We start from the raw sequence: 124,094 nt of genomic DNA on the forward strand, positions 1-124,094 counted from the left end.
TGAGTTCAGATTTGAACTTGGGAAAATGAATCTTCTTGACTCTAGGTTCAGCACTATCCACTATGCTACCTAGTGTAGAGTAAGGACTACATTTGAGAAGTCAGGCTGATTGACAGATCCAGCCTGAAGAGCAGTAGAGGAGAAGCGAACAGAATGCTGACAGTTTGAGGAGAATAGAACTTTGAAGCCAACTGACAGAGGTCTTCCAGCCTGGGAAGTGAAGGAGGAAGGTGGATTTTCTGGAAGCTGAACCAAGAGCCCATCCAGTTGGGACCTGGCTTCCCTCTGGGACCCCAAAATACCTCCACTGAGACTCTTTAACAACAGCTACCCAAATTCTCAAGAAGGATTTAGTTTGGACTCTCTCTGGCCAGAGCCAACTAGATCCTTCCCTGGGATCTCTCTCCCTTACCTGTTCCTTGAACTGTACCTTGGGATTTAGTTAGCTTTAAGAGTGAGATCAAGAAACAGTTGGCAAAAGGGGAGGCCAGAGCCCCAAAGCCTCTGGCCTCCAGACTCTAAGGCCAATCTTCAAAAGGGGCAACCCTTAGGGCTCCCCTTCACCCACTTCCCTTTTCCTTCACACCTTTGCCATTATCTGCCTCACTTAACCCCAAATAAACCATTTGGAAATATTTGGACTTTGGGTTTGGGTCTGTCTTAGATATCAAACAAGGGGATTAGATTCTCACAAGGAGGGGGTTGATTCCAAACTCCTGTGACTCAGTATTTCTGACCAAGGACACCGCCATTTTTTCCTTGACAATTGGCCATACCTAAAATCCAGGGGGATGATAGTTGATGTCCCCTTGGGAGGTAGAAATGACAAGGGATCATCTTGTCTCACAGAGATTTGACTTCAGAGGCCCTGAGCACTTCTGAGGGAGGCATAGTGCCACCTCATTGAATCAATCCCTCTCCAGTCCCCTGTCCTCCATTTCTCAAGACAACATCTCATTGGAGTCACATCCTTTCCAAGGAGACAGTACCTGGCTTATCTCTCCCCATAAGTAATGGAAGAGAAAACAATCCCTTCACTCTCTCTCCCCTCTTTCCCTCCTTCCTTTTATTGCCTCCATTACTCTAGTTGCCCAATATATTAGAAAGAGCAAATTAATTAGTAGTTATATTTAAAGAAAATATTGCCAGCCTTCATCAGATGTCTGGGTCAATTCTGATAAGCAATAGGTAGAAGAGAAAAGAATATTGGTTTTGGAGTCAGAAGGCCTATGTTTGAGTATGAGGTTTGACTTTGGGCAAGTTATCTAACCCTCTGACCCTTTGGTTTTCTCACTGATCAAGTAAAGATCATAGTACTTATACTACCTTTTTTCCAAGCTTGTTTTAAGGATAAAATGAGGTTATATAAAATGCTTTATATGGGGGGTGGGGGGGGAGGAAAAGAAAATTATCTATGTCTTTAACGAATAATGCTTGGAAATGATCAAATAAAATATATTTAAAAAAAAAAAGAAAAAGAAAAAGTCAGCTCTCTCATATACACCCCAGTAAAGCTCTAAAAGGGGTAGCAGGGCAAACAATGATTAAGAAAACTGAAGAGGAATCAAGGTCAGTTCAGGAGTTTACAAAAGGATAGGTAGAAACCTGTGAGTCTTAGAAAGGAAAACCTTTCTAAAAACCTTTAGGACTTTGACCAATAATATGATGTTATTATGACTCCCAAATGCCAATGATGAAGCATGCTTCTCATTTCTGGGTAATGGGATGATAGATTGTAGGTTCAGAATAAGACATACATTTGAGAAATGACCAATATGTACATTTGTTTTGCTTGTCTATACTTATTTTCTATAAGGGGAGGCTTTCATTTAAGTGCAAATGGGGTTGTAGAAGAACCTGGGGAGTGGTGATAGTAATGCCTTCAAAAAAGAAGAAAAGAAAAGATCCATAAAGCATTTTAAAAATAGGAGAAAGCAATAGGAAGTTTAGAAAGAGCCAAGAAAATCAGGGCACAGTGAATTCTTTTAATGATAAATTTAATATATACTTAAATAAAACAAGGTATGTGTAATAGATTCATGGTTTCATGTAACAATCATTTTCTATTCTTTACAGTTGGAAAAGTTCATGTTGATGTTTGTTGAGTTCATAATAAAATAAAAGTTTTACATATATATATATATGTAGATATGCATGTATTTTTATATACATACCTATGTGTGTGCATATTGGTAGAAAGATCTGAACATCTTATGAAGGTCAGTTCAGTCATGAAATGTGATGTAACTCTGTAGTCCGTAAAATTAGGAACAAGGGTGCAGTCTATAATAAATTATGGATTCCCCCCCCCCAAAAAAAATGCTTTATATGTCCTTGAATGCTCTAAAGTCCATTATTCTCCTGGCCCTTAAGTTTGGCCAGTTTGGCACCCTTGTTCAAAAAGGTACAGATTGTGCTTGCATAACCTTCTCCAGGCAGCACTGGTTACAGTACCATCCACCATTAATCAATGCTTTTTTGATGGCAGAAGTGATTGCTATTTTAATCATCCAGGGTCTGACTGTTAAGAACAAGTTCAAGTAATAAAAGAATAAAAATCTTTCAATGGCTCCTTTGTGCATTCTGCCTGATGGGCAAGATCTCCAGCTGGCTACTGTCACAGTCATTCCTATAGCACTGGATGGAATTGCTTCTCCTTTGTTTGAACAAGTACAGTAGCAGTGCTGAATAAGTAAATGCTTGTTTGATGGATGAATGGATGATGTGACAGAGGCATTCTGAACCAACAGCAGGAAAATGCTCAAACTAAACAGAATTACTACTATATAAAATCCACATAGCTTAGACAAAAAGTTCTTTGTGATCCATCTTGAATAAATGAATGAAAAAAAATTATTAAATCCTTACTACATATCAGATGTATGCTAAAGGGTAGAAATACACTCTCAAAAGGTCCCTGCCCTGAAAGAGCTTACAATTAATAGGAGACAACACACAAAGGGGCTTCCAGTCTGGTGACTAAATAGACAATGAATTGAGTCATTGGATAGCACCGATGGTATTGTGATTTGATTATTTATCCCAGAGTAAGGAATAGAAAAGGTAGATGGATATGTATAAATATTAGCATGACAAATGGCAAGATGGGTGCAAGAACATAGTGGAATAGAATGTCAAAGCTAGAAAGAGTGGGCTAAATACATTTTGAGTCATTCACAAATCAAGGAAGGTGAGGCCCAAAATTATAATTAAAATGATTATTGGTGTAGGCTTTGAAAAAATATCTGAGTAGTTAAGGTAAAACTTAAGCAGTTCCTTCAATAGGCATTTCTGGAATTATGCAATAACTTCTTAATATTCTGTTTTTATTCTTTTCCTCCATCCCATACCCCCCTGCTGAGAAGGCAATATATTATATATATATATGTATATATATATTAACTATATATATATATATGAAGTCATGTAAAATATATTTCCATCATTTCCATGTTACCAAAAAAAGGAAAAAAATATAAAGTGAAAAAAATTATGCTTCAATCTATACTTAGAGTTCATAAGATCTCGCTCTAGAAGTGGATAGCTTTTTCATCATGAGGCCTTTGGAATTGTCTAGGATCATTTTATTGACCATAGTAGCTAAGTATTTCACAGTTGATCATTGTTACAATATTGCTATTGTTGTGTACAATGTTCTTCTGGTTCTGCTTACTTTACTTTGCATCATATAAGTCTTCCTAGGTTTTTCTGAAACCATTCTATTCATCATTTCTTATAACACAATAGTATTCCATCACAATCATATACCACGATTTGTTTGACCATTTCCCAATTGAAAGTTATCAACTCAGTTTCCAAATCTTTGCCACCATAGAAAGAGCTTCAATTAGTAGTGCATACAGGCCCCCCTTTTTTTCCTTTTCTTTGGTCTTTTTGAGATACAGACTTGCATAGTTTTATAACTCTTTGGGTAGAGTTCCAAATTGTTCTCTAGAATCAGTTTAGATCTCCACCAACATTGCCTTAATGTCCCTATTTTTCCACCTCCCTTTCAGAATTTGTCATTTTTCTTTTCTGAAATAGGGGTGAGGTAGTATCTCAGAATTATCTTAATTTGCATTTCTCTAATCAACAATGATGTCGAGCATTTTTCATTTTTTAATTTCTTCTGAAAAATACCTGTTCATATCTTTGGACCATTTTTTGACTGAGGAATGGCTCTGGCTCTTATAAATCTGGCTTGGTTTCTTATCTTTTTGAGAAATGAGGCCATTATTTTAAAAAACCTTGATATAAATATTTTACTCCAGTTTCCTGCTTTCCTAAAATTTTTGAAGATTTTCCTAAAATTTTCCTAAAATTTGTGAAAAATCTTTATAAATTTCATGTAATCAGAATTATCTATTTTACTTTTCTATCTCTTATTTGGTCAGAAAATCTTCCCTTATCCATAGATCTGACAGGTAAAATTTTCCGTTATCTCATAATTTGCTTATGAACTCACTCTTTAGGTTTAAATCATTTTAACTTTATCTTACATACAGTGTGAGATGTTGGTCTATGCCTAGTTTCTGCCAAACTTCTTTCTAGTTTTTCCAGGAATTTTTGTCAGATGGTGAGCCTTGCTCATAAAACTTAGATCTTTGGCTTTATCAAACACTAGATTACTATGATCATTTACTGCTGTGTATTTTGTACCTAATCTATTCCACTGATCTACCACTCTTTCTCAGCTAATACCAGATTATTTAAATTGCTACTTTGTAATATAGTTTGAAATCTATAACTGCTAGGCTACCTTCTTGGTATTTTGTGCTTTCAGATGAATTTTGTTATTATTTTTCTAGCTCTATGAAATAATTGTTTAATAATTCAATTGATATGGTACCAAATATGTAAATTTAGGTATAATTGCCATTTTATTATATTGACTCAGCCTACCCATGGGCAATGAATATTCCTCCAGTTTTTTAGATCTATCTTCATTTAGTCACCAAGTTTGTCATCAGATACACTCCAAAGTATTTTATAATGTCTGCAGTTATTTTAAATGTACCTCTTTCTGCTGGGTTTTGTCAATAATATATAGAAATGCTAATGATTTGTGTGAGTTTATTGAGCACTGACTTCTTAATAGCTAGTTGAGGCATATGTGTTCAATATATTTTGATGAATGAGTCCTCAATGTGCACCTTAGGTTTCCTTGAATAAAAAACAAGTTAAAAAGACAAGTTTGCATACACTTTCTTTTTAAGAGAACACAACACTCAGAAAAGATATGAAACTGATGACTTGTTCCCAAGGGTATAGAAATTTTTCCATTTACTATGCCTGGTTCATTACCTCAACTTAGTCTATCTGAATCTGTGCCATATCTGACAACCAATGAGAATGAAAGAAATGAGACTGCTTTTTCAACCCCAAACCAAGAAAAACAAAAAAGCTTTTTTTAAGCTCATTGCTTAGTCAGAGATGCAAAATGCTGAAACCATAGAATTTCTCCAATTTAAAATATGAATATTGCTATTGTTATATCATGTGTGAATTTTCATTTCCTATTTGTATTCAAACTTTGATACTGATTTTTTTCATTATATTGTCTCTCTCCTAATTCTTCAAATCCAGAATCAATCTTTTCTCTTTCATACTTCTCTGTCTCTGCTCAACCAGCCTCACTGCTCTCCATCCACTTATTTCCATAATATCTTGGGATTATAGTACCAATGGATTTATATCTGAAAAGAACCTTAAGGATTCTGTAGTATAACCTCCTTATTTTATGGAAGAAGGGGAGTTGCCAGCCCAAAAAACACAGAATGTAATTGAGAGGTGTTAACAAAGTACTAAACTAAGGGTAAAGATGCATCCATGCCTTTGTCCACTAGTGTGGTAAATACTTTTCTCTGAGTGAATCAGAAGAGACAATTTCAGTAGTTGAAACACAATGGTATTCTCCAGAGTGACCCTTAAAAGTGGTTTGTTTGTTAGTTTAAGGGAGCATAGAGATATGTGAAAGAGAACATGAAGGGACAATGGAAGCAAGGAAAGGATTTTTTTCTCACCTCTTTCATTTCCAGCCATATTGACTATGATATCTAGCAGCAACTTGTCTAGAGGAAGATACTCCAGTTCATAATTTAACAATTCATAGATTTGAGAGAATCTGAGGCATAACTGAGGGAGCAGAGAGACACACTCCAAACAGATGCACAAAGAAAGGCAGTCATTTGATATAGGAAGTAGCTTTGAGGTTCCCAGTTAGGAGCTGAGAAGAGAGCTGTCTAGGTTTTCAAGAGATAGTTCTGTAATCAAGAATTAAGCTGTGAAGGGAAAAACGCTGCCCACCCAGCAAAGATACTGCATTCAAGAGGAGCTAACTAAGGACTCTGAAGAGAGAAAGGTTCTAGATTAGAGCCTTTAGTCCCAGGAGTTAGAAATTGCCCTTGCCACACTTTTTTGACAAGTGTACCTCACTAGTACCATACTGCTTGAACTATCTCTTCCTCTGTATAGTTGTGGTAAAGTGTGCCCTGGTATTATGTAGAATTTTTAGGGACTATTTTTGTTATGCCATCATAGTAACAGCCTTTTCTAAGAGTTAATTGAATCTACCAGCTTTTTGTTAAGGGAAAGTACACTATTGGGGCTACTGACCTATAATACTCAGAATCCAACCCACAAGGCACCCTAGAATTTGAGTTAGCAATCACTCTATTGGGACTCAGCACTTAAATGCAAGGGGTTATAGCTCAAAAAGAAGTCCTATTCAGATAAGGAAAATGTGCACACCAACTTGACTTTCTTAACCATGGCCATATTTAAGGGAATTTACTTGGCAATCTATTGAGAAAGTGATTTTTTTTTCTGTTCATAGAAGGATACAATAATCCTCTATAAAATAATTTACCTCATCTTTTCTTTGTAAAAACTGCAACTGTCTCAGAATACCATTTAAAGTCACAAAAGAATGAATCATCTCTAGAGATGTACTTCAAGAACTTTCTGACTCAAAAAGTAAAGAGCCTTTTCCATAGCTGAGGAAAGAGTTTCCAATAGAAAATAACAAAAACCCATTTAGTAGACTGTCAGCTCCCTTTCATTGGCAGAAATATCCTCCCTATAGGACCAGTATATTGCATCTCCTCTATGTTATAACAGATTCTACTCTTGGAATTTATTGTTTCTTCTAAATTTGTTGATTTTCATCAATAGAACATCTTAAAATACAAAGAGAAAAAACATTCCAAAAAGAGGCACAAATGTAGCACTTTTGTAACTACCAAGTTAAATGTAGTAACTTCTGCTCTCTTAAAAAGCTACCTGGAATAGTTAGATTTCATACAAAATCCACTTCTTTTTGTTCTCCATATACTGAAATGTTCATTTTGTTGATTGTTAAGTTCATGATAATTTTCCAATTTCGGTTTCTTCACAAATACCTGTGGAGAATCATACTTATCTTTTAGGGAACAGTTCACTGGATCCTACCTGGAAGTGGCATTTATACCTAATAATTAATAAGGACTGGACCTTTGATTTCAGTGGTTAGGGAAGCTCCTAAATGACGAAAACTATATTCCAGTGAAGGCTAGTACCTTTTCAACAATTTGTAGTCTTAGAGAATTTCCTAGAACATTGAGAAGTTAATTGACATACCCAAAATATGCCAGAAATAAGAAGTGAAGATAAATTTTCCAATCTTAGAAGTTAATTCTTTTCCACTACACAAAATAGAGACCAAGATAAGGATAGTGCTCTTGTTTGAGATGATTGATAGTATTACAGACAAGGGAAAAGGCAGAACTACATAATTTCTATCTTGCTTCATCATTCTCTATCATTGAGAATTGTCTTCAAACTTGGGGTTAGATAGAGACTTAACAAGGAATTTGAAAATAGGATATTCGATGTGGTATGAGAATACCTCACTGCTCTCAATGAATTAATTTGATCCAGAAGAGTACATCCTAGAGAACAGGTGTAACTTTGAGATAAGATTGCTAGACTAATGTTGATGATCACAATGGAATCATAAAGCTAGGGCCTAGATGTGGACAAACAATTCAGTTTCCAAAGAAGTGAAGAATCCCTCAATGAGCATTATTGAGCACCTACTATTTACCAGCAAGGGAGGATACCATTGCTTTCTTATTTAATTCTATGACAGATTATTAATGAAAGAGATGATGAGCATTGAAAGGGAAAAGATATGATCACTAGATAGAAGCATAGATTCATTAGAAACAAATCATGCCAGACAAAATTTGTTTTCTCTTTTCCACATTTACTCAATTAGTTTATTGGGATGCCATGGACATAGGAGATTTGGATTTTAGGAAGGTAGGAGTTCCTTTCACAGTGTTCTAAATAATCTTTGAATTTAGATAGTTCTTAGTTCAGTTAGTTTGATTCTAAACAAACTATGTAACCATATGGTTGGCATTCCTCTATATTGCTCTACATTACTCAAAAGATAAGACATCTTTCCAATATAAAAAACATTTTTGCCCCTATGTCAGACTCACCTGAGGACCCATCCAGCCAATGGATTATAAAATTTTGTGTGCAGCAATTTGTAGCGCAATCATTGATGGAAGGAGCCATGGAGATTCTACCCAGTATGCTACCTTTTTTTTTTTACTTTCTCATGATATCACAAGGATAACAAAATGTGACTTACCATTGATTTATCATCCACTATTGTCATGTAACTATTCTATCTTTTGCTTTTATATATGTTTTAATTACATCATTTTTCTGGTTCATCACACTTTCTTAATTGCAATGAGTCGAGGCTTGTTCATGTCTACCATGTGCTCTGAGTGATATTCATTTTTAGCTTGTTAAATATTGTAGCTTTCCATGACTTAATGTTATAAAACAATAACTACAGAATACTGGTCTTGAGAAAAAGGGCTTTTGTTTTAGGGAGAAAAAAACCTTGGAATCTTTAATGAAGCTTTGTAAGCTCCCAAAGACAATCCAGTCCATTCTATTCTTATTTAACTCTGGGCTCAACTCATTGTCCATTTGTAGTGTCTGGCCAATAAAATTGTGCATGTTTCTCATGATCTGAAATAACAAGTATTCTTCGTCTATCCAGTTTTTACAGAATTTCCTAAATCCTTAAATTTTCTAAAATTCTTTTAGCTACATACCTCTTCCAGGAAGCTCTGCAATTTCTGTTGCTTAAAGCAATTAGCACATCTTTTGCAAATGTTACCTCATCAACTGTGGAAAATCCCTTTTAAACTTGGATTATATACTGTCTCTCCTCCATGATTACAGGGAACACCTTAGTCAAGCATATCTCACTGTTTTATGTATTGCTTGATATTAATAATAACAAAACTGTCAAACAAGATTATCTCAATTATATCTTTCAAGGGACCTTGTATTATTGTGATGTACTTATCATTTAGTGAATGCTTAATAAATATTTGTTGATCAAGCGCATCATAGATTTGAAGCCAAGGCTATTGAGTTCAACCTCCTCATTTTATAATTAGAGAAACTGAGGCATAAATGGATGACTTGCCAGAATTGCACAGCTAGTAAATATCTGAGACAGAAATGGAACACAGGTGTTCCTGACTCATCCTATCTATGTTAGAAGAAATACCTTTTTTCCTGTGAAGTCAAATGTTGTTTTTTTTTCTGTAGCCAACAAACAAAAAGCATAACAAAATCCTGCATTATCTTCAGTAGATCTATATCTCAGGAATAAAAAGAGTTAACTATTACCAGATCTCAAGTTATATTGTAAATTCCAAATTTTCAAAACTATCTTGTAGTAGCTAAAAAAATAATAGAGCAGTGAAATTAACTAAGTAAATAAAATCTAGAAGAAACACATAGAACATCTTAGAATTCCACAAACTCTAAATCACAAATTACTAGAAGCAGAATTCCTTACATAACAAAAACTATAGGGAAAACCAGAAAGGTTTTGTTTTTTTTTTTTTTTGCAAAAAGATTTAGATCAGCATCTTTTACAATATAAAACAATAAATTTTAATAATTGATACATTATAAAAACATTAGAAGTCTTTCCTTTAAAATTAGTGAATAGATTACATCCTTCATAACTAGATAAAGCAGGAATTCATAGCTAAACAAAGAGTTAGAGGAGATAAGACAAAATAGGCCATTTAAATCATGTAATTAAAAAGTCTTTGCAGAAATAAAATCAATGCAGTCAGAATAAGGAGGAAAAATAGGGGCTGAGTATGCTTAACTTCAAGCATCTCTAATAAAAGCCCTACAACTAATATCTATAGTCAATACAAAAAATTTACAAAATTGAGTCAATTTCAGTGGGGGCTGTTTTCACTTTTATCTGTGTGTATCCCCAGAACCTAGCACAGTTCTCACACCGAATTAATAATTAATCAATCAAAGTTTCTTACTTGTGATCACACAGAACCTCAGTTAAGAGTTGGAAGAGAAAGCTGAGGTCTCCTAGTTCACACCATACTTGAAAAAAGAATGCTTTCTCTTATATAAGAGATATGTCATTTTTCACATGATGAACATGGAAATACCAATCGCATGATAGCACACATATAACTTATTTTATCTGTTATCTCAAAGAGAAGGCAAAGGAGAGACAGAGGAAGAGGGAGAAAACATAGATGGGTCACAAAATGTCAGAAAAAAATAATTGGAAAAATATAATAAAACAAAGAGTATCCTCTATCATATTCTTGACAAGTAATAATTCAGCTTTTGTTTAAAGACTTCAAGTGATATCTCCCAAGATGGCCCATTATACTTGGGTAATGCTAATTGTTAGGAAAATAATTTTTCTGGCATCTAACCATTGCTCTAAGTTCTACCCTATAGAGTCTAGTAGAACAATATAACCTACCTTCTCTGTGTTTTTCACATATATGAGGATAATTATCCTTCCCCCCCACCCAATTGTTCTTTTTTTTTAGGCAAAACATCCCCAGTTCCTTCAACATAACCTCATATGGAATCAGCTTGAGATCCTACACCATCCCTAGTGCCCTTCTTTGAATAATCAATGTCCTTTCCAAAAAGTCTTCTCCAGGAATCGATGCAACCTGACCAAAGTGACTATCACTGGCCTCATCATCTACATTATGCTTCTCTTACTATAGCCAAAGATTATATTATGCTTCTTGGTTTCCAGATCAAATTATTAACTAATGATGAACTTGTCATCTATTTTTAGAAGAATGGTTGCTTAGCCATATCACTCTGACATTGTGTTTGTAAAGTTGATTTTTTTCACATAAGCCTAAGACCTTTGCATTTGATCTACTATTCCAGACGAATAAAATTTAAATAGGCTGGGCACTTTTAATTTCTCCTGCCTTGGTTATACTGAATTTCCAGATTAACTATTACAGACTGATCCCAAAGAGTTAAAACAAATATAAAGATTGAATTAGCAACAAATTAGGCTTTTCTTTTTCCCCAAGGATTAAATTTGAAGAAAAAAAAACTCAATTACCTGTTCAATTCTCTGGCTATTGCATCTAGTCTACTCCTTAGATTTTGACTATTTCATCTTTCTCAAGCTTCAGTGGATTCAAGTACCCCACCCCGTCCCTTTCTAAAAAATATTTTTAAAGCACCAAATTTTCTGTAATTCAATAGAAATCCCAGTATACTGTGGTTTTATAGTTCTGGGTGTCTTCCTGTATCAATCTACTGAGGGAAGGAGCCAAGATGACAGCTTAGTAACAGTGAAAGCCAAAACTGTTCCAATTGTACTTCCAAACTGAACTTTAGAAAGCACCTCAAAATAACAAGAGTTGAAGACCAACAGAGGACAGAGTGAGGGGACTCTCCCACAGAATGCAACTTGAGGGAGAGAGAGAGAGAGAGAGAGAGAGAGAGAGAGAGAGAGAGAGAGAGAGAGAGAGAGAGAGAGAGAGAGTTGATTTTCATGTGAAAAGAGGGAACCAGAAGCAAAACTGCACACAGAGGAGTGCTGGCTGAATACTCCCCACCTACCGCTCCAGATTCTGTAACCGGTTGTAGGCTAATTTCAGGGTCCTGGGACACAGGCTACACCAACAAAAGAGCACCTCAGACCTACCTCTTGAAGTCCCAGGCCCTGGCATCAGCCCACACTGAGGCCCAGTAGTATCCTTTCAAGCCAGTCCCCAGACAAAATAGCTTACAGTTCTGATCCTTGCAAGCCAGCAACAGAGGAAACAGAATCAGCTAGCAGCTTTCAGAATTTCCAGTCCACAGGAAAAAAAAAGACCAGGAAAATGGACAAAGAGTAAAAGAAACACTTAACCCTCAACAGTACCTATATGGGCAAAAAGCAAAAACAAAACCAACAGGGAATGGTAAGATACAAGCAACTATATGAAAAACTTCAAAAAAGGGGGGCAGGGGGAAATTGTCTCAAGCTCTGGAAGAACTCAAAAAGGAATTAAAAATCAAATGACAAGTTGAAGAAAAATGGGAAGAAAACAGGAAAAAGAACTGAAAGTAATGCAAAAAGAAAACAAGAATGTAAAAAGCAAAATTGGTCAACTACTGGAAAAAGATGTACAAAAATCCAATGAAGAAAAGAGAGCCATGAAAAGTAGAATGGACCAAATGGAAAAAGATGATTAAAAGGTTATGGAAGAAATTCAGATTTTAAAATTTAGAATTGGGAAAATAGAAGCTAATAATTTCACAAGAAATCAAGAAACAATAAAACAAAATCAAAAGAATGAAAGAGTAGAAACAAATATGAAATATCTCATTGAAAAAACAACTTAGGGGGCAGCTGGGTACCTCAGTGGATTGAGAGCCAGGCCTATAGACGGGATGTCCTAGGATCAAATCTGGCCTCAGACACTTCCCAGCTGTGTGACCCTGGGCAAGTCACTTGACCCCCATTGCCTAGCCCTTACCACTTGGAGCCAATACACAGTTATTGACTCCAAGATGGAAGGTAAGGGTTAAAAAAAAAAACTTACCTGGAAAGTAGATCCCAGAGAGACAATTTAATAATTATTGGACTACCAGAAAGTCATGACCAAAAAAGAAGCATAGACATCATATTACAAGAAATTATCCAGAAAAACTGCCTTGGTATTCTTGAATAAGAGGGTAAAATAGAAATCAAAATAATCCACAGATTATTTCCTGCAATAAATCCCCAAATGACAAGTCCCAAAAATGTCATAGAGAAGTTCAAGAGCTCCTACGCCCAGCAGAATATACTGCCAACAGAAAGAAAGAATTCAACTATCATGGAGCCCCAGGCAGTATTAATCAGGATCTGGCAGCTTCCCCGTTGGAAGACCAGAAGGCTTGGAACAAGTTATTCCAGAAGGCAAGAGAAATAGGTTTACAACCAAGAATCACCTACCCATCAAAACTGACTATATTCTTTCAAGAGAAATTATGGTCACTTACTAAAATGGAAGATTTCCAAGCATTCATGAAGAAAAGATCAAACTTGAAAAGAAATGTGATGTACAAATACAAAATCCAAGAGAACCATAAAAAGGTAAATAAGAGAAAATATTAATGGGTTCAATAAGGTCAAATTATGAAAGCTATCTATAACTCTTTAAAATTGTTATTATTATCATGGCATTTAGAAGTATAAATAGACAGAGGTTATGGTAGAAGATTTTTAGGATAATATGTATTAAAAAACTAGGAGTAAAAAAGAGGATTGTAATGAGATAAATGGGAGGAGAGAAGTAAAATGAGTAAATTATATCACATGAAGACACATGGGAGTTGGGCAGGAGATACTCATATCATTGTACTGCCTCAATTGTATTGACTCATTGCTGCTTTGGTAGTTCTTTATTTTTTCATGGGTGACACTGGTAAGGGCATAGGCAAATACATCTAACTCTACATTTCTAAAATTGTATGAAATCATGTTGAGGTTACAGACATCTGAAAATTGTGCCTAGTATTTCAAGATAAACAAAGACTTCAGGTTACAGAGGAAGGAGTTAAAGGCCAATTATATAATAATGGTAATTCATGATTGATGAACCCACCCAAGTGTTCCAGTGGTTTCAATGGAATTGCAAAAGAGCTTGAAGGAGGTACCCAGCCCATTAGGCAGACTTCTTGTGAAAATTTCTTGGAAGGATATAGAGTAGAGGTGTCAAATGAAGCCCTCAATATTCCATGGGATCTGATCCAGATTAAAATACAATTGAGAAATATTTAACAAAGTAAATAAAAATACAATAGAACATAGATAATGTTGATATGTAGTTTTCTAAGTCAATATGCATATATCTGGGATCCTTAAGTATCATTTAGTGAACTGCAATTTCTTTTTGAGTTGGATATCATTAGTGGAGACAACAGTTATATAATATGAGCAGGTGTGAATTGTTATCTGCATATAGGAAGGTAAAGTCATTAATGAGATCAATCCATTGAAGTATTATAGAAGGAAAGTATATTTCAATATAATGAAAGGACCCCGTTTATATATCCATTTTGTAAATAGCCACATAGTGACAAACTAGATTAATGGCCAATACATTTTGGTCAGTGTAGAAGTTCTTATATTAGGGCATATCACAACCAATCTATAATTCTGAAAATAATCTTCAAGAATGGCCTCGGGTTCAGAGAGAATGTGACTTGTCTGATCACATACAACTGAAAAGTGCCAGAGGTGAGATCTAAACTACGATATTCCTGATTCCCAAGTCCAAAACTCTATCCACCATGCCATATTGTATCTCTGAAGATATAATAAACTTTATATAACACTACACAGTTTATAAAACACTTTATTACACATATCTTACCTACTGTGAATGTCACAACTTCATTCAATAAGTGCAGGGCCTGATACAAGGTTAGCAGCTTAAGAGATGCTTACTTAGTATTTTAGATATCACTGTTTCAAATATGGCTCAGAGGCTCATAGAGTTTAAACAATTTGCCAAGAGTGGTGCAGCTAGTGTCAGGGGAAAGTGGGCTCAAATCCAGATTTTCCTTATTACAAGTCCAGAATTCTATCCAATATGGCAAAGAAAAGTGATATTATAACACACATTGAGACATACTCTTTGGAAAATATCTTTTGAGAAACCTATCCCAATTCTGTAGGTTTTTAAATTTGTGTCTATTTCACTTTTCCTTGAATTTTACAATGTAAATTATATGCTTGAAGAGGGAGAAAATGTTTGTTTATCAGTCAAGTATCTGAGCATCTTCTGCAGGTCAACCATTAAGGGAGATAACAAAGAAATAGATTAATGTGGTCTCTATCATTCACTTAGGGAAACAACCAATGTACATGAAAGAATTTGAAATAAACTCAAAAATTTCATTTCTCATAATCAAAAGATTAAATATACAATATAGGCAATAAGAACTATGAGAGGTGAAAACAGTTTTGGCTGCTATTATGAGGAAAATTTTTCTGGGACTCAAGCCTGAAAAAAAATCAGTAGAATCCAAATATGATATTTTAACTTTTTTGTTGTTGTTCACTCCAATTTTTTTTAAACCTTTACCTTCCATCTTGGAGTCAATACTGTGTATTGGTTCCAAGGCAGAAGAGTGGTAAGGGCTAGGCAATGGGGTTTAAGTGGCTTGCCCAGGGTCACACAGCTGGGAAGTGTCTGAGTCCAGATTTGAACCCAGGACCTCCCATCTCTAGACCAGCTGCCCCACAGTCCAATTTTTTTATTCACATCCTACGCTTTGTGGCCCCACTTGGGTATTCTTATCTTTATTTATTTGTTTTAGAATATTTGTCCATGGTTACATGATTAATGTTCTTTCCCACCCCTCTTCCCTTCCCACTCTTAGGAGCAAATCCACTGGGTTTTACATGTACTGTTCAAAATTTATTTCCATATTATTAATATTGGCAAAAGAGTTATCAATTAAAGTCAACATCCCCAATCATATGTCCATTAAATCAAGTGATCAATCATATGTTTTCCTTCTGAATTTCTACTCCCACAGTTCTTCCTCTGAATGTGGATACATTATTTCTCATAAGTCCCTCAGAATTGTCCTGGATCATTGCATTGCTGCTAGTAGAGAAGTTCATTAAGTTCAATCGTGCCACAATGTCTCAGTCTCTGTGAACAATATTCTCCAGGTTCTGCTCCTTTTGCTCTGCATCAATTCCTGGAGGTCATTCAAGTTCGCATAGAATTCTTCCAGTTCATTATTCCTTTCAGCACAATAGTATTCCATTACCATCAGAAACCACAATTTGTCCAGCCATTCCTCAATTGATGGACATCCCCTCATTTTCCAGTTTTTTTTTTTTTGCTATTATAAACAGCACAGCTATAAATATTTTGTGCACGTATTTTCCCCTATTATCTTTTGCAGGTAGAAACCCAGCAGTGATATGGCTGAATCAAAGGGCAGGCAGTCTTTTAAAGCCCTTTGGGCATAATCCCAAATTGCCTTCTAGAATGGTTGGATCAATTCACAACGCCACCAGCAATGTATTAGTGTCCCAATTTTGCCACATCCCCTCCAACATTTATTATTTTCCTTTGCTGTCATATTGGCCAATCTGCTAGGTTCGAGGTGGTACCACAGAGTTGTTTTAATTTGCATTTCTCTAATTACAAGAGATTTAGAACATTTTTTCATGTGCTTATTGATAGTTTTTATTTCTTTATCTGAACACTGCCTATTTGTATCCCTGCCCATTTATCAGTTGGAGAATGGCTTGATTTTTTGTACAACTCATTTAGTTTGACTTTGTCAGAGGTTTTTGTAATAAAGATTTTCCCAATTTGTTGTTTCTCTTCTAATTTTTGGTTGTATTGGTTTTGTTTGTACAAAACCTTTTTAATTTAATGTGATCAAAACTATTTATTTTACATTTTACATTTATATTTTTTCTAACTCTTGCTTCGTCTTAAAATCTTTCCTTTCCCAAAGATATGACATGTATACTATTCTGTGTTCACCTAATTTATTTATAGTTTCCTTCTTTTTTTTTAAAGCCTTACCTTCCATCTTGGAGTCAATAATTCTATCATCTATATCATCTATAAAGAGTGATAGTTTAGTCTCCTCATTGCTTACTTTAATCCCTTCAATTTCCTTTTCTTCTCTAATTGCTACTGCTAGTATTAAATAATAGAGGCGATAATTAGCATCCTTGTTTCACTCCTGATCTTATTAGGGTGGCTTCTAACTTGCCCTCATTACAGATGATATTTGCTGATGGTTTAAAATATATATTGTTTATTATTTTTAGGAAACACCCATATATTCCTATACTTTCTAGTGTTTTCAATAGGAATGGGTGTTGTATTTTATCAAAGGCTTTTTCTGCATCTATTGAGATAATCAAGTGTTTTCTATTGGTTTGCTTGTTGACATGGTCAGTTTTATGGATGATTTTCCTAATATTAAACCATCTATGCATTCCTGGTATAAATCCCACCTGATCATAGTGAATAATCCTCATGATCACTTGCTGGAGCCTTTTTGCTAGTATTCTATTTAAGATTTTTTGCATCTGTGTTACACATTAAGGAGAATGATCTGTAATTTTCTTTCTTGGCTCTTGGTCTCCCTGGCTTAGGAATCTGTCCCATATTTGTGACATAAAAAGAATTGGGTAAAACTCCTTCTTTGCTTATTTTGTCAAATAGTTTGTATAGTATTGGGAGTAGTCATTCTTTAAATGTGTGATAGAATTCAATTGTGAATCCATCTGGCCCTGGAGATTTTTTCTTAGGGAGTTCCTTGATGGCTTGTTCATTTTCTTTTTCTGAGATGAGATTGTTTAAGTATTCTATTTCCTCTTTTGTTAGTCAAGACAACATTTATTTTTATAAATATTCAGCTAGTTCACCTAGATTGTCATATCCATTGCCATACATTACCTGTTACCAACTTCTTCCACCCTTCCATTCTATTTGTCTTCTCCCCTTTTCCTCATATGCTTCTTTATGAAATTGTCTACGCCTAGTTTTGTCTCTTTTCCCATTTCTCTTAGTTTTATCCTCTTTTTTACCCCTCGTTTTGTATACATTTCTGATGTATCATCTATACAGTTTGTCACTGTACCCTCCAAGTATAATTATTCTACCTAATTTTTAATATCTTTTTTATCTTTTCTTATAGGAATATAGGAAAACAAATCCTTTTAACTTTTTAGGTCCCTTAAAACATTTTTCCCCTTTCTTAATTACCTTTTGGTGATTTTCTTGAGTTCTGTGTTTGGGCATCAAATTTTCTATCTGTCAGGTCTTTTCTTCAGGAATGCTTGAAAGTCTTCTATTTTATTAAATGACCATACTTTCCCCTGCAAGAATATAGTCAATTTTTCTGGGTAGTTGATTCTTGGTTATAGATCCATTTCCCATGCTTTCTGGAATATCATATCTTCCATGCCTTCCAGTCCTTCAGTGTGGATGCAGCCAGGTCTTATGTTATACTAACTGTAACTCCATGATATCTGAATTATTTATTTTTAGCAACTTCCAATATTTTTTCCTTATTCTGTAAGTTCTTGAACTTGGCTATTACTTTCCTTGGCATTGTCCTTTGGGGATTTAATACAGGAGGTGATCTGTGGATTCTTTCAATCTCTACTTTTCCCTCTTGTTCAAGAATGGACAATTTCCTTGAATAATTTCCTGTTGTGAAAGGAGATTCTTGGTGCTCTTTGTCTATTCTGAGTTTACACTTGTGAAAAGGGAATCCTTTATTCTCTTTGCCTAGTTGGAGTTAAAACTTTGGTTAACAATAACTTAAGCACCCCTACTTAGTGCCTCACTATATTGTGAGGACAGGATTAACTCTCCTTTGTCACCTTTTGAATTAATCAACAAAAGGGAATACACCCATATTTAACCCTAAAGTAAGGGAAGTCCACAAACTCCTATTACAAGAGTTTACACCTCCAGACTTCCAGTCAAGATGGCAGCTTAGAGAAAGCTAAAGTTCAGAGCTCCAGAAACACTACCTCACCGATCTAAAACTGAATGCTCCTAGGGCACCGAAATTCAAAACAAACAACAGAATAGACCCCAGGAACACTCCTCCTGGACCTGGATCAAAAGGTATGGCCCCCCAAAAGCCAGAACCCGAGATCACTCGGATCTAAGGAGTAGGCAAAAGGAAGGTCTCAGGACCCATCTCCCCCAACCCAGAGCGCTGAATCCGAGGCAGCAACAGGAACCTCAGGACAGGCAAAAGGGCCTCGGGAGCCAGCTATTCTGAAGGCCCCACCCTGAAAACAACCTGAGCCAGTCGAGGGGGCACCCAGACAGCAGGGAAACAGAGAGAGATGGGGGAAGCCTGTAGCCCCCTGACCAGATCCTTCCATCTGAGTCTCACCGAAGGTCCCTGCCTCAGGGCATACTCAGTCTGAGGTTAATCCTAGCCCTTGGAGCTCCCAGGGGCCACGGCCCCTCCCCCTCAGAGTTCAGGCTCCTCTGGCCAGTAAAGGCATTGAAATACATCTGAGAGTGTCAAGCCAGGCGCAGAGCATAGAAGTAAGGCAACAGAGAAGCATCAGAAGGGAACTGAGGAGGATAGTAACACCAAAACACCAAAACACCAGCAATTCTGGGCTTCCTGGGGAGGACAGACAATTTGCCTGGGGCTAAAGCCACTGAACACCAGACAGATAATAGAAGAGCCAGCCCCCCTCACTCAGATAGAGATGACAAACAGCACAGAAGCAAAAAAGTCTCAAAACAACAGGAAAAACAAGAAGGGGGCAACTTTGGACACATTTTATGGAGCAAAAATTCAAAATACAGAGGAGATAGAAGAGGAACACAAGCAAATCCTCTGAAATCTTCCAAAAGAAATGGAAACTCTCCACAAAATCAGGAAGAATTTGAATCAGGAATGATCAAAAAAGATGGAAGCCTTCTGCCAGGAAAAGTGGGAATTAATGCAAAAGAATTTCACACAACTACAAAACCAGTTTGAACAAACTGAAAAGGAAAACCAGGCTTTAAAGGTCAGAATTAGGCAACTGGAAGACAACAAGCAGGTAAAAGAGAAAGAATCAACAAAGCAAAGCCAAAAGATCAAGAAACTAGAAGAGAACATAAAATATCTCACTGACAAGGTGACAGACTTGGAAAATAGAGGAAGAAGAGATAATTTAAGAATAATTGGACTTCCAGAAAAGCCAGAAATAAACAGCAAACTCAACATCGTAATACAAGATATAATCAAAGAAAATTGCCCAGAAATTCTAGAACAAGGGCGCAATACAGCCACTGAAAGAGCTCACAGAATACCCTCTACACTAAATCCCCAAAAGACAACTCCCAGGAATATAATTGCCAAATTCCAAAGCTTTCAAGCAAAAAAAAAGTCCTACAAGAAGCCAGAAAAAGACAATTTAGATATAAATGAATGCCAATCAGGGTCACACAAGACCTTGCAAGTTCCACTCTGAATGATTGTAAGGCATGGAACATGATTTTCAGAAAGGCAAGAGAGCTGGGTCTTCAACCAAGAATCAGCTATCCAGCAAAACTGACTATATACTTCCAAGGGAAAGGATGGGCATTCAACAAAATAGAAGATTTCCAAATTTTTGCAAAGAAAAGACCAGAGCTCTGTGGAAAGTTAGATATCGAAAAACAAAGAGCATGGAACACCTGAAAAGGTAAATATGATGGAAAGGGAAAAGGAGAAAATTGTTATCTTTTCATTTATTCAAACTCTCTTCTATAAGGACTACATTTACATCAATCTATATATATATATATATATATATGTGTGTGTGTGTGTGTGTGTGTGTGTGTATTAATATATGGAAAATGTAATGTGAAAATAGGGGGGAAAGGAAAATCAAATAGAATAATCTTTCTCATACAAAGATTCACACGGGAAGGGGAAGGGAAGAAAACTCCTATAAGAAGGAGAGGAAGAGAGTTTTTACTTAAACCTTACTGTCAGAGAAATCAACTCTGAGAGGGATAAACATCCAGGTCCATTGGGATCTTGAATTCTATCTTACCCATCAAGAGTAGGGAGAAGGGAAAACCAAGGGGGGGTGAGGGAAAAGAAAAGGGAAGGGAAGGAGAGGGGGGAGGGAAAGGGAACAAAAAGGGAGGGACTAGAAAGGGAAACATATCAAGGGAGGGGACAAGGGGTACTGATTTAAAGTAAATCACTGGATTAAAAGGTTAGAGCTAAAGAAGAAAGGTTAGAATTAGGGAAGGATATCAAAATGCCAGAGAATTCACAAGTCACAATCATAAAGTGAATGGGATGAACTCACCCATAAAATGTAGACAAATCGCAGAATGGGTTAGAATCCAAAACCCTACCATATGTTGTCTTCAAGAAACACACATGAGGCAGGTAGACACTCACAAGGTCAGAATTAAAGGATGGAGTAAGACCTAATGGGCCTCAACTGATAGAAAGAAGGCAGGATTTGCAATCATGATATCTGACAAAGCCAAAGCAAAAATAGACCTGATTAAAAGGGATAGGGAAGGTAAATATATTTTGTTAAAAGGGATTTTAGATAATGAGGAAATATCACTAATCAACATGTATGCACCAAATAATATAGCACCCAAATTTCTAATGGAAAAACTAGGAGAATTGAAGGAGGAAATAGACAGTAAAACAATATTAGTGGGAGATTTGAACCAACCATTATCAAATTTAGATAAATCAAATCAAAAAATAAATAAGAAAGAGGTAAACGAAGTGAATGAAATTTTAGAAAAATTAGTTAATAGACATATGGAGAAAAATAAATAGGGACAAAAAGGAATACATCTTCTTCTCAGCACCACATGGCACATTCACAAAGATTGACCATACACTAGGTCACAGAAACATGGCATACAAATGCAGAAAAGCGGAAATAATAAATGCAGCCTTTTCAGATCACAATGTAATAAAAATAATGATCAGTAATGGTACGTGGAAAACCAAATCAAAAATTAATTGGAAATTAAACAATATGATACTCTAAAATCGTTTAATTAGAGAAGAAATCACATAAACAATTAATAACTTCATCAAGGAAAATTACAATGGCGAGACCTCCTTTCAAATCTTTTGGGATGCAGCCAAAGCAGTAATCAGAGGTAAATTCATATCCCTGAGTGCATATATTAACAAACTAGGGAAAGCAGAAATCAATCAATTGGAAATGCAAATAATAAAACTCGAAAGCGATCAAATTAACCCCCCCAGGAGAAAACCAAACTAGAAATCCTAAAAATTAAGGGAGAAATTAATAAAATCGAAAGTGATAGAACTATTGATTTAATAAATAAGACTAGAAGCTGGTACTTTGAAAAAACAAACAAAATAGACAAAGTACTGGTCAATCTAATTTAAAAAAGGAAAGAAGAAAGGCAAATTAACAGCATCAAAGATGAAAAGGGAGAGATCACCTCCAATGAAGATGAAATCAAGGCAATCCGTAAAAATTACTTTGCCCAATTATATGGCAATAAATACAGCAATCTAAGCAATATGGATGAATATATACAAAAATACAAACTGCCTAGACTAACAGAAGAAGAAATAGAATTCTTAAATAATCCCATATCAGAAAATTAAATCCAACAGGCCATCAAAGAACTTGCTCAGAAAAAATCCCCAGGGCCTGACGGATTCACAAGTGAATTCTATCAAACATTCAGAGAACAGTTAATCTCAATACTATACAAACTATTTGACATAATAAGCGAAGAGGGAATTCTACCAAACTCCTTTTATGACACAAACATGGTACTGATTCCAAAGCCAGGTAGATCAAAAACAGAGAAAGAAAATTATAGACCAATCTCCCTAATGAATATAGATGCAAACATCTTAAATAGGATACTAGCAAAAAGACTCCAGCAAGTGATCAGAAGGGTCATCCATCATGATCAAATAGGATTTATACCAGGGATGCAGGGCTGGTTCAATATTAGGAAAACCATCCACATAATTGACTATATCAACAAGCAAACCAACAAAAATCACATGATTATTTCAATAGACGCAGAAAAAGCCTTTGATAAAATACAACATCCATTCCTATTGAAAACACTAGAAAGCATAGGAATAGGAGGGTTGTTCCTAAAAATAATAAACAGTATATATCTAAAACCATCAGCCAATATCATCTGCAATGGGGATAAACTAAATGCATTCCCAATAAGATCAGGAGTGAAACAAGGATGCCCATTATCACCTCTACTATTTGACATTGTACTAGAAACACTAGCAGTAGCAATTAGAGAAGAAAAAGAAATTGAAGGCATCAAAATAGGCAAGGAGGAGACCAAGTTATCACTCTTTGCAGATGACATGATGATCTACTTAAAGAATCCTAGAGATTCAACCAAAAACCTAATTGAAATAATCAACAACTTTAGCAAAGTTGCAGGATACAAAATAAACCCACATAAGTCATCAGCATTTCTATACATCTCCAACATAGTTCAGCAGCAAAACCTAGAAAGAGAAATCCCATTCAAAATCACCTTAGACAAAATAAAATACCTAGGAATCTATATCCCAAGACAAACACAGGAACTATATGAACACAAACAAACTACACTCTCCACACAACTAAAACTAGACTTGAGCAATTGGAAAAACATTAACTGCTCATGGGTAGGACGAGCCAATATAATAAAAATGACCATCCTACCCAAACTTATCTATCTATTTAGTGCCATACCCATGGAACTTCCAAAAAATTTCTTTACTGATTTAGAAAAAAAAAAAAACATAACAAAGTTCATTTGGAATAACAAAGGATCAAGGATATCCAGGGAAATAATGAAAAAAATACAAAGGCCTTACAGTCCCAGATCTCAAACTATATTACAAAGCAGCAGTCATCAAAACAATTTGGTACTGGCTAAGAGACAGAAAGGAGGATCAGTGGAATAGACTTGGGGCAAGTGACCTCAGCAAGACAATAGATGATAAACCCAAAGATCCCAGCTGAATCAAAAATCCACTATTCGATAAAAACTGCTGGGAAAATTGGAGGACAGTGTGGGAGAGAATAGGAATAGATCAACACCTCACACCCTACACCAAGATATATTCAAAATGGTTGACTGACATGAACATAAAGAAGGAAACTATAAATAAATTAGGTAAACACAGAATAGTATACATGTCAGACCTTTGGGAAGGGAAAGACTTTAAAACCAAGCAAGACATAGAAAGAGTCACAAAATGTAAAATAAATAATTTTGACTACATCAAATTAAAAAGCTTTTGTATAAACAAAACCAATATAACTAAATTCAGAAGGAAAGCAACAAATTGGGAAGTAATCTTCATAAAAACCTCTGACAAAGGTTTAATTACTCAAATTTACAAAGAGCTAAACCAATTGTACAAAAAAATCAAGCCATTCTCCAATTGAAAAATGGGCAAGGGACATGAACAGGCAGTTCTCAGCCAAAGAAATCAAAACTATTAATAAGCACATGAAAAAGTGCTCTACATCTCTTATAATCAGAGAGATGCAAATCAAAACAACTCTGAGGTATCGCCTCACACCTAGCAGATTGGCTAACATGACAGCTATGGAAAATAATGAATGCTGGAGGGGATGCGGCAAAGTAGGGACATTAATGCATTGCTGGTGGAGTTGTGAACTGATCCAACCATTCTGGAGGGCAATTTGGAACTATGCCCAAAGGGTGATAAAAGACTGTCTGCCCTTTGATCCAGCCATAGCACTGCTGGGTTTGTACACCAAAGAGATAATAAGGTAAAAGACTTGTACAAGAATATTCATAGCTGCTCTCTTTGTGGTGGCAAAAAATTGGAAAATGAGTAGATGCCCTTCAATTGGGGAATGGCTGAAGAAATTGTGGTATCTGTTGGTGATGGAATACTATTGTGCTAAAAGGAATAATAAAGTGGAGGAATTCCACGGAGACTGGAACAACCTCCAGGAAGTGATGCAGAGCTAAAGGAGCAAAACCAGGAAAACATTGTACACAAAGACTGATACATTGTGGTGCAATCGAAGGTAATGGACTCCTCCACTAGGGACAATGCAATGTCCCTGAACAATCTGCAGGGATCTAAAAAACACTATCCACAAGCAGACGATAAACTGTGGGAGTAAAAACACCAATGCAAAGCAACTGCTTGACCACAGGGGCTGAGAGGAAATAACTGAGGAGTGAATCTAAATGAACCCTCTATTGCAAATACCAACAACATGGTAATGGGTTCGAACCAAGAACACATGTGAAATCCAGTGGAATTGTGAGCTGGCTATGGGAGAAGTGGTGGGAGGGGGGCGGGGGGAGGAAAACATAATGATCATTGTTTCCAATCAATAATGTTTATAAATAACCAAATAAAATAATGTTTAAAAAAAAAGAGTTTACTCCTCCAAAAGGAAGGCATCCCTACTTAGCCTTAAGATGGTGGAAGTATGCAACCCATGCGCTAAACTGGGTGATAACTCAGTAACATGTGAATCCAAACTGGGTGACAACTCAGAAATGTGTAAATCCTAGGAGGAGAGTTTATACTTTTAGAGGTAAGAAGTCAATCCCACAGACACTGCCCTTGGGCAGTGCTGGACAATTTGGAAACTCTGATTGGCCCCTCTGAAAAGAGGCAGAGACAGGAAACTTCCATAAAAGTCACAAAATCCTTCACTGGGGCAGTTTTGTGAAGTTGAATCTCATGGAAAATGTCTCCTGGAGATGGTCTTCAAGGGAACTTCACTGGAGACTGTGGCTGGGATTGTGTCTTCAATTTAGACTCTAACTCCTGGCTTACTTCACTGGGTGAGTGAAAAGGCTGACTCCCTTCCTAGTTTCCTAAGAGATCAGCTTCCATCTTGGAGGAGGTCATGGGGTTACTCACTACTGACCCTCCTGGCTGAGGACTAGTATAGATATTTTCTCTAACTTCTTTCACATTCCTCTACTTTATTGTTTTCCCTCTATTTTGGTAAACAAACTTCTGACTTGAGATATAATAATTTTAGCAACCATGTTATTTCATATAATTTAAGTCCAACCATTAAATTTAATGTTTACACTGGAATATGTTGCCCAGGTTTTTCTTTTGTTGTGATCTTCTGGTAATCCAATAATTCTTAAATTGTCTCTCCTGGATCTACTTTCCAGGTCTGTTGTTTTATGGATGAGGTGTTTCATATTTTCCTCAATTTTATCATTCTTTTCATTTTGTTTTATAGACCCTTTCTTCCTTTTGAAGTCGTTTGCTTCCAGTTGTTGGATTCTAATTTTTAATGACTGAATTTCATGTCTAGATTTTTGATCCTCCTTTTCCTTTTAATCTATTTTTCTTTGCAGGTCATGTTTCATTTTCTTTGTCTCATTTTCAATATAGTCAATTTTGGCTTTAAAACAGTATTTTCTTGTTTTAATTCATGTGCCTCTGTTTTCAGATGACTTATTTTGCTTTTTAAGTTATTTTCCCAATTTCCTTCAGTCTCCATTAATTGTTTTTGAATTGTGTCTTGAGTTCTTCCAAAGCTTGTGTCCAATTCACTGGAGTTCCTGAGGTTTTATGTGGTGTTCCTTGGTCCTCCTCTGTTCCATTTGTTTTTTGTTCATTACCTGAATAGAAGCTGTTAATTGTAATTTCTTTTTTTTCTTTTTCTGTTGTTTACTCACATTTTTCCTTCTTTCCTCCTACTTATAGGCTATATTCTTGCTCTTCTGTTTATTTGGTGGATATGTGAGTTTGGGCTTTTCTGCTTTGTATAATAAGGGGCTACTTTGAATGGCAATTGATATCTAAAGATCAGACTGTTAATCTTTCTCCTTTCCTCCCTCTTCCTTCCTTCCTCGCTTCACCCTCCCTTCACCCTCCTTCTTCTTTTAAATCTACCCAGGGTAAGTTTATGATGTCTCAAATGAAATACTCCTTCTCGTCTTTATCTTATGTAAGGGGGTTATTGGGGAAGACAGGGAAGGATCAAATGGAAGGAGAGAGGGTATGGGATTTCCCTAATACTACAATGAGTCTTATTTTGAAGGGTGGTGAAATATAGTTCAATTGGGAGAAATGTCTGATATGTCTGGAAGTTCAGTCACTATCACAACAGAGCAAATCAGAGAGAGCTGAACTTTGACCTTCTTTCTTCTATCTTCAAAGCCAAAGACCACCTTCAGTCTTCAGTCTCCAAAAGCAAAAGGCATCATCATACCTCTTCTCTTAAAAACCAAAAGGTTCCAGCCTTCCATTGGTCTGCTTCCAACTGCTCTTTCCCAGTCACATTCCAAATAGAATAGTCTCATTTGAATGACAGGTCATCAGTCCCAGCTATTCCTGTCTTTTTGCATGCTTTCCCAATTTCTCTCTCTTCCACATTTGAAGCAACTAGTTCTCTGTTCTAATGATTAACAAGATTAGACTGAAGGAGCATACCTGTTGTATTAATGTGCCCTGAGGCCAGATATTACCTAGCTTTCAGCAGAAGCTGATGGTGAAAGTGAAGGTGTGGAGGCTGAAGGTAGTTACCCTCATACTCCTCTCTTTATTTTTTCCAGGCACCTCCCTGCCAGCTGCCAGAGCAGAGCCCTGAGTTTCCCATGGTGGTACCAAGGGACTCTGTTGTGATTGTAGCCTTCACCCTGGGGTCCCATTCAGCCTTATTCATTTTCCCCTATTTGAATTAATTTATTTAGTCAATTTAGAACATTATTCCTCGGTTACAATAATCACATTATTTCCCTACCTCCCTTCCACCCACCCTTCCCGCAGCCAACATGTGATTTCATTGGGTATTACTTGCGTCTTTGATCAGAATCTATTTCCATGTTGTTGATGTTTGAACTAGGATGTTCATTTAGAGTCTACATCCCCAACCATATCCCTTCAATCCATGTGTAAAAGCAGTTGTTTTCCTTCGGTGTTTTTACTCCCACAGTGTTTCCTCTGAATGTGGATAGTGATTTTTCTGGTAGATTCCTACAAATTGTTGAGGGTGACTGCATTGCCACTAATGGAGAAGTCCATTACAATCGATTGTACCACAGTGTATCAGTCTCTGTGTATAATGTTTTCCTGATTCTGCTCCTTTCACTCTGCATCAGTTCCAGGAAGTTGTTCCAGTTCCCATGGAATTCCTCCACTTTATTATTCCTTTGAGCACAATAGTATTCCATCACCAACATATACCACAATTTCTTCAGCCATTCCCCAATTGAAGGACATGCCCTCATTTTCCAAATTTTTGCCACCACAAAGAGCGCAACTATGAATATTTTTGTACCTGTCTTTTTCCTAATTGTCACTTTGGGGTACAATGCCAGCAGTGCTATAGCTGGATCAAAGGGCAGACAGTCTTTTAGTGCCATTTGGGCATAGTTCCTAATTACCCTCCAGAATGGTTGGATCAATTCACAACTCCACCAGCAATGCATTAATGTCCCAACTTTGTCACATCCCCTCCAGCATTCATTACTTTCCTTTGCTGTCAGGTTAGCAAATCTTCTAGGTGTGAGGTGATACCTCAGAGTTGTTTTGATTTGCATTTCTCTGATTATAAGATATTTAGAACACTTTTTCATGTGCTTATTAAGAGTTTTGATTTCTTTAACTGAAAATTGCCTATTCATGCCCCTTGCTCATTTATCAATTAGAGAATAGCTTGACTTTTTGTACAATTGGTTTAGCTCTTTATGAATTTGAGTAATTAGACTTTTGTCAGAGGTTTTTGTCATGAAGATAGTTTCCCAATTTGATGCTTCCATTCTAATTTTGGATGCATTAGTTTTGTTTGTACAAAAACTTTTTAATTTCAAGTAATCAAAATTATTGATTTTACATTTTGTGATTTTATCTAACTCTTACTTGGTTTTAAAGGATTTCCTTTCCCAGAGATCTGACAACTATACTATTCTGTATTCATCTAATTTGCTTGTAGTTTCCTTCTTTATATTCAGGTCATTCACCCATTCTGAGTTTTTCTTGGTGTAGAGTGTGAGATGTTGATCCAAACCTAATCTCTCCCATACTGTCTTCCAACTTTGCCGGCAGTTTTTTTTTTTTTTATCAAATACTGCGTTTTGGTCCCCAAAACTAGGATCTTTGGGCTTATCATAGACTGTCTTGCTGAGGTCATTTACCCCAAGTCTATTCCACTGATCCTCCTTTCTGTCTCTTAGCCATTACCAAATTGTTTTGATAACCAATGCTTTATAGTATAGTTTGAGATCTAAGACTGCAAGTCCTCCTTCCTTTGCATTTTTCTTCATGATTTCCTTGGATATCCTTGATCTTTTGTTCTTCCAAATGAACATTGTTATCTTTTTTTCTAATTCAGTAAAAAAGTTTTTTGGTAGTTCAATGGGTATGGCACTAAATAAGTAAATTAATTTGGGTAGGATTGTCATTTTTATTATGTTAGCTTGTCCTACCCATGACCAATGAATGTTTTTCCAACTGTTTAGATCTAGTTTTAATTGTGTGGGTAGTGTTTTGTAGTTGTGTTCATATAGTTACTGTGTTTGTCTTGGCAGATAGATTCCTAACTATCTTATATTGTCTAGCGTTCTTTTAAATGTAATTTCCCTTTCTAATTCTTGCTGCTGAAATGGGTTGGATGTATATAGAAATGCTGATGACTTATGTGGGTTTATTTTGTATCCTGCAACGTTGCTAAAGTTGTGGATTATTTCAATTAGCTTTTTGGTTGAATCTCTAGGATTCTTTAAGTAGACCATCATGTCATCTGCAAAGAGTGATAACTTGGTCTCCTCATTGGGAATTTTAATACTTTCAATTTCTTTTTCTTCTTCAATTGCTACTGCTAGTGTTTCTAGTACAATGTTAAATAATAGAGGTGATAATGGGCATCCTTGTTTCACTCCTGATCTTATTGGTAAGGCTTCTAGTTTATCCCCATTGCAGATGATGTTTGCTGATGGTTTTAGATATTTATTATTATTATTAATTAAATAAAATAATATAAATTATTATTTTTAGTAAAGGCCCTTCTATTCCTATACTTTCTAGTGTTTTCAACAGGAATGGTGTTGCATTTTATCAAAGGCTTGTTCTGTATCTATTGAGGTAATCATGTGATTTTTGTGGGTTTGCTTGTTAATATGGTCAATTATGTGAATGGTTTTCCTAATATTGAACCATCCTTGCATTCCTGGTATGAATCCTACCTGGTCAATGTGAATAACCCTTGTGATGACTTGCTGGAGTCTTTTTGCTAGTATCCTATTTAAGATTTGTGCATCTGTATTCATTAAGGAGATTGGTCTATAGTTTTCTTTCTCTGTTTTTGACCTGACTGGCTTTGGGATCAGTACCATATTTGTGTCATAAAATGAATTTGGTAGAACTCCTTCTTTGCCTATTCTGTCAAATAGTTTGTATAATATTGGGATTAATTGTTCTTTGAATGTTTGATAGAATTCATTTGTGCATCCATGTGGACCTGGTAATTTTTTCTTAGGCAGTTCTTTAATGGCTTGTTCAATTTCTTTTTCTGATATGAGGTTGTTTAGGTAATCTATCTCTTCCTCTGTTAGACTAGGCAATTTATATTTCTGTAAGTATTCATCCATATCACCTAGATTGCCATATTTGTTGCCATATAATTGGTCACAATAGTTTTTAATGATTGCCTTAATTTCCTCTTCATTATAGATGAGGTCTCCCTTTTCATCTTGGATACTGTTAATTTAGTTTTCTTCTTTCCTTTTTTTAATTAGACTAACCTGTATTTGTCTATTTTATTTGTTTTTTTCAAAGTACCAGCTTCTAGTCTTATTTATTAAATCAATAGTTCTTTGACTTATAATTTTATTAATTTCTCCTTTGATTTCTAGTTGGGGATTAAGAACAGGGGGAGATCTGTGGATTCTTTCAATCTCCACTTTCCCCTCTTGTTCTAGAATATTGGGGCAGTTTTCTTGGAAAATTTCCTGTAGTATTATGTCCAGGCTTTTTCTTTTGTCATGGTTTTCTGGCAGAACAATGATTCTTAAATTGTCTCTCCTTCTTTTGGTTTTGTTTTATAGTGTCCTGCTGCCTTGTGAGGTCACTTCATTCTATTTGTTGTATTCTGTTTCTTAAAGACTGGATTTCATCCCTGGCTTTTTAGAAAAATTAGAGTTAGTAGATATATAGAGAAAAATAAATTGGGACAAAAAGGACATGGTACATTCACAAAAACTGACCATGTGTTAGGGCATAAAAACATTACAAAGAAGTGCAAAAGAACAGAAATAATAAATGCAACTTTCTCAGATCACAATGCAATGAAAATAATAATTAGCAAGGGTACATGGAGAGGTAAATCAAAAATTAATTGGAACAATATGATTCTCCAAAACCAGTTAGTTAAAGAACAAATCATAGAAAAATTAATAACTTCATTGAAGAAAATGACAATGATGAGACATCCTTTCAAAACCTATGGGATACAGCCAAGCAGTAATCAGGGAGAAATTTATATCCTTGAGTTCATATATTAACAAATTAGGGAGGGCAGAGGTCAAGGAATTGGGCATGCAAATTAAAAAACTAGAAAGTGAACATATTAAAAATCCTCAGATGAAGACTAAATTAGAAATCCTAAAAATCAAAAACTTTTAAGTCATCCTTCTACTTCTGGTCTGATTTTCTTTGGAAGTCATCTTTTATTCTATTTACCTCATCTCTCATCTCCTTTGCTTCATCTTTCATCTTTGACTCATCTTTCATCTCCTTTGCCTCATTTTCAAGCTGGTTGATTTTGGCTTTCAAGACATTATTTTCTGTTTTTCCAGATGACTTATCTTAGTTTTAAAATTCTTTTCCCAATTGTCTTCAGCCTCTCTCTTAATTGTGTTTTGAATTGTATTTAGAGTTTTCCCAAAGCCTGTAACCAGTTCGCAGGGATTTCTGTTTTATTGCTTGCCTCCTCCTCTGTTCTGTTTGCTCTTTGTTGCCTGTACAGAAGCTGCCGATTGTAATTTCTTCTTTTTCTGTTGTTTGCTCATATTTACCCATTCTTTGCTCCCCGTATTTGTTTGTGCTCTTGCCCCTCTCATTTATTTTTTTTTTTTGGTTTTCGGGCTTTCTGTCAGTCTCCCCTATTGGAGCTTTGTCAGATCTCTCAGTACAGTCTGTGGGGGAGAGGTGTTATAGTTTGAGCTTCCCTGTCCTCTGGAGGCTTTTGCTTGGATTAAAGTCCAGCAATCTGTCAGGAAGAGGTGTTGGAGTTTGGGCTTCCCTGACCTCTAAAGACTTTTGATGGGATTAAGTTCAGCTGGGTTGGGCTGGATGTGCTCTGAGGCCAAAACTTCCTGGAAGGCTGGAGCAATATGGAGGGTTTCTGCTGCTCTTACCAGGCTACCCACTCTGCGTTCCCTCTCCAGCTCCTTCCCCGCTGCCTGTGTTTGACACACTGAGCCTGTCACAGTCCTGCCCACAACACAAGGTATACCCTCCAGACCAGTGCCTTTGCCTGCCCAGAGGTTCCTGCTGCTGGTGGAAGCTTAGCATTGTAGATTTGGGGGCAGGGGGTCCTGGGTCCCTCATTCTGCCTTCCCCTTAAACATGTGTGTCCTCAAATTCTGGCTTTTGTGGGGGTGTACCTTTGAAATTGAGTCAAGCAGGAGAGTTCCTTGGGTCTGTCTTGTTGTTAGGCTTGATTTTCAGTCCCCTAGGAGCATTTAGTTTGTAATTGGTAAGGAAGGGTATTCAAAGGTCTAAACTTTTGTTGCTTCTATGCTGCCATCTTGACTCTGCCTCTCAACTTTATTCTTAACATGGGTCTAAGAATAGGTGGAGGAGGGGTCCTGGGACTTTCCTTCTCTTCCTTAAACCTAAGAATTCAACCTTCTCTGCGTACCTTTTAAGTTGAATCAGAGAGGAACTTTCTCCCCACTCTGTCCTCTTCTTATATTTGGTTTTCTGTTTTATTTTTTTATTAGTGTAGTTTTCCTAGAAGAATCAATTTTTGCTGTTTCTAAGTCACCATCTTGGGTTTTCTTGGCAAAGGCTGGTTTGCCATTTCTTTCTCTTACTCATTTTACAGATGAGGAAATTGAGGCCAGTAGGGTTGAGTGACTTGCCCAGGGTCACATAGTGTCTGAGGTTGGATTTGAACTCAAGAAGATGAGTCTTCCTGACTCTAGGATCAGCCCTCTTCTTATGCCACCCAGTTGCCCTTTGTTGACACATTATTTAATCCATTTGGGTAACTTCTTCCCATATTGCAGATTACACGACCCTCCATGCCTTCTTTTCCTAAGAGATGCTCAGCCCAGTAATCCCTACAGCAAATAAGGGGTCCACTATCTATGAAGTCCCTCCCTCTAGGTCTCTTGACATCACATGGATATCTCTAAATCTTGAGTAGCTATACTTTTTTTACACTAGATATGATCAGTTCACCTCTTTTTCTAGTCATAGATTTTTTTGATGATACTTTTACCAACCCCCTTTTGCACAGTTCTTCATTAGTAATATATTGCAACCTACTTGTACCCAGAGAACAAAGCAATATATTGAATAATCATTGTGAATGAGCACTTCAGAGAGACAATGAACTGATCCAGAATTGAACAGAAGTAGAATGAGCTAGAATATATTTGGAGTCTGTGGTCTTTTTCCTCTTCCCAAACTTTTCCCTAAAGCAAAGATCCATCTTTTTAGCATCAAAATACTTCAAGTGATGCTAGATGGGTATATATCATCAAACGTCACAGTCTCTGTAGCTTAACACTTCGAGTCACCTTTAAGACAATGGAGAGTTGCATAGTGGTCATTTTGGGGGTGAGTAGAGGGCATTCCAGGAATGGCAGACTATGAGAGAGGCCCAAATATAGAAAAATCAATGAATCTGGCAGGTATATTCAGAGGACAAGTGAATGCTGAAGAGTTCTTTTGACTACCATGTCCACTTCATTGTCCTTAAAAGAATTATGGTTCACTAGTACTTTGCACAGTGCCTGGCACTAGTAGGCTCTTATTAAATGTTTATTGGTTGACATTACATACTCAGTAACTCTGTTTGTGAAATGAACATGGGAGGAAATATTAAACAAAATATGTTAAAAATTAGAGCTGAAAGAGAGCTTAGAGATTAAATCCAATCATCTCATTCTTTTTATGGATAAGGAAACTGATGTTCAGAGAGACTTGTTATTTGCCTAGCCACACAGATAGGAGGTAAAGCCAGAGTTTGTACCCATGCCCTGACTACACACCCAGTGTTCTTTTGTCTGCATGGCACTAGCTCATAGAATAATTATGCAGAAATAACAAGAGTAAACATAGTACATCTCCTTGACCTCTAAGAAGTTGTTAAGCTCCGTGGTTTTAGGGACAATAGCTTTAGTTTTATGGATCTCACAAATTTCACTGCCAGTGTAAAATTAGTGTAAAGGAATCCATTGCTCTAGAAGGGAGGGTTTGAAAGAAAATTAAAGATGGAAGGTATACAGAACTATGTAATTGCTGCAATAATTGTTTTGTTGAAGTTTAATGGAGATCACTTTTTCTTTCCAGAAGGTAAAGTGCTTATAAAATTTACCCAGTTTGTGGCCTTTTTCTCCCCCTTAAACCATTTATCTCCCCCAGGGAGAAAAAACCTAAGGAAGCAATTATAACTTCATTATCTAATCACACCATTTGTAAAGAATGAACAATGCTTTTGTTCTTCAGTGTGATAACTTTAAGAAACTATCCTTGAGCAGGAAGTAAATAAAATTAGAAAGGAGGGTGTTAGTGGATTAACTGAAGAAAAATTACTTTTAAAGTCTGGCTATTCTGGAATGCAACCTGACTAAATCATCGTTAATATTCATAGAGTAACTACAATGGGCAAGCCATGGTGCTAGATGTTTCCCCCTGCTTCTCCAACTTACTGGTTAAGACATCTTCCATTTTGAGAAGGTATCTCTCCCAAAATACATCACCCAAACCACTTTTCTTAATGAATAAATAAGAATTTATTAGAGTTTGTGCATCATTGGCTGTATATAAGAGAAACAGTCATCATCTACAAGCCTGGTTTAACATTTTAGTTTGGAAGATGGGATACACATGTGACAGAAAATAAAGTCAAGTGCTAGAACATGTAAGTGCAGGTTCTGCTTATGAGAAGGTGATTTAATGGGATGGGAGACAAATTTTCACAGAACAAGTGGACCTTGAAGCAAACAAAATTTAGGTAGAGGAAGTACCTGAACATACCAGCAGAGAGCACAAGCATAAAAAAGGCACAGAAGTGAAAAGAAACATTGTATGGAAGCAGGATAGAGTAAGAGGGTCCCTCTCTACACCTGAAAGTTAGATTGGCAAGGAGAATCTTTGAATTCCAAGCTGAGAAATTTGGTTTTAGTCTAAAAAGAAAAGGAAAAGGCATTAGATTCTAAACAGGAGATGCAATTTAAAGTAAAGCTTAAAGGGGGCAACTGGGTAGCTCAGTGGATTGAGAGCCAGCCCTAGAGACGGGAGGTCCTGGGTTCAAATCTGGACTCAGACACTTCCCAGCTGTGTGACCCTTGGCAAGTCACTTGACCCCCATTGCCTAGCCCTTACCACTCTTCTGCCTTGGAGCCAATGCACAGTATTGACTCCAAGACGGAAGGTAAGGATTTAAAAAAAAAATAAAGTAAAGCTTAAAATAAAGATTCCTCTTGTCACAGTATGAAGAATGGTCTGGAAGAGGGAGAGATCAAAAGGGATGGAGGGGGATCAGGAAATAAATGCATTAATTCAGGGCTGAGGAGATGAAAAATTTAAATGAGGGCTGTGGCAGTTGGGAGAAAGGCTAAAACAGGCTGATAAGGAAATGAAGATGGAAAAAAATCAAATGACTAAGATTTTAATCCTAGTTCATAGGGGCTATTTGAATGGGGGTATCATTGGAAGAACAGGAGAAAGGAGGGGACTCAATGGATAACGGAAGTGGGAAAGATTAGTAAGGCTTGGTTTGGGACATTTGAGATAATAGCAGAACAACTAAGTGAAGAACCAATCCAATTCAGTATCTGCTAGGTGGCTATTATTCAATGTTTACTAGATGGCAGCTCAATGATTGCAGTGGATGGAGAGTTGAACCTACAGTCAGAAAGACCTGAGTTGTAATACTGCTTCAGATATTGCTAGATGTGTGATCCTGGGCAAGTTATCTAACCTCTATCTTGCCTTAGTTTCCCTATCTGTAAATTGGTGATAATAAAAAAAAATCTACCTCCTCAGATTGTTAATAAAACATTTTAGAAATACTATTATGTACATGGCACTATCTATGGCACTCTGCCATATTCTCACTTCTGAATAGATTCTGGATACCCAATAGCCCCTTGGAGCCAAGTCTAACTTGGATAGCTTTCTGCAGTGTCTTCCCTTTCTTGTACTTCCTCCTGCTACACTACTGAATTTTGATGGTCATGAGTAATTTAATGTTTCCACAAAAGGATAGACTATTTGCCTTCATTTAAAAAGAACACAGAAAACCTTTAAAAGAATGAAGAATATGATTACTCTAAGAATGAACAAAAGAAGGCTCCTTGTTTTAGAGTTAGTGAATAATAATGAAAATAAAATACACAATTTTCTTTTACTCTCTTAAAAAGTAGTAAATATTTTCAGTATTTTATAACTAATTCACCCTTTCCATCCTGGAGACATTTCTTTCAAATGGAAACTGCTTCTATCTCTGGTTTAACAAGAATGGCATTTCAGATGGATAACTATGGAGATCCCGAATTTATGAAACAATCAATCCTGGATGAATAAGTACTCTTTGTTTCCTTAGGAGGAAAGTGAACTGTAGGAAATTCATTTTTAAGTTAGTCATTTATTCTAATCAACCACAAATACTGCATTCCTACAGCTTGGTGCAATAAAGTCTGGTTTTACCAAAGATCCAGGTGTGTGAGGCCCTGCAAATCTTTTCACTTTATTACTTAAGGCCCCAAGCAACTCTAGCACCCTTTAATTAAGTTTCAGAATAAATAATTGCTGACCTACAGTAATAAAGAGAATTTCCTCACCAGAATTCCCACCCCATTCCCTACAGCAATTGTTTATGAAGAGCAAAACCACTTTTAGGGGGAAAACACCCTTTACAATTGCAGATAGATACCTGCCCTGCATTTAGTCAGGGAGTTCTTGGGCTTTGAAAGTAGAGATTTGCCAAGGGTTACACAGTATTTGTAGGAAATGAGACTTGAACCCAGCTCTTCTGTGTTCCAGTCATCTTTCTTTCTGCCAAACCATGCTACCTCTTAAGAGACCACTTAGAATTATAACATTTTAGAGGGATGTCTTTGACAATACAGCACAACCAAACCCCTCTTTTAATTGGTGAGGAAACTGAGGCCCATAACAATTAACACATTTTCCACATCAATCTCCTTCTCTCTACCTACATAGCCACTGACTTAGCGCTGACCCTCATCACCTCTCCTTTGGACTAATGCAATAGCCTACTTCTTGAATGGTGGCCAGGGGGGGCCCTATTTGGCTTTGTAAGTTGGACAATGAGTGCAAGTCACAGGAAAAGTAGAATGACATTCTTTCTGCAAACAATGAGAGTATATCCGAATGATAGATGGGGCCTCCAGGCAAGAATTCCACAGGGAAAAGGATTAAAATTATCAGGGTCAATCCTTCCTCCATACAGTTGCCAAATTAATTTTCCTGCAATACAGGTCTTGATAGATCACTCCCCTACTAGATAAACTCTATTAGATCCCTACTATTTCAAGGATCTAATATAAACTGGCATTTTAAGTCCTCTACAACCTGGTCCCACTCTTCTTTTCTAGCTTTTTACACATTATTACTACCGTTCAGTCCCTAGGTTCCAGCAAACTGATCTGGTCCTCATAAAGAAGTAGATATTGCCACTGTGATATTCAGAACACAAAGCTCAAGCTAATATAGACTGAACAACATCTTGAAGTCATACAAATGAAAGAGGCCAAGATGCCAAGTTCTGATGTTAAAGGAAGGAAACAAAAACACCCATTCAGAGGTTTCTTAATCCTCTGGTAAACCAAAGGCACTTTGTTAGGCTAAACAGATCAAGCAACAAAGTCAAGGCAAGGCAAGTCAATGTCACTAATATGCCTTCAACGTCTACTCTCTGAGATAGTAAAAAGGATCAGTTTGTTGTAACATGGAGGCCCCATTATTGGCATGAGTCAAGAGTCCCAGAGCCCCAAAACAAACACATCAGGCAAAGTTAAAAGACAGGTATAATCTGACTCAAGAGATTTCTCAGGCTGCCAACTTCATGCTGCAAAGAACTGGCAAAACAACAAAAAAAATAGACTGCTAATCCATGTTAAAAATAATTTATATTTTGAAGAAGCTGCACCTGTCTCCACCACTTACATAAGATAATCTTAGTAAGGACATAGCTCTCCAGGCATTTTTCAAGGCAAATGTCTTAACTGAGCACATGGATAAGACATTTCATCAGTACTGAAATATTCTGCCCTCTACATGCTGTCAAATAAAGATCCTAAAGAGATTGCCCATCTACTGTTTTCCAGTTTATTGTAGATAGAAGAAATATTATATGATAAGGACTAAATTATTTACTAGAGGAAAGGGAAAAGTCAGCAATAATGTTGAAATTAAAAAGAAATTTCAGCTCTCATGCTAAAACATCTAACCATATTCCCTAAAAACCTTAAAAGTCAAGAGTTATAAAAGCAATTACAACTACAGATACCTTGATGGTCTTATAGGAAAAATCCTTAGGGTTAAAATAGTCCTTATTGAACTTTGAAACATTCTTAGTGCCTTTCTATCCTCACCGTTAACCCCACTCACAAGAACACTTTGAAATGGGCAGAGACCCCCACTGCCTCCACTTCCTAAAGATAATTAAGCCTACTACACTATGGCTTCTTTCGTCTCCCTGTTCCACTTCTAGTGCAACTTTCAGGTGCTGAGAGGTAGATAGGGAAGGTGAAAGATGGTGTATTGGCTATATAAGAAATCCAAAAATGGAAGTAAAGAAAGACAGATGAATTGGGTAAACACAGAATAGTATACATGTCAGACCTTTGGGAGGGGAAAGGCTTTAAAACCAAGCAAGATATAGAAAGAATCACAAAATGTAAAATAAATAATTTTGACTACATCAAACTAAAAAGCTTTTGTACAAACAAAACCAATATAACTAAAATCAGAAGGGAAACAACAAATTGGGAAAAAATCTTCATAGAAACCTCTGACAAAGGTTTAATTACTCATATTTATAATGAGCTAAATCAATTGTACAAAAAACCAAGCCATTCTCCAATTGATAAATGGGCAAGGGAAATGGATAGGCAGTTCTCAGATAAAGAAATCAAAACTATTAACAAGCACATGAAGAAGTGTTCTACATCTCTTATAATCAGAGAGATGCAAATCAAAACAACTCTGAGGTATCACCTCACACCTAGCAGATTGGCTAACATAACAGCAAAGGAAAGTAATGAATGCTGGAGGGGATGTGGCAAAATAGGGACATTAATTCATTGCTGGTGGAGCTGTGAACTGATCCAACCATTCTGGAGGGCAATTTGGAACTATGCCCAAAGGGTGCTAAAAGAATATCTACCCTTTGACCCAGCCATAGCACTGCTGGGTCTGTACCCCAAAGAGATAATGGACACAAAGACTTGTACAAAAATATTCATAGCTGCGCTCTTTGTGGTGGCCCAAAACTGGAAAACGAGGGGATGCCCATCAATTGGGGAATGGCTGAACAAACTGTGGTATATGTTGGTGATGGAATACTATTGTGCTCAAAGGAATAATAAAGTGGAGAAGTTCCATGGAGACTGGAACAACCTCCAGGAAGTGATGCAGAGCGAGAGGAGCAGAACCAGGAGAACATTGTACACAGAGACTAATACACTGTGGTATAATCGAACGTAATGGACTTCTCCATTAGGGGCGGTGTAATGTCCCTGAACAACTTTCAGGGATCCAGGAGAAAAAAAACACCATTCATAAGCAAAGGATAAACTATGGGAGTGGAAACACCGAGAAAAAGCAACTGCCTGAATACAGAGGTTGAGGGGACATGACAGAGGACAGACTTTAAATGAACACTCTAATGCAAATACTATCAACAAAGCAATGAGTTCAAATCAAGAAAACATCTAATGCCCAGTGGACTTACGCGTCGGCTATGGGGGGTGGGGGGGAGGAAAAGAAAATGATCTATGTCTTTAACGAATAATGCTTGGAAATGATCAAATAAAATATATTTAAAAAAAAAAAAAAGAAAGACAGATGACAAAGGTCCTAGTAGAGATTTGGAAATTATTCTTGGAGAGCCTATTTAGAAACTTGTGGTTGATTCTTTGGGATGTGTATTCAATCCTTCAATTCCTCCAGGATTTCAGGAGATAGAGGCAGAATAGATAAAACCTGAGAAATGATGATGAAATAATTTAATCACAAATGACTAAACAAGTTTGTATTAAACAGAATTTAACTGAGCAGGGCCCAATTCTCTCAGAATGGCTCAATCCATTTTGAAACCTTTAAATATTAGACTAAAAAGGAAAGTAAAAATTAAGGCTGACAAAATCTGAAATATTTCCAACTTTACTACAATATCTTTAGTGATTTTTAAACATTTGCACTAATTCTACGAATACTTACTACAACTAACATATTTTGTAGCATTTGAGTGATTGCAAAGGATTTTATTATTCTTCCTGAAGGTTTTGTAAATTATTTCATTTTTTTTTAAAAGTTAAACTTTAGGTACAGGGAGGTTATACAATCTGCCCAGATTTGATTTCTAAGATATTTAACCTTAGAAGTAAAGACCTCCTCCATTCCCATCCCATCTATATCCCCAACACAGTAGATACTACTTCCTAGTTGTAGTTCCTTTTTTGCAAACCTGCCCATATCTTTTCTTACCACTAGATTAATGTCAATGTGTTTTAGTCTGTAAATAATTCAATAAAGCTATTCCAATTTTACAAATGAATTATAATAGGGCAATTACTATTTTCATCACCACCCAAATCTTAAATATAACTGCTCAAAATATATTTATGACATTCAGTAAATAAATGTTTGTACTTTGGAGGTGGAACACTGATTGGGAAAGTATTAAAATTTGATTCATTATGAAACTCTGCCCAGAGAGTGTGTCTCACTGCAAGAGATGTAGTTATAGCTATTTAACTCAGTTTGTTAGGAAGCATAAGACACATCAATTTTGAATGAAACTATAGAATATAGAATATCAGTGATAGTTAAAGTGTACTGTACATCTGATTTGGTGTGTAAATAACCCCCCCCCCAAATGATGAAATTAATGTGTTGTTTTTTTTTTCTGGAAGGAAGTTTGAAGGGAGGAAAGAAGGGAGGGAAAAAAGGAGGGAGGAAAAGAAAGGAAGAGAAAGAATAAAAGAATAAAGAGGCGCTTGCTACTCTAGGAAATGAAAAATAAGCAAGTCACTTTGGGCCAAACAAAGTATACACACTAGTAAAAGTAGCTCAACTTTCATAATAACCTGACAAATTGCCTTAGGTGGTAATAACAAATATATTCAAATATCACCTCCCCTCCAAATCTAATGTCAATGGTTGAAGTGGAATCTAATTTTAGAATTCTAAAGAGTAACCTATAATTGATTCTCTATGACAGAAATGATTCCAAACAGCTTGTGAATATAATCATTTATTTTTCTTTACAGTGATGATGGAAGAATGTACAGGCGTCTTCTTTCAATAGAAGTATAAAAATCTGTTTATATACATTGAAGTCATAATAATCTTTAATTGGGTAATTTTTTCAGGTCTCCTGATCCATTCATACTAAAACTGTAGGGGGAAGCAAGTATTTCATACAAATACAATATTTCCAGCAGATTGCAACCTGGTATAAAAAAGCTTGGCTTCATTTTAAGGGAGCTGCTTGATATTTTAAAAGGCTACTTTTAAGTCCTAGGACTCAAAATAAAGATCAATTTTTGAATAATAGATATATACATCAAAATATGTCTAAAATGCATTGGTTAACGCTATTAAAAAGCTATATAAGTGCATGGGTCCATTTCTTCTTATAAGCAAAACCCAGTGGAAACATTTATGTTCAACTTCTAGGAATTTGCTTTTGGGGAAAGTCAGTTGAAAGTACCTGGAGGAACAAAAAAATAAATAAAATTAGTCAATTGTTTCTTAAGTAAGAACTCCAATTGACAGCAAACACTTCCAACAAATTAGAAACACTCCTTTTAAGGTCTCATTTAGTCACACAGTTAAAGAAATTATACAGTTATTTTTATCTCTATACTTCAAAGTACCCAATTCACTTCCCCACTGTTTCACAACCATGTTCTCCCAGTGGATTAGAACTTTATTCTGTTTGGAAAGATGACACATACACATATACATGCATATATCTTCAAGCACTTCACAATCTTTCTTTACAACTACACAATCACAAAATTTGATAGGTGAAAGGGACTACCCAACCTGAACAAGAAAGGAATTTCCATTATAACTTAGAAGTTGTTTATCCAGTCTCTGACTTTAATCTTTTCAGCCAGCCCATTCTACTTTTGAAACTATGTGAACCACAACACTACAGAGGAGGTTCCATAAGAACAGAGTACAGTAGGCAATCACCACCAAATTCCAAAAATCTTTACCTCTTTTGATGTGGACCAACATTACATTAGATTTTTTTGGCTGCTAAACAGATTCATTTGAATATGTAATATACTAAAAGACCCAGATCTTTTTCACAGTTGTCATCTAACCATGCCCCCTCTGTTTTGTATTTGAGACACTGATTTTTTGATAACTAAATATAAGACTTTATATTCCTTCCTAATGAATTTCATCTTGTTTGATTCAACCTAAATCTAGATCAATTAGATCTAAAGCAAAGGCTCTTAACTTTTGTGTGACAAGGACCCTTTGCCAATTTGTTGAAGCCTATGGACCCCTTTTTCAGATGTTTTGTATATTAATTTTTAAATGAAGTAAATGCTGATATTGGTTAAATATTAAATGCAAGATGCTCCTCTCCCAATCCAAGTTTACATATCTCTAAATCTATCATAAATCCCTTGGAAACCACATTAAGAATCCTTGATCTACATGCTCAAGTCTACTTAACCAGCTCTTATGTAGATCCTAATGTCTGGTCTCATATTAACCAACTATCTGCAGAATATCTCAAAGTAAATATTCTGTATCTCAAATTCAACACACCAAAAGAGAACTTCCCTTTCAAACCCATCCTATTTGAAACTTCCTTATGATTACCATCATTGCCCAAGCTTGCAACCTTGTTATCTTTAACTTCTCACAAACACTTGCTTCACATATTTTATCTGTTACTATATCCTGTTTCTCCCTTCACAAAGTATCTCATTTACATCCCTTTCTACCTACTCCCAAAACTACCCTTGGTTCAAGCCCTATCATCTCACTCCTAGACTTCTAATTGATCTCCATATCTCAAATCTCTGCACTCTAGTCCATCCTCCACTCAGATATTAAAGTGAGGTTCCTAAAGTACAGGTCTAACCATGTCATACCCCTAAAAAATCAAGGTGGGATTACTTCCAGGGTCAAATATAAAATACTATATTTGGCTTTTATAACCTAGCCCCTTCCTAACTTTCCAGTCTTCTCACAATTCACTGACCTCCATATAATCTACACAATCTAATGATGTTGACCTTCTTGTTCTTTCCTACACATGACACTTGAATTTGTATATATCTTATATAGTTGGTTACATGTTGTCTCTTACTAGATTGTGAACTCTCTAAGGTGAGAGAATTTGCTTTTGCCTTTTAGTACCTAGTGCAATGCCTGGAACATAGTAAATGCTTAATAAATGCTTGAAAACTAGGCACTAAGTGTCTAAAATATCAAGATCCTTCTAGATCCTGACTGAAATCTATTCTGTTAGCTATCCTCAACTTTGTGCAGTTTAAAAGTTGGATAAGTATTCTATCTATGTTTGATATTGAAAACTGACTAGTACAAAGCCATAGTGAGGTACTCTATTGAGACCACTTTCTCACTGAAATTGAACCATGAACAACTACTAAGAGTCTGGATATCCAAGTAGTTCTGGATTTATGTAAATTGTATTTTCACCCATCTTCTTTTATCTCTCCATCTTCTACACAAGAATAGTATTAAATAATTTGTCAAAAGCTTTGATAAAATAATATTAGCATCTACACAGTTAAAATTAGAAGGGAAACAGGTGACTGGGAAAGTCAAAATTACTGTTTAGGTAAGTTCTTTTGCTTGTTCTTTCAGTACCCAAAGGTTGCTGCAGTCCACAGAACCAAAATACTTGGCTTCATTAAGGAGAGCTAGATGCTCAATTTTTATCTCTGTATGCATCTCAGTTCTTTTAGTCATTTTTGATTTGGCATTTCTAGCACAAAGCTAATTCTTCTGGGTAGGGGAAAAAATAAAAAATAAAATAAGGGCTAAACAGTAATTTATTTTTTGTTGTTATAATTGTTCCATCCAAACTAAACAAAGGTTCTTATCTCGTTTTTTACACTTTTTAACATAAAATATTTTAAAAAGGAAAGAAAATCCCTTTTTGTTTTTCCTTGCTTCCTCCTTCAACTTTAGCTTTCCGTGCTTTTACATTCCTGATGCTACTTTTTAAAGGATCAAGTCATGCTCTGATATTTATTCTATTTCCTAGCCTTCCTTTTATCTTTTGTATATTTCTTTTCTAAACTCTAAATTTGCTAGTTAATTCCTTGTTCATTCACTCTAGTCTCTTCAGATAAATTTCATTTTTTCCAACTTTGTTGGAATCACTTCCTTGTATATTTTCAAATTTTCATTCTTGACCACCTCTCTCTCTTGGACTGTGTTCCCTTGAATTTCTATGGATTCTAGCCAGGAGGCTCCTACTATCTTACACAAACATAGACCCAATCATACACACATTAACATGTACGCACTACTTGTTTGACTTGGGTAAAATGCACCTTCCTTGGGCCTCAATTTTCTTCTTTATAAAAAATTGGGATTGGAACAGATGGCCCTTGGTATCCCTTCCTGTTCTAAATCTACGACACTATAACCTTCAAGTGTTGTTTTCAGTTTTCTTGGAAGACACTGGAGTGGCTTGCCATTTCCTTTTCCAACTCATTTTATAGATGAGAAACTGAGACAAAAAGGTTGAAGTGACTTGCCCAAGGTCACACAGCTAGAAGTATCTAAGGCCGATTTGATTTCAGGAAGATGAGTCTTCCTGACTCCAGGCCTAGCAATCAGCTGTGCCACCTAACTGCCCAATCTTTGAGTGTGTATACTATTTAAACATATTATATTTATTTCTCTTTAGAGTAAGCTCTTTACATTTAATACATTCTTAGTTTCTAAAACATAGACATTAGATTTTAAAATTATTTTCATTTAACAAAATATTTTAAAAGTTTTTAACAATCAAGTAATAGCACAAGTATGGGCCCTGGACTATGAGCACAAAGCATTTATCAATGAGAGATAATATGTAATAGCAAAAAGGCTATTGGACATCAATTTAGGAGACCATGTTTGTCTCAGCCTTATCACTTATTAGATGTGAAAGCTAAGGCAAAATGGTTGATCACACAATCTCTCAATTTTCTCATCTCTGACAAGTCCAATGCCTACTCTATCTATTCCACAGATAAGAATAAATAAGATAATGTATGAGAAAGCTGTCTGAAAACTGCAAAGTCTTCAAAAGGTATAAAGAATGTTAATGAAACATCTACAGGCATACCCTTCATAAGACTCCTTCAAACTGTCATTTTTTTCATTATTAACTACTACTACTGTAAGTCATTTGGTTGATCATCCATTTATTATATAATATTTACATATTCCTGTAATTTCATCCAACATTGGGTTGTAGTTTTTTTTTTTACCAAGTTAATATTAAGTGGAATGTACCTACAGATATTATGTATAGGACTCACTATACTAACCAATTTAGAAAAATACAATAGTTATCAATAAAAGGCATTGATAAAATTTTTATAACTCACAGGCTTTACTCATACTGAGACTACCAAAGAAGATATAATAACAACTTTCAGACAAAGTATTTAAAACATCCTGAAGGGGAAGAAACTTATAAATATCTGCCAGTTATCTAGAATTCACCACAACACTCTTACTTTTACTCAACATTGCTATAGTATAACCACATTCCTGGAAAACATGGGCAATCCCCAGGTAATATCTAAACCAAGAATTTGTCAAAAGTCTTATTAACTGGAGCAATACAACAGGCATGAAGAAAGGATATGTTTTCAGGCCCCCTTAATAGCTGGTCTCTTTTAGGAGGGGAGTAGAAGACAGAGTCACTTGGATGCATCTCATCAGCTGCCATTAATTTAATTATTTTTCTCTAAGATGATGATTCTCAAATCTACCTCTCCTGCCCCAACCTCTCTACTGGCTTTCAATCTTACATTTCCAGTTGCCTTTCAGACATTTTGAACTGGAGGAGGCATGTCCAAAACTAAATATATCTGAAGTGGAATATATTATCTTCTCTCCTAAACCCTTCCTTCCCCTACTAACTTCCCTATAGAGGGCAACAGCATTATCCTCCAAGTCACTCAGATTTGCAATCCAGAAATTATTCTAGACACCTCACTATCTCTCTCCCCTCATATTCAGTGTGTTGCCACAGGTTGTTGAGTTCATCTTTGCAACATCTCCCAAATATATCTCTTTCTCTCCTGAGACACTATCACCAGTTTAGTACAGGCTCTTATCACTTCACACCTGGATTATCTGAATAGCCTGTTGGTCTGTCTACCTCAAGTCTCTCCCCACTCCAGTCCATTCTCCATTCCACCTTGGGGATTGTTCCAAAGTGTAGGTTTAATCATGGCATGTCCCTACTTAATAAACTCTCTTAGTCTTCAGGATCAAATGCAAAATGTTCCATTTTATATTCAAAGCTCTTCATAACCTAGTTCCCTTCTGCCTTCCAGATATCTTACACCTTATCCCATGCTATATACTCTTTCAACAATGGCCTCCTTGTTGTTCCACAAACAAGACACATTTCTTGGCTCCAAGCCTGTTCTCTACCTGTCCCCCTTTCCTGGAATGCTTTCTCTCTTCAATTCTGCCAATTGGCTTCTCTTATGTCCTTTTAATACCAACTAAAATCCCTTCTATTACAAGAAGCCTTTCTTGACATTCTTAATTCTAGAGCTTTTCCTCTGTTAATAATTTCTGGTGTATCTCCTATATAACTTGATCATATATTTACATGCTGGCCCCACTCCCCATTAGATTATTAGCTCTATGAACGGCAGAATTATCTCTTGTCTCTTTTTGTATCCCCAGCACTTGGCACTGTATCTGGTACATAGTAGGCACTTAAATGTTTATTGATTGATTAGACTACTGTAATATTCTCATACCCCCCATATCCAGTATATATAATGGCTATATAACAGGGAAAACAAGGGGAAAAGAATAAAATTATCAAAGATCTCAGGAGAAATAAAACTAAAGCTTGAACATAAATAAGCACATAAAAGGGAAAGTATTAACAGGAAACAGAATCTCCAGGTGAGCTAAACAAATCCAATCAAAGGAAAATTAATTAAGATCTGATAAATCAATTAGCATTTATTAAGTTTCTGCCATTTGCAAAAAAATAGTTGTTCATGCTCTCTAGGAGCTCACTGTCTAATGAGGAAAACAACACACAAACAAGATTAAACAAGATAAATTGGAGATAGCCTCAGGAAAAAAGGCAGTAAGTTTAAGAAGGAATAGACAAAAGAAAAAAGGTGAGACTTTATCTGAGAGTTAAGAGAAAACCAAGGAAGCCATGAGGCAGATATGAGGAGGGAAGAGTATTCTGGATATATGAGAAATGCTTACGAGTTAGAAATGGAATGTTTGGAGGAATAGCAAGATGTTCCTGAATAGTTTAAAAGAAAAATGAAAATTTGAAAGCTGAATTTATGGCAGGCCCAGCATAAATAATAAGCAGAACAGAAAAATTTGAAACCACAGTGGATACTCCCCAAAGAGACAAAAGATAGAACAACTGATTACAGATGCAAACATAAAAAAGTTAAAGACAAATCTTGAAATAGAGAAGTCAGAAAAAATAGTAACATTAAAAGAAAACATGATATCCAGACAAGTATAAAACATTGATCTCAAAGGCAGGAAAAATGGAAACAACTGAAGGATTATGGGTCCCTGAAAGGAACACGTTTAAAAAAAAACTATCATAATGTAAGAAATAATAAAAGAAAACCACCTAGCACTTCTAAATAGGAAAAGAAAATTCCAGACAAAAGAATCAATCCACAGATCACCTTCAGGAAAAAAAAAAATCCCAGGATGTAAAATTCCAAAATATAGTGGTTAGGGGTAACAATTCTAATGACAAATGAAAAAATTCTGCAAGCCAGTGAGTGATCAGGAGAAAGACTTTAAATATAAAGGAAAGGAAATTTTAATAATAGAAGAGTACCACTGAGCAAAATGCAAATTATCCAAGACAAAAAAAAAAACGAAAACTTCATTTCCATGTAGTTTCAAACAAATTTTTAGTGGGGTGAGGAAAAAGATGGGGTTGGGGCAGTAGTGCTATCAGATATTATTTTCTATCTTTCAGAGAGAAACATTTTGACCCCCTAAGTTTTTGAGAGATTGCAATTAAAGGTTATTTTCATCATGTTGCTTTTGCACAATTATAAACAAAAACTAATTTTAACTGGATAATTCAGTTAAGCACAAATCCTAGTTTCTTTTTTTTTTAATTTTCTGAAATATTTTATTTAATTAATTTAGGATGTTTTTCTATGGTCACAAGATTCATGTTCTTTAACTGCTCTCTCCCCACCCCACCTCCCATAGACAACACGCAATTCCATTGAATTTTTACATGTGTCACTGATCAAGACCTATCTCCATATTATTGATATTTGCACTAGGGTGATCTTTTAGAGTCTACATCCCCAATCATATCCCCATCCACCCATGTGATCAAGCAGTTTTTTTTTCCTTCTGTGTTTCCATTCCCACAGTTCTTCCTCTGAATGTGTATAGTGTTCTTTCTCTCAAGTCCCTCAAAACTGTCCTGGATCAATGCATTGCTGCTAGTAGAGAAGTACATTACATCCGACAAATCCCAGTTTCTTGACCATTCATGTTAATCAAAAAATATCCACAGCAGGGATCTTTATTTACTCAATTAAATAACTGGATGACTAAAAAGAGATTTCTTTCAGTGATATCAGCTGCAAGTAATACAAGAAAAAAATCATACCAGTTTTCTGAAATACTAGAACTTCAAAGGAAACTATCACAGAGTTACTGATTCTAAGAAGTACTAGTGACTTCAGAAGGTAAGACTCCTTTGTGGTTGTTTTGTTCAATTGTTTCACTCATGTCCAACTCTTCTTGACCCCACTGGTGTTTTCTTGGCAAAAGTACTGGAGTGGTCTGCCATTTCCTTCTCCAGCTAATTTTATAGATGAGGAAACTGAGGCAAACAGAATTATGTGACTTGCCCAGGGTGACAGCTATACCACCTGTTGCCTTACATAATTAATAATACCAATTATTTTGATTATCTGATTATCCAGCCTGTGTGGCATCTATTCCACTTTAAGTAGCTCTGTTAAGATTTTCTTTCTTAATAACTAAGAGTAACAACTTTACTACTATGATTATTTATAGGAAAATGCTTTATTTACTTGATGTACTGTATGCCTGGAATGTCCTCCTTCCTTATACTTCTATCTCTTAGAATCCCCAGTAACTTCTGGAGCCAAGTTCAAATGCTGCCTGCTTAACCTCATCTACTGATACTTCTCCCCTCCACCCCCCTTCTCCACCCAGGAAATGATATTCATATATTCTGTATATATTTCTATGTGTATGTGGCTTCTCAAGAGAATATAAACCCTCTGAGGTCATGGCCTATTTTATTTTTTGTCTATGAATTAATAGGTGCCTAATAAATGCTTGCTAATCAACTGATGTTATTCAAAGATCAGTTTCTTTTATGTGATGACAAGTTATTGATCTTAGAAATTCATAGTTTTTTTAAATGTTCATTTCTAAGCAATTCAAACAGTAAGCCTGCCATTTACCTAGGTTGACTTTTCATTTACCTGATCATATTCTTATGCTTCATCTCCACTGTCCATTTCAATATCCATCTCTTCTGTATCAGCAGCTCGTGACAAAATATCTGCCATCAGTGCTTCTTCCAATTTCTTACGCACCTGTTGTACTCGTTCTTCCTGTTTTCTGTTTTTAAAAAAGCAAATGGGAAAACACTCAAAATTCTCACAAGAAAATCATAACTGTTCTTAAGCTTTTATCATGGCTTCAGAAAGTTCTAAAGGTTAAATTCTAAAAAAAAAAGAAACAGTATGGTTGTTTTGTTTTCTTTTTAAGGTCCTCTCGCTACTTATTCAGAACAAAAATATGACAAATCTATGAACTCAACACTGCCTCTACCAATGCAGACCTCAATTCATTTCTGTCTCCACATTCAGAACAATTCTTTTTTTTTTTTATAGTGGAAAGCATATCCACGAATAGTCCTTAATGAGTTACTTAGAAGATGGTCTTTTAAAATAGCTGTGACCTAAAAATTTTAAGACCTTATGAGCAACTTGGCAATGAGTCAATTCAATTTTGATAGGCAGGTCTTTGGACAACAAATGACAGACTGTTCATCACTACAATCATAATCATAATGTAAGCCTTTTCAGTCTGGTAAGACTTGTCAGAACTTAACTTCTGCTGACAAAAATGTTAAGAGTTTCCATGCTACAATAACACATTTTCTTCCACTAGAATATGGAGCACAAACTACTCAGATCTTTTCCTTCTATATGATTCTTGCCTGTGCTTTCTATAAATTCTGGAAACCTTTCTTTGGGAATTTTTAATAATTTGTGGATATCATGAAACTACACACAACCAGATTACAAGGACAAAAGACCTTTATGTTTATAGTAAGACAATGAGAAAACATACCTACAATATTTTTAAAGTATGTAATGTGCTTCTAAAATATATCCATAAATCCCAAATAGTATACTACTAAACAATGTCTTAAAGTTAAAAGTCCTGGGTAAAATTCATACTATGGGAATATTTACTTATCACACTATTAGTGAATAGAAAATAATTATAAAAAAATCATAAGCTTTACAAATCTTATTAGTTTTTTAATACCATTCAAATAGGATTTAAGATTCTACTAAGGTTTCTCAACCACTTCAACTTTAAATATATGTATATAACAGAGAAAACTATTGCATTCCATTGAGATTAGTCTCAAATTCTCAGGAATGGTAACTTTTTGTACATAACAATGCCATTCTGACTTTTGATGGAATACACAAAAGTACTCCTCAGATTCTTTGACTTATCTAACAAAATATCAATTTTTTCATGTCCTCATCTCAAAGTAAGCCAAGTCCCCACAGGTCATATTTATTTTAACTAACTGATCAAACTTAAGGGGTTATATGTCTATCATAGAGATCTTCAAATTTTGGGATTGCATAACTCACTAAAAAAACAAGTTTAGAATATATTCCTCTACTATATATGTTTAATTTATAAATTGTATACACATATTGCTTTGCTTAAAAACTACAGACATAAAAATTACCTCAAAATCTAGAAATTTTTCCTGCTCACTAAAAATACAATTTATAGCACTACTTCAGAAAAGTGTATTAAATTCATGAAAAACAATGCAAATCTAATTACTATTTTTCCAGGGCCTTTTGATGCCCATAAAATGATTGATAATTTAATGAGTTAAATGTGGCCTCCACCAGTGCAGACAACAATGTGTTTTAGTGAAAGCAGTATGATTCAATTTGCTTCATTGTTTTTAAATCTTCACTTAACATTTTACAATATAGTAATCAAAGGACTAGTTCAAAGTTCAATGTATTTTGATATATGGTTTAAAAGCTGTCAGTTGAAAAAGATTTCAGACAAAAATATATAAATCCATACTGATTAAGCACATCATTAGCTAATATTACCAAATCATGACATCATTTTTCCAATTCTATCCACCAATTAAGCAAAGATTTTTGTTGAAATTCATCTAGCAAATATTCTATATTCTCTTATGTCATTCAGTTGAGTTTTTTTACAAACTAATCAGGTGTTACATTTAGTATTTTTAATAAATGGGTTTAAAACCCAGTAAAAATCTTTATTTGAGAGATTTTTTAAACAGATTAGAAGATTCATTTTCCACATTTAAGGATGCAGAGGTGAGTGGTAATAAGTGTCACAAATCATTTTCAGCAATCTTGAGAAGAGAGAATGAATGACACCAGAAGAAAGGTTGGGTCAATATTGTCTGTTAGATACTAACTTGATTAAAATACTGAATGTGCTCCTTCAAAGATAGAACTATTAAAATATATACTGATGAATCTTGGAGAATGAGTACAAGAATTTGGAAGTAAAAAAAAAATAAATGAATATAAACATAATCCAGGTCATTCATTCACACACAAGGGAGGGAGAAAAAAGTGCTCCCATTGGGAGAAAGTATACAGAGGGGTAGGGGAGAGGCCCTCCAGCTCTACCACCTGTGAGCCTCCCTCCTTACCCCTGTGCATTCCCATTGGGCTGCTGGGCAGAGGGGCGGGTGATGTGAAAAAATATCAAGCACAGAGAGGAAGGGAGCAGCTCCACTCAAGGCCCTCTGCCTTTCTAGTAACAAATTCTGGGGAGAAGGGGGAGCTTAAGGAGGGGGAAGGTGGCATGCATGTCCACAGAGAGCACTCTGCATGCCATCGTTGGCATGCATGCCATAGGTTCACCATCAATGGGCTACTGTCTTTTCACATGAAGCTTACTCTTTAGTTTATGTTTATGTTTGAAACATAACTAATATCTAATATCAGACCAATAATTCATTCTTAAAAACACTGGTTTAGGGAGTTCTTAGTGAGCCACTTCCTATAACAATACAGACATTGTAGATTCTCTACAATGCAATACTCCTATCAACTACACCATGCTCTATCTCAAAAATAAAGCATTAAAAAACAAATGCATTGCAAAACTAAATATTATATATGGACTTTGGAGGAAAATTGTCACTTAAGTAATGCTTTAAAGAATGAATGGGAGACTTCCGGTTAAGATGGCGGCTTAGAGAAAGCTAAAGCTCAGATCTCCTGAAAACCCTTCCCGACCGATCTCAAACGATAAGCTCCGAAGGCGCCGAAATTCAAAACGATCAACAGCACAGACCCTGGGAACCCTCCTCCTGGACCTGGACCCGGTTCAAAAGGTACGGCTCCCCTTAAAAGCCAGAACCCGAGATCCCTCGGACCTCAGGGGTAGGAGCGCAGAGTCCAAGGCTCCCGGAAGCGGCAGCCGCGCCGGGCTCAGAGAGCAGGGTCTGAGGAACAACAACCCTCAGGGTCTTCTACCCAAGTCCCAGTCCGGGTGAAAGTTACTGCCTGGGGCCTCCGCTGCAAAGAGCCGGTGAAAGTTACTGCCTGGGGCCTCCGCTGCAAAGAGCTGGTCGGTCAGGGTGAAAGTTACTGCCTGGGGCCTCCGCTGCAGAGAGCTGGTCAAAACAACAGCAACCCTCAGGGCGGGCAAGACAGCCTCACGGGCTGGATCCTGCTATCCAAGTCGCAGTGAAAGTCCTTGCCCTAGAGCTTGGGAAAGCTGCAGCCCATCCCCCCCGCAGGCCGACGAAACAGCCTCACTGCCAGCGATTCTGAAGGCAACTTCCTGAAAGCGAGCCGGGGGGAGAGTGTGCCTCGTGGTCCGACCCTTCCATTCCAGTTCCAGTGAGGCATATTCAGTTTAACCCAGGGAAAACTCATAGAACCAACATCTGCCCAGGACTAAAGCCTCGGATCACCAGAGATAAGAAAAGCTAATCCTCCACATTCAGAAATGGCAAACTCCACAGAACCACAGAAGCCCCAAAATACCAAGAAAAATAAGAAGAAAGGGGCGACTTTGGACACATTCTATGGAGCCAAAATACAAAATACAGAGCAGACAGAAGATAATATAAAAGAAAATGCTCCAAAACCTTCCAAAGGAAATGGAAACTCTCCACAAACCTATGAAGAATTTGAATCAGAAATGACCAAAAAGATGGAAGCCTTCTGGGAGGAAAAGTTGGAAATAATGCAAAAGAAATTCACGCATCTACAAAACCAGTTTGACCAAACTGTAAAAGAAAACCAGGCTTTAAAGGCCAGAATCAGGCAGCTGGAAGACAACGATCGTGTAAAAGAGCAAGAATCAATAAAGCAAAGCCAAAATACCAAGAAATTAGAAGAGAACATAAAATATCTCACCGACAAGGTGATAGATCTGGAAAATAGGGGGAGAAGGGATAATTTAAGAATAATTGGACTCCCAGAAAAGCCAGAAATAAACACCAAACTGGACATGGTGATACAAGATATAATCAAAGAAAATTGCCCAGAGATTCTAGAACAAGGGGGCAATACAGCCACTGATAGAGCTCACAGAACACCTTCTACACTAAACCCCCAAAAGACAACTCCCAGGAATGTAATTGCCAAATTCCAAAGCTATCAAACAAAAGAAAAAATCCTACAGGAAGCCAGAAAAAGACAATTTAGATATAAAGGACTGCCAATCAGGGTCACACAAGACCTTGCAAGTTCTACGCTGAATGATCGTAAGGCATGGAACATGATCTTCAGAAAGGCAAGAGAGCTGGGTCTCCAACCAAGAATCAGCTACCCAGCAAAACTGACTATATACTTCCAAGGGAAAGTATGGGCATTCAACAAAATAGAAGACTTCCAACTTTTTGCAAAGAAAAGACCAGAGCTCTGTGGAAAGTTTGATACCGAAAATCAAAGAGCAAGGAATACCTGAAAAGGTAAATATTAAGGAAAGGGGAAAATGTTATCTTCTTCTTTTACGCAAACTCTCTTCTATAAGGACTACATTTATATCAACCTATGTATACTAACATGTGGGGGAAAAAATGTAATGTATAAATAGGGGGTAAAGAAAGACCAAATAGAATAATCATTCTCACACAAAGATTCACATGGGAAGGGGAGGGGAAGAAAACTCCTATAAGAAGGAGAGGAAGAGGGGGGGGGGGGTTACTTAAACCTCAATCTCAGGGAAATCAGCTCTGAGAGGGAAAAACATCCAGATCCATTGGGAACTTGAATTCTATCTTACCCAACAAGGGTAAGGAGAAGGGAAAACCAAGGAGGGGAGGGGGAGAGGGAGAACAAAAAGGGAGGGAAAGAGAGGGGGGAGGGGGAGGGAACAAAAAGGGAGGGACTAAAAAGGGAAACATCAAGGGAGGGGACAAGGGGGACTGTTTCAAAGTAAATCACTAGACTAAAAGGTAGAGCCGAAGAAGAAAAGGTTAGAATTAGGGAAGGCAATCAAAATGCCAGGGAGTCCACAAATGACAATCATAACTTTGAACGTGAATGGGATGAACTCACCCATAAAACGTAGACGAATAGCAGAATGGATTAGAATCCAAAACCCTACCATATGTTGTCTTCAAGAAACACACATGAGGCGGGTTGACACCCACAAGGTCAGAATTAAAGGATGGAGTAAGACCTTCTGGGCTTCAACTGATAGAAAGAAGGCAGGAGTGGTAATCATGATATCTGATAAAGCCAATGCAAAAATAGACCTGATCAAAAGGGATAGGGAAGGTAATTATATTTTGTTAAAAGGGACTATAGACAATGAGGAAATATCATTAATCAATATGTATGCACCAAATAATATAGCACCCAAATTTCTAATGGAGAAACTAGGAGAATTGAAGGAAGAAATAGACAATAAAACCATACTAGTGGGAGACTTAAACCAACCATTATCAAATTTAGATAAATCAAATCAAAAAATAAATAAGAAAGAGGTAAAAGAAGTGAATGAAATCTTAGAAAAATTAGAATTAATAGACATATGGAGAAAAATAAATAGGGATAAAAAGGAATACACCTTCTTCTCAGCACCACATGGCACATTCACAAAAATTGACCATACATTAGGTCACAGAAACATAGCACACAAATGCAGAAAAGCAGAAATAATGAATGCAGCCTTCTCAGATCACAAGGCAATAAAAATAATGATTAGTAATGGTACATGGAAAACCAAATCTAAAACCAATTGGAAATTAAACAATATGATACTCCAAAACCGTTTAGTTAAAGAAGAAATCATAGAAACAATTAATAATTTCATCGAGGAAAATGACAATGGCGAAACATCCTTTCAAACCTTTTGGGATGCAGCCAAAGCGGTAATCAGAGGTAAATTCATATCCCTGAATGCTTATATTAACAAACAAGGGAGAGCAGAGATCAATCAATTGGAAATGCAAATGAAAAAACTGGAAAGCGATCAAATTAAAAACCCCCAGCAGAAAACCAAATTAGAAATCCTAAAAATTAAGGGAGAAATTAATAAAATCGAAAGTGATAGAACTATTGATTTAATAAATGAGACAAGAAGCTGGTACTTTGAAAAAACAAACAAAATAGACAAGGTACTGGTCAATCTAGTTAAAAAAAGGAAGGAAGAAAAGCAAATTCACAGCATTAGAGATGAAAAGGGGGACAGCACCTCCAATGAGAAGGAAATTAAGGCAATCATTAGAAATTACTTTGCCCAATTATATGGCAATAAATACACCAATTTAGGAGAAATGGATGAATATATACAAAAATACAAACTGCCTAGACTAACAGAAGAGGAAATAGAATTCCTAAATAATCCCATATCAGAAATTGAAATCCAACAAGCCATCAAAGAACTTCCTAAGAAAAAGTCCCCAGGGCCTGATGGATTCACCTGTGAATTCTATCAAACATTCAGAGAACAGTTAATCCCAATACTATACAAACTATTTGACATAATAAGCAAAGAGGGAGTTCTACCAAACTCCTTTTACGACACAAACATGGTACTGATTCCAAAACCAGGCAGGTCAAAAACAGAGAAAGAAAACTATAGGCCAATCTCCCTAATGAATATAGATGCAAAAATCTTAAATAGGATACTAGCAAAAAGACTCCAGCAAGTGATCAGAAGGATCATTCACCATGATCAAGTAGGATTCATACCAGGGATGCAGGGCTGGTTCAATATTAGGAAAACCATCCACATAATTGACCACATCAACAAGCAAACTAGCAAGAACCACATGATTATCTCAATAGATGCAGAAAAAGCCTTTGATAAAATACAACACCCATTCCTATTAAAAACACTAGAAAGCATAGGAATAGAAGGGTCATTCCTAAAAATAATAAACAGTATTTATCTAAAACCAACAGCTAATATCATCTGCAATGGGGATAAACTAGATGCATTCCCAATAAGATCAGGAGTGAAACAAGGATGCCCATTATCACCTCTACTATTTGACATTGTACTAGAAACACTAGCAGTAGCAATTAGAGAAGATAAAGGAATTGAAGGCATCAAAATAGGCAAGGAGGAGACCAAGTTATCACTCTTTGCGGATGACATGATGGTCTACTTAAAGAATCCTAGAGATTCAACCAAAAAGCTAATTGAAATAATCAACAACTTTAGCAAAGTTGCAGGATACAAAATAAACCCACATAAATCATCAGCTTTTCTATATATCTCCAACACAGCTCAGCAGCAAGAACTAGAAAGAGAAATCCCATTCAAAATCACCTTAGACAAAATAAAATACCTAGGAATCTACCTCCCAAGACAAACACAGGAACTATATGAACACAACTACAAAACACTCGCCACACAACTAAAACTAGACTTGAACAAATGGAAAAACATTAACTGCTCATGGATAGGACGAGCCAATATAATAAAAATGACCATCCTACCCAAACTTATTTATCTATTTAGTGCCATACCCATTGAACTACCAAAATACTTCTTCACTGATTTAGAAAAAAACATAACAAAGTTCATTTGGAAGAACAAAAGATCAAGGATATCCAGGGAAATAATGAAAAAAAACACATATGATGGGGGCCTTGCAGTCCCTGACCTAAAACTATATTACAAAGCAGCAGTCATCAAAACAATTTGGTACTGGCTAAGAAACAGAAAGGAAGATCAGTGGAATAGACTGGGGGAAAGCGACCTCAGCAAGACAGTATACGATAAACCCAAAGATCCCAGCTTTTGGGACAAAAATCCACTATTCGATAAAAACTGCTGGGAAAATTGGAAGACAGTGTGGGAGAGACTAGGAATAGATCAACACCTCACACCCTACACCAAGATAAATTCAAAATGGGTGAGTGACTTAAACATAAAGAAGGAAACCATAAGTAAATTGGGTAAACACAGAATAGTATACATGTCAGACCTTTGGGAGGGGAAAGGCTTTAAAACCAAGCAAGATATAGAAAGAATCACAAAATGTAAAATAAATAATTTTGACTACATTAAACTAAAAAGCTTTTGTACAAACAAAACCAATATAACTAAAATCAGAAGGGAAACAACAAATTGGGAAAAAATCTTCATAGAAACCTCTGACAAAGGTTTAATTACTCATATTTATAAAGAGCTAAATCAATTGTACAAAAAATCAAGCCATTCTCCAATTGATAAATGGGCAAGGGAAATGGATAGGCAGTTCTCAGATAAAGAAATCAAAACTATTAACAAGCATATGAAGAAGTGTTCTACATCTCTTATAATCAGAGAGATGCAAATCAAAACAACTCTGAGGTATCACCTCACACCTAGCAGATTGGCTAACATAACAGCAAAGGAAAGTAATGAATGCTGGAGGGGATGTGGCAAAGTAGGGACATTGATTCATTGCTGGTGGAGTTGTGAATTGATCCAACCATTCTGGAGGGCAATTTGGAACTATGCCCAAAGGGTGCTAAAAGAATATCTACCCTTTGACCCAGCCATAGCACTGCTGGGTCTGTACCCCAAAGAGATAATGGACACAAAGACTTGTACAAAAATATTCATAGCTGCGCTCTTTGTGGTGGCCCAAAACTGGAAAACGAGGGGATGCCCATCAATTGGGGAATGGCCGAACAAATTGTGGTTTATGTTGGTGATGGAGTACTATTGTGCTAAAAGGAATAATAAAGTGGAGAAGTTCCATGGAGACTGGAACAACCTCCAGGAAGTGATGCAGAGCGAGAGGAGCAGAACCAGGAGAACATTGTACACAGAGACAAACACACTGTGGTATCATCGAACGTAATGGACTTCTCCATTGGTGGTGGTGTAATGTCCCTGAACAACTTGCAGGGACCCAGGAGAAAAAAACACCATTCATAAGCAAAGGATAAACTATGGGAGTGGAAACACCGAGAAAAAGCAACTGCCTGAATACAGAGGTTGAGGGGACATGACAGAGGATAGACTCTAAATGAACACTCTAATGCAAATACTATCAACAAAGCAATGGGTTCAAATCAAGAAAACATCTAATGCCCAGTGGACTTACGCGTCGGCTATGGGGGGTGGGGGGGGAGGAAAAGAAAATGATCTATGTCTTTAACGAATAATGCTTGGAAATGATCAAATAAAATATATTTAAAAAAATATATATATAAATATATCTAATTCTGTATCACAAAGTTACACTTATCCTGGCACACACTTGGCTGATGGAATCAAAGGTGACCAACCACAGCGCTGTGTTCTGTATCCTGGGCACTGATTTGTCTCAGTGACTGTAGGTTAATAAGAGCATGGAAAATGTTTTAGGAGAGTGGGAAGGATTTATAAAGCCTTAATATATATATATATAAAATAAACATAATTCCACTACTTTGTGGATTTTTACCTATTGTGGAGGTCTCTGGAACCTAGCTCTCGCAATCAGTGAGGAATCACTGTACTCTTGATACATATAGTAATTTGATACACATGGTGTTGTTCCTTTAAATTTGTCACCAACTTCAAAAGGGTATTAATTTTTCTAGTTTAGAAATGGTTTTACTGTGATGACATATTGGTAGTTGAATATTTTAATCCATTTGGAAATCACTAAGAAATTAAAAATTTTAATTCAAACTTCAGACTTTTAAAAAAATCACAAAAATTTGTCTTACATGATATGTTAGAGAAATGTCCTTCCTGTCTAAAAACCTCCTCCCCAATAATATATTGTCCAATAATCTCCATAACATGTTCATTTGGATTAAGAAAAAGAAGGCCTTATTAAGCATATATTTGGTAGGAAGAAGGAAGAAAGATAGGAAGAGTGTGAGGAAGGAGGAGGAAAAAAGAGAGTAAGTGATAAAGCAATGATCACTTGAAAGTACTAGATTTGGAGTCAGGAAGACTCATCTTCCTGAGTTCAAATCTACATAATTACGAGCTATGTAAACCTGGACAATCATTTAATTATTTGCCTCAGTTCTTCATCTGTAAAATGACCTGTAGAAGGAAATGGCAAACCACTACAACATTTTTGCCAAGAGAAACCCCAAATGGGGCCATAAAGAGTTGGCCATGACTGAAAAGACAGAACAACAACTTGAGCTTAAATGAATCTATTACCTTACTAAGTCTCTAAGGGACTGGGAGACGTGACAGGTAATTTCTAATAACAGAAGACTCTTTGGAATTTGGTGTACTTTCTAGGACTGGCCTCAGAGGAGCAGCAATTGAGGAGCCAAGAATAGCTTTTCTTGAAAATGTAATTTGGAATACAGACTTTTTAAACAGTATGCTTCTAGATGAATTTTCAAACAAATTTGATATGCAGATTAAAGACAACATTTACATTATTATTAAATACTTTTCAGGTATGAGTGAGAAAAGAATGTATATTGGGGTGAAAATTCCCTTAAACACAATAACGTACAATTAAAAATTTTAATGAGGCTTTCAACTGTGCTGCTAGAAACTTCCACTAAAAGAATCCTTTTAAATATTCATTGATAATAAATATTTGGTGAAACAAAAAAAAAAAAAAAAAAAAGAATGAATGGGAAATACCCTCTACATAGAGGTCACAGATGCTGAGTTTGTCTGGGGCACAGACAAAAGAGTAGTTTGGCTAAAGTATAATATATATAAATATCTAGAAAGAGTAGCATCAGATTGTGGATACTATGAATAGCAGGCAGAGAAATCTGAACTTTTGAAAGGCAATAGGGAGTCATTGAAATTTGTGAGAAGGGGAATGGTATGACCAGATCTATGCATAAGAAAGTATCCAGGCACATCAAGACAGGGTTAGACTGTGGAAAAGAATATAACCAAGAAAACCTGTTGGGAGGCTTTTGAAATGATCTAGGCAGAAGGTAATATGGATCTATAATAGATGATGGGAAAGAGTAGCACTGGGAAAAGAGAAAAGAAGATGGATGGAAATGATGATGTAGAGTTGGAATAAACAAAGTTTTGTAACTAGATATTAGAAATAAGACAGAAGAAAGAGTCAAAAATGCCCTCTAGAGTTATAAGCACAAGAAATTGGATGAATGTTGGTACCACAAGCTGAAACTGTAAAATCAGATGGAGGAACAGGAAGAAAAGGAAGAAAGACAATAAGCCTGGTTTGGGACATGTTGAGTTTGAGGAATCAGGATAATATCAAAGGTATCATATATAAGCATACAGAATTTTAGAGCAGGAATGGATTTCATCATTTATCATTTGAGCCCATGAAGTATGAATATCCTCTACAACACATCAAAATAATAATCAAACCTCTCCTGGAATACTTCTTCTAATAAAAAAAAAATTCTTGAATTCACAAGGTAATCCCATCCATCTTGAAACAAATCCTAACTGTAGGAATTTTTTTTCATATTGGATTTTTAAAAAATGTCTCTAGAATTTCTACTTATTATTCTTCCCTCCAAATAAAACAAATAAAATCTCTCTCTTAAATGAAAGTTACCTGTGTAGAGTAGTGGGTGAGGTTATGGGACTTAATGAGATTGCCAAAGGGAGAACAGGTAGAAAAAGAAGACAAGAAGACCAAAAGTAGAACATCAGAAAACACCCTTGTTAAGAAGTTGGAAAGGAACTATGGAATCAGTGAAAAAGAAAAGTGTTTAAAGTGGTTAGTATTAGAACAGGGGAGTATGGTATCTCTGAAGTCAATAGGGTCAGAATTATCAGTAGGAGACAGTGATCCACACTTTGTTAAAGGTAATTAAAAAAATAAAAGTTGCATATGAGGACAAAAAAGGAAGGTCACTGAACTTGGAGATTAGGTCATTAATCATGTTGATAGAGCAAGTTTAAGAAGGTAGTGTTATGGTTGTAGAAATCAGGCTGAATGAAGATGAGAAGACAATATGGCAAAAATTGGGACATCAAATATAGGTAACTTTTTTCCTAGAAGTTTAGCACTGAAAGGAAAAAAGAGAAGCTGGGCAGATGGTGGATAGACTAGAGGGGCCAAGAGTAAGTGTCTTTTTGTTTTTTGGGATTGGAGACTCCTAAAAATGTGCTTAAGATAGAAGGGAAGGAACCAATGGAGAGAAAGGAGAGCTGAGTTAATTGTATATGCATATTAATATAATAAAAGTAAGCACTGACTGTTTTCCATGCAGAGCTGTTCCTTAGGCTATTTAATCTTAATAATTTCTTGTTGATATAGGAGAAGAAAAGAACTGCTTCACAAGGATTCACTAAAAAATACATGATTGTGTCTACTTCTTTGCACTTCTGAAAAGTAAAGTTTGGCATCACTAATAGAGAAGCAGATTTACAAAGGCAAGGAAGCTTAGTTTAAAATCCTGCCTCAGCCTTTTAACTAGCTGTCACTTAACTTCTTTCAATTTCAATTTTCTCACTTCTAAAATATAGATAATAATCACAACTACCTGTCTGGGTGATTAGAAGAATCACCTAACATAATATGTAAAAGTACTTAGCAAAACCTGAGATGATGCATAAGTACTTGCTGCTGCTACTATGATGTCTACTGCAGTACCATCATTAAATGGTTCTTTATTATAATTCAGTATTGGGGGAAAATAGATAAATCTAGGGATAGAATATTTAAGAAGTTTAATTAAACATCTTCCATCATAGTCCTAATTCAATGCCTAATAATGGTGTGAACATGGCACTAATTTCTTTAAGACTGTACCAGAAGAATACAAGCTTAGGCAAGTCCTACATTAAGCTGCAAAGGTTTCAAGTATAGGCCTAGAGATGGATTAGAATAATTTAATTACAGAAAAGAAAGTATTCTAATAGGCAAAAGAGAAATTGAAATACTATGCTGAATTTTAATTGCTCAATCAGAAAATAGATTATGGAAATATTGATTGGCTCTGCTGATTTTGAATGTACAATAGTATTAGTTAAGTGAAATAATTGATTTTTAGGATTGTGAAATCCCCAGTAAATCTAGGTTAAAAAAACAAAACAAACTTTAATACTTTCATTGAATTTTATTGTTGGTTGGACTAGCTGATCTTTGAGGCCCCTTCCAGTCTAGTTCTTTTCTGTAATTTAATTATTCTAACATATTTCCAGAATCTTCTATATCATAAAGCGCTATCAATACTGATTTCTGAATCATAATAGACTTTGAGCTATCAGCTTTCTTGTATTTGGGGTTTTTAAATAGTGTATTATACACTTTCATAGTAATTTTTAAAACATATTGGAATGTAAACAAAGAAAAGATAGTCTGGTTTTATCAGAAATTAAATTATCTTTATACCATGTTAAAACTAATAGATCTATTTTTTTCCCCTATAAAGTTTAGCTACTATGGTGTTGCCCAAAGCCACAATGTAAAACAGATAAAATGTGGTAATAACAAAAAGGAGAGGAATGGGGGAAATGTCACTTCAATTAAGATCCCCTGAAATAGTCTACAGCAGTGAGGCATATGCCTGGCTATCTAGAAACTACCAAAACTGACAGACTAGACAGCAGGGGGCTATTAAGAACAAGACTGCTCTGAATTAAAAAAAAAAAACAAAACTTTGTACCATATGTAAATCCAAGAGGCAGAGTGGCAAACAATGATAGGCAAATAATGGCTATAGATATTCATAAAATAACAAATTTCACAAATATCATTTTCATTATCAGTAGTGTCAGTTTTATCCTCTTTTTTCTATCCAGGGCACTTAGTAGACACTGGCACATAGTAGGCACTTAATAAATGTTTGTGGAATGGAATACATTAATTTTAATCATGGAGAAATAATTTCTTTTCCTTCTTTCTCTTTTTAGGAATTGTTAGCTCAGTTTTCACCATTTTCTGCACTTTGTTTTAGAGTTCTGAACCAGGTACTATATAGAGCATTTTATATACACAAGTAACCATCCTACAGAAACTTAAAGGCTATTCTATCTGAGAAACAAGACTCTTAGAGATCAATATAGACATAAAGTATAAAAACACAAATGTTATGATCACAGATTTAGAGTTGAAAAGTAGCTTAGAGCCATTTCCTACAGCCTCTTGTTTCTTAAATGATGAAAATGGTCCCCCAACAAGTGAAAGAAGTATCATTTCTGCCCAGATCCTTTGACTCCAAATTTGGTGCTCTTTTTTCCCATTGTACAAAATTGAAAAAAGTTTAAGTTCGTTATTCTGTGTGAGCATGAATAGTGAGTGAGCCATAGGAATTAAATGTTCAGACAATGTGGAAATGGAGGGGGAGGAAAAGTACTACTCCCTTAACAGTCAGGAAACACTTTGTAGATGATTGGGAATTTTGAGAGCATAATAATTGAGGAAAGGAAAAAAATGTTAACAATTTACAGGTAAAGAGGTGCCTGTTTTGATACAGAAAGAAAGACATTAGTTCAACCATGAAATGGTAGAGGAGCAAAGAACCAGTGCTAATGAGTGAAACATGATACTTCATCAAATAACCAAAAACAAAACATACTTTGTTAGTCCAAGGAACCATAAAAAGATTCAATTTTAAATAGTTCCTAAAATATACTTCTAAACATTCTCAAAAAGACAGCAAAGGGAAAGTTAATACACACACTAAACTTGAGTCAGGATAATTCAGTAAAATTAGACTGTATTTGTAAATAAGATTGTTGACTAATAAAAATATACAGTTGAACAAAAAAGAGCCAAAAAGAACATAACATACATTTTGGATTATTTTATACATACAAACACACACACATATAAGTATATATATACACACCTATATGCATATATATAGGCACATGTTTAAATATGTGTCTATACATGTGATGTCATTAACAGAAAAGACATTCAAATGCACACATGAACATGCACATATGCTAGAACACGAGCAAACCTGTACATGCATGCATATACAATATCTTTTAAAGCATCTCTTGAAGCTAAATTCTGAGCCAAAAGAAATCATGTTAACTAGTTTGGAAGAGCTTAAAAGGTAATTTAGAAATTGTTTCTAAAGCAAGTTGGAACCATTCCTAATGTGATTCACCCTCAACATAAAAGATAGGTTGACATAAAAGTTAAATACAGAACATACATTTTAAAACTTAATCATACATATGAGTCATTTAAAACTTTCTTCCCCACAGTGAGAACCTTCCTAAAATTTCTCTTCTCTAGTCTTCCATACATGTTTTATTAAACCTTTAGAAATGAGGAAATAACTCATAGATGTTAATCAATATGTACGAGATCACAGTTACTTGGTAACAGAGTCAAAGCTGAAGCTCAGATCTGATTGCAATTTCAGTGCTTCCTGACACCACACACCATAATACAGTTAAAAGATCTCAACAAATTCTCAGAGAAGCCTAATAAATTTATATTCTTAATCCAGGGTTCTTTATACACTATGCTGTGTTCCAGAAGTAGCATATCCCAAAAAAATACAAAGAAGAGGAAAACAGAATAAATAGGGAGAAAAAGCTGGCCTGAATTTCAAGAAAGGCGAGTTTTCAAAATTTGGATTCAATTTAGTAAAAGCAGAACAAAGAGTTTAAGATAACCTTTTCAGAGGTTGAAAGGAAGGAAAAAATCAAGCAAAGAAAAGAATAGAATGTGATTTCTGAAAATATACATGTATGTGTACATATATATGATATATATCACAAATAAGTGATAAACATAATGAAAATATCCATTGCTACTGGACAAAATGTCCTCTCATCTTTATAAAATCTTTGAGAATGATCTATACTTGCACTGATGGCATCATTATGTAAAATTAGGAGAACATCAGCAGGATTCCAAAAGTCATTTTCTATAGCTGACCACATCTTTGAGATCATAAAGGTGAATGATATGGTGAAAAGAAAAAATTCCAATGGACTTATCCTTCATTTATTTCAAGAGAATGATTCTGTGGCACTAAAATGCAGTCTTGAAAACTCTTTAAACAAGGACATATAAGTCAAAATTATACAAAAATAGTCATAAGAAGAACAATAGCTAGGATCATAGACCACTTTAAGGTTTGCAAATACATTACAAATATCATATCATTTTATTCTCACAAAAACCCAGGGAGGTAGAGGCTATTATCCCCATTTTGCAGATGTTTTACATACAAATTTTAAGTAACTTGCCCAGAGTCACACAGCTAGTTTCTGAGGCTAGACTTTTACTAAAGCTTTGCCCATTCTAGGCTCAAAGCTCGTAACAAAATTCTGACAGACATTATTAATACAAATATTTATTTGTCCAATAATTTGACAAATACTAAAATCAAATGAGGAATTAAAGTGAGTAGTGGTAAAAATAATAATAGGTCATATTCACATTTTCCATACGTTATCTCATTTTATCTTCATAAAAATCTATGAGTGAAGCACACTATTATCCTCATTTTGTGGAAGAAGAAACTAAGGCTAAGAGAGATTAAGTGACTATATTGACTCAGACAAGTTAATAAGTACCTAAAGCAGGATTGGAACTCAGGTCTTCAAGTCTGACACTAAGCCCACTATTCAACTACTATTCTCTCTCTCTCTCTCTCTCTCTCTCTCTCTCTCTCTCTCTCTCTATATATATATATATATATATATATATATATATATATATATATATGCATATATATATATATATAATGTAATACAATGTATACAATATAAAATTGTATAGATTTTATGTGTAAATGTATAAATAGAGCCCAAATAAAATAATTTCCTATTGCAGGTAAGTTTCTTCAAATGTCATTTGTAGAAGACATTATACTTACTGCATGCAACACTAAAAGAACCTCTTTTATAAAAAGAACCAGACAATTCAAGGAAAGAGCTGCAAGGGAGGAATAAAACATTTCTACTGTGAGAAGGCCAGGGATAGAATGAACTATCAGGAGAAGGAGGCTTCTGTGGCATGACAGAGGCAGGGGTGAACCCTGGAGAAGAAGGAATGACTGCTCTGGATGCTTTCCTTAAAATGGAAGTTCTGGGAAGAATCAGGCATTATCTATAAGCACAACTTATAGAAGACAAGGGTCTCACAGTATGGACAAACATGCAATTAAAATCTTCACTGAAAAGGGGAATGCTTATGTATTGATAAGATCACAAATCCATTTCAGATCTGAATATGTTTTTTGAGCAAATTAGCAAACATTACCTATGAAGGAATCTCAACATTAAGAGGCAAAGGCATATATAATGAATAAAGAGGTATTGAACAAAGTCATCTACCAACACCAAGGTTATCAATAATCCTTTATGACACAATTCTGCTGAATTAGATGTGTTAAAAAGAAACTTTCCTGCTACATCAAAGCAGCTACTCGGGTATAGGCATAAAGGGAAATGATGTGCCTATACAGGGTTAATAAGTTAAATTCTTCCCCTAAAGTACAGCAAATCAACACAACATGGTTATGAGATATTTCAAAATAAAAACAAGATAAATTAATCAGGACTTTGTTTAGAAATAGGATGAATACCAGTAAGGGCATTAAAAAGGCTACAAACCAAAAAAATCTAAACCATAATGAAAGGCATTACAGAAACAATTATATATGCAAACTAAAGGAAAAACAGAAATCAAAGTCACTACTGGACAGATAGTCTTCACCTTGTAATCACCATTATGATCATAATGGTATTTATAACTGTCACTGCATGTACATGTTGAAAACATCATTTCTTATCCTGTTTATCCCTACAACAAGCCCAAGAAGTAGGAAATAAAAGCAAACATTAATAATCATTTCCTAATAATATATGATGAGAAATCAAAATAGTGATTTTTAAAAATCAGCAATCGTGATGAACACAAAGTACAATATGTAGGTCACAGAATAAGGGCTGGAAGGGACCCTATAAGTCATCTAGTTCAACACCCTCATTTTATTGAAAAAAAGATATGAAGCCTAAAGAGATTGAGCAATTTACTCAACATAAAAAAAAAATACCAAATAGCAAAGATGGGATAATTTCTAATAGTGTTGACTCAAAGACACAACAACTTTAAGTTAAAAACACCTTACCTAATATCTTCATCTGTAACAATAAAGGCTTTGCAAAGGGGTTGAGATGTATTAAGCCAAACAGCAGGATTCTTTTCCACAGCAGCAGAGATTTGCCCTGTTATTGGTGCAGAGCTGGTGTGCAAAGCGCTGGCAACAGCGGATAAAAGAGTCTCATCATTATTACCTGGCCCAACCCCTAAAAAAAGACAAATAATAAATGTTTACAGGAAATTAACAAGACATATTAAGCACTCTGGGAGTGTTTTTAATGGACATATGCAGCAGAAAGTAGCATCAAGGTAACTTAATAACAATCTTAAATGCCAATATACTTATATTCAGTATTTGCATAAGTTACACTATAAAGATGGTTGGGAATTTTAATAATCATTCAGAATAACCAAAAAGATTTCAATGTATATGTGCTTTTATAAATGGAATATATTTCATCAAGTCAACTATTTTAATTATCTAGTTTACTTCTAAAGTAACATAATATCCAAATATCCTTAATATGTTCCTTTGAATACTGAATAGTTTTGTAATAAATTTTAGCATTAAGCAGGCCTCCACACCACCTCCAGGCTATCTCCATTCCAAGCCACCTGGCATTATAATCATATATAACAATATCTCAAAAATCATTGTATCAATGCTTCAAAACTGTGCTATAGTAATACCTTTTATAACTCCTTCCAGCTCTAACTCTATGATCCTTCAAATCCCTATTAAAAACACCCAAAGTGATAGAAGAAATGGTTATAAAATTTAAATTATAGCTTTATTTACACTGAACTAGATTAACAAAAGTAAAATTATTGACTATCAAATGCTTAAATCAATTATTTTCATGAATGTTAAGGTATAATATTGAACCATTGATTACATATAAATATTTGTTAACAAAATTTCATATTTTTCATTATGTAAATCAGGTGTTAATGGTTAAAAATAGCACACATTATTTTCCAAAAATTTGATTCGAAAGAAGCCAAGCATATCAGCAAAAGAAACCTCTATGACAGTTTTCATTTATTTCTGCTTCTTAATAATTACCTAATTGACTGAAATAAACTTGATTCCCATTTTCTTTTTACCAATACTGATTAAGGAATCAGAATGTGGACTCTGCTGTCCATCAGCAGCTACTGCTAAAAACAATGGCAGGACAGGTGTGATCATGAATTTTCATAAAGTTCTGACATTCATGTACTGGGTAAAAACCATATACTAAAATATATGATAAATTAAAATTAATTTTCCTCAGCTTTAGAAAAAGTATCATAAATGCTTGTGCCCAATAAGGATAGTAAAGTATCATATATACTACCTTGAAGACCTTTTGGAAGTTCCATAGATTTTATAATTTGTTCTGTTACATCTGATGCACTAAGTCCTTGTAGCCTCTTCTCCCAGAAAAGCTGAAAGGCAAAAGTATCATTAATAGACAAATGCTTAAAACAAAATGTTAACACATTCAAGCTCCTAATTAATGAAATTAAATTAAGATTTTTATTCCTTCTTAAGGAGTTCCAATTCAACTATGCAAGCGATTAAGTGCCTACTATATGCCAGGGCACAAAGTACTAGGGACACAAGCTTTACTTGTTCTATATCTTCTCATATAATGGTATGCTAAAAAGGTATAAGTACCATTAAACACTTCAAAACATGTGTTTCTAATTTTAAGTATCTCTGCTAATTTAAAGTCCTATTTTGTTACTATTTTCTCCTTGCTGTATAGCTAGAGATAACTCATCATGTCTCCAAAGAAGATAATTTTGGAATTTTTCAATTCTACAGATTGAAGTTACATTTAAGTTTTAGTATTTTTTCTAACAGAAAATAAATATCAGCAGTAATTTCTCACTGATTCAGCCTTCTTGGGTACCATCATCAATTCATGTTTATATATCACTTTAGGGTTTACAAAGTGCTGTGCTCAAAACAACCAAGTGACATAGGCTATATGAATGTCTTCATCCCCATTTTAAAGATGAGGAAATGAAGGCTCAAAAGTAGGTAAGTGAATTACACTCTGTTCATAATCAGGATTTAAACTCCAAGTCCATTAATCTTTCTAGTAAACCACATTGTCTTCTGTCTAAATAAGTAAATCTTCCAGATCACTGAAGCTTATCCACTAAAGCATGAAAAATATTTTGTTGCTTAAGCCATTTTTGATGAGAATATTTCTAAAACTTATTACATACTTCTCTTTCTACTTAAAGAAACTGAATAGTTCAAAACTATCTGAACTTATCTTGATAAGTAAAAACCATCACTATGATTGGTAACCAAATAGTTAGGAGTTATTAAGGTACATCATGACTCTGTACCTAGATGTCTAGATTTTTTAATTTTTTAGACAGTTCTACTTGTTTCCTTTTTCACTGTCAGTTAACATGATGTCTATCTCTATCATTCACCCCTTTTTAATTTTTTTGCTTTTAATCAGGAATCAGAAAAAAAAATAATTTGCTCAGCTATAATGTTGTATGAAATCTAATACGGTGTTAATTTCTTCAATGTAAAGTCTTATTTTCAGAACCAAAAATCAACTTTATAAATAAAAATAGGGGCAAGAAGCAATTTATCTTTTTTTTAAATGGGTGTTTTAGTGGATTGCAAATACAGTCAACTTACAAGGTGATAAACTGCGAAGAAAGAAAAAAGCAATAATTTTCTCTGCACTCTGCCCTGGTCAGGCTTTAACTAGAATGTTTTGGTCAGTTCTTTGTGCCATATTTTAGGAAGGAATCAGGGAAATTGGAGAGTGTTGAGAGAAAAGAAAGTAGGATGGTGAAAATCATAGCATGCTTAGTTGAAGGAACTAAAGATGGTTAGCATAGGATAGGGAAAAAAAAACTAAGAACATAACAGCTATCTTCAAGTATCTAACTTGATCAAGTTGGTCCAAAGGTACACTGGAACAACTGATGGAAACTTTAAAGTGGTCAAGTTTACCTTGATGTAAAGAAAAAGTCAACTAAAAAAGCATTTCATTTGTCAGAGCAAAATATTCTCTTAAAGGCTAGAATCTATCTCTTCCATTCATGTATCACAAGTATGCAAAATTCTTTGAAACAATTAGCAAATATCCATATTTTATAACCACCTGATATTTTGATATCAGATTAGACATAAAATAGGAAAACCACAAAGGTATTAGCCACTGTGCAGCAGAGAGTACAAGTCAGGTTCCTTTTAAATTAAAAAATCCCTGTTTGCAAAGCATATTATGCTGAATGAATCAAGCCCAAGAACATCTAAGAACTTCCTTCTGGATGATACCAATGTGTACTCCATAAAGTGTTTGGCCTAACCATATACCTAAGAAAAAACAAGTGGATTAAGAATGTCTATTAGTCAAACTATAAGGTGCTTTCACCTGGGCAAGAACTATTGCAGATAGACAATGAATTGGGTAGAGAACTAGGGAGAAGCAAAATGAGCTAGAATCCTCTAGGGAAATTACAAAGTTCTTTTAATGACCTGTAACTTCTTCCTAAAACAAAGTTCTATCCTTTTATACCAATATTCCACCAGTTTTATATAGCTATGAGTCATTCCCTAAATATGAGCTATTCCCTAAATAATATAAAATGACTACCACCAAAGAGCAAAACAGAGTTACATGTAAGAATGAGTAGGCTTCAACTATCATAAGGAATTACAAAAGAGAATAAGAGGAATAAAAGATATCATTAAAGAAAGGTTTCATTTTTAAAAAAAGATATCATATGGTAATTGTTAAGGGATAATCAATGAGTAAATTCAGGTATCCTACTTGTATACATATGATATTAAAGAGGAAGGCCCTCAGCAGTGAATTTATAAGACAAAAGTCTCACACAATGGGGTTACAAATACATTGCAATCTACATCATTAAAGGGAATATGCACATTGATGAGATTAAAGATCCATCTGAATATTTGAGAATATAGAGAAACTTCCTGATACATGCATCCATGAGTGAAATGATCATATATATGTATATACATATATATACACACATGTGTGTGTGCACACATATCACTTTCAGAATATACTGTACAGAAGAATGTTGTTGAGGTACAGGGAATGGCCTCTGAGGATCCTTCCAATTCAGAAATTCTGATTCTGTGAAGCAAGGAATTCTCACTTAAAGCTGATTATTTGACCTTTTATTTTACTAATAAGATTCTTTTCATGTCCTTTTCAATCATTTTCTTTAAATCTCCCTTTCCTCTGAACCACTGAAATAGTCTCCTTTCATCTTCCTTTCCTCAGTTTTTTCCCTTTTTTAATTAATCTTATACCATGTTGTGAGGGTATAGTGCTATACAACATCCTAATGCACAGCCCTGATGACACACTCCTTGGTCAAAAGACTTCAGTGTCATTGCACTGCTTACCATTAGCCTGCCATAAAAGACTTTTTTATAATCTGATCCCAATCTATTTCTCCAATTTTATTTCACAACACTTCCCTTATGCTTCAGTCAAATGATACTGCTATTCCACATAAATGCCTGCCAATAATTCCCACCACTTTCCAAACATTTCCCATTTATAGCTTTTGATATTCTGACCCTTCAAATGCCAGTGTAAATGTCATTTCTTCCATGATGCCTTTTCTGACCACCCTAGCATACAAAATTTCCTAATACTATGTTTCATCCTTAAAGCACTTTTCATATTTTACTTCAAACCACAGTTATTTGTGTGTCTTATTTTTCTGTCTTGTCTTTTCCTAGAAACTCTTTAAAGTTAGAGGCTTTTATAAATCTCTGTATACAGGAGATGCTTAATAAAAATTTGCTGAATGAATTTCCCATCTACTTTTTTTAATGATAAACTGCCCTGTCTCTCACTTCCCCTACAATTATTCCCTTCAGTCCTCTTATTTCAAACATGTATACTTTGAAACACAGTTCAAACATGCACTTAACCCAGCTGAAACAAATACACTAATTTTCTTCTTCCTCTGACAACAAACTCTCTCTTCCAGTGAATGGTTTATATGTTCAGTGGAGCCTTGTGATTGGTCTTTCGATAAAATACTCTTAAAATCTCTGGCAACTTTAATTTAACTGAGCCATAGAGTTTTTCTGATCTTTCTTGACCTAATCATAGCACCATACTTTTGAATAACCATTACTTTTTGAAACTATCTCCATATTCTTATTACATAATCTCCATTCCCCAATTCTTGTTATTTCTTCTACTCTTCCCTAAGAACTTTCTTCCTCACATCATGATACTCAGAGGGTTCTCTTTAGTACTTCTCTTTCCTAATATTTAGTCTTGCTATATTCATTTCCTCAAAATGAAGACATTCTAAGGGCTTCAAAAAAGACTACTACTACTACTACTACCATCACCACACCACAGTAATGGCCTTCAGAGGCTATCTGATTCACTAACCTCCTTTTAAAGATGAGAAAATTTTAGCTTAGTAAAGAGATTTTTCCCCCACAACAAGGTCACAAAAATTTCAAGCAGCAGTTATGACATAAACTCAGGTCTTCTGACTCCATATCCAGTGATTGGTTTTTTTTCCACCACACAGATATAATTTTTTTCCCAGCATACATACACTAAATGTGCATGTGCACACACATACACACACATATTTGTATTTTATTTTCCCTTCAAAGGGATCATATTAAAAAACTCCAGCCTATGTCCGAGCATGGTCTATATTCAATACCATAGCTTCTATATACCACTACAGTTGTAGGCAGGAGTAACAGTGCTGCTGCTACGATTCAATCCCTCCTAGATATTCCATTCTCTAAATGCCTATAAGGTTTCAGTGTAGCACTTAGATCATATATATTTTCTATTATTTATAAGTTACACAATCAGTAGATGTCAGGTCTCAATTATGTTCTAAGCTTTATGCTTTGGGATATTAAAAAAATTATGATCAATTCCAAGAGATTTACCTTAAAGTCTTCTTCCCAAATAAATTATAAACTCCTGAAAGTCAAAGATATAGTGTAGTGGACACACTAGAGATAAAGTATCTTTTGTTATGACTTGTTAAAAATCTTCTAATTTTTCAAGACCTGGCAATAAAGCCTATTATTTTACAGATCCAAACATGAATCACAAGTTAGGGTAATAATGAAGATACAACCTGGGGGCATAACAAGTTACAACATGTTTGGAAAATCAACCTATATATAATTTACTTTTTATGGGATTGCATCAGGCAAGTTGTTAATGTTCTCAAGAAATCAAAGACTAAATATGCCCTTGTATAAGGGTTTTAAGATACAAAATACTTTAAACTTCTTTTGAAAACACCAAATGGAATGCATAAAATGGACAATATTTTGATTAACTATCTTCTGGAAGTTTCTTTTTCTACAAAATCTCTACATGTTGACAACTTCTAGAAACAAGTGTTGCATCTGCTTTTCTAAAGATTAGATTATCAATCTTGAAATAGTTACATTTGAGAACTGGGCAAATTTCTGTGGATTTACCCTGTTAACTATACATAAATTGAACTTATAACCAAATTTTGGTTACTACTAAGTTTATGTGGAAACTTTAGGAGCAAATGACCAAAGACTTAAAGCTGGAAGACACCTGAGAGGCCATCTAATCCACTACCCTTGTTTTAGATGAGAAAAATTGTATTCAGTTAAGGGATTTATTTGCCCAAGGCAAACTTAGGTCCTTTGATTCTAACATCAATTGAATGCTCTGTCTACTGCCCAAAAATAGTGGGGATTTTTCACCAGCATACATACAAATTTGCATACACATATATATATATATACATATGTGTATATACAGGCATACACACTCATGTACATATAGTTTACTTTCCAGTCAAAGGAATCTCATTCAAAAAATCCAACCTAATTTTCCAGCATGGTCTAGGTTTAAACCACAATTATGGCTGAATTTTAAAGTGAAAGGAAAAAATACATAGTACTAGCTATTAAAGTTAAAGTTTAAAATTCCCTGAGCCTATTGCTCAGATATCTAATTACGAAATATCCAGGAAATCTCTAGAATCTTGATTAGTAGCCAGAAAATTCTTACCTTAAGAATTACACTGTGATATGATGGGACAATGGAACAATCCCTGAGTTTATAGATGGGAAATCTAGGTTTGATTCTTACTAACCATATGACCATGAACAAGTCATTTTACCTTTCTGAGTCTCAGTTTCCTTGTCTGCAAAAGAGATAAAAAATATTTGCACTGCCAACCTCATAAGGGTAGAATAGAGAATGTGCTTTGAAAACTTGAAAGTCCTGTTCAAAACTATTCTGACGACTCAGCAAGTCAGTAAAGTGACTAACAGCCAGCAGGGCATAAACTCTGGCATGTTCTATCATGTTGTAAAAGCTCTAGGTAGAGTCCTTCAGATTGTGTTTTCTTTCCAAAGAGCCAGCTTAGCCAAGTAAAGAGACTTATAGCCAATACATTTTCCATTTGGTAATTGATTCTTTAGTCAAAGCAGTACATGAAACAAAAATTTTAAATGGTCCACAGTACTATGCAGTTCTCCTCCTTCCGTGACAGAGAAGTGGAAATGGACAATCACAAGGGTTTAGGGGCCATCTATAAACAATAACTACAATAATCTAACTACAAGATCTTTTTTCCAATGATTTAATACTGGAATTGAATCACATCTTTGCATTCTGGCTATAAATGAAACAAGAAGAGAAAAAGAAGTTGCAGTTAAATGGAAATCTGGCTAAAAGTGATTATATTTCAAAAAAGATAAGAAACTAGTTGTATAATGTCGGAATTATTTCTGCATCAGGCATATGGGTACTTAGTACTTACTTATAATCACAGATCAAAATCAAAACCAAACTAAAAGAAAAAAAAAAGAATTGGATATAGTGGGCAACTGAGCAAAAGCAACCTGATCTATTTAAAGAAGTTGTGAGTATTAAAATTTGGGAAATGGATAAAGAATAAAAATCAACACAAACTATCTCTATTTTCTAAAGAATTTTAATCAATGTAAATCAATTGCCAAATTAAAAAAAATTAATTTAGATAGCCTCAGGTAGCGAATACTTGGTCTACAGACAATTACAGAGGCAATGGGAAGCCATGCACAAAGCTAGGTTAGATGAAAAGCTAATTTTTATAACTTTCTGAAGAAAAAGTGAGGGATTAGGAACAGGATAATGCCTCATAAAACAATGGAAATCAATGGATGGAAAAACATGCTTACAAATGGTTTGGCACAATGCCCACTTTAAAGCTAGACCATGCCAACAGCATTTAAAGATAGCCCAAAAATACGAGAAAAAAAGATGTCAAAATTTCTATAGTAAACTGTTTTCTCCATTCAAGATAGTGGAGGTACACATTTTGGACTCTAATATAATTCTAGATACCAAATTGTTGGAGAACAAAGAAAGATTAAACCATCTTAGATTTTAAACTGCAGAAAGGTTTAGAACTCATCTAATTCAACTTTCTCATTTTGTGGATGAGGAAACTAAGACCTAGAGAAATTAAGTAATTTTGTCAAGTTCACACAATTACCAAGTGTCAGATCAGGGATTTGAACCCAGGTTTTCTTAATCCAGATGTAATGTTCTTTCTATTACATCATAGTTTGCCCTAAAGAAAGGCACTAAAAAGAACAAGAATAGAAAGCTGGACTAACTAGCTGGACTAACACCTAGCAAATATAATGGAGTCCATGCCAGAGGCAATAGAATTTTGAAGGCTTTGAAAGACTGAGATAAGACAACCAAAAGAAGAAATAAAATGCCACATGTTTAGGGCTTGGGGAAGGAAGGGAGAATTGTGACCACTGAGAATACCAAAAAAGAAAAGATGCTAAAATATTAATAGGCATTGATATATGTACATCTATTTCCCCATATCTATGAAATATAAGCCAGCCTGATCTAGAAAGATATCAAGAGCATCCTTAATAAAGATAGAGAAAGGAAACAGGCAGGCTTTCCCAAACAATACTTTTTATCAGATCAAAAAACTGCAGCCACACAAATGATCGAAAGTGTAGAGGATATAAGTTCCCAATGTCCTTAATTTTCTTTAAAAATAATTAATTTGGTAAAGCAAACTACTACTTTAAATACTTCTCTAATAAGGCAGCTACAAAACAAATGTTAAAACCATAAAAATTGTCTTGAATGATGTAATAGAGAACTTTTTTCCCATGATTCTCTGGTTAAAAAAAAAGAAAAAGAAAAAGCATTTTTAAAAAAAAGGAAATTTAAGCCATTCCAAGAGTGTTTTCCATTGCCATGGAAGATAGCCAATGTGGAATCCATACTAAAAATGAATTCTCTATAAACATTAAGACCTTTCAGATGTTGCTTTTTACATACAAGGTTCTGGTTGCATCAAGCACCAAAACATTCTAGAATTTCCCAAATTAAAACAACAATAACTCAAGAATTCAGTCTAAAAGTCCACATGTAGAAAATAAACAAATGAATTAAAAATACCTATTTGCCCAGGATAAGAAATTCAATCAGATATATCTGATTAGATTTGGTCCATTTTGGACAGACACTATTTGATAGTGTACTGAGTCCAGTATTAAATGAGAAGAATGATTGTGAAATATTACAGTGATTTTAATAACCTCAAATATTTCTTGAAACAAAGGCCTGTATTTTAATATCAGTATTTTTCCAGTGAAGATGTGATGTGATGGGATATTTTAAAGCACAGAATACCAAGAAATTAGTTACTAAAGAATTCAAGAAAGGCACACAGTGAGTGTGAATAGGTTACAATACATTTCCAATACAGAGTCTGCACAGAAGTGGCTTAAGTAAATAAATCTTTGAGGCCCAAGAAGAAAGGAGATAAGGAGTCATCCCTAAATTAGAGATATATCACAGGATTTTGTACCAGCAAAGAGCCCTGGCCTCACAGTAAAGTGGGGAAGGTTGGTAAAGGGAAAAAGAGAAGGGGAGAGAGTTGGCATTGCTATATGACCCTTGCCATTTATATTTGCTGCATCCTAGCTTAACCTCAAGGATCCTTTCTGTACAACTCCCACCCATAGGTATCCTGTAACCTTCATTCTTACTCTATCAGCAGATTTATTAAACCCATAGGAATAGCATAGAAGTAGCACAGGACTCTCCTTTACCATAAGGGAGAAAGAAGATGCTATTAACCCAGAAAGGAAAAATTAATATCCATTTCCCTTAAGATCCAAGGGGCAGAGGGGAGAACACAATGGGGTTAGGAAATGTGCCCACTGAAGAAGCAAAAGAAGAAAGAAGTTGTAAGACAACTCAGAAAAATCCTGAAGAAAAAATACTACATACCAGTTGGAAGCTTGATCATGAATAGAGGAATAGGTATGGGTTAAACCTGTTGTTTTCAAGAAACAATAGTTAATATGAATTTAGGAACTTATGCTGATCTTCCTCCTCAATGAGTTACAAAATATGTAGTAGATAAAGCTGTTCTAGATAATTTTATCATAAAACTTTCAAGTTTTGTATTTTCTGGGATCATATGCTAGTAGAGGATAACAAGAAGTAACATTTTCTGGGAAAAAAATATAATTATAAATTCTGTTTAAATTCTAAGCATCAAGTATATTCAGAGGTTGTTTGGGTTTGCTTAATACACAAATTATGACCACTTATATAACACTGTTTCAATGAAAAATCAAATATATTTATCAACTTAAAGAACATAATTAAATTTTAAATGAGTAACCCCTTGTAAGCCAAAATTGCCTCTTCCAGGAGTGGGGAGAAACTGGGTTCAAATCTTTCCAAAGAAACTTCCTGCCTATGTGACCCTAAGCAAATCACTTCATTCCTAGCTGCCTTTATCTTATCACTCTTCTTAGAATCAATACTTGGGGGTTGTTGGGGTTTTTTTAAGTTTAAGGGTTTTTTTCAAAAAATTCTCATTTAAGTTATACCCCAATTTTGACTATTTCTAACTTCCACTCAAAGGCCCTTCTGGCCTCCAATGCTAAATGAAACAAATTAAATCTCTTTTCTATATAAGGACCCGAGGGGAAAACAATATCCTAACCCTTTCCCCCCATGAAAGTCCAGTTCTTGTTTTTTTTTCTGAAAAGGAATTGAAACCATCATTGAGACTTGACTGGCTTAGGTGGCTAAAAGATCAGGTTGTTGACAACATTTCCAGGTTGCCAAAGTATACAACAACCCCAAGGAAACTCCAAACATTCTCTATGATGTTTGGCAGACCATGGTGGGCAACTCGGGAAAGGGAGTTTTACTAAGCTGAATTAAGTCAAGGGATCCTGAGTGCATAATAACCTCATTAAATATCCCTCTGTGATGGCTAAGCAAATCTCTTTTTATTAAGTGTAAATTAACCTAAAAGTGTCTCATATTGTTCCAGTATTAAACCTAAGCTACCAAGAGACTGACCTGAGTCAGACTCAACCCAGAATAATATCCTTCAAATAGCTGAAGACTTCTATGATATGTCTTACCACCTTCTCCCTCCAAAAAAACCCCCAACAACTTCTGTTCTCTGGATTAAATATCATAAATTCCTTCAAGTAAGATTTATAAAAATATGATTTCCAAGCCATTTGTCCTGTCTATCCTCCTCTGTATACTCTCCAGTTTGTCAATGTCCTTTATAAAATATGGCACCCAGACTTACTCTGACCAAAGAGAGTAAAATATAATTATCACAACCACTCTCAGGGGCAGCTGGGTGGTACAATCAAAAAGACTAGAGTTCAAATATGCTCCCAGAAACTTAATAGTCATGTAACCTTGGGCAAGTGACTTAACTCCTGCCTAAAGCTAGAGAAGGAAATGGCAAACTGTTCCAGTATCTTAGGCAAGAAAACCCTATGGACGTGAGGTCACAAAGAGTTAGAGATGAATCAACAACAAAACCACTCATTGGACATTATACTTCTTTTAATGAGATATATGATCACATTGGCTCTTTTAGCTGACATGTAACACTTGTGACTAAAACTGAGGCCCCTAGTTCTTTTTTACATGAACTGTTTTCTAGGTAAGTCTCTTTCCTGGAACTTGTACAGTTAAGTTTCCTTTTTAATCCAAGTACCGGACTTAAAATTATCAGTAGGAAATCCCATCTTGATAATCTCAGTGTTCAAAAACAATCCCTTAAGAATCTATTTTAATATTCTCCAGATGAGTTAATAAATTCTTTTCTGTTTTAAAAACTGGTATGTGTTTGCCCATTTTGGGCTTCCACCTTGGGTCTTCTTTCTCTTTCCTCTCATGATGACCTAATTATATCCCATGATTTCAGTTATCAACTAAGTAAATGGCTAAGTGCTTTCTCAGAAGAACTAGTCCCATATGTAGACTTGCAAACTGGATACTTCCAACTAGAAGTATCATCACACTCCAACATGTTCAAAAACTGAACTCATATCTTTTCTCTTAAAACTACCTCTCCTTCTAATTTTCCTACTTTGGATAAAGATGACATAATTCTTAAGTTACCTAATTTTTTAACCTAGGAGTCATCCTCAACTCTTGATTCTCTCACTCATTTTTCCTATCCACTAAGTTATCAAGGTCTGCCAATTCTGCCTCTGTAACATATCCCATAATCATCTCTTTATCTGCCCCTCATAACACAACCACCCTAATTCAGGAATGCTTCCAGAATCAATAAATTATTTTAAGTAAGGGACTATAGGCATAGAATTATGTATATACTATCAGTCTCCTTTTTTTTTGGTTCTGTGTTATGAGAGATATCTCTGGAAAATGGAGGAAGTTGGGATGAAAGAGATATAATAAATGGAAATATCAACTTTTCTAAAAAGAATCAATGGATACTCTGCTATCACAAAAAATGTCTGAGTTTGAATCTTCATTAAAATGAAGTATTTTGCAAGCTATAAAAGACTGCAGAATACTAATATAATTTAAACTTATCCTATGGAGGAAAGTAAATTTAAATAACAAAAAGGAAAAATAATCTACAATGGTCCAAATTCAAATTTATTAGTTTATTGTAAATAGTATAAAACAACTAGTCTATAATACACAAGAATTTGTTGCTTAAATGTCACATAACACTGCCTGGGTTGACAATGCATGTCACTATTCCAGTGTCAGAAAACCGAATTCCACTCCCTCCCCCATATGGACATTATTCATTAGAGACAAGAATGATCACAAAGAATTGTTATGGAAAGGAAAGGGCATTATATAAAAGATGGGCCATGAGCTAAAGATGGCTAAATGGAAAAAGAACAAGAAGAATCATTCAAGGCAAAGGAAGAGATGAATATCAAAGAAAGACTAGATGACCATGGTGATTACTGTAAAGCAATAGGTAGGTTGAACAAAATTGCTTCTCAAGTCCTTTCCTAGTCAAGATCCTATAGCTTTCAGTTAAAATTTCTTCACACATGCTTCTCCTGAAAGTCCATCATACTCCATATTTTAAACTTGGTACTGCTGTCATATGAATTTCTGAATGCATCTAATAAATTATAAAAAATAAGAATTCCTGGTGAACAATCTAGATAGTTTCATCCAAGACACAATTAATTTGAGGAAAGGAAAGTTATATTTCAATAAATTGACAGAATATAACAGTGTAAGTTAAAATGCTTGAAGTTGAAGAAAGACAATAAAACTGTCTTCTTGTTTGCAAGATATTCAGTCTGTTAATAAAAATGCCCAGAGCAAACAAGAAGCTACCTCTTAGCAAAGGAACATAACTTTTGACCCCAAGCGCTGGTAGTACCCTCTTGTAAAAAGTTAAGTAAACAAAAATTTTATGATCTACCTCCAACATTCTTCACTAAGTTTGTAGCAGTTTCTTTGATAGTAATTTTCATGTTTCTTTTAAAAAAGGTCCCTTTCACATTAATTTCCCTTGAAAAGCCACTGAATGTGCTGCAGTGAACAATGGGTAGCTTTCCTAACAAGTTTTTGAAAAAGTTCATGATACAGTTGAAAGTCAAACTCACACAGAGTTGTAACACTTGTTTATTCCCATAAAGATAAGAGAGTCCATAGGCAGCAGAGGAGTCAGTAAAAATGAAAGAATGAAGATGAGAGAGAATAATGAAGGACATGTTAACTTTGGGAAAGAAACTAAAAAAGCAAAGACAGCAAGGTTTCAAAAAAAACGAGTAGACCTGAAAGAGCTGTTATGCAGAGTGTGATGAAGAATTATTGCAGTTTTGAAAAACTTGCTTTTACCCACCTAGTCTTTCTGTCTTGACCCTTCCTCTTAACTAATACCCCCTTCCCTCTTATCCAGAAACCTACAAATCTGAAAACACACATGGGCTAGAAATATATATATATATTTCAGGCCAGAAACTTTCAAGTTCCCAGCTTTCCACATGTGACTTCAGGTTTGGGATCTATTAAAGCAGTACCCTCCCCACCTCCTATATAGACACCTGAGCAACTCTTATCTAGGAGAATATTGAACTCTTAAGCCACTCAAGTTGCCCCAAAGCATAAACCCAGACACCTTCTTCTGACCATGATCAAAAGACCATCATGCCCAAAGATCTCTGGTGATCTCCCTGGATGTAGCCCATCCTTACTCTTTTCCTACTCTGAAGGCATCCTTCTCCTATGTTCCCAGTTTTCAAACTTTCAGAATGAAGCACATACCCTGACTTTTAAGGCCTTCCTTTAAAAAATTACAAATAAAAGCGCTATTGCTTTTAGGATTGACATGATCATATAAATCTTCTGTGAAGCCCTTTTAGTCTCAGTAACATAGTCTATTGACCAATGAGCAGGGTATTTTTGCAGACAAATTAAAAAAAGGGCTGTTTGTTTTGCCAAATAAGGGGTAGAGTGTGTGAGTGTGAGTGTGTGTTTAAAAATAATGTGGTACTAAGAGTTGAGATGCCCATACCAGCCTTGAGGTCATTATTTCTTTCATTCTTTGTGTAAGCTTCCCCTATGAATCCCTGAACCCCAAAGGAGAACCCATTTCAACAATAACGGACTTGCTGAACTGGCCACCTTAAACATTGTCCAGTATGACACCTGAACTGATTGTTAGGATTATAGATTAGATTGACTGTTGCTTGTGAATTCCTTTATGCCCAAGAAATAACAATGACTTAGATAATATGAACTAATACTTGCAAATCAACTCATCAAACATTTACTGGGTGCCATTACCAATAGACATCATCCTGTATCATTCTTCCTTTTTGGAGATAAATATTCTACTCTCAGGAAGCTTATAATCTAATGAGGATGGTCATATGAAAACAACTAAGGACAAGTAAGATAAATAAAGAACAGGTTCAGAGATAATCAACAGAGAGAAGGCACTAAGTGTATTAAGGGGAATCAGGAAAAGTTTCTTCTAGGAAAGGATTTTACCTAGGCCTTGAACAAAGTCAGGAAATGGACATGAAGAAGGAAAAAATTTCAGGCATAAAGGACAGTCAGTGACAGAATTGGGAGAGGAAGTATCTTATATAAAGCAAAGCAAGAACATCATAGAGTATCAATGGAATTTACTGAATTACGGAAGGATGATATGGACAAGTCAGTGTTTTTAGAAGCTTAATTTGACTGCAGAATGGAGGATGGACTGGAGTGGAAAGAGATTCAAAGCAAGGAGACTAACCAGCAGGCTACTGAAATAATCCAGATATGAGATGAGGCTCTCTACCTAGACTAGTGGTAACATCACAGGAGAGAAAGGGACATATATGAGAGATACAATGAAAGTAGAATTGGCAGAACTGGCAAAAGGTTGGATAGAGGATGAGAAAGAATGAGGAGTTGAGTATGGCACTTAGCTTTCAAGCCTAGATAACTGGTAGGATGGTGTTGTCCTTGACAGAACTATAGGAAAGTTAGGAAAAGTGGATGCCTTGAGGAGAAGGAAAAGAGAAGTCCACTGTTGGGCATGATGAACTAAACATTTCTTGTGTATAACGTCTTTACTCCTCTGACCATATCATCTCTCCCCCTAATTCAGACTTCCCTGGCTCTATTCAAGTCTCAGCTAAAATCCTATCTTCTACAAGAATCTTTTCCCCATCTCCTTAAGAAGCCAGTGCTTTCTCTCTATTATCTCCAATTTGTCCTGCTTATTATATCTTGTTTATACATATTTTCATGCTGCTTCCCTCATTGGAATATAACTTCTTGAAAGTAGGAATCATTTGGTTTTTGGAGGGGCTTTTTTGAACCTCCAGTTCTTAGAACAGTATATGGTACATGGCAATGGTGGGTGCTCAAATGCTTTTTGACTTGCTTCCTCTTTGCAACAATGATGCTAAGCCCTGGGGAGACAGAGATAGAGAAGTAACTTTATGCTGTTGGTAAAAAACTATAATCCAAGTTAAAAACTGGGGCTTCAATCTTAATTCTCCATACTCTGAGTGTAAGCTGGAAATTTCACCTCTCTGGGGCTCAGTTTCTTCTTTTGTAAATTACAATGGTTTAGTTGTCGTGCCCTTAGTTAACCAAGTCATCTGTGCTCTAAGATTTATAACCTACAGGCATATTTGGCTTTTTGGTTATGAAAGGATTTGTAGACATTATTTCATTTGCTTTCTGAGCAACCCATTGTGCAGCTGATGAAACTGAGACTCAGAGGTGAAGAATCCTATAGCATTCGTCCACCTCTCCAATACCTCTTGGCAGCCAGGTGGCACAGTGCCAGGCCTGGAGTAAGGAAGGCTCATCTTCCTGAGTTTCAAATTTGACCTCAGACACTTATTTAGCTATGTGACCCAGGGCAAGTTCCTTAACCTCATGTACCTCAGTTTCCTCATTTGTCAAATAAGTTGGAAAAGGAAAATGGCAAACCATTCCAGTATCTTTGCCAAGAAAATCCCAAAGAGGATCATGAGTCAGACACAACTGAAACAACTGAATAACAACAGTGGCCTTATGGTAATTGTGGAAATTAAATGCAATGATACATGCAAAGCATTTGTGTACTTTGCAACATTACATCAACATCAGCTAATATTTACTGTTTTTGTTTTTGCTGCTTTCCTCCCCAACTTGCATGAAGAATTATTTCTATAATATTATTGAGATATAAGATATGTGTTTAAGTATAAGGAAACCACTATCTGCATGAATGGATGAGGTGGCCCTGAATCAATAAATGGTATGGGACCCAACAGCTAAAGAGAGCACTATCAAGGATGAGATCCCAGTTTACCAAGTACATACAGCCATTTCCACTTATAACCTGATCAATGACTTAAATTTAAAAGATGCATAGAAAAGAAAAAAGCAAGTAAAGCACATAACAATAGATAATAACAATAATGGCTAAAATTCATATAGTGCTTTTAGGTTTATATATATTATTCTATTCTATCATTACAACCACCTTAAAAGAGCAATGCTATGATTGTCCCCATTTTACCAATGAGGAAAACAAGTCTGAGAGAGGTTAAGTGACTTGCCCAAGATGACCCAGCCAGTATCTGAGGCAAAATTTGAAATCAATTCAAGTCTTCCTGATTCTAGGTCATGCAAGATTCTTATCATTATGCTCCCTAATAATCTACTTATGCTCCCTAGTGTAATGGGAAAAGGATAGAGATATGGATAAGATTTAAGAGAAGTGGAAGGTTGTCTTTAAAGAACATGCTAAGAACTGTAGAGAAAGGATTTTAGCAGGCAGGGAACAGAGGAGGAACAATTTGGAAGGGACAACTGTTAGAGTAAGTGACTTCCTGTGGTAGGGAGGTTCTCTTCCTGTCCTGAAGGGAGGGGGAAAGGCTGGTTTGCTGGAACTTGGCTATTTCAGCCCATCTGTCAAGAAGGGAAAACCCTAAAATCATCTTGGGAGGTTCTCTGTTTGACTGAAGAATATCTAGCAAAGGATCTGACTATAGCAACTGTGTTTTTATCAACTTTCCAGGTTTTGTTTAAAATCCTGTCAGGTTAGCTTTGAGGTTTTACCTCTGGGGTCAGACCCACTGGGATTGGACTTAGCTATTTTGAGAGCAATCATAACGGGTTTGGAGACAGTTTTTAAACTCAACCATAGGCTGCTTAGCCAGCTCTTTTTGAGGAACATCTATGTAGAAATAAGAAGCTGGTAGATTAGGTTGAAGACAGGAAGACTCCCCATCTTGTGAGGGATGTAGATGTTGGTGGGTAGGATAGCTAGATCCTTTAAAGTCAGGGACATCTTGTTTTGATACTCAGTTTGTACCCTCTCTTTGAATAAATAGAGATATTGATTTCATATAATATTGTCTCCAAGGCATTTTGCATGACGGGCCCAGTGAGAGAAAGTGATTCTGCTTTACTCTCACTAACAGGGGGCTAGAATACCCAAAGACCACAGCTGGGTATTTAGGAAGTTTGCTAGGTGGAAACTACATCTATACACTTGAGTTCTCCTATTAGCCTTCTGGGTTATTAGCTAATGCCTCTGTTTTTGTTTTGTTTTTCTTTACTAGCCAATAAATCTCAAAGAGTAACACCATTCAGAAAAGGTTCCAAGAGTTCTCAAGCCCAAACTGACATCTTTCCTTGTCATCTTTTTCAAGAAGATCCAAAAAGTGTTCTATATGACTAAAGGTGGATTTAGTAAACATAACAGAATAGTCACAAGGCAAATCTACTCAATTTATCCATTAGGGTCATAGAGTTAGAATTGAAAGGGACCTTACAAATCAATGACTTTGGCTCTCTCATTTTAAAGAAATGGAAACTAAGGACCCAAAGTATTTAGTATTGCCAATGCTATACAGGTAACAAGTAGCAGAACTGAAATCTGAGCTTAGATCCTGTGACCTCTAGCATTCTGCTCTCTCAACCATATTATGCTAACCTCTCTCCTTATTTTACTTGTTTTCTTTCCCAAAGAGAAATAGAGGTAGATATAGGGAAACAATGGAACAAATGAAAATTATTTATAGGTTTTAATAGAGTCAACAATGAATATACAGCCAAAAAGCTAATGGCATTTAAGGAGGAAGTGTCCAAAGGGAGAGAAAGAGGTTATGGTGCTCTTTCCTAGTCAGACCAAACTTGATTTATTGTACTTAATTAACAGTATCCCATATTCAGATAGAAAACTAGCATGAGGAGGAAGAACAGGATGGCATGCAAGTCATAAAGTGCCATATAACTGCTAGCTATTATTATTTTAACAGGGAACTAAAGAGCATGCCATATGAGAATCAGCTAAAGGAACCTAACTAACTACTAGAAAGTGAAATAAGGATGACCATTAACTGTTAGACATGTTATAGAGTGAATTCTAAGGCCAAAAGAGGTTAAACTGGAAAGCTTCTAAAACTCCTTCCAACTCTAAAATTCTGTAACTTCAGCAGTGAGTTCAAGAACTACACTTCTTCTTGTCCACTAAACATTTCCACTTGACTATCTTGCCATCATTCCAAACCAGATATATGTCTAAAATAAAATTCACCTTAGCAAAACCAAAAGTTCCAACACATCCATTATTTCTGTCAGTGGAATCATTCTCCAAGACAACAAAGGAATATTTCAGGTTTTTTTTCTCCTTCAATTTCACTATACAAGGAAATCACCAAATCCTGCTATATCTTCATTAATAATATTTTTCTATCAGTCTCTTTCTTTCTGTTCCTACTCCTACCATTCTAGTCCAAATCTTCATCACCTCACTATGACAAAAGTCTGTAAACTGGAATATTAGACATCCCATCTTAAATTTGATAAGTCAATTTAATGTTCCTAAAATTCTACTTTGCTTTCCTAAGATATTTTTAGTAGTCTCCCATTTCCTATTAAAGAAAATGTAATGTTCTTTATGTCAAATTTACAGATAAATCATAGAATGTTGTAAAAGACTGATAGATTAAGAAACAGAAAACCTGGTTCTAGTTCTTGGATTCTGCTACCACTAGCTCTAATAACTTGAGCAAGTCACTCAATCTTTCTGAGTTTTGGTGTTCTCATCTGTAAAACAGGGATAAAGGTTACTTTATCTCAAGCTGATATAACATACCTCTTTTGCAAAGAAGAGAGATGATGGGTGTGGAATATTGAAAAAAAACTTGGTTAATTAAATGTGATGAGTTCTTCCCACTCTTTTTTAAAAATTATTTGTTATAAGAGATGATATACTGGGTAGTGAAGAGGAATGAAATACCCTTGGAAATGAGAGTGATGTGAATATAAAAATAAAAATATCAATAAAGGTTAATATAGAATAATAATAATAATACTTGTTCTGTCTCCATAGGATTGTTGTGAGGAATAATATACATATATACACATAGTACACATGATACAAATGTATAATGTGAAAGTACTTTGAAAACTGTAAAGTTTAGTAATTATATGAATCTATAGGCAAAAATGTAATGTTTACAATGAATTCACTGATATTTTAAACTGTTCTTGTTAAAGTTTATAAAATTAATAAAGTATGATTTCAGAGAGAATGGATAAATACTTTTCTACTTAAAATAAGGAATGTAATACTCTTTGGTACTGGATGTATAAGTTAATCCACTTCCTAAGAAATAGAGAAATGTAATAAAAATTCTTCTGGAAATAATTGCCCAGATGAAGTGCCTTTGAAGGGAATATGGTTGAATTCCTAGCATTAACTAGGATGTTTCTTGGTGATAAAATTTTAATACCTAAATCTTGAGCCAAAGATTCCTTATAGATTGGATTGCCCCTAGGTTGTTTATGTAGTCTGAACAGTTTCTACTAAGGACACACATCTTAAAAGCTTGGTTTCTGAAAATAAATCAAAGTTTAATGTCCTTTTATATGAGAGCAATACAAATATAAAATAAAAAATTATACAGGAGATTTAAATAGCTTTGCCCCAGCTTTGAAAATATTCATAATCTAGGGAGATCAAAAATATTTATAGTGTTCTATTATAGTTAGCAGTTTCTAGGATTTAATCAAGGATTAATCAAGAAATAGCCAAAAAAATAAATTTAAGTTTCTAGTCCTATAAGCTAAAAATACAGGTAACAACAATATCAAAAGTATTAAGACTCTCAATTGAAGTACTATGGGGAAAAAAACCCACATCAGGAGGAAAAATATCAAAACAGTGAACATGGGGAAAGAAGAGTGAGCTCATTCTTCCTGTAATTGACAAAGTAAAGTTTGGAAAAAATGTTATTCAATGTATTATGAAATTCAACTGGCAAATAATCTAATAACCTCATTAATAATATTTTTCTGACTTGGATATCAATCAATTCATCATGAGAATTAAACTATTCAATAAAAATGCCAGTGAGGACTACATGAAAATGAGTACTACAAAAACTATTAGTAATACACAAAATATTTTTCTGAATTTCACAGTATGAACATTATGACTATTTAATAACAAAGATCAAATCATCTCAGGTATTATGTTCAATACTGGCTAGCTATTTACCCTAGCATCATATTTTATAAATATAAAAATAATCTCCTTAGATGTAAAAAGGACAAGCAAACCACACAACTAAATTCTATTTATGGCATTCTTTTTATATTAATTTATTTTATGATAACAATTTTTAGTCTTTCCAGCTACAGAATTACCAAAGTCCCTGAAATAAACAAATTCGCAATATCAAATTATCAAATTTTAAAATAGTTATAGAATGCTATATATATATATATATATATATATATATATATATATCAAATTAAGATTACTATGCATTACTGTAAATTAGACACAAAAGATAGAGGACAGGACCCAGGATTAGGATGGCTTGAATTCAAAGCCTCCCATATCCACTTGCTAGCTATGCAGCCTTAGGCAAGTCGTTTGAATTCTGTTTGCCTCAGTTTCCTCTTGTGTAAAATGGAGATAATAATATCACCTACCACATAGGGTTGTTGTGAGGATCAAATGAGATAATAATTATATAGTGTTTAGCTCAATGCTTGGCACATAGTTAGCACTACAAAAATATTGGCTATTATTATTATTATTGCTACTTAATGCATAGTCTGGCAGAATTATTATTTGAATAGTTCTTTTGTAATTAATAGCTTCAAAATATTCATGGCAAGAAAATTATACCAGAAACCTGGAAACCTAAATCTCAGTCTGTGCCTTAAAATCAGAATAATGTTCTATTATAGTCAACAGTTTCTAGGATTTAATCAAGAAATAGCCAAAAAATAAATTTAAGTTTCTAGTCATATAAGTTAAAAATACAGGTTAACAACAATATTAAAAGTATTAACACTCTCAACTGAAGGCCTATACAAAAAAAAAGTGTCCTTAAAAGGAGTCATGTGTCCTGCTTTCAATCATATCTCATTGAGGCAAGCATGACTTAGTCAAAAAATAATTAGTAAACTATGAGAATATAAAACAAAATTCAAAATTTAATTGTTCAACACGTAAAAAAAAAACAAAAAATTCCCCTGCAGAAATTTAACACTCATCCAACAATTAAATTTAACAGATTTACAAAGTATCAAAACCAATTTAAGGCTTTTGAAGGTCAGGCTATTTATGTATGTCCTAATACTTTCTAAACAATGAGAACTGACTGACATTTATTTTCAAGTAAACAAGGAAAATCTGTTTCTTCATTCAGAAAAACCATTTTAAAAGTTTCTTTCAGTTCAAATAATATGATGCAATCATCTGTTACAATAAATTGTTGCTGGTCAAACACTGGTTTCTATTATAATTAATTTTAACCAGAATGGTTTTTTAGGGCAGAAAGAAAAAAAAAAACATTAAAAACACCAGCAGAATAAATTTTCCTTCTTCTTTCCAGTCTTTCCTATTGCCAGCCCAAAATGGAATCCTCTCTCAAACTTAAGATAATGAATAAGAAAATACTGAACAATATCAACTTAATGTTTATGCAGAAGATAAAGAAGGGGAAAAATAGATAATATTCCTATGATAATTAATTTTGTTATCCAGGGAAATTTTCTACTCAGAAAAGGAGTAAATATAAAACTAAGAAATAGTTTAATACATGTCAGAAGTATTTTCCACCCTAATTTTAATACTTCCTATCTACACAAACAAGAAAGGAAGATCAAAAACTACAACTTAAGTTAATTATGCAATTTCATTCTTTTTGTTTAAAGCCATGCTAAAGTCATCTTCAAATCTTCAAAATAATTCTTCAATTTCTCACTCTTTGAAGCTATTTTAATTATTAAAATTTATGGTTCAAAAAATAAGATAACATATGTAAGGCACTTTGGAAATCTTAAAGTACTAAACAAATGCTAGATATTATTGTTATTGAAAATGCAATTATCACTAGATTTGTCCCTTGAATGACTAAATGACTATTCACTTTGATCTATGATCAAGACAGTAAAGTTGACTGAATGTGCTCTGGCAATGAAAAGATGAGGATGGAGCCTTTAAAATAATATCTACTCTACATAGGAAACCAAAAATCTACAATCAAAAAAGTATTATTTAAAGATATCATTCCACCTTCTTTATCTTTTAAACCCACTCCCCCTCCCTTAAAGAAAAAGTCTTACCCAATTATGTACTAAAAATCATCACTAACTGAAAATCTTTTGGATAGGAGAGGATTTTTAATCACCAAAAAGCCAAAGGACAAGATGTTCAAGACTCTAGACAGTATCTGAAAAAGAAAATAATCAGAAGAATTTTACCCAAAGAGACAAAGTTCTGAATGGTAGAATTCCTTCACTGTTGTAATGAATGCACTAAATCCAACCACCAGCAGTTTGATGACTATCACTATCACAGTGGTCAAACAGAAGTTCAAAGCCTGGTACCAAAAAAATGAATGGCTCAAAAGAAAACCTAAGTGGTGACAAGAACCTAAAGGCACATGCAGGTATGCATCTTTTAGACTGGATGTGATACACTTACATGGCCCCTGTTGATTCTCTTGGGGACCAACAGTAAAGCAAGTTTAGACCTTCAATTCTTGAGACATCTATAGCAAGAGGCTGATCCAATGTGGCTCCAAATATCTTCTGTTTTCCTGGCTCACCTGAAGAGGAAAAAACACTACAGAGGATGTGGGAACTGAATTTCTTTATGTACAGCCTCTTCTAGAGCAACTGTCTGAAAGTTTGGCCAAATCCTTATGAAGTCTGAAGATGAAAAATTTAAAAGACTAATGAAAACTAAAATTAAAATGAAAGGGTAGAATGAGGCAACTGAATTTGAAAGGGAATGAAAGAGGCAAAGTCAAAAGTTGCAAGTAAATCAGTATTTTCTGTTCCTTCGCTAGGAAGAAGTAGGAAAAAAGAGAACATAAATATTGATTGTTGTCTTTACCCCAAACTACCACTAAAAACTGATGAAGTAGCTAAATATTTCAAACACAAAAAGGAATAAAAGATCTCTAAATTTTTGAAAATTTGGAAGTCTCTTCTGGCTATAAAAAATTATTATGCAACAAGCAGGCCTTTCTGATAATAACTGCATATTTTAATTTCTAAGAATAGATTCCGTTACTTAATAGCTAAATATAAAGATGAAAGGGAATTTAAATTAAATTTTATAAAAATGGAGAATGTACTATGTACAGAATATACTATTTTGATTTTTTTAATTATTTCATATAATAAAGGGGATTTAATGAAACAAGGAATAAAAAAGTCCATTCTGAATTAATAACAAAGCCTTTTATTAAAAATAAATAAATTTTACATTTTACCCCCTTATGAAACACTACCCTTTTAAATTTAATTTTTAAAAATTCAGATTCTACTGGGATGGGTGAAAGAATGTAATGTAATATTCATTACTGTCAGACTATTAAAGTTTATATGTAAACAAGTATCCAAAAATTTTTCAAAGGGTAATATTACAAATTATATATTAATAGTATAAAAATTAATTCCACAATGTCATTAAAATTGATTTTATAATTATTTTATATCTTTATCATTTTCTGTCATTTGCTAGCATATTAAGTTTAATTTGCAAATGTAATAAAAATTAATATCAGTTTACTTGAATTTCTTCCAGTTAAAATAGTCCTGAATTGTAACCCTGGAAAACTGATATTACCCTTACCTGACGTGGTTGTTCATTCATTCGTTGAGGGTCCGATTTTACTTTATTACTAGGATGGTTCGTAACTTTAGTTACAGGTTGTTTGAAAATAGATGCTGTCTGTCTAATTGGCAATGTTGTATTCAAGTCTGGTTTACCCTGCAAATGTAAACATAATTCTTTAATTAAAAATAACAGACAAAAAGACAATCAAATTAATTTGTTTTTATTAGGTTGTGAAATGGTATACTAAAAATAATACTAATCTTGAAATAAAAAGATCAGGGTACTAGCTTTTATTCCATCATTAACTAGCTATGTGACCTTTATAAAGAATTTAACTTCTTGGGGCCTTACTTTTTCTCAATGGTAAAATGAGGGGACTAAACTTTGATAGTCCTTCCAAGTCCTAATTCTATGAAATATGTATTCTAATTAGATTATGTCAAACTTCTAATTCAACCATGTCACTTTAAATACTCTAAAATAAACTTACTTATGCAGGGTGTGTGTCTCAGTCTAAATTTATATTTGTAGCACAAACATAGGGTTTGTGCCCTCCCTTTAAAGGTCACATTTTATCCTGGAGAGCTGAAATGAGAGCAACACAGTTTGAGGTGGTGAAGAGGAATGTTCTTCTTTTTTTCCCCCATTAAACACTTTACTACTAAAATATGCTTACATATGTTGCATTAGTATTCTTAAAAAAGTTATCTAATGTGATGTGAAAAATGTTTTCATCTCTGTAAACACTGACTTCAATGAAAAAATCTATTCTATACAATTGATGATCAATTCAAGGGAAACTATACCTTAATACTTTAATAAGTATCTTTAGATATAAATGTATATACCATTAAACATCCCAGCTACCACTTCCCTCACAAATCATAACTATATCCTCTTTATATCTTACTGTGGGTTTATACAACTTCCTTATCTCCACCACCAAATAATCAGACTGCTTATACTGTAATGTTCAAAAGTATCTTATTCTTCTACAGCTTCATCATTAATACTTCTTTCATCTAGATATAGAAATTATGTGAAAAAAACCCAAAATCATTTTTAGTGTTCCCATGCAACCTAGTTTCCAAAACTGTTGTTGTTGATCAGTTGTTTCAGTAATATCCAATACTTCCTAACTACCATTTGAGGTTTTCTTGGCAAAGCCACCAAAGCAGTTAGACATTTCCTTCCCAGTTCATTTTACAGATGAGGAAACCGAGGCAAACAGAGTTAAGCATTTTGCCCAGGGACATACAGTTAGTGTTCTGAAACCAGATTTAAACTCAAAAAGCAAGACTTCCTGACTTCTGGCATTGCACTCTATCCATGGATAAAATTATTTAATTTTACTTTTAAAAAAACTTTTTTCTCACAGCATGAGCGATGAAGTAAAAAAAAAATTCCCCAAGATTTCAGATTTTTTTAAAAAAACTCACATATTTAATGTAACTTTACAAACATCCATTAAACATTTACTCTGTGTGTGTGTGTGTGTGTGTGTGTGTGTGTGTGTGTGTGTGTGTGTGTGTGTGTAAGGCACTGTGCCAGGCTTTAAGAATTCAAAGTAAAAAACAAACAATTTGTGCCCTTAAGGAGCCAACATATACTAGGAACAAACAACACACACACACACAAAGGAAAATTACTAGAGATACGGGTGGGAGAGGGGGATAGAACAGGGAAAGCATCAAAGAAGTGGCATCTATCCTCTCCTTTAAAGGAAGACAGCAATTCTATAATGTGTAAGTGAAAGGAGCATTCAAGACCCAGCTGACCACTTATGCAAAAGAACTGATCAAGAGGATGGAATGTCATAAGTAAGAACTAACTAGAATCCAGTTTAATGGAAGTGGAGAGTATATAAAGGAGAATAAGAACAGAAGCAAGAGTGTGCAGTTTTTTTTTTAAATGCCAGAGTTAAGATTTTGTATTTTATCCTAGAAAAAAGGGCATGGTATATCTAGCTGAATTCATATACAGCCTCAGTCATCTCACTAGCTGAATGATGCTGGGCAAGTCATTTAACCAATATCTTCCTCAATAGTAAATTCTGAATAATAGAACATCTACTTTGCAAAGTTGTTGTGAGGATCAAATGGGCTAATATAAATAATTAAGTCTTTTGCAAACTTTAGAGCACTCTAAAAATGCTAGTTATTATTAAAGGTAGTAAAGAGAACAGAAGGCCAGAAAGAATCATAGACAAGGATGACAGCTTTGGAAGTTATACACTGAATCTACTATATACTTTTTAAAATATATTACATACTGTTAAGATATTCACAGTTTTATGTACAATTCTCTTTTATTATATGTATTAAAATATTGATTTGATTTGAAAATAAATGAATATAAAAGTATGAAATTGGATGAGTGGAAGAGAGTAGATTTGAGATTTAGTGAAGGTAGAATTGATTTAACAACTAACGGGATATGAGAATCGAAGAAGATTCTAAGATTGTGAATCTGAAGGACTGAGAAAATGGTGGTGTTAACATAAATGAGGAAATTTGTACTAAGGAGGAGTTTGAAGAAAAATGAAATGAGTTCAACTTGGAACATGTTGAGTTTGAGATGCCTATAAACCATGGACATTTCCTGTGAAGTTTACAGAAGGAAGTTCAAAATGTGTCACTAGAGCTCAGCAGTAAAATGAATGCTACATATTTAGATTTAAAAGTCATCTTGATATTAATAATTAAGTCAATGGGTGCTGTTAAGGTCACCAATGGAATGAAAATAAACAAGAAATCAGTCCAGGATAAAGCCTTGGGAAATAACCACACTTACTCCAAAAGAAGAGAATAACAGTGTAGCAAAGTATGAGATATAAGACAAATAGGAACAGAACAATGACAGAACAAGGTCATAAAAGCCAAGTCAGACAAGAATATGGACATGGGAGTGTTCCACAATGTTTACATTAGGTTAACTGATATATCATGAATGAAACCGATGTCTGATTAGATGCCACAGCAATGCCTATATACTATATTTAGAAAGAGCTTTCAAAAAAAAAATTAAAGCTAATGAAAAAAATCTTAACTCACAATATTAAATAGGTAGGAATATTATCCTTAAATATCATTGTTTCTGGTCCATTAATGTACTATTGTTAGGGCTATGAGTTCAAACATTATAGAAAGCAATTTGAAATGATGAAATAAAATATCCATGGTCTTTGATGCAGAGATTCCACTGCTAGGCTATATTTATATAGCCTTTGAGGTTATATCTAGATATAGATAAAGATATATACCCAAAAAAGTAAGAGACAGAAAGGCCCTAAATATACCAAAACATTCATAGCAGTACTTTTTGTGGCACCAAAGAAATGGAAATAAAGTAGATATCCAATGATTGGAGAATGGTCAAATTATATTAACGTGAATGTAATGGAATATTACAATATTATAAGAAATGATGGCTATGAAGAATTCAGAAAAGCATAGAAACATGAATAAACTGATGCTGAATAAAGTAAGCAGAACTAGTAAAATAATAAATACAATGACCATAAAAATATAAATAGAAAAGAAAAAGAATTTGAATATTATATAACTATTATGAACCAGAAACAGAGTTGAGAAAATCCACTTCCTTTATTTGCAGAGATGGAATGGAGGTGAATGTTTTGGAATATTACATATGCCATCAGAATCTGTTCATTTGTTATTTGGTTTTGCTGAACTATTTGCTACTTGATTTCCTCTTTTTCTTCTTTAGTACAAGGATTGCTCACTAGATAGAAGAAAAGGGATATATTCAGAAAAGAAAGTAAAGACAAAAAAGAGAACACAATAAATATAATAGTTTAAGTCAGTCTCCAAAATTATTTAAAGCTGATTGTTTTCTCCCCTTAAAAAATAATTCTAGCTTTAAAAAGCCTAATCCCCCCCCCCAAAAAAAAAACTAACCTGGATACATTTTTAGGCTACCATAAACTATATATAAGACAATCTCCAACTTACTAAAGTTGTTTCAAAAGTTTTCATTAATTGGTTATTTGGAAATCAGAATGAATCCCCATAAAGAAACAATGTTACAAATGATAAGAAGATTCACAAGCTGTCACACAAACTGATAACCATAAGGTACTTGGAAGTCTTGTATTGTATTAATCACACTATAGAATTTAAATACAATATGCAACAGTATTTCTATAGGATTTCTCATTCAGGACTCTGTCTCCTTTCAGCTCTCAAACTACTGGGCAAGAGGAATCTGTAGTCCCTCAGCTACTCCAATTTCATGGTTCTACTTCTTGGGGAAGGAGATTCCAACCATGGTCAGAAAGGGAGAAATGGAGTCACAGGACTTATGAATCACATATGTAAGGGAACTAGTAAGGAGCTTGGACTGCATGAGCATCTTAGCTATAGAAATCCCTGAAATCTTCTTTGACGGTAAAGGCTCAGTTATTCCCATTCTTTTCTTCTAATGACCTGCTTGCTTCCCTTACTATGACCACTGCTCTCTTTTCCTGCACCAGAGTAAAAGAAAATCATCTGAAATACAATTTTTTTACCATTACTAATAATAAAGGAAGAGAGACAGAGAATAAAACCACTCCAGTCTCCCTTTCCTTTTTATGGTTTAGAGTCCATAGGATGAAAATGGAGAGACACACTAATGATTAATCTTTGTACACAAAAGCATGAAGATTTATGTACAAAGTAAAATCAGACCCAAACTATCAGAGCACCTTATCATAGGAACTATGGTACAGAAAAATGAGCTCCAGAATATTCACTTCTAAATTCGGGTTGAAGAGATGGAATGTTGCTGAATATTACTACAACTAGTACTAGAACACAAGAACCATAAGCACTCATAGCCAGGAAAGTGAGGAAATGAGTGAATATAAATGAGAGTCTATCCTCTCCTGCCTTACTTAACATGACCATTTCCATCATGGCTAGTTGGGTTTTTTTTTTTACTCCTGCTTCTAGAGAGGAATAAAAAGCTAGACAAGGCAAGAGTGGGTAGCACTAGGTCCTAGAGAACAGGAGAAATGGAACAAAAGTTTATTAAGCATCTATGTGCCAGACACTCTCCTAAGTTCTTTAGAAATATTGCCCTATCTAACCAGTGGAAGAAGAGAAGCAGACAAAAGAGAAAGAGAAACAAATTCCAAATTATAAAAACAAGAAGCCTCCTTTTTTTTTTCAATTGAGTGTCATTCTCTCTCTTATGCAATCAGTCACAAAATCTTCCCCATTTGATATCCCCAGTGATTTTTTTTTTGACCACTGGGTCTCCCTAAGCAGCCCATACCTGAAGAAGCTACTCACAAGCCAGATACTGAGCATCATGCAAAATCTTTAACCTGTTTCAAACCTGGGCCAATTTGCATTTTTAGGTAGCATAGTGGTCCTTTCCTCAAGTGGGTTCATTAGATAGGTACTAGACTAAGTATGGATACTCAATTGTTTTTAAACCTACAAATCCTGAGGTTAAGCAATCCTCTAACCCTAGACCATCCAATTTCAGTATCTCCTTTCTAACATCCCCACTTTTCTTGTTTCAATGCTCTAGCACAATAGTTCATTACCATCCAAATGTACTACACTTTGCTCATCCTTGTTTTTCATTACTTCATGGCAGAATAATATCCCTTATGCACAGAGAAGGTTATGTCATTCCTCTCCTCAAAATCCTTCAAGAACAATACAAAATTAAATAATTCCTTGGCCGAGTTTTCAAGACTTTCACAATTTGGCATCATACTACCTTTCCAGTCTTAGCTCCTACTGTTCCCACTTCCATGTGTTCTGGGCTAAAGCCAAATTGGATGATTTCTCTTTTTTCCCTAGGATTTTCTACCTTCAAGCTTTTGTTCATATCATACCACATAACTAGACTGTTCACTGCCCAATCTTAAGAACTTTTATCAAGCACTTAAAAGTTCAACTCAAACCAGAAAATCTTCCCTGCTTCCCCTAAATTGGAAATAACCCTAACTCTGACCTCACATAGCACTCTGAACCTTTCTAGGTACCTTTCATGTGTTATCTTCATTTATGCATGTATCCATATCCTACTACCAGACTACCAATTAAATAAGGGTAAGGGGACTGGATCTAATTGAAATTTTATGCTTTCCCAATACATGAAATAGCAGTCTGTACACAGTAGAGTCATAGTAAACATTTGTGATTTTGAAAATTAAATTTGTACATAAGTTAAGGCTTGTCTGTGTTTTTAATTTACACACAATGTTGTCTAGCAAACATCTTACTGAAGAGAGGGATGAAAATGCCAGACAGACTGGCAAGTCAAAATCACTCTAGTACTCAATTCCTTACCTGTAAAAAAAGGGAGCCGGACTAAATGACCCCTTAGGTCATTTCCAATTTTAAATCTATGATCCGACTAATTCAGAAAATGAGGCTAAATCATGGACAGAGACACTTCTTATAAGTAACAAATGCAAGTTGCCACTCTATCCCTATTCCCAATTCTCCTAAAAAAAATAAAGCATGGTATATTTTGCATTCTCAAAGGGAAATTGAAGTTTTTGTTTGAAATGGTTCAAAAATAATTCACTTTATAAATAGATATATACTGCCAAATGTAAACTATTTACATTTGACATGGTAGATTTATGGGTTTATCTTCTTTGCAGAAATTTTAAAAAACACTGATCAATAGGAATGACAAAAGCTAATGACTCTAAAAATGAAACAAGGAAAAATATGAAAAATATAACATAAAATGTGCTTCAAAGTCCTAAAGAACTTCCATATAGCCATAAAGAATAAACAAACCTTATTTTGATTGAGAGGATCATTCCGTAGTCTCTGTTTATTTTTCTGTAATTTACTAGGCATCATCTTTCCAGTTCTGAAGTCAAAACTGCTGAGATCAACAGTATTTCCCAGGTACCTTGCCAACTGAGGCTTGCTTCTGAACTTCTTACCACTTGGGCTAGAAATGAAAAAAAACAACCTTCATTATATTTTATTTTATACCAACTGTAATCTATATCCTCAGACTTCTGAAATATAGTATTATCTTCCTCCAGCCTTTTCTCTCTGCCTAGCTCCAAAATTAATATAATAATGTATATGTATATGCTTTCCTATATTAAAGAATAAAAGCTCTTTTTAAAACAGAATATTATTTTACCTATTTTATATGAAACTTAGCTATAAAGCACTATACATGAGTACAAGAAAAAAGAAGTCACCTCACTTTTTTCTACCAATAATAGCTAACTATTGATTACTATTATCAATAATACCCAAAAAGGGTATGCCACATTGCGATTCCCAATGCTTTATCAAGTGATTTTCATAATGATGTTTTTTAAACCCTTACCTTCTGTCTTAGAATCAGTTCCATATTAGTAAAGAAAACAGAACCAGAGAAACAATATACTCAAAAAACTCTGAATGCTATAAAATTATAATGATTCAACTTGAATATGAATAATGCATATATTTTCAAATTTGTTTGATATGCTAGTTACCATTCCTGAAATGTCTTTTTCTTCCATCTTTATCTCTGTTCAAAAGGATGGCTAACTGGGTAGATGAATGGGAAGGGAATATATATTAGAAAATGTAGGTATATAAAAAAGATAATGTACTTCTAGAAAATTTAGTCTAAAATAAAAAATAATGAACTTGTAAAAAATCAAATAGCAGATCAAGTGCTATTTGAAATCTAAAACCAATAGCCTCAGGCTCAAATTTTGTGTGGTCTAAACACTAATAGTCAACTATTTCCAAAGCTAACTAAATATATTTCTTCATAGGAGACACTGATAGACAGAGAGAGAGAGAGAGAGAGAGAACGAGAGAGAGAGAAACAGAGAGAGAGAGAGAAACAGAGAGAGAGAGAGAGAGAGAGAGAGAGAGAGAGAGAGAGAGAGAGAGAGAGAGAGAGAGAGAGAGAGAGAGAGGAGACAGACAGACAGACAGACAGAGTGGGGGAGGGAAAGGGAGAGGGAGGAGAGAGGGAGGGAGGGAGACAGAGACAGAGGGAGACAGAGACAGAGGGAGACAGAGACAGACAAAGTCAAGAGAGAGAGAGAGAAATTACACATTCCTCTAAACATAGAAACAAAAGGCTCATGACACCACTTGGTAGAACAAAAAAGGAAAAAAAAAACTTGCAAATATATACCAGAACCACCATCCTTGAAAACTGTGAGGGAATGGGAAAGTGATACTCCCAATACAAAAAAGCAAGTTGGGGAAAAGGGGAGATTTGGGAAAAAATTTAAATAAATTATAATTTAAACATACTGAGTTGAATTTGAGATGCTTATGAAATGTTCAAATGGAAATTTTCAACAAGCATTTAATGAAGAGAGGTGAAAATTCAGAAGAGAAACTAAGGTTGGACATAACAGATTAAGAGTTTTCTGCATAGAAATAATACCATTGACTGCATAAAAACCATTTCATTATTTTATTCACTTATCTGTAAAGAAGTCTTATTGCCACAGGAGAACATAAGCATCGTGAGGCCAAGGTTTACCCCACTTAAAAATTTTTTTTGAATATCCAGTATCTGACATAAAGTAAGAGCTTAATAAATGCCGATACTTCTTTGGAATTACCAAGAAGATTATTCAACTCAATATATATTGTAAAATATTGTATGTATTATTTTCAAAGCAGGGGATGAGAGGGAAGCTTGCTTTTTCAACAAAAACTGCTAAAATTTTTAAGAAAAGCAGCCTACCAGTTCTAGATTTTAAACTATATTTACAAAGTGGGAATTATGAAAAAATCTGGTATCAGCAGACTAGATTAAGTATACAATACACTATAGTATATCACCATAATAATCTAGTGTTTGATAAACCCCAAAATTCAAACTTTTAGGAGAACTGATCATTTCACAAAATTTCTGGAAAAACTTTAAAGCAGTTTGGCAAAAATTAGGCATAGACCAACATCTCACATCCTAAACCAAGATAAGGTCAAAATAGGTACAGGATTTAAACATAAGCAAATTAAGGAAGCATGAAAAAATTTACCTGTAAAATCTATGGATAATAGAAGAATTTATGACTAAACAAGAGACAGAGAATTGATATATAAAATAGATAATTTTTATTGCAGTACTTTTTTTTTTACAAATAAAACTAATGTTGCCAGAATAAAAAGGAAAAGAAACCAAAGGGAGGGGGGGAGTGGTTTGTAGGAAGTTTCTTTGAAAAAAAAAAGCACTATTGCTCAAATATACAGAGAAATGATTCAAAATCATAAAAAATACAAGTCATTCCTTCAACTGATAGTCAAAGGAAATGAACAGGCAGCTTTCAGAAGAAAAAATAAAAGCTATGTATATAGTAATATGAAAAATGCTTTAAAATATTATTGATTAGATAAATGCAAATTAAAGCAATGCTAAGGTGCCAATTAATACCTATCAAACTGCTAATAAGTCAGAAAAGGACAATGATAAATGTTGGAGGAGATGGGGAAAAAATTGAGACACTAATACATTGTTGGTAGAATTGTGAACTGATCCATCTATTCTGAGGAGGAATTTGGAACTACAGTTGTGCCTCTGTATCCATAGATTGAGTCACCAGCAGTTGGGGGGAGAGGGAATTAGAAAAATTACAAAATAATTTGTAAGTGACTCATAAATTTCAAACTGCCACCCAAGCAAATACAGGCTATGGCATTGTGAAGTCTGCCAGCTAAGTACATGATATTATCTTTTGGTGCCATACCCATGCCCCCATGTAAAACTTTCCTCCAGTCTGCAGGTATCCACTTATATTAGTAATTTCAGCTATCTGTAGCAGGTAATAGAACACATCTCCTAAGAATATGAGCCCTACTATAAAACTCAAAAAACTATAAAATTGTGTGTACCTTTTGATACAGAAACATCACTACTAAGTCTGTATCCCAAAGAGATGAAAAAAAGAGGAAAGGAACGCATATGTACAAAAATATCTTCATTCTTTTTGTGGTGGCAATAAAATGGGAAATGACGGGGATTTCTGACATTTAGGGAATGGCTGATAAAGTTGCTGTATATGATTGTGATGATTATGCTGATAAAAAATGAAGAGCAGGCTGCTTTCATTTTTTTCTTAACTAAAAGAATTTATTTACAAGTATCCCAGCCACTCCCACCATGCTCTCCCCACCCTGTATCATAGAAGTCATCACTTGGCAAATAGAAATGTATATATAAATTATGTCTTTCATGTTTCTATTTTTCAGTTCATTCTCTGTAAGTAACATTCATAAATTATTCTTCAAAGTGAAATGAGAAGAACCAGGAGAATATTGTACACAGGAAATGAAGCACTGTGGCAAAATCAAATGTAACAGATTTTTCTACTTGCAGCAATGCAATGATCCTGGACAATCCAGAGGAATTTATAAGAACACTATCAACATTCAAAGAAAAGCATATGAACAATCACGTGGTTTGATGGGGATATGATTGGGGTTTGGACATTAAAAGATCACTCTATTAATCAGATTAAAGAGTATCAAAGATTAAAAGGGTGATCTCACCACCTCTAATGAAGAGGAAATTAAGGTAATAATTAAGAACTATTTTGCTCAATTATATGGCGATAAATATGACAATCCAGGTGAAATGGGTGAATATTTACAAAAATATAAATTTCCTAGATTAACAAAAGAGGAAATAGAATACTTAAATAACCCCATCTCAGAAAAAGAAATTGAACAAGCCATCAAGAAACTTCCTAAGGAAAAAAACTCAGGGACAGATGAATTCACAAGTGAATTCTATCAAACATTTAAAGAACAACTAATCCCAATACTATACAAACTATTTGACAAAAGAAGCAAAGAAGGAGTTTTACCAAATTCCTTTTGTGACACAAATATGGTACTGATTCCCATGCCAAGGAGACCAAAAATAAGAAAGAAAATTACAGACCAATCTCCTTAAAGAACATAGATGCAAAAATCTTAAATAGAATACTAGCAAAAAGACTCCAGCAAGTGATCATGAGGATTATTCACTATGATCAGGTGGGATTTATACCAGGAATGCATGGATGGTTTAATATTAGGAAAACCATCCATAAAATTGACCATATCAACAACAAAACCAACAGAAAACACATGATTACCTCAGTAGATGCAGAAAAAGGCTTTGACAAATTACAACACCCATTCCTATTAGAAACTCTAGAAAGTAAAGGAATAGAAGGGCCATTCCTCAAAATAAGAAACAGTATATATCTAAAACCATCAGCAAGTCTCTGCAATGGGGACAAATTAGAAGCCTTCCCAAAAATATCAGGAGTGAAACAAGGATGCCCATTATCACCTCTATTATTTAATATTGGACTAGAAACACTAACAATAAAAATTAGAGAAGAAAAAGAAATTGAAGGGATTAAAGTAGACAAAAGAAAATTAAACTATCACTTTTAGCAGATGATATGATGGTACACTTAAGGAATCCCAGAAAATCAACTAAAAGGCTAGTGCAAATAATTAACAACTTAGCAGAGTACAAGATAAACCCACATAAATCATTAGCATTTCTATATACTTCCAACAAAACCCAGTAGTAGAAGTTAGAAAGAGAAACTCCATTTAAAATCACTTTAGGCAATATAAAATATTTAGGAATCTATCTACCAAGACTAACTCAGGAATTATATGAACATAAGACAAAACACTTCACACAATTAAAATTAAATCTAAATAACTGGAAAAACATAAATTGCTCATTGGAAAAACAAGCTAATATAATAAAAATGACAATCCTACCCAAATTAATCTACTCATTCAGTGCCATACCCATCAAACTACCAAAAAAATAATTTTTTATAGAATTCGAAAAAATAATATAACAAAGTTCATCTGGTAGAACAAAAGATCAAAAATATCAAGAGAAATAATGAAAAAAAAATGTGAAACATGGGGGCCTAGCAATACCAGATCTTAAAGTGTACTATAAAGCAGTGCTTATCAAAACAATATGGTACTGGTTAAGAGACAGAAGGGTGGATCAATGGATGAGACTAGGGGTAAAAGATCTCAGCAAGCTAGTGTTTACTCAAACATCATAATACAACTTATTAACATTTACCAGGTCCTCTTCCCACTTTTTTCATTACTCCTTATTTGACACAAACTATTGGGAAAATTGGAAAACGGTATGGGAAAAATTAGATTTAGATCAACATCTTATACTCTATACCAAGATAAATTTAAAATGGATAAACGACTTAAGTATAGCGAAATCATAAATAAATTAGGTGAACATAGAATGATATGCCTGTCAGATCTGTAGGAAAGGAAGGAATTTAAGGCCAAGCATGAGATAGGACACATTACAAAATGACTATGATTATCTCAAATTAAAAAGTTTTTGTAAAAAGAAAATGAGACCAAAATTAGAAGGAAAGCAACAAACTGGGAAAACATTTTTATAACAAAACTCTCTGACAAAGGTTTAATTTCCTAAATATATAAGGAATTAAGTCAAATACAAAAAATCAAGCCATTCCCCAAATGACAAATGGTCAAGGGACAAAAATAGGCAGTATTCACATAAAAGAATCAAAACCATCAATAAGCACATGGAAAAAAGTGTTTAAAATCCCTCCTGTTTAGAGAAATGTAAATTATAACACCACTGAGGTACCATCTCACACTAGAAGATTGGCCAATATGGGAGCAAAAGAAAGTGATAAATGTTGAAGGAAATGTGGGAGTCTAATACACTGCTGATGGAGTTGTGAATTAGTCCAACCATTCTAGAGGGCAATTTGGAACTATGTGCAAAGGGCTATAAATGAATGCCTACCTTTTGACCCAGCCATACCACTGCTGGGTTTATACCCCAAAGAGATAATAAGGAAAAAGACTTGTACAAGAATATTCATAGCTGCATCTTTGTGGTGGCAAAAAATTGGAAAATGTGGGGGTGTCCATCAATTGGGGAATGACTAAATAAATTGTAGTATTTGATGGTGATGAAATACTATGGTGCTGAAAGGAACAATGAACTGGAGAATTTCTATGTGAACTGGAAAGACTTCTAGGAATTGATACGGAGCAATGGCACAATCGAATGTAATAGACTTTCCTACTAGCAATAATGCAATGATCTAGGACAATCCAGAGGAACTCATAAGAAAAAATGCTATCCAGAAAAAGAACTGTGGGAACAGAAATACAGAAAGGAAAACAGATGATTGATCAATCACATGGTTCAATGGGGACATGATTAGGGTTTTGACGTTAAAAGATCACTCTATTGCAAATATGAGTAACATGGAAATCAGTTTTGAACAATGATACATATATAACCCAGTGGAATTGCTTGTCATCTCTGGGAGGGGATAGGAAAGAGGGGTGAGGAAAATCACGAATCATGTAACCATCAAAAAATCTTCTAAGTAATTTAAAAAAGAAAAAAGATCATTCTATTGCAACTATGAATACTTAGTGGAAATGGGTTTTGAACAATGATACATGTATAACCCAGTGGAATTATTTGTCAGCTCTGGGAGGGGGAAGGAAAGAGGGGTTGGAAAAATCATGAATCATGTAACTATGAAAAATTATTCTAAATAAGTGAATAAATTTGAAAGACAACTAAATAAATAAACTATTCTTCTAATATTAAATCTGTAGTTTCATATAATGTTCTTTTGGTTCTATTCATTTTTGCTGCTCAATTATCCCATGTAGTTCTTTACAAGTTTGTTTTTTTTTAATTAGCCTGCTCATCCTTTCTTATGATGGAGTAGTATTCCAACATAATAATATATAATTTGTTTAGTCATTCCCCAAATGATGGGCATTCCCTCAGTTTCCAGTTCTTTGCCATGACAAAAAAAAAAAAAGCTGCTATAAATTTTGGAACATATAAGGTCTTTCTCCTTTTTCCCTCATCTCCCAGAAAAAGTATATGCAAGTTTTATAATTTTCTGGTTGTAATTCAAAATGGCTCTCCAAAATGGTTGGAACAGTTCACAGTACCCCCAACAATGTAGTAGTATTTCCATTTTTCTCCATTCCCTCCAACATTTGTCATTTTGCTCTTTTGTCATATAAAGCAGGCTGCTTTCAACAACAACAACAACAACAACAAAACCTGGGAAGACTTACATGAACTGTTGCAAAGTGACATGAGCAGAATCAGGAGAACATTGTACATAATAACAACAATATTGTAAGGATGATCAATTGTGAAAGATCTAGCTACTCTGATCAAGATAATTGTTGAGGACAATTCCAAAGGGCCAATGATGAAAAATGCTATCTGCCTCCAAAACAGAACTGATACACTCTGAATGTAGATTGAAAGCATACTTTTGTTTCTTTAATTTTCCTGTTTTCTTTTCCAACATGGCTAATACGGAAATATTTTGCATAACTTTAAATTATAATCAATATGAAATTACTTGCCTTCTCAATGATAGGGAAAGGGATAGAGGAGCTTGAAATTCAAAATGTTTTAACTGAATATTTAAAAAGTTATACATAATTAGGATTATAATTATATGCATATAATTATAATATAATTAGGATTTACTTAATGAAATATCTAAATATATATTTTAAAGATATGAGATAAGCACACAATTATGAAGAAAAATGACCCTGTTCTCTCCCACATATCTCATGTTTCCCTCATGTTCCATAATCAACTACAAAAACTATACCAAGGAGCCTAACTGCACAATGTAGAGAACAAGAAATTTAAGAGGTATGGTTCAAGTTTGTTTTTGTCACATACAGTTTTGCTGACATCTTTGTTTTGGGCTTAGAATTTTTGAGAACTTTTTTTTAAATTCTAAATTGCTTGGGTATCAGTAGAGAAAATGTTTTAGACCAACAGAGCAAAAAATCAATTGCAGAAGTCATGGAATTTATGCCAAGATGATTGCAAATTAATTTAAGCAGTTGTGTGGAATAAGTATTATCATTAATTTTTTCCAAATAAGACTAAACAAAGTTAACAGAATGAAGTGGAAAAATGTAATCCTGAACAAGATCAGTTTTTGTCATATACAAGAGGATTTAATTAGGCAAGTACCTAAAGGAACTCATTAAAAAGTCTCATATATAATATATATGTTAATCTCATGGCATATGCCACTAAGATTAGCTTAACAAGACTTTAATGGCAAATTCGTAAATCTCTTTCTGAATTTCCAGAAGTTTAATAATAGATAACTGCTCTTTGATCCAGAGAAGATTCACTTCTAATTTTGAACAAGAAAGGTAAAGGTCCTCTTCTAGAAAAGAAAAATGGCATGTGTATTGAGTTTTCAAATTCTGAGGTAATTTCACTGATAATTTTAATAACAGTACTACTTGCTTGCTTTAATTTAGTTATACTAAATACCTATTCTCCTGACTCTAGAAAATACAGATAAACTGTTTCTATAAACACCTTTAAAAGTTAAGCATCTCCAGAATATCAAACTTGAAGAAATTATACTATTTTAACTCCTTGGTATTTTTGTTCCAACTCTCTAAAACATCCTTCCAGAGTTTAGGGAAATTACTTTCTTATACCTTTCCACATTTTATTAACTGGTAGAAATTACTTACATTTTTTCTGACCATAATAAGTACTTCTAATCCTTATAAACTTCAATATCTACTTGATGACCACCCTAAAACATGAACTATCCAATCTCTCAATCTCTATCCTACTTCATTGTAATAACTTGATTATCATTCCTTCAGGGTACAAGACCAGCAAAGTCCTGAGAGTTATACTCTCCAATTGAACAATCTGAACTGAAAGGAATCTTAAAACTCATCTAGGTTCATTTCCTAGAGGAAGATAGATTTTATAGTAGATAAACAGTATTAGATGACAAATCATGCCTCATACTAAATGTATGGCCCTAGGCAAATCACTTAACCATTGTCTTGCCTCATTTTCCTCATCTGTAAAAATAAAGATAATAAAACTACTCCTCAGAGTTGTTGTGAGGATTAAATGAGAAAATACTTGTACAGCACTTAGCACAGAGTGTAACATATAAACAGCACTTGATAAATGCATGTTCTTTCCTTCCACTTTTCCTACTCACTCACTGATAGAAAGTCATATCTTTGCCCTTATCATGGCATGTTGTCATCTCTTGTTCCATCTTTATTCTACCAGTCTACCCTCGTTCTACTTACCTCCATACTTGGTATTAAGTTGGCACTTTAATGCTCTAACATCTCAAATCCTTTGATCTCTCAAACTCCAATCAAAGCAATCCCAACCTGCAAATACTATCTGAATAAGCACCACCATCTGATTTTTCTTTTTGTGTTTGGTCGAGATCAATTTGAAGCCATAAACTACAAATCTATGGAGCATGGCCTCAGTTGGGCCCTCACAGATGCTTTACAACTCCTTTATGCTATTATGAATCCTATATTTCATATCCCTATAATACTGTTCCATTCCTTTTCCTCTTAAGTCCCTAACTAGAATTCAATTTCCATATTTAAAACCTATGTTCTTGAGCAATGGAAGACCTTTACCTCTCCTTTCCCTTCAAAATTTCTCTATCATTCGTTTTCTCTCTACTCCTTTCCTCATGTCACCAGAGGATTAAGGCATTCCAACTCTTTGAAAAGGCTAATTCCTCTAGAATTAGATACATAAATCTACCACTCTTCTACCTCTTCTAGGATCCAACTTCAACAATCACCTTCTCTTTCATGTACCTTCAGTCGCTTTCTCATCCCTGGGTCTTTTCATACTATTTTTTTATCATAGATATCAATCACATCTTTGCTTTCTGCCTTCATCTTCACTGAATTAATAATTCACATTGTTTTAATCTGTCCTCATGTAAGGTTCTCCTCTAAACCATCTCCAATGTCATTGTTATAACTCAAGAATTGTATCTAATATTCTAGGTACTTGGAGGATATTTTGATTTTCCCTTTTGCTTCCAAGAACATCATTAATTGTAATAATGAAATCAAACCTGACAATCTCTGCTCCAAGAGACAAATACTACTGGAAGAAAATAATCACAAAATCACATTGATTTACTCTTCCTCAGATTTATGCTATTTTTTTCTATCAACTGGACCTAAATTGTTATGCAACAATTTGTCTAAATATCATTCATTGACATATTACCCACCAGGGCTATTTCATATATTCCTTTCTTTTTTCCCCTACTCCATTCTATTTCATCAAACAATCTCACCTCTAAGATCACCTGGGCCAGTGATGTCAAATTCAAACAGAAAAGGGGACCACTAAAATCTATATAAGGATCCCTGAGGCTACATATTGACTTAGAAAACTGCATATTAACAATAATAAATGTATTATTGCATTTTTATTTATCTTGCTAATATTTCCCAATTATATTTTCATTGGGTTTAGGCTACAGGCAAAAATTTTGATACCTCAGAGTTAGGCAATTCTTTAACTTAAGTTTCTTCTAAGCCTTCTTCATTTCCCAAAACTTCTATTATGTCCTTACCTAGGATCCTCTACCCTCCAATATCAAAAGAGATGTTCCTATTAAAGGAATTATCCCACTTCCACTATATCTTTGATCCATTCCCTACAGATCCTTTCACCAACAATCACTTCCTCTTTCTGATATATATTCCATCAATCCCTGTCCAATGGTTTCTTCCTCTCCATCTATATAATAACACACGTTATTCCCTCTTTTCAATGGTACATTTCTTCAAGGTTATGAAATTTCAATGACATGGGTAATCTCCACCAATTTAGACTTCTATAAAAGAAGACAGTCTTCAAGAGTTCCTCTAATTAAAAAATGTACTGTTCCATATCCACTCTAGCAATAATTCTTTCTGAACTTGGCTTCTTTTGTCCTTGAATAGTAGACATATTGTTTATCATCAGACCTCTACTCAAAGTCTTTTGATAACTTGATAGAACCGATTAAGGTCTGTGTTCTACTAGCACAATCTTTAAAAATTCAGTTACCATCATGTGACTTTAGTAGATACAGAGCTTCATTAAAATAAAGTTAAAATACCTTGACTTTACATCATTTCTAAAGTTACTGTCCTCTTTTCTATGCCAGGTTACTTCCAAACTTATAGTTAATGTTCCTTGCCTCCATTCCCATGCCACCCCTTCAATCTGTAGCAACCTAGTTTCTTTCCCCACACTTCTACTGAAACTACTTATTCCAAGGTGGTTTAGGGTCAAATTCAATGGACCTTTTTCAACCCTCATTCCCTTTGACTGTTCTGCAGCATTCTGACATTGCTGATTCACCTTCTCTTTCTTGTTACTCCTCTCCTTCAACTTTTAAAACACCATATTTTATTAGTTCTCCTATCTCTAAGATCAATCCCTCTACTTTGTAGGCTACTCACATAACTCTCATCTTATATAAGCATGCTTCCTAAATCTTTGTTTCTAACCTCTTCTTTTTCCCCTTTCTTTCCTTTGATTGTCTTGATTACTCCCCGTATCTTTAATTATGACATCTATGTAGATGATGTGCAACCTCTACTGCTTGAGTACCTTTATTTTCAAAAGTCTGCAGAATATCTCCAATTAGATGTTCAGACTCCTCAAACTCAATATTACCCTCCAACTTGGTTTTCCCTCTAACTCTTCTAAGCCTGTTGAGGGCACCAGAAACCTCTAAACTATCTTAGCGTGAAACCTTCAATTTAGTTTTGATTCAATTAGTTGCCAAGTCCCTATCAATTTGCCTACACAATCATTGTGTACCCAGTACACATGGTGTCAGGAATATAGTAAGTGCTTAATAGATACTTGCTAACTGACAGACATTTGTCCTTTTTTTCTACTCCCACTGCCACTACCCTAATTCAGACCTTATTACCTCTCTTCTAGATGACAATAATAGTCTCATAACTGGTTTTCCTCTCTCCAATCCAACCTTTACACTGAAGAGTAATTTTTCTCATGTCTTATTCCAATTAAATAAGATTTCTACTAATATCAATAATTCAAATGTATATAAGAAAATTAAGGTTTACAAAGTGTTTTACCACACAACTCTGAAGTAAATAATGCTAGTATTATATCATTTTACAGGTGAAAAAACTAAGATTCTTAAAAAAAATAAGAAGTCAAGAAATAACTATGACTAACACAACTAAAAAGTGTCTTGGCTAGGATTTGAGCCTAAGCCTCTTGACCAAGGAAAGTATTCAGACTACATTCTTCTCCTTAATACTCTTCAGCAAATGACAATTGTCTACCAAATTATATTAAACTCTTCAGCCCAATAAGTCATGACTTTTTACAACCTGGCTGGAAGGAACCGATCTTTCCCACAGGATTCCCTTTCATATACTTTATATTTTGGCCAAACCAGATGACTCACTGTCATCAATCTCCTCCTTGCCTCTTCTATCGCCAAACTTTTCCTCACAATCTCCTTCCATTCCCCAACAAACACACCATATTAACAATGGATTCTTCCCTTCCCTGTAGCTTTGTGTATTTGAAATCTTTCCTTCCTTCCATGTTTAAATCAGGCAAGCCTCCATCCATTAAGCTTTCCTCAATGTACTCCCCACACTAAAAAAGCCATACTGCCTCAAATTTATTGTTTTTATATTATATGGCTCTATCCTTTGCATTTTATCACATTCAGCCTTGTGTTAGGGCAATTCATATAAAACTATAAAATCAAGGGCAGGGCCTTGTATTCTACTTCCTTTTTTCCATTAGGACATGACAGATAAAATGTCTGCTAAATTGAAAATAAGATCCAAAAATCACTCTAGACAATATAAAATATTTAGGAATCTATCTGCCAAGACAAACACAGTAGAATTACATGGACACAATTACAAAACACTTTTCACACAATTAAAACTAGATCTAAATAATTGGAAAAACATTAATTGCTCATCAGAAGGTCAAGTTAATATAATAAAAATGACAATCCTACCCAAACTAATCTGCTTATTCAGTGCCATACCTATAAAACTACCAAAAAACTTTTCTGTAGAATTAGAAAAAATTAAAACAAAGTTCATCTGTAAGAACAAAAGATCAAGAATATCAAGGGAAATAATGAAAAAATGTGAAGGATTGGGATCTAGCAATAGTAGATATTAAACTGTACTCTAAAGCAGTGGTCATCAAAACAATATGATACTGGCTAAAAGACAGAAGGGTGGATCAATAGAATAGATTAGGAGTAAATGACCTCAGCAAGCTAATGTTTGATCAATCCAAAGATCCCAGCTTTTGGGATAAGAACTCACCATTTGACAAAAACTTCTGGGAAAATTGGAAAACAGTATGGGAAAAATAAAATTTAGATCAACATCTTACACCCTATACCAAGATAAATTCAGAATCGGTAAATGACTTAAATATAAAGAAGGAAATTATAAGTAAATTCAGTGAACAAAGAATAGTATACCTGTCAGATCTGTGGGAAAGGAAGGAATTTGAGATAGAACACATTACAAAATGTAAAATGAATGATTATATCAAATTTAAAAAGTTTTGTACCAAAAAAAAACAACAAACCCAGTGCAACCAAAATTAGAAAGAAAGCAACAAAATGGGAAAACAGTTTTATAACAAAACTCTCTGACAAAGGTTTAATTTCCCAAATATATAAAGAACTAAGTTAAATTTACAAAATATCGAGCCATTCCCTAATCGACAAATGGTCAAGGGACATAAATAGGCAGTTTTCATCTGAAGGAATCAAAACTATCAAAAAGCACATGAAAAAGTGTTAGAAATCCCTCCTGATTAGAGAAATGCAAATTACAACAACAATGAGGTACCACCTCACACCTAGCAGACAGGCCAATATGGCAGCAAAAGAAAGTGATAAATGGTGGAGGGGATATGGTAAAATTGGGACATTAATACACTGCTGGTGTACTTGTGAATTGGTCCAACCATTCTAGAAGGCAATTTGGAATTATTCACTAAGAGCTTTAAAAGAATGCCTGCCTTTTGATCTAGCCATACCACTGCTGGGTTTGTACCCCAAAGAGATAATAAGGAAAATGACTTGTACAAATATATTCATAGCCTCCTCTTTGTAGTGGCAAATAATTGGAAAATCAGGGGGTATCCATCGATTGAGGAATGACTGAACAAATTGTGGTATCTGATGATGATGGAATACTATTGTGCTGAAAGGAATAATGAAGTGGAAGATTTCTATGTGAACTGGAAAGACGTCCAGAAATTGATGTAGAGCAAAAGGAGCAGAACCAGGAGAATATTGTACACAGAGACTGAGACACTGTGGCACAGTTGCATGTAATAGACTTTCCCTTCTAGCAGCAATGCAATATCCCAGGACAATCCAGAGGGACTGATGAGAAAGAATGTTACCCACATCCAAAGAAAGAACTGTGGAAACAGAAATTCAGAATAAAAACATATGATCGATCAAGTGGTTTGATAGGGATATGATTGGAATTTTGAAGTTTTTCTACTGCAAATATAACATGAAACAGGTTTTGAACAATGATACATGTCTAAACCAGTGGAATTGCTTGTCAGCTCCAAGACGGGGAGGGAATAGGGTGGGAAAAATCATGAATCATGTAACCATGGAAAAATATTCTAAGTAAATTTTTTAAAAGAAAAAGAAAATTAGATCCATCATTTTGTTAACAACAGAGGGGCATGAGTTTATTAGCTTCAAAGAACATCCAGTTATTCCGGGGTCTTTTTTAGGGGACAGTAATTGATAGTTCTGCATCAGCAAATTCAGACTTGCTGTTGTAAGCAGTAGGGAGCTACTATACATTTTTTATATACACAGATGACATGAGATGTTTTAGAAAAAAATAATCTTACAGTGATATGCAGAATTTAAAAACTACAGTAAGGATGATCAGCTTGGAAACTATTAGAATAGTGCACTTAGCAGAGTACCTTTCATATAGCAAGCACTTAATAGATGCCTGTTGACTAACAGCAGAAATAAAGAATAAAAATGTTTTTCCACAGTCCTAAAAAAAAAACACCCCTTTAAAAAATAAAGCCTGATGATATCATGTCAGTTAATGTAATATCAATAATACTGACATGTCCTATTACTTGACAAACAAAGGCATAGTTCCTAGTGAAACCTAGTAGTCTATAGGAAGAGTTCAAATTGTTCCACAACTGAAAACTGTCATAAATAATGTATTTTTTTGTTCAATCAACAAGTGCCAACCATACCCTTTTAACAAACATTGATTTCATGTTAAAAATCAATCTCGCTTGGGGCTACTACATCAGAGTTTAACATCTGCATGAACAATGTATGCAGGTGTTCAAATTACCACTCATAATTAACTCTTACCCCACCAAACACACCCTACTCCTTTCTATAGATCAAATTACCTAGTCTTATAGCAGATGCCATGGGTATGGGATGGGTGGGGAATGGTAAACCTCAGGTAGGATATGAGGATAAAGGAAGGGAAAATCAATATTGACTTGGGAGGAGATATAATGGGCATTATTACTAGCAAGTCAAATAAAAATAAACTCTTACAAAAGAATTTCTCCTTCCTAACTAAAACTAACAACAGTATTAAAATAGGAAGTTGTTATAAAAAGTGACTGGTATACATGTCTGTAATATCACAGATATGCTGTATACACAGCACATACTATGTATATGACAAGCACATACTTTGGAATTTAATAAAATTAAGATACCATATTTAATACTTTGTGGCTGCTTGAACTGAATACTTTGTAGTAGAAATCAATTTGGAGCAGGAACACAAAGATTGCCAATATCATGAACAAAATTGCTTTATTTTAAAAGAACAAATAGAAACTAGACTAGCTTTACTTTTAGTCTTCACATAATTTTGAAAATCAGTAAAATTATAATTTCATATATGTTCTTTCCATCACTTTTATTCCAATATTGTACAAAAAAGTAAGGTAACTAAAAGTTACAGCATATTTTTAAAAAGATATCCACAACTGGTCATTATTTAAATAACTCTTACACTAAAATAATGTGGGCTTCTTAACCAAAAGGCAGTTTGAATAAATACCTCACTTTAAAGCAAATAAAATATTTCACTGGGGAATACCACAGGAAAAGAAGTTCAAAGTTAAAGATTTTCTATTGAGGACACTTGCTGGTTGACTAGCTCTATAAGAGTTCAATATTGGGCACAGTAATTCCTGTCAAATTTAACAGCTTGTTCAATCTCAACAAAGTACAGTTCATAGCATATTGTGTGTACCATCTAGAAGAAGATACCCAGAAGAATCTAATAGAAAAGTGGAAGGCCAGCATTCTGATACTTAGGAAGCCAGAATAATCATTATAATTGGCCCTGAAAGCAATATTTTACTAGAATGAATTTACAGAGGTTAAGAAATATTTTCTAACAATAAGGAATTTTGTATAATCTTTTATTGAAAGTGCACATTCTTTCTAGGAGATAAACATATATGTTTGTTGATGGGAATAATAAAATGTCTAGTAAAATGACATCATATGCTTGTTTAAAACAGTTTTTCATTGTCTTTTTGTTGTTTCAAGACCAGTGGAGTCAGACCAGATGACAGAATGCTATCTATTGCTATATTTCCTCCTAAACAACTCCATGAATTAAGATTTGCTGAAATGCTGACTTTTTTGTTTCTCTATATAAGGAGTGGATTATGTGATAAGGAAAAATTAATCAATAATTACCAACTACCATGAAATAATACTTTATATTTAAATATGCTAGCCATCCATCAGCAAATTAGAATCAGCAAACATACCCTGACATATATCTTGAAAAACTCTACATCTGTCCCAGTTTCATCAAATAGTGACACAAAAGATGCATCTTCAAAAAGATCATAACTAAGTGGATGTCAAAGCCAGAAAACAAAAATCACAAAATTCAACCCCACTTCATGAAATTCTTAGGAAGTACCAACATTCTAATTTAATATAAAACCATTCTCTGAGAGGGAAAAAATTTAATTTACTAAAATAGAATACTAAAAATTGTCATTAAATGTAATACATTCATTTTTATTGTTCCACTAACTGAAGACTGTGGGCAAAAAATAGAATTACCTATTGTGAAGTAGTTCCACTGACATCATAAGACATAGCTGCTTTGTTGCCTGGACTTATTAAGTCATCAAGTCTAACATGCATGTAGACACTGTATGACTAACAGGGTCCAAAGAAGATTATTTTTTAAAGGTGAAAAGGGAATTCTTTAGCTTGAATAAAGAAGTAGTTAAGAGGTGATTAAATAATTATCATTGAGTACTGTAATAAAGCAAAAGATGCTGATTAACTATTCTCAATTTCTACTGGATTTCATAAGGGGATAAAAAACTTCCTGATGGTAAATGTTACTAAATTCTTGAAAAAACTGCCAAGAAAAATTGAGCAATCTTTTCTGGAGATATGGGTAATTAATTACCCACCAGTTTACAAAGATTTAAAACTAATTCATTTTTAGCGAGCTAAATGAACTTAACTGATTTTTTAAAAATGAGAACAAGGAAGGAGAAATTGCTCTCAAATTATTCCATTGAACTGTTTTAGAGACAACTCATAGCCCAAAGGCTCTAGAAAGGTTCTTTTCTGCTGCTCATCCATACTGGGAAGATTATGTTGCTCCTCTGAACCACTAAAACTTTGCTACTTGAGTTTCAAAGGAGAACAATCCTGTTCTATATTAAAGAATAAAAAAGTAACACTAAACATTCTATACTAGTTAATCTGTGAAACTTCCCTGAATGGTACAAATAACTAAAACTCTGTTACTATATATACACATACATACATATATGTGTGTGGGTCTGTACACACACCTAGTATTTCCACATGTGTATGATTAAACACTCCTGTGATTAATCTGTGGCTGACTGGGATGGTAGCCAATAGTGACTTGGATCTACAGTTCTGGTGAACAGCACCTTCTTTTAACCCTTCAGTGGCCTAACTGGACAACCACAGTAGCCTAACTCACCTCTCTTCAAACCTAACTTCTTGTGGTCTGTAAAAACCACATGCCCTAACTGCCCTCCTTCAAAGTATAAAGGGCTCCCGGACTTTGCTCTTCTCTAGTCTCCTATATCTTAGCCAAAGGCTCCAGCAGATCCTAAAACTAGCACCACGCTATCCAAGCCAAGCCTCAGTCCTCACGTCCAAATCCACACAGCTGTCACAGCCTGCCCTCAGTCCTAGGCCACTAATCCTGACCCTTGACCTAAGGCCCCTGTCCCTGGTGCTCGCTCGCGCCCCTGTCCTTGGTCCTCACACTACATCCCACCACCTTCCTTCATTCCTTCGCCCAAATCCCCTTCCCCTCCCTCGGAACCCCCACCCACATTAGTCCCCCGCCCCCGGGGCGGTACCTGAAGTAGTAGACATCGCTCTTGCCGGCACTGAGCCCAGATTTTCGGATCACTTCCTCCTTCTTCCATCCGGGGGGGAGGGCCGGGCAGTCCATCCTCTTCCCGCTCTCCGGGGCCCGGGGTCCCCTGGGCCCCGGCCCCGCGCTCCCAGACGGGGAAGGGACCGGCTCCCGCCGGGGGGCGCCGCCGCCACCGCTGCTGCCGCCGCAGCCGACGCTGCCGCCGCCGCCGCCGTTCGGGGGACGGCCGCGGCCCCGGCCCCGTCCCCGACCCCGTCCCCGGCCACGGCCCCGACCCCGGCCACGGCCACAAACGCCGCTGCCGCCGCCGGCGCCCCGGCCCGCCTGCTTCCACCGCCCCCGGCCGCGGCCGGAGCCGGCGGCGCCGCCGCCCCGAGCGACTTCCCTCCGCACGCCGCTCACCGGGGACGGGGCGAGCGCGCTGCCCTGACCCCCCTGCTCTATGGCGGAGCCGCCGCCAGCGCCGCTGCCGCCCGCCGCGCTCTCCCCCTCCTCCTGCTCCGGGCAGCAGCGGCCTCCCCCCGGGTGCGCGCGCATCCAGCCCCCTCCCCAGCCGGCGCTGCGCTTCTTCCGTAACCGAGCCCTTGGAATCCCGGAGACCCGCCCCGCCCGCGGCGCGGCGCGCGAGAGACGCGCGCGAGCATCATAGAGCGGGCGCGCACCAGAGCGACCCTCCCGCCCGGGGCGTGGCCGAGGCCACCGCCTCTCAGGTCCTCCAAGTGCTCTGGACGGCCATGTTGCTCCGCCCCCCTCGTAGCCCCTCCCTTCGCCTCTCCCCCTCTTACTTACCCCACCTCCCTATCGGGCGCGTGCCCGACTGAGTTGGGGGAGGGGCGGGCGTAATTTATACTGAGAGTTTTGAGGCCCAGGAGCAGCTGTCGATGTGATGGTTTTAGGATTTGATCGAGGTCTCTTCTCATCTGCTGGTCTTAGTGTTGTTTATTCTCAATGGATAAAGGAACGACCAAGAGAATTTGTAACTTAAAAAAAAAGTAAATTTGGCAAGTATAGAATTATCCCTTCTCTCCAAATCTTGTTTCTCACCACTGAGATGTGAAAGCACTTTAAAAGGGCTTGACTTTCTAGTCCAGAGAGCACTGAAGAAGTCTGACCAGGTCATGGGATTAGGGTGTCAAAACTGGAAGGGATCTTAGTGATCATCTAGTCCAACTCCCTCATTTTACAGACAGGGAAACAGACCGTAGCAGAAGGGAAGTAACTTTTTATAGAGGGCATGCTATAAATAGGATAGGGATTTGAACCGAAATCTACTATCCAATGCTTTTTTTACACCATAAGGGTTCTAGAGTGTCCTAAGAGTGAAGTTCTCTTCATAACATTTCTATTAAATGAATGAAATAGAAAGCAGTTATTAATTGCTTGCTGTGAGCCAATCTAATTCTAGGGATTCAAATATAAAAAACGGAATTGTCTCAGCCCTCAAGTCACTTCATTTTAATAAGAAAAAACACTAATATAGGGGAGTGGGGAATTTTGATTCATAGGACAATTATTGACTGACATTTTTCAAGGAATGGTACTGTGAATTCAATTATTATTCCTAAAACTAGGAAGTGGGATGGAGGGTGGGTAAGAGAGGATACACCTGTGACATCAGGGAAAGAAGATGGACAGAGATCCTCTCCCATTTGGCCCAGTTGTATCTTGATATGTTGAACTCTAACCAAAAAGAAGCTAAGGGCCCCAGAGTATTTCTACTAAAGTCTTGCAAATCACCACCCCACACTTTTTGTTTGATGCTTTCTACAAAAAGGTTAGGTAACTAGATAACAATTAGCATTCATATAGCACCAATTAGGTACCAGGTACTCTAAAGTACAAACATTCTTGTCCCTGTTTTACATATGAAAAAGGGGTGATTAATGATTTGACCACCTTTTTAGGACTGGGCTATAATGGAACCCTGGTATTCTTCATAGGTAACCACTCCTTAGAACACAGGCAGAGCAGCTCTTCCTGCTTCTGACCAACCACGTGTGACTCAGAAGCTGGGTCCTTTGGAGAGAGCAAGATCCAGTCTATTTCCAGTCATTTGTGACTCACTGATGAAGGACTTGGATTTAAGATGATGAAGCAACCCCCTTAACAAACTCAGGGCAGAATGTGTCAATGACTCATTGGACTTCTAAAAATGAAAGTAACTCTGATTCTGGCTCTCTCTCCTCTCTCCTCTTTTCATTGGATGGTCTTGTTACATGACTATTTGTTCAGTATCTTTGTCACTATAACATGCAACCTAGTGAAAAGTTTCATTCTAGCTCCCCATCATTATATCCATACCTCCAATAGTGTGGACCTGAGCCCTTGTGTCAAAGTGGAAATGCCCAGATCTCCTAAAGACTCTTCTGAAACTAAATTCAAACTGAAAACCAAATGTATTTTGTCTCAATAGATTCTATTTCTTATTGAATGATCAATTTCCTCTTTGCCAAAGACTTGAAGTTTGGCATAGAATTAGTCTATATCATTGCAAACTCATAACCCTGACCATTCTGAAAGCACAGTTATAAAAGGAAATGGTGCAGGAGAATAAAATGTTATGCGTATTTGTTTAATTCTCTTATATAGTTTTTCTTTGGATGTCAAAAATGTGCTATGGGAAATAAAGGTAATGTTTCTATAATTTAAAATATTTTGTTAAATGAGTCTATTCAAGGCATATGTCAATGATCTAGTCAGAAAATGTTATTTTATTTGAAATACATGAAGTATTTCAAAATTCAGGTCAGGTCAATGCCAATTCAATCAACTATTATCCATCTCTAAATTAGTCTTTCAAATGCAGAAATGTGGATTTATTCACATATGCTTACTCACCCTTCTTTTCTCCTAAACCTAATCCACACATTTTTTTCCCCAAACCTATCTATAGACTGGAACTTGGAATAGAGCATATCATCAGTGAGGGAGGAGTCCCCTGGTGAACACAGATAAGAAAAGTCAGCACTTAATTCATTTGAGGTTAATCAAGAATTGACTATGAATGTAATACATTTATAATAAAGAATGTTTGTTGACCAGAATATTAGATAATGAGAGTGAGAGCAAGTAATGGAGCCAGGAAATGTATTGCTTACTTTTAAAAGCCCTCAGGAAGAATTGCAGTTACATCTTGTGATCTCATAGGATCATAGATTTAGACATAGAAGGGACCTTAGAAACCATGTCATTCAGACTACTCATTTTACAGATGAGTACATTATGATCCAGTGAGGTTGAATAATTTTCCTGAGGGGAAACTTATAGCAAATGACAACGCTAGGAGACCAGTAATGGGCTACTTTGCTCCTTTATCACAATTAAAAAGTATGATAGCTAGCAGTTTACTAAATTGCCCATTTGTATTGGGGAATATTGGAAAAACTGAGTGTTCCAAATGAACTATCTAATAATATAACGTTTACTATATCTTTTTATTACTGTTGTTCCTCTAAAACTCTCTTCTTCTTTGTGGAAATGAGGTACCAACAAAGGGGAGGAAGCTTTGCCAGCACTGTCAAACTAGATAAGCTGTAGGTAAAGGCCCAGGAATGTTATTTATGAATCAACATGTCAAAATACAAAGCGACTATCACCATATTGGCCACAGGGTTATGTATTTTTTAGTCATAACAACTTACCAAGACAGTATTAATGCATAAATGGTTGTGATATGTGTTGCATGAAGGTAGACCCATATCAACAAAATGACCTGGAGTATAAAATTTCAAAGAATTTAAGATCAACTAAATCAAATTAAACTACATGTTCTGAGAGAATAGTTTTAATTAAATAGAGTTTTCTGGGTAGGTATAACCAGTGCTTTAGGGGAGAAAAAGAAGAAACCGGAACAATTTCTTCCCCATTCCCAACACTATTAGCATCATTAGCCCTCTAGACTCCCAACTCTTGGCAAACCCTGTGGTAGCCAGCCATTTCAGGCTTAAGGAAAATATAGTGACTAAAACAGAAAGGATGCTATGAATAGGAAAGGAAAAGAAAGAAAAAGAAGAAACAAGGTAAGGGGGTAGAAGGAGAAGCAACGTGAGATTTTGAAGCTGTGTACTTACTGGCTGTCAAAAGTGAAAGTAAAGGCCCAAAGTACTACTCTACTGTTACATTCAAACTCACCCAGTGGGTATGTATAACTTACGCAACACTTGTCAAGAGATCAGATACACTGTGTCAAATATCCTAGAGTAGATAAAAATAACATTGGCTTTTTAATTATAATTAATTACTTCTGAAATGATAAAATTCATTTTCTGTTCCTTCATGATAGCTTTAAATTATATTGTGAATAAACAGTATGGAACAGTATAATATAGAATTATAGATAATTCAAAATTAAGTGGAAAGGGGACAAAAAAAAGATGTGTGCAATGAAAGGGGGGGGAAAAGATGGCTCAGAGGTCCAAAAAGTAAGGAGAAAATCTAGTCAAACAGGATTAACAAAGGACTTTGAAGCATGGGATTGGCAGATGGGAAGACTACAGAAGAGGAAGCACATCCCTTTATATTTCAATATCAGAAATTTGCCTTACCAGGGCTGTGTTGCAACTAGCTCAAACTGACACTAGAGATGGTTATAAAAATTTTCATTGTGAACACTCATACCTCAGAAATCTGCACCTGCCACAAATGATGGCTTGATTTATTATTTTTTTATTTTCTATATTTAAGAAAGTAGAAAATGTCAATAATTCAATATAAACTTAAATTGTGTCATCCACACATTTTTAAGAGAGCTGACTGATCATTAAATATTTACCAGCATATCCCATGTAATTTACAGATTGGTAAAATAGTGAAAATGATAGAAATCTCCCAAAATATTAAATGTAGACATTTATTATAGTTGTGACAAAAATCAAAGGGCAACTGGGCTATAGATTAAAAGAGTTTGTGGTTATGAAAAATATTTTTAAAAGCAAAGAATTGCACACATGATGAGACACTGCAATCACTAATAGGCATTTCTACCCACCACCAACATTACCACTACTGTGACTATTTTCACCAATTCAATTCAATTCAATAGTAAATTGTACAAGGCAAGTACAGATAAATACCTAATAATATTAACAATATCACAGAGGAGAACATTCAGTAGCATGGAAGTTCAAAGAGCAACTATTTTCTGTTTTATTCGTGGCTGTAACATATAGTAGCATTTGAGGAGCAAATGAAAGTATAAATTTCCATTTGATCAACCTCATGTACTTGGGGCAGGCTGACCTGATTAAATTACAACTTTCACTTCAGATTCTATCTGTTAGTTCCCTGCTGATCCAGCTTCAATACTTAGTGTTGAACGGGGCACAATTTAGGTATTTCAGGAGCAGTTTCTATAACACCAGAATATTTCTGGTATCAAAGCCAGAAAAAAAAAGAAAAGAAAACAATTTATTCTGCCATTAGGAGTAAAACAGTACTGGGATGATGAGTTAAATTCTTCTATCAATTAGGTAAAAAATGTTGAAAGTACTATGTACGGATACTTTGTATCTTTTTAATGCCTTTTTTCTTTTCCTTAAAACACTTTATAAATAAACTCTGTGACAGGAATAAAAGACTAT

General features: G+C 35.1%; 1 protein-coding gene across 2 annotated transcripts; it reads right to left on the bottom strand.

Moving 5' to 3' along the window:
- Positions 1-41,532: 41,532 nt before the first annotated feature.
- On the bottom strand, positions 41,533-119,199 carry MBD2 (methyl-CpG binding domain protein 2). 2 transcript variants are annotated; one of them, XM_001362153.5, is made up of 7 exons: positions 118,496-119,168; positions 99,967-100,126; positions 93,209-93,346; positions 69,592-69,682; positions 68,280-68,457; positions 50,019-50,157; positions 41,533-42,007 (listed from the first exon to the last, which is right to left on the bottom strand). In XM_001362153.5, the coding sequence occupies exons 1-6, from the start codon at positions 119,050-119,052 to the stop codon at positions 50,031-50,033; spliced, it is 1,251 nt and encodes a 416-aa protein (XP_001362190.1). In that variant the 5' UTR covers positions 119,053-119,168; the 3' UTR covers positions 41,533-42,007; positions 50,019-50,030. The 2 variants fall into 2 exon arrangements, with proteins under 2 accessions (XP_001362190.1, XP_056680427.1); XM_056824449.1 differs by lacking the exon at positions 93,209-93,346 and having other exon boundaries at positions 118,496-119,199.
- Positions 119,200-124,094: the final 4,895 nt, after the last annotated feature.

The sequence above is a fragment of the Monodelphis domestica genome, chromosome 3 (genome assembly GCF_027887165.1).
Source record: "Monodelphis domestica isolate mMonDom1 chromosome 3, mMonDom1.pri, whole genome shotgun sequence".
Classification (NCBI taxonomy): Eukaryota; Metazoa; Chordata; class Mammalia; order Didelphimorphia; family Didelphidae; genus Monodelphis; species Monodelphis domestica.

What these genes read in the sequence shown, in the direction of transcription:
- MBD2 (XM_001362153.5), bottom strand. Translation starts at nt 119,052, where the DNA reads ATGCGCGCGCACCCGGGGGGAGGCCGCTGCTGCCCGGAGCAGGAGGAG. An exon ending in TGAATGAACAACCACGTCAG is followed by an intron (nt 69,683 to 93,208) that starts GTAAGGGTAATA and finishes TTTGCCTTTCAG; the next exon opens with CTTTTCTGGGAGAAGAGGCT. An exon ending in ACTTCCAAAAGGTCTTCAAG is followed by an intron (nt 68,458 to 69,591) that starts GTAGTATATATG and finishes GTCTTTTTTTAG; the next exon opens with GGGTTGGGCCAGGTAATAAT.